The sequence below is a fragment of the Anoplopoma fimbria genome, chromosome 4 (assembly GCF_027596085.1).
Source record: "Anoplopoma fimbria isolate UVic2021 breed Golden Eagle Sablefish chromosome 4, Afim_UVic_2022, whole genome shotgun sequence".
Taxonomy (NCBI): domain Eukaryota; kingdom Metazoa; phylum Chordata; class Actinopteri; order Perciformes; family Anoplopomatidae; genus Anoplopoma; species Anoplopoma fimbria.
Genome location: NC_072452.1, coordinates 9266286 through 9376496, shown reverse-complemented (window position 1 = coordinate 9376496; position 110211 = coordinate 9266286). Strand labels below are relative to the sequence as shown.

At 42.2% G+C, this 110211-nt stretch overlaps 8 protein-coding genes across 13 annotated transcripts in view; 3 read left to right on the top strand and 5 right to left on the bottom strand.

Moving 5' to 3' along the window:
• Window positions 1-1525, bottom strand: part of rufy1 (RUN and FYVE domain containing 1) — a 7786-nt gene extending 6261 nt beyond the window's left edge. The window contains exons 1-4 of the mRNA XM_054597239.1: window positions 1194-1525; window positions 368-547; window positions 131-248; window positions 1-31 (exon numbers count right to left, since the gene is read on the bottom strand). The exon at window positions 1-31 is cut by the window's left edge and continues 71 nt beyond it. Of these exons, the coding sequence (XP_054453214.1) occupies window positions 1-31; window positions 131-248; window positions 368-547; window positions 1194-1503 (639 nt within the window). The 5' untranslated portion in view covers window positions 1504-1525. The remainder of the gene's footprint in view (window positions 32-130; window positions 249-367; window positions 548-1193) is intronic.
• A 2182-nt stretch (window positions 1526-3707) lies between these two features.
• On the top strand, window positions 3708-7143 carry hbegfa (heparin-binding EGF-like growth factor a). Of its 2 annotated transcripts, XM_054597245.1 has the most exons (6): window positions 3708-3913; window positions 4693-4932; window positions 5027-5225; window positions 5315-5470; window positions 5667-5750; window positions 5879-7143. In XM_054597245.1, the coding sequence occupies exons 1-5, from the start codon at window positions 3868-3870 to the stop codon at window positions 5737-5739; spliced, it is 714 nt and encodes a 237-aa protein (XP_054453220.1). In that variant the 5' UTR covers window positions 3708-3867; the 3' UTR covers window positions 5740-5750; window positions 5879-7143. The 2 variants fall into 2 exon arrangements, with proteins under 2 accessions (XP_054453220.1, XP_054453219.1); XM_054597244.1 differs by lacking the exon at window positions 5667-5750 and having other exon boundaries at window positions 3788-3913.
• A 32206-nt stretch (window positions 7144-39349) lies between these two features.
• On the bottom strand, window positions 39350-47419 carry si:ch73-43g23.1 (serine/arginine repetitive matrix protein 2). Its single transcript, XM_054597238.1, has one exon. The coding sequence runs from the start codon at window positions 47417-47419 to the stop codon at window positions 39350-39352; it is 8070 nt and encodes a 2689-aa protein (XP_054453213.1).
• Window positions 47420-51952: 4533 nt separating this feature from the next.
• rmnd5b (required for meiotic nuclear division 5 homolog B) lies at window positions 51953-58516 on the top strand. Of its 2 annotated transcripts, none has more exons than XM_054597502.1 (10): window positions 51953-52033; window positions 53312-53487; window positions 53662-53804; window positions 53891-54028; window positions 54234-54334; window positions 54765-54931; window positions 55170-55335; window positions 55543-55645; window positions 55728-55882; window positions 56510-58516. In XM_054597502.1, the coding sequence occupies exons 2-10, from the start codon at window positions 53349-53351 to the stop codon at window positions 56571-56573; spliced, it is 1176 nt and encodes a 391-aa protein (XP_054453477.1). In that variant the 5' UTR covers window positions 51953-52033; window positions 53312-53348; the 3' UTR covers window positions 56574-58516. The 2 variants fall into 2 exon arrangements, with proteins under 2 accessions (XP_054453477.1, XP_054453476.1); XM_054597501.1 differs by having other exon boundaries at window positions 51962-52077.
• Window positions 58517-59630: 1114 nt separating this feature from the next.
• On the bottom strand, window positions 59631-82758 carry n4bp3 (NEDD4 binding protein 3). 3 transcript variants are annotated; one of them, XM_054597593.1, is made up of 11 exons: window positions 69182-69274; window positions 69028-69066; window positions 64680-64951; window positions 64385-64538; window positions 63571-63780; window positions 63109-63230; window positions 62770-62965; window positions 62584-62676; window positions 62223-62474; window positions 61774-62032; window positions 59631-61261 (listed from the first exon to the last, which is right to left on the bottom strand). In XM_054597593.1, the coding sequence occupies exons 3-11, from the start codon at window positions 64916-64918 to the stop codon at window positions 60879-60881; spliced, it is 1908 nt and encodes a 635-aa protein (XP_054453568.1). In that variant the 5' UTR covers window positions 64919-64951; window positions 69028-69066; window positions 69182-69274; the 3' UTR covers window positions 59631-60878. The 3 variants fall into 3 exon arrangements, with proteins under 3 accessions (XP_054453568.1, XP_054453566.1, XP_054453567.1); XM_054597591.1 differs by lacking the exons at window positions 69028-69066; window positions 69182-69274 and adding an exon at window positions 82476-82758; XM_054597592.1 differs by lacking the exons at window positions 69028-69066; window positions 69182-69274 and adding an exon at window positions 75303-75568.
• Window positions 82759-84926: 2168 nt separating this feature from the next.
• On the bottom strand, window positions 84927-87559 carry LOC129090579 (platelet-derived growth factor receptor-like protein). Its single transcript, XM_054598224.1, has 7 exons — window positions 87478-87559; window positions 87067-87206; window positions 86827-86969; window positions 86567-86718; window positions 86138-86431; window positions 85446-85585; window positions 84927-85133 (listed from the first exon to the last, which is right to left on the bottom strand). Exons 1-7 carry the CDS (start codon window positions 87557-87559, stop codon window positions 84927-84929), a joined length of 1158 nt encoding a protein of 385 aa, XP_054454199.1.
• Window positions 87560-88951: 1392 nt separating this feature from the next.
• LOC129090114 (cationic amino acid transporter 2-like) lies at window positions 88952-94485 on the bottom strand. Its single transcript, XM_054597635.1, has 11 exons — window positions 94116-94485; window positions 93493-93648; window positions 93237-93402; window positions 92992-93128; window positions 92143-92365; window positions 90462-90598; window positions 90267-90369; window positions 90046-90179; window positions 89739-89905; window positions 89537-89645; window positions 88952-89452 (listed from the first exon to the last, which is right to left on the bottom strand). Exons 1-11 carry the CDS (start codon window positions 94483-94485, stop codon window positions 89322-89324), a joined length of 1833 nt encoding a protein of 610 aa, XP_054453610.1. The 3' UTR covers window positions 88952-89321.
• Window positions 94486-98569: 4084 nt separating this feature from the next.
• On the top strand, window positions 98570-109814 carry anxa6 (annexin A6). 2 transcript variants are annotated; one of them, XM_054596955.1, is made up of 25 exons: window positions 98570-98651; window positions 99604-99659; window positions 101486-101570; window positions 101736-101830; window positions 101945-102058; window positions 102157-102247; window positions 102338-102417; window positions 102532-102588; window positions 102974-103067; window positions 103579-103674; window positions 103770-103828; window positions 103944-104066; window positions 104163-104221; window positions 104523-104601; window positions 105197-105278; window positions 105365-105459; window positions 105645-105758; window positions 106476-106566; window positions 106644-106723; window positions 106947-107000; window positions 107086-107179; window positions 107294-107389; window positions 107513-107571; window positions 107831-107953; window positions 109088-109814. In XM_054596955.1, the coding sequence occupies exons 2-25, from the start codon at window positions 99657-99659 to the stop codon at window positions 109145-109147; spliced, it is 1983 nt and encodes a 660-aa protein (XP_054452930.1). In that variant the 5' UTR covers window positions 98570-98651; window positions 99604-99656; the 3' UTR covers window positions 109148-109814. The 2 variants fall into 2 exon arrangements, with proteins under 2 accessions (XP_054452930.1, XP_054452929.1); XM_054596954.1 differs by having other exon boundaries at window positions 107831-107968.
• Window positions 109815-110211: the final 397 nt, after the last annotated feature.

Below are 110211 nucleotides of genomic sequence, written 5' to 3'. Positions count from 1 at the left end.
CAGCCAAGCCCTTGCTCTCCCCAAACCGGTCCTGAAAAGAGAATTGAAGAAAAATTAATCCACCAATAACCAACTTAAGTATATCTTACAATGTAAGTATACTGGAAAAAAATGGTTCGCAGTAGCATACTTAATGCCGGGCAGGTCTCTGGCACTTGTGGCAATGTTAGCAGACTCTGGACACAACTTCTCAACCAGTTCCAGAGGCCCCCATATGGACTTGTTCTGACTAATGAAGGATTTCTTAGCTGAAAAAAACAAAATGTAAAAAGTTATTTCCGCTTGCACTGGTAGTGACACGTGATTGGATATCTTTGTAAAAAAGATGCAATACTGTTGAAAAGGTCAGCTTCATTGGTTGTCTCACCTTTCAGCCCATGTTTGAGGCAATGCTCCAGGACGACAAAGAACTGCTGCAGAGGAGGGTACTCCGAGTTCAGCGTCCTGCCCAGACTCAAGGAGGACTGGATTAATACTTTGATGCTCAGCTTCATCATGCTGAGCAGATTGGATCTTTCTATTGCCATGGGGTCTTTGGGGGCCACAACTGTAAAAGGGAGGCAAGGCAGAGGAAGAGCATTGACATGAGGACTGTCATACAGTACCAGTCAAAAGTCTGGACACACCTTCTCATTCAATGGTTTTTCTTTTTTTCTATTTCTTTCTACATTATTATTATTATATTCCTTGATTGATCCCCATGGGGAAATTCGGGTGTTGCAGCAGCTCAACTACATAGAAACAGATAATAAATACACATATTATACAATAAAATAAAAATAGAATAAAAATAAAAATGTAGATTAATATTGAAGACATCCAAACTATGAAGGAACACATATGGAATTATGTGGTAAACAAACCAGAATATGTTTTATATTTTACATTCTTCAAAGTAGTTGAATGAGAAGATCTGTCCAAACTTTTGATGTTAAGCAGGCGTGAAGGGAGATGGCATGCAGACTAAATGCAGAATAAACTCTATTCATGTGGTGAACAGTGTGATATTGCATTCTTCACAGTCACCAAACCATGAAATCAAGATTTGACACTTGAAGTCATGTGTCCTGACAGCTGACAGGCAGTTTCCAAGAGGAAGTGGACTGTCTGCCTGCAGCTTTGTTTAACTTAACTAATGTTATGTACAGTGGGGAGTGTTGCATTGCTAAAGGTTAAGAACAGGCACAGCCTACCTGGAAGCGTTTTTGAAGTGTTGCTGGGATCATTCTCGGACTCCCCCTGTGAGGGGCTCCTCTGGGCGGCAGCGTAGCTCACCCCGCTGCTGATCGTTTCCGTGGCCTTCCGAGCCAGAGACATGATAGGAGCCGACCAGCTGCTCTCCGCCGCCGCCGCCGGAGGAGGAGGAGGAGGAGGAGGCTCCTCTGTCCGGTCCTGCAGGTCGCTGTGGCCGGGCTCGGCCTCAGTAACTCGGGGCTCATCGAGCTGTTGTTTTGCTTCGCTCTCCTCAACAGCTGTGTTTACCTCCCCTGCCTCGTCGGCCATGTTTGCCTCCCTCCTTACCCTATCCCCGAGTACTCACGTGACCAAGTCGGAGCAATCACGCACGCTGTGAGAACTTTATTCTTCTTCTTTAGAGTTATTGAAGGTGAGGAAGTCAGGGTGTGTGCGCAACACTGCCACCTGCTGGACTGGTGCGTCAGCGCAGTCTTAAAGATGATCACATACTGTGACATGTTACAGGAGAAAAACTCACCTCTTCAAGAAGTACTACCCTGAGCCTTCCTCTTAGCACTTATTGTATTCGTATTAGTTTGTTGCACTTATTGTATTCATATTAGTCTGTTGCACTTATTGTATTCATATTAGTTTGTTTCACTTATTGTATTCATATTAGTTTGTTTCACTTATTGTATTATTGTATTCATATTAGTTTGTTTCATATTAGTTTGTTTCACTTATTGTATCCATATTAGTTTGTTTCACTTATTGTATTCGTATTAGTTTGTTTCACTTATTGTATTCATATTAGTTTGTTTCACTTATTGTATTAGTTTGTTTCACTTATTGTATTAGTTTGTTTCTGCACTATACTTTTGCTCTGGTTTATGCTCTTAGATGCTTGTTTAAGAAAGGAGATGCACTTATGACTTCTGGTGACTAGTAGTTCTCTTGAATACCTATGTTGAATACACTTATTGGATAAAAAAGCGTCTGCTAAATAACTGTAATGTAATGTAATGTAATGTAGGACAAGTACAGGTGTAATGTTTGGTCATGATTGGTATCACATTGCTTATATTGTTACTAATGACACTGACACTATAGCTATAGTAACAAGTGCTTAATAAATGTTATAAAAACAAATTTTCCCTAAAGTAGACGTAATTATTCTTGATCTCAGAAGTTCCTGACAAGATAATGAGCAAACCGATTAGTAACCACTGGCCACTCCTTTTACAACTCCAAACAAGTCCCATTGAGGTCCTTTTGTAGTCCTTTCAAGCGGTGATGCAGATCCTAGTTTAACCACGTGGTGGCGCAGACAAGCTGTGTCATTTGCCTGTTGAACCTGTTACAAGGTGCTTTTAATATTCATAGGCCTACAGAAATGTTCCAGTCCAGTTTATACCCTGCAGTTATTATCATTATTTTGTATTATCGGTTGTGTCTACCAGTTCTCAATATCACCATAAATATTTTATTGTGCATTAGCGTGAGGGCTACTTTGCTCCCTACAGTACCAGTTTGGACACACCTTCTCATTCAACTTTGAAGAATGTAAAATATAAAACATATTCTGGTTTGTTGAGCATTTGTTTGTTTACCACATAATTCCATATGTGTTCCTTCATAGTTTGGATGTCTTCAATATTAATCTACAATGTAGAAAAAAATAAAAATAAAGAAAAATTGAATGACTGAATGAGAAGGTGTGTCCAAACTTTTGACTGGTACTGTATGTGTGGCTATGCTTTAGACACTGGAGTCCTCTGGATTTAACAACACCTTTGAGCCATAATATAGACTTTAAAAGTTAATGGATGAGTAAAAATGAATAATTTGTATTATAACATTAGTTATTGTTATTATTATTGTTATTGTTATTATTATTATTATTGTTGTTATTATTATTATTACATTGTTATAAATAGTAAACCTTTCAGTAAACATGGGCATATTTTACAATTGTATGTGATAAGGCAACACACACTGTGGCTCATAGAAATGAGAGTCAGTGTTTTTAAAGACCAGAACCCTTCAGGTGGGTGAAAGTTTAAAGCAAAAAGTGGGGCTTACATATTGATATATCCTAATTAATTTTACATCAACTTCAACGGGAAATCTATACAGGATGTACATTTAAAAGTGGGCAAAATCCCGTCTAGTTAAATATTAATAACTTATAATAATGCCTACCACTGTGACCATCAGAGTATTTTCCATTGGATTTAAAGTGGCCCTTACATACTGCATTACTCCTCACCAAAGTGATGAGCGTGACAACCCATTAATGAAGGCAGTAATGTAGTAACACCGTTATGAGTGCATACTCTGTCCACTACATGTCTGTGTGTCTTGAACCGAGCAGCCTCTGTAGGCGTGGTGAAGTGAGGAGGGACATAAATACCGCGGTGCGTCTCCTCTGGACGCTCCTTCACTCCGCTCCTCTCACACCGCAACATCCCGGACGCACCAGTCCTCTGAAGTGACGCCAAGAGGTCTCCAAACAGGCGGAATTATTCTCACACAAACGCACCAAAAAGAGAGAGAGAGAGAGAGAGAGAGAGAACAAAAAAAAGAAGGAAGGAATATTTTAGAAACTGGACAAGTGGAAGGAATACAACTTGTAGATCATCGTATTTTTTTTTTCTCCCAACAAAAATAAAAATCCCTGGAAGTTTTGACATGATGAAGATTTCCAGCGTTGTGCTTCTACTGCTTCACGCCTTGGGTGAGTTTTCACATGCGCTCTTGTTAAGATATATGTCTTATGTCCTCCTCTGTTTGAGTGACATTATACTGTTTATCAGTAGCTGTGTCCCTACCTCTCCTCTCCTCTGTCAGTGTAAACCTCTCCAGCGTGGCCGGGCTGCTCCATGTCTTGTAAACTTCATAACCTTTAAGGCTTTTTCATGATGCCAGGCTATTCGGGAGCTATCGGGGTCATCTCTCTATTTTAGAGCATGCTTTATGTAACTGGATACATTTATTTTTAACTCATATTCTTGCCTGACATTAGCTAACTGTCTGTCCATGCATTACATGTGTGTGTATGAGATGTATGCCAACTTCTATTTGCTCCCCCCCACCCTACACTACTTTTCCCTTCCAAACCCCACATATCTAAACTCTCCCTCAGCCGGAGGGCCTGCCTTTCTAGTTCAAGCCCCACTTTTGGCCAGCTTCCACTCTGCCAAAGTGCTTCTGAGCAAGGGGGTTAAAACCTGCCAACCCTCAGGAGCCATGCTCTGTATCTCAGCTTGTTCGTTTCCCAACAGGGATCAGTATGATAGCACTGAAAGCCAAAAATCCCGGAGATTCCTGGTGCACAACATGTTTCAACTTGCCCTTAGAGGTCCTCCCATCTTGGCACACTAACCCCTCTGCAATGATCTTCCCCTAGAGGAAGAGTTTTTCTGAGGTGTTTTGGCGGGTCTATTCTGTCAGAGACTGTATCAAACCAAACTTACACGCAGATTACATTTTTAACGCTTTTATTCTTTATTCCAGTGGTGTCCAGACCGGCCAGCGGTGCTGCAGTTGACAGGTATGAGAGTGACAGGCAGCGACACACAGCTGTGATCAACTTGGACACGACCAGAAACAGGAGGGTGGAGGACGAGGAGAGCAGAAGCGTTGGTGCGACGACGGCGGAGAACGGTCAGGAAGGCGTGGAGGAGGAGTACGGGGATTATTATTATGAGGAGTATGAAGATGGCATGTCTGGGGACTACGTGGAGTTGCCACGAAGTAAGGGAGTTCGCCATTTCTCAAATTTCTCACCACTTGCCTCCTCAACAAATATAATTAAATGTATTTCTTCTTTGTTCTGTTTTCTGTTTAGTTGCCATGGTAAGCAAACCAAATGAGCCGTCTGTCATCCTGGAGACAGCAAGCACTGAAGGACAGAGGAGGAGAGGAAAGGGAAGAAAGAAGGGGAAGGGAAAGGGAAAGAAGAGGAATCCTTGCCTGAGGAAGTATAAAGATTTCTGCATTCACGGCACCTGCCAGTACGTGAGGAACATCCACGCCCCAATCTGTGTGTAAGTATCTCTGACTCTATCTGCACACCATCTCCACCATTCAGGTTCCGCTGAATTAGTAACCAATTCCCTATCCGTCTTGTCTGCAGGTGCCTCCCGAGCTACTCTGGGGAAAGGTGTCAGTTTTTCACGTTGCCCTTGGAGAAGCCCCAGGAGGGCTACAACCGGACCACAGCCCTGGCAGTGGTGGCGGTGGTGCTGTCGTCCGTCTGCCTCACCATCATAGGCCTTTTGTTGTTGCTCAGGTAAGTGAAACACACACAGAACCATCCACAAACACACACTTACAACTGTAAACACACACACACACACACACACACACACACACACATACACACACAGATAGAGATAAAGGGCTTTTCTGGAAGCATGGCAGATACTTGCCATAGATAGACACAGAAAATAGTCTGAACAAGCTCCTTTTTGTTTTGTTGATTACAGGTTTCACAAGCGGGGAGCGTATGATGTAGAGAATGAAGAAAAGGTCAAACTAGGGTTAGCGTCCAACCACTGAGACAAAGAGAGGTGAGTAGTGAGGAGGAACAGGCCAAAAACACATACACTGAAAAACATCTTCATTTTTCTTTCTTCTTCTGCGTTGCCAGAACGAAATATGTTTTACTCATTGCCTCTCCCTCTTTTTTTTATGTTAGGCAAAGATGTGGAAATTCTACCTCAAAATAGAAAAAGGGAAGTGAACTGCGAAAGGAAGGTCCTGGAGGGAAACGGATCGTACATGAAGAAGGGAACCGAGGCTGTTTTCTGCCTCGACCCCTCTGCTAGACGTTCAGATGAAAAATGGGCGGGCGAACATATTCCCTAAAGGCCTAATGGAAGAAGTCGGCCCACCTGAAACTGGAATACTAACGGCCCAGAGGATGGACAGGAGATGTGAAGAGCCGCAGGTGATGAGCACGAAGGAACCAGGAGAAGAAGAAGGAACATGTCTAGACTCTGTGCTGCTTCTTGACTGTGTGAAAAGAGGTCGTTTTGGACTTAACTGAACAAGATTTTTAACAAAAGCATTTTCTATTTTCCTGCACAAGTCCATCTTTCTTGTTTTTGTTTGTGTACAGTAAACGGTATATTTATAATTTTAATTTATTTATTTAAGCTAACTGTATTTATAGAGATTTTAACCGCCTTCAACCGTTTTTAAAAATAATGATGTTACAGTTGTTTTTATATTTCTTATTGGACGATATTTATTTATGAAACAGAAAAGCAAACAATGTTGAAGCTCATTGAGAGATTCAGTATTTCATGAAGAGGGATCGATGCATCATTATCTGATTTCTGGTTTTAAATTCGGCACTTAGTAGATGATCAATGGCACTGTGATTAATAGATTGATTGTTGAATAGACATGTTTTTTTAATTATTCAGGCTGGTTTCAATTAGAGCAACGCCCTGCTTGTACTCACACAGTTAAAAACATTCACACCTGGGAGCTGTCCAGTGCAACCAGTTGGATCTGTAAGCCACTTGGCAGCTCAGGGCCTTGCTCAAAGGCACATTGGCGGTGGTAATGGGGTAGGGGGTTGCTCTTACTCCTAAATTTGTCCTGCAGGAGTCTTCTGCCTCAGTGAGATCAGATCAACGCCTGTCATTATTATGCATTGCACTGTATTGATTAAAGGCAACAAAAAAACTGCACTCAGCCACTGTATTGTTAAGAAACGTTCAAAAGGGGAGTCGAATATCAAATGCACTGTAGCAAGAATTTGGTATGAATATGTTTTCATGTTGTCTTACCGCCATTAGAGGAGAAACTCCTTCAGATCCATGTAAAGCTGTCAAGCAAAAGAGGAAAAAAATGTGAATTACAGTGTTCCACCCTTTCAAATCCTGTCATGCAGTTTTGAAGTGATTTTTATTTATGTGATTTCTTTTTTTTCAGAGCGAAATAAAAAAAAGACTATCAGAATTTTAGACTCATGTAATTTCTACTTCATTACATCAAACCACTGTGCTCTTAGCCTTAATAGGAACTTCACATGTTGTACTGGCTGTACAGATTAGTTAAGCTACGTCAAGTTTATTTCAGTCTTGGGTTCACTTCCTGAGTCGGGCCCGCACATTAATGTGATATTTTTGAGCGGCCCATTCCGGATAATGATAACACCGGTGTGCTCTTTTGGCCCACTCAGGAGCTGTGATTAAAGTAAACATAATATTTTTATTTCCCCTATCTGTGACGTGTGTGCAACCACTTTTAACCAAGGCACCTGTATCCTGGCAATTAGTGCTATTATGTCCAGTGCTCCAAAGGCAAATATTTAGTGTATATAGGGAGTCAGAAAGCCCTCCTAGTTTATTATGTTTTAATCTGGTTATCTGTGTAGGTCATGAAATGTGGATACCAATGTTTAATAACTGTAAACAAATGATATCTGCCATTTAAATTAACATGTTTCCCAGAGGCCTTTCTCTTTGGACCAAATGTAAAAGAAGACATTATCAGTTTCCTGCGTTATCAACGGCGTCATCAGATTCACTGACAGATCAATCATAATGAGTGCGGTCAGGACTCACTTGCCGCTGTGTGTACGAACTGAGCCACGGGGAACAGATGTGCGGTGTACGCGCCGGGGAACACCTGATGTTCAGCTACAACACGTCGAGCCGCAGCACCACACACCATTACTCACACAGCCAACAGATGTCATGTTCAAAGACACACTACCAAGTCCAACATCTGAGACCTCAACCAGCACTGAATGCCGCAGAGTTCAGAGAGACCACATACGGCTAATACTAGCAGGATGCAACAATGCTGTCATGTATGCCGCACGCATTTTTAATGGGGGTAAGGAAAGTCAAAAGACCCAGCTGGACTCAAAGGCAGGCTCAGACCCAGCCATTTGTTAGTCACCCATTGAAGTCACCTCCTACACGGATGTTGTTACACAGACCATGTGTGTGTGTGTGTGTGTGTGTTTATGTCTGTGTGTGTGTGTGTGTGTGTGTGTGTGTGTGTGTGTGTGTGTGTGTGTGTGTGTGTGTGTGTGTGTGTGTGTGTGTGTGGTGTGTGTGAGTGGTAGAGTGATGTCTTGGTGCCGGGTCTGTGTGGGTTACAGGGGTTAACCAAACCATTACAAGCAAAAAGTACCCAGCAAAACTCACATGTTTGCTATGGGATAGTTTTCAACAATGTTTGTGGCTTTGATTCCCATACTTTCTATATATTCTGAATAAACAAGATACTGTGGGACTCATATGTTCACACTGGGGGATGGTATAGTTAGAGACAGATGTTCAGCTGAACCATAAGGGTGTGGTACCTGATTCAGGACTCAGCGCTCCTTGTTGAGCAACAAAAACACAGAAGTTCAGCGTTTAACTTTCTCAGTAAAACAGCAATCCATGTACATGTATGTTCAGTTAAATTCATAATACTTTATTTGTCTTTTAATTTCAGGCAAGCAAATTCACACACACACAATTCATTCACATGTATAAAACAATCTAAAAATACAGAATATGTAGGACAATATCTTAGAGGTTAAAGGGGACGTATCATGAAAATTGGCTATTTGGATATCTGGCCAACAAAGTGTGAAATAGGACAACCAGGTTATTTTTTTAATGGCAAATATTGTGCAACAATAGGTCTCTGAAGACCCGTAAAGACAGAACTGTTTTTAATCACTCATGAAAAGTTGATATTTTGGAAAAATATGATTTTCAGGGGATAGCGACAAAATGCTAAAGATGATGGTCCTTCAGTTACAAATAAACTGTATTCTGTATTTGCCACAGGATTTCATAGGCAGTACGTATGTATGTGCATGTGTGTTTGATCGTGTGACAGGGGCAAGTCATTTACCGTAGTGGAGCCACCTAATCCCGGCCTCTCAATGTCAAGTAGCAGAGCACACAGAAATAGTGCTGTGCAGTCATGCTCACATAGCTGCTATTCCCGGGCCCGGTGGTCACCAAAGAGCCAGAATGCCGAGAGAGAAGGGAGTTCGCTACGTTCTGTTTCTCAGTGGCCTAATGGACCTCAGCCAGGAAATAATGTCCATCAGGATGGCCCATCATCAGGCATCAGGGCTGAGCTGAAGTCCTGAATTTTCCTTGTAGGGTCACAGTAATAGCAACGCGGTCTCTTGTCCGAGGGTTCTTGAATGTTCCTAGAGAGACTCAGAGAGGATATGTCCACAGACCAGGAGGTATTTACTTGCAGGGCGTCCAAAATTAATTGGAAGTGGAAGATTTCCTTGTGTGCCACACTCTGTGGGAATACCGGTGTACCAAGAATGCAATTGTTTTCGATAATTCTTTGGCAACAGCTGTTAACATCAAGCTCACCTAAACTCATTTTACTGTATGCGCCTTTGTCTCCAACATTAAAGACTTTTAGTTTAATTTATAGTGATAATGTTTTAAAGATGTATTTTTCAGTAAACAGAGAGTACATTATGTATGTTGGAGGTTGATTTAAAGCCATTACAGTATAATCTCTTACTTTGCTGATGACAGATTCTGTATCAGTGCAAGATATGGGTTTACTGATAATGTTGCATAGTTCTAGAAACCTAATATATTTCTCTTAAGCGTTTATGAAATTATCTGAATCCATCAGCAAAGTCCCCTATTCTGTTGTTTGGATACATTGCCAAATAGATTTGAGATTATCAGATGCTATAGAGGTTGTATTGGATTAAATCAGCGTAAGGAGGGTGAGTTTGTTATGAAAGGTGTTTCCTGCCCCGCTGAGGACCAACAATGGGTGGTTTCCACTCTGATATGGAAGTGCGCACGCCAACAGTTGGAAACACAATTATTGTCTGACCGGATATCATAAACAGGAACACATTATTACCTGAAATTAATTAGTGTGTGTGTGTGTGTGAGAATCCGCTTCAGATATTAAAGATAAGTTTTAAAATGTGTTATTCTGGAAAATAAAAAAGTGTTTGCATGTGTGTGTGTTTGCCTGATGCCAGCACAAAATCGTCGACTGCTCCTATAATGTAGAAATGAAGCGCCGGCATAGCCTCAGTGTGCCACTCGGGCCTGATTGATGAGGTGACAACAGCGACATATTCATTGTCGCATGACAAAGTGAGGCTGCGATGGACCAGTGTGTTGTACAGTCTGTCGTCCCGTTTACACTCTGAGGACAGCCAAAGAGGAGGAGAGGAGGAGGGGCGGTGGGGATGACGGGATGATGGAAATGAAGAGAAGGAGTGAAAGATAAGGTCGTTGTGGTAACACGAGAAGGGGAGTGAGAGATGAAGAGAGGATGGATAATGGGTCAAGGTGAGAACTTCTACTTAAGAGGGTGCAGACTTGTCTTCGCCTGCGAGTGGATAAAACAGATTAAGGAGTTAGAGGAGAGGCGTCACTCCTTATTTTAGCTCTCACTCTTCCTTCTCTGGTCATTTACTTTGATTTACCCTTGAGTTCCTGTGGACTACCTTCTTTATTCCTGTCCTCCTTACATCCCTATTCCCTCCTCCATTTCCTCATCCTTTTCCTGTCTCCTGTTTCTTCCGTCACAAGACGTGACACATGTTCAAAGGCCTGTCTTACCATGAGGGCAAAAAAAGCGACATAGGTCCCCACAGCGTGTAAATGGGAAATGAAAATATTCAGTAATAAAAGCTAATTTGTCATTAATTTTGAAATATTTACTTACTGACCAACGCCCCTCATTTGTAAGATTAAAAACTGGTCATTCTTGAGTCATGCCCACTCCCTCCACTACTTCATTTTTTTTACCATTTCACCAAAAGCTAAAAGGGATATATGAAAATATGGCTGCAAGTTGTTTTATAAGTAATGTTTTAGTGTAATGCGGCACACATGTGGTTGGTGGGCTAAACAAACACAGGACTTCCGGCCAGGAGACTGATGGTCATGCCCCATGCAAAACCAAAAGTAAAGTTGACATTTTGTCACTTCAGTCGTTGGTTAATAGACTTGTTTGTCACTCGGTAGTAGCTTGAATCGATTGTCAGTTAATGTTAACAACGCTATTTTCCTAAATCCAACTTAAAGACGCTATGCATATATGGGTATATATATTGACACGCTGTGGCTAACATGCACAAATCTGAAACTAGTGGGGTCTGTGGGGTGTCATAGTTTGAAGCTTAAGGCCAAAGGTAAAAATATTTTCTAGCTTCGAGGTTCACTGCCGGGGTATGGAGCCAACTGAATATGCGCAGTTGTGTTTCTCACAAAATTGGATGTAAGACTGAGCGCCCTATCCAGATCTTATTATACATACATGGCTGGGAGTCAATAAGCTTAGCTTAGCATTATAACGGTAAGCAGGGGGATGTCGCTAGCCTAACTAATTTCAAAGTTAAAAAAAAACATAAGCAACCCTAAAGCTCACTTATTATCACATTATATATTGTTTGCTTATTTTTGGAGTGAGTCAAGCCACCGTTTCTTTATGGTTCCAGTCCATAGAGTGCACAGACATGTGAGTGTTATTGATCTTCTCTTCTAACCCTCATCAAGAAAGCATGCGTCCCAAATTAACTAATTATTTTCCTTCAAAGTTACAGTAAAACACTAAAGATTACATTCATGGTTACTTTGATGCTTCTTTGGTTACTGGTGGTGGTAAGAAAGCTTTAACAATATAGGCCGTAGAATTACTTTCAAAATTATCCATAAAAAAAACAAAGATTCGAAAGTTAGTCAACCGACAATCAAAAGTCAGGTTTGATGTTGTCTACTGCATTCCCTCTCGTATGTGCATGCATTATTCACTGTTATTTGCCTCTCTGTGGGTTAGCAAGTTCAATGCTGTGCGGCAGTCAACTACAATGTATTTGCAACACAGAATGTAAATACACTGAACGGCTGTAGCTGAAGAGAAAACAGACATATCAAAAATGCTGTTTCAATAATGCAAATCTTACTTACTTATCTATATTATAACTTAAAGGGGAGGTTTAACTGAAAATGGTCAGGTTCTCTATTTGCTTAGGACCCACAGGCAACCAGGTCTGCCCCTGCTCCACACTGCTGCTTTCTATGTTAGTAGAGTAGAAATAGCAGCTCAGCTCAGTGCTGTCCCTCTCCACTTGCTCCTGATGCCAGCGGGAGTTGGGCAGGGATACCAGCAGATTCCCCTCTGCTGATGTCACCCTGCTGGACAGACACTTGCCATGTATCATGGTCACACTATTAAATTCTCACTGAGGTCTATTTAGGCCCCGAGGAGGCTGATGGTGGCATCGCATTACCTACTGGGTAAGAGGAGAAGAAAGAGTCAGAGACAGAGAGAGAGAGAGAGAGAGAGAGAGAGAGGGACCAGGGTTAGGTAAAGAGGAGACGAGGTAAAGAGGCAGGAGAAAGGAAGGAAGTGAGGAGCAAAGACAAAGAAAGGGAAAAAACTGAATGTAATTTATCATTCCCTTAATCACCATCACTCCTAGCACACACACACACACACACACACACACACACACACACACACACACACACACACACACACACACACACACACACACACACACACACACACACACACACACAAATACACACAAGCTAAAAAAAAGCTACACACAAACAACAGCATGGACGGCACAAACAGACAGGAAGACTAGATGACGGCATGCTTGACTCATCTGTTTTCTCTACCCCCTTCCTTACAGTATGCCCTGCCATTCTCTGAAATAAAAAATGTAAAAACTCCTCCCATATCCGCCCAGTGCTTGTGTGCAGAGTACCTAATGGTGGCTTAGAGGATCAGCCCAACGCGTGCTGGCCAGTTGAGCTGGCTGACACCACAGCTTATGACAAAGGAGAGGCAGGCGGATGTCAGAGCAGACGGCAACATGCTCCACTTACCGCAAGGAGTGGGCTCCCTGCATTCTTCTTCACTGTGTTTCCTTTGTGGTCGGCTGATGTTGAAACACCTCTACCCCCCCCCCCCAACACCACCACTCCTCAACCTCAAGACAAACATTTTAATCTTTATTGTTCCAGTTTGATCTTGAAAGTGTTGTTAGGTAAGAGAGCAGGGATTTCCATGGTGGAGAAATACCTCAATGTACCCAAGATATGTGTAGAATCACTAAAACAACAATGACAATTGCTATCCTTCATACTATGGACTAAATACATTTTTTAATGTCATCTAAAATTAGCATTTTCTTTTTCTTTTTTACTCACTTATACATTAAAGCTAGGGTGGGCGAAAACAGCCGTTGAGATTCCGTCGCGTGCTCTCTGGCCTCTCCCTGCCACGCTACCTGCTGTAGCTCCTCCCACCGAACGTCAGTTATGCGCGTTCATGTGAATTCAGTTACATTGATAGGAAGACGAAACACGCAGGGACGCACCAACGTCGTTGCCAAGGTGACCGGACAGTCCCACAGCCAATAAGAACGGAGAATCGGAGCCTCGCTCTGATTGGTCAAAGTGTACATGAGCGGTGGCAATTTTTGGGTGCGGCCCACAGAGGCAGGGGAGAGCAAAGTTATGAGCAGATATTCTCAGAGCACTTCACCTACATATAGCTGACTGGCTATTAGGACAGTTTTGCCAAATATTACAGTAAAGAAATTAATTAATTAATACCCACCCTAGCTTTAATTGGGTCAAAGTTAAAATGAAGTTGCGTTTTCTTTTCACTACTAGCATGGGCGTTCTCTGACAATGCTAAAATGATAATGGAAACGTAATGCAAATTACATTTTGTCCCAAAGACTATCCATATATGGTTGATAATATTCAAGTGTTCTTTCAAACTGGAAAAGCATCGTGCCCAATTGCAATTACATTGCAGAGCTATTTTCCTGATTAAATGAAATGGTAAATGCAAAGTGCATTTGTATTTCAAACACTGGCAACTTGTCACTCATAGGAAGGCGGTACTTTGTACGCCTGTTCTATTCATTGACCGGAAGTAACATGTTTATCTGCCTGCAAGCAATTGGTTCTATGCTTTTTCGTTTTGTAAAATGGCTTTTCTACTTTTATTCTAATATCGTCAGAGAATGCTCATGCTAGTAGTGAAAATGAAAATGAAAATTGTACCATTTAATTTTTTATTGAGATTTTGACCCAATGAAATGGGAATCTTTAAATGCTATGGTTAGATTACCGATCATTTTTTATTTAATCAGCAAAATGCTTCCATATCGTCCAATGTGTCAGATATACATGTAAACATTTGTTCTGCTGTCGAATAAATTATCTCTGTACCAATTTTCATGGCAACCCCTCCAATAGTTGCCAGGGTGTCACCCTGCCTTCTGCTTAATGTATGATGGAACGCCCCAAGAACAAGAACCGGAAAATTTAAAGCAATTGAAGAAATCATTTTCCCTCTTTTGACTTTCTTCATTCATCTCTCTGACTCCAAGCCACCCACGTGAGGCCTCCTTAGCACCCCACAGGCTATTAGCGGGGTCCATGACCTCAGCAAGACTTTCCCTCTGCTGCTCTCCGTCTGTCCGTCCACCCACTGTCACTCTGTGTGTTCCCTCTCTCCTGCCGCAGCCTCGAGACAGTGTGGGAGCTGTTCAGAGAGCAGGAATGCAGAGGGAGCTCCGCCGCTGAAGGAGAGAAGAGGGAGGCAAGAGAGGGGGATTTTTCCTTGGATGAGGTCATGGATGATGGCTTCTCTCAGCGCGAGAGCTGAGCTCGTGGCAGACGCGCCCCTGACCTCCCTCCCCCAGCACACACACACACACACACACACACACACACACACACACACACACACACACACACACACACACACACACACACACACACACACACACACACACACACACACACACACACACACACACACACACACAGATGTCTGAGGCCATGGAAGCATTGGGTTGGCAGAGATGACATCTAGTTTTCATCTCTGTACTCTACAGCTAATCTCCAAATCCAGATTGCTCTGTCATTATCAACACACCACACACACAGGCGGTAAAATCAAGCCCCAGCGGGCCGATTTAGTGGACCCATGTGAAAAGCCGTGCTAAAATCGGCCCCATTACTAGCTGAGAGATGGAGATGATTACTAACACACTACAATTAGCGTGCTCAGCAAACACATATGCCTCAACACAGCTGATTCAACAGCAATATTGTCTCATCTTGAGGAGTGATCTGATCGTGTATTAGATCACTGATTGGGTGAGGAATCCCGGTTGGTAGCAACTGTCGAGACGGCAAGATGATGGTGGTTGTTATTGTGATTACTCAGCCCCTTTTCCTCCACATGTGTGAGTCATGGAGACCAACGCTCTGTGGCTTTGTGCATTGGTGTGAAAAATATCTCTCCTTCCCCGAGCCCCCTTCCCCAGCGTAAATTTCGAGAAATGTGACAGCACCAAGGCTTTGTCGGGGGACAATAGGGCCCCCATCTGAATGTGACACATCCCTGTGGGAGCAGTTGTTGTTTTTATATGTCCTCTGATCCTCTTCCTGCTGAACTGGATTAGTGGGAGTCACTCTTACAACCCAACCCAGACTGCCACAGTCTCGCTGTGAGAGAAGATTGACAACGGTTTCACTGAGCTCTACCTTTGAAACAAACAAGTGTGAAAAATGTGAGAGCCCTGACACATCAAGCTAACAGTGGACTGCGAGGTGATGTTGGGCTGTTGTTGAGTGTTTGTGGCTGACCATGCATGGGCCATAGCTTTCACACCGTGTTTGGCACTTTGCCTAGTCTATCATTGACCGCAGTTTGGCTGATTGAGCGAAACAAATTGGCAACACCTGCAGCTGGTGGAGTTCTCCAGGTGAAGATCGAATTGCGGCAGAGTTCATTATCACATAAATCATATGATCAAGTTTGCTAATTTATACCAAAAACAAAGTACGGTCTGGACTGCTGGTAATGTCATTGCTTCTGCGCCTGGCTAACACTTAACTTGTGTTGACACACTCTGTCACTGCATTCTTCGACCACTGGATAGTATTGACTAGTTCTATAACTTTAACAGAAGACGTGAGGCATCAGGGGAACACAGCAATGCATTAAATAGGTCAAACTTTGTTGTTTTAGTTCTTTGAGCTTGGCTTGTGTGCCAGGTTTGATGTGAAATTTAACCTTAAGGTGTCAGCGGATCAGCAAGGAGTCTTTGACTTGCATTTAATACTTATTTTAGTTCTTTCACAAAGGTTGTGAAGCCAATTGACGTCTACTGGATAGTTTGAGATCACTAGAACAGATCGGGACTTGAAACCACGCACATTGTGTGTGTTTTTACGCTATTTATGTGTCATAACTGTCACCTCTGGAATTCAATCACGGTCCTCCTCACCTGTTTTCATTTTCTCTTAATCTCACACACGGACAAAAACACAAACACACACACGCACACACACACACACACACACACACATACACACACACGCACACGCACACGCACACACACACACACACACACACACACACACACACACACACGCACACACACGCACACACACACACACACACACACACACACACACACACACACACACACACACACACACACATACACACACAAGCAGCCTCCCCATCAGGAATATAATCTAAGACAGTGCCTTTATTGTTTGAGGCTGCAGGTGTGTTTGCAAATCTTGGAGTTCCTTCAAGCTAATTACAGACTCTTCTCTGACATCTCTATTGAGACTGAATTCCGCCCCTCCTCAAACACTCCCTCCAAATCTTTGTGATGTCTTTGTTCTTTTTGACCTAACATTCAGGTCAGGAGCTGCTGAGCAAATACAACTCAGCGCTGCAGAAGCCTGCGAAGGAAATGAGTTTGGTAAACCAGGCAGCCGCACTGTGACCGACCACAACATCCTCCTGCTTCTGTGCTCATTAACAGCACTATTTCCTCTCCGGTCTCCTTTCGACCTACATCCATCCCAGTGGGGTATTGCCTCGCCCCCTCTTCCATCATCAGAGGCCCCACATCAAAGAAAGTTATGGCCTGCCTGGAAGTGACATCAACACTCTGCAAGTCTTTGTTTGCAGAAGCTTGGTTCACTGTGGACTCACTTCATTCCCTGCTGGGCCTCAGGTCTGAACAGTGGTTGTGGTAGAGTGAGTAGGTACTGGCTTCTGTCCAGGACTTACATTCCTGTCACTCCTGTGTGTGTGTAGTGTCTCATTATAGCACCTTATATAGAGAAAACAGGGAGGGTAATCCAGCAGTTGAGCATCTAGTGAACTTCGTAAAAGGGGAAGTTGTTTTTTCCTCTAATGTGACCACTGAATCGGACAGCATCCTCTTCACTCAGTGCCAGCCTTTGCCGTCCATCTCTATATACAAGCAATGCCAAGCAGGGAAAACAACACCATAAAATAAAATTGCTGTTGCGTTTCTCAGTCATTATTGGATTCTATAGCTGGGTGGGAGGGAGTAATAGATGGCAGATGTTTCTCTCTTTGAGAGACTGAAAGAAATGTTTTGTGTGCTCGTGTGTCACAGCAGGCTTACAGTAGACAGTTAGGATGAGGTTAGCGTTTTCCTGATCAAGGTTAGTCAGTCATCTTAATGAGCTCACACACCCTTTCCTATAGCGTCTGTCTCTTATCATTTTCTGTTTGTGAAAGCTGGGAGATAATATTTCCTTTGTCCTGCCTTTTTTTTGGCTTCGTCATTTTCCTTCGTGATTATCACTGTGTGTGAGTCAATGTAGGAGTTTCAATTTTCTGACAGGCAATATACCCAAACATATGACACACTGCCGAGCAAATTAAACAAATGCACAGATTCTTCATCTATAGTTATGATTTACAATTGTGAGACTACCTCAAATATACTCACAATTGAAAGGTTTGCTCGAGTCTTCACACTAAACACCCAAGGAATCATTTTCAACAATGACCCATGGTACAACTTGGCATTAAGCCTAAACAGGAATTTTATTTAGTTTTTTGCTTGACTGACTTTTATCTCACCCCTCCCTAATCACTCGCCCTGCACATTTCTCCGATTCTTCCTCCCTGACACAGTTTTCCATTCTCTTATCTCGATATCAAGGTTCCTCCACTGTTGGTAAAAATAACCCTTCTGTCAAGATCATTGTGTCTATTTATAAATAGTAAACAGTGCTATACTGTTGTCTCACTTGCTCATGCCATTTGGTGAACAGTTTCATTTGCTTCTTCCTGGTCTTTTTTTATGCTTTTGGAATCTAAACACTACACATTGTTGTCTAAAGTCTGTCATTTGAGGCTGTGCCTGCATGTGTGTGTATATTGTCTGAGAAAATGGGTGGATCTCTGGGCCAGGAGGAGATACGCTGTCTGCACTTGGACAGGCTCTTCCTCTTGGCTGATTACTGCACAGTCATAAGCACCACAAACGGAAAGACAGGCAGGCACACATCCACCAAACACACACACACACACACACACACACACACTGACGACACACTGCTGACCCTACCCACCCAAGAAAAAGGCCCGTCTTGCATAAACAAAAAGATTGTTCTTTGTTTTCCTTATTTTTTTCCTGTTCACTTACGCTTACCAACATAGCTGCGCTTTATTCCATCTATATGTCTGTCAGTGGTGCTATTTAAAGAGGTTTTTCTTTGGAAGTGGGTGTAAGTAGCCTTAAGTCACGGCGAACACACACTAAAAATACAGACTTGAAAATGACCTAAAAATAAACAAAAGAGGGAACCAGGGGAAGAAGAGGATGTGAAGGGATAGAAACTAATGTCTGAACATTTAGCTTGTTTATGTGTACAGCTGTCATCTGGTTTTATATGTTCATAAACACTGACACAAATAGACACACACAGCATACTAAATGCTGAATAAATGCTGCACACAAGTTAGTTAGTTATTTAGCAGTTGTTTGCCATTTTTTTAAAAGCTAGCAGTCTTTCAGATCTTCTACACTGGTATGGATGACAAGTGACCAGTATCTAACTCAGGATAAACTGTCGCTGTGGTAATAGCAAGGATCCTTCATCATCACTGTTTTCGTCACCAGACCTCAATGTTACGAAATACAATTTTGTCATTACAGCATCAGTCAAATGATTCTGTTGCCAGGAATGAGTCAGTTCCAGGTAAAATCAGTGTCTCTTTCTTGCATTTAGCTAATTCATCTGCTCATTGGTGTCTCACATAGATTTCACATAGGGGCTTTAATTGATCCCTTTTCTACAATGATCATTTTTGTCCTCCATTTCTAACAAAGTACAAGAATATAATGATCTCTCATACCCACTGCACGGTCACTGAATAAGGCCTGTTGCAAGCTTTTTGTGTCAGTCTCTGTAAACATGCATCCCCACACGTAAACCTTAGCAATTATGTAATTGGGACTGGTTCCTTGCAACATTGTGGTCTGTCGCTGTGGCAACTGCGTGGTGCTCCACGTAAATGTTGATTGACTTGGAAGTGATCAACCCCTGACCCAATCAGTTGCCAATCTGTTTCCTTTTAAAACACTCCTGAAAACTGATAACCCCTGTATTTGTAAGGGTGAGGGGCTATCTACTGTAAAATATCTGCCTGTCCCTACTTTCTTTTATCAACTCCGCCTTTCTGAGTGTATACTGCAGATGACTCGCTGAAGTATGTACACAATATTTGTTGTGGACAATGCACACAGGTACGGCTGCAGAAGAGATGGCAGGTTTTTGCAGAGAGATGCTGAGAGCCCAAGAATGGATGCGCACTCCCGACCCTTTGGAAACATGGAGTAGCCATCATGGAAATGCTTTACATAAGATACAGCAGAGGTTTATAGTGTGTCTGGGGATATTGTGGTTTGTTTCCACAACAGAATAGGTAAAGTAGATGTGGGGGGAAAAGTCATAACTCCTTGTTTCTGGTTAATCAGTTTTAAGTGATGGCACTAGAGCGCTTGGTTCGTTGCAATTTGTGAGCTTTACTAGTTTCACAGAAAGTGACTAGAAAGTCCAGTGTCATTTATATATACCATTGTTTTTGTTATTCCCGTCAGGATCATGAGATCACAATGTGACCAAAATCCATTTAGTTAATATTCAGACATGCTCAAATAATGCACCCTGGTGTGATGAGGTGATGAACTGAGAAACACGCGGTGGTTAGTACATTCTAACCACATGACACACCCGTTACTGTATCGCACATAGATGGGACATCATTACTCCTGAGAACATTCTGCAAGGCCAGTTTGAGACTTTGACAAAGCACTTTTAATTTTGCAGGGAAACTAATCTCACAAAAGTGGTTTCTAAGTGTGGTCCGTTGTCAGCCCTCAAACCATAAGTGGGATCCTGCGTCACTGTAAAGTTAGAAAACATCAGAACAAACACATGTTCGCACACCTGCACTGTAAAGCACAAGCAGACGATGAATGGTTTTCACAGTTCACTGAACGCATATGTCACCTTCTGACTTTTTATTCCTTAGAAAGACAGCTGAATGTAGGAGGCAACACACAAACCACTTCCTTGCTTTATTTGTACCATTGTGGTCAAATTAGTGTCTTCACTTCCTTCATAAAGTGACAGCACCCACTGCAAATGTGGTTCTCTCTTTAAAACGCTTCCCAGAAACCCTTTGACACCTCATTGTGCCTTCCCCCCACTACACCTTTTTTCGATCTTTCCACCTCCTTCTGTTGTGTCCGTGTGGGTGCTCCGTCTGTGTCATGCTGCTGTGCCACCACATTCCACCCTGACCAGTTCCTGTGGCGTCTCAAAACAGTACCGACGAGAGAGAAGGAAAGGGAGACGTGCAGAGCGGAGGTCCGAGGGTGGCAACAGTGACAAACAGAGAGACGTCAAGAGAGGGTGGCCGAGTGAGATCACTGCTGCCGTGATGCCATGGAAATGCTGGTGGCCTCCACGCATAATAAGTTTGAGCTAAAAACGTATAAACATAACGTGGCTGATGTTTATAGATTGTTTGAGCTAATAGTAGAGTACAAGCTAAGAGGATATGGCCTCACTAGGTCCCCGTGCTGCAGTGGGTCTTCAGTCTGTCGTCCATAAACACAAAGAAGCTGAAATAACAAAGTGTTTGAAGAAGGAAGTGGGATTGTTGTGAGGATAAAAAGGGGAGAGGGTGGTGGTTTTTAACCAGCTATTTGTCTGCTCTAAAACATCTTTGTGTGTTTTACAGCAGAACTCTTGACCTTCAAATGAGTAAATAGAACAAAACTAAGCACGGCTTGGGCATTTGAAGACAGGAACAATATATACAGACAGACACACAATGCTACAATGGGGAGCCATTGGCATGGTGGAAGCACTTTCACATAGTTCCCTTGCGTATCGGCACAACTGGTGGGAAGCTGCTATTTCAGTTTGTTGGCTGTATTTTTACACATACAGTAGTCAGAAACCGACTTCCTGAGTGTTTTATGGCATTTTCAGTCTCCAAAGCGAAAGGCTGCTCATGTCTAAAGGTTTAAGAGCTGAGTTTCCCGTTAAGGAAGGTTTACTTTATGAGCTTATGCTATTGTTTCTATGGAATGTGTGTAAAATCCTGCGAGGGCCTTACTATATTCTAAAGTATGCTCCTACCTCAGCCGCCGCACTGCTGGCATGCCGAGCATTACTAAGCAACATTACTATGTAACATTGTTATGCTAGGAGACGGCCGGGCACCAGGGCTTTTAAGCCTGGATATATAATGCAGTAATGGTAAATGTGTTGTGCAATTGCACTCAGAGATAAGATCATTTCAAAGACTTGCCAATGGGAAAAAAGAGCTTTTATGAAAGCTATTAAGCATTGTCATGATGGAATTGATATTGCTATGTGTTTCATGACATAATTTTATTGTTTTATTTCATCATCATTTATTCAACTATTCATTATTTAACAGTGTATAAGTGAGGATGTACACTGTCAAGTCTGCATTTCACTGTCCAAACTTTCTTTAATTCATGACATCAACATTAAGTTTACTTGTTACAATTAAAATGAATAGACTGTTGCTTATGCTGCCAAATTTACAGTCAAGGTTCAGGTTAGATTTAAGGTAAAATTTAAGATTAAATTTGGGGTTAGTTATGAAGGAAAGCCAGGTTTAAACTTTGATTTCTGTTTTGTTGCTTTGGCTATTATTATCAGTTTTTGAAATGTAACGAAATGGCAAAAAAAAACGGGGCAACACAGGTTGTAAACAAGCCAAAAGTTTAGCCAGATATTCTAAACCACTTTGTTTGAGGTTAATTCAAAGGGAGCATTACCGTGATGTCAATAATAATCCCTCATTTATGAAGGGTGTTCATAACACACAGTTTGGGTGATCATTTTACTGTTTGCCTTAAGGCCAGTGTTGTAGTGGCTGCTCGGTCAAGTTCGCACAGGGCCTACAGGCCGTACACCCTGTGATGATGAAGTGTAGATCACACAGACTCAAATTGGTGAGTACACCCTTATCACAAATGATAAAGCTGATGGCTGGAGCAACAAAATTAAATAGAAGTTATGAATAAACAGTAGTTTGGTCAACAAAGGACAATGATAACAACATGTTTCCTAAGATTTAGGATTTATCCTCCTACATGACATACCCCCAGCGCACACATGCACTCTGACACACACTGTTTCGGTTCAAATGCAGGTTGTGACAGGAAAACACAGGAAGGTGATAAATGAGGCATGAAGGGAACAGGAAGGTAGAAGTGTAGCCTGGGGCCACCTGCTTGTAAAGGTAAGACCTGAATGAAACACAATTTACACAAGACTGACTGACTCACAGAGACAACACTGTTTCACGCAGCTGTTTTGCTGCCCTCTCTCTCTGTGTGTGTGTGTGTGTGTGTGTGTGTGTGTGTGTGTGTGTGTGTGTGTGTGTGTGTGTCTATGGCCCAGTACACGTAGGCCTTCGGAGCCAGCTGTAGTAACCTGAGTAAACGTATGACGAGGCAGCAGCACCTCGGGTAACTTCAAAGCTCCTTTTCCAACAAACGTATCACATTCCTCTGCTGGAATGCTCCCCTCTGCCACAGAAAGGCTTTTAGCGGCCTTCAGTCGGAGGCCGAGGTTAATCGAGTATGTTTGACATGAAAGAGAATGAGCAGTGAATCCTTTGATCACTGTTAACACACCTCTGTGAGCTCTGGCTCTCCAGGGAGAAAAGGACCAGGTGAAGAGACTGTTGTGGTCATGTAGGGCTTTATTGAAGTTTGATCTCACACTCACGCAGCTGGTTAATATAGTGGAAGAACAACGTGGCATAAACAAGATGTTCGCATGCGTTTACTATGACAAAGAGCAGAGCGCTCATGAATGTCTTGAATGAGGATGGAATATTTTTGAGGTTTACGGCATTCCTGTAAATACTTAGCAGAACAATCCTCGGATTATCTAAATTGTTTTCTTAACAAGTGTTTGTCCCAGGCCTTGAAAGTTCATGTCAGGTATGTTTGACATCTGCAACAACCACATCACTGAAACTAGAATGGGGCACCTGATTAACCTGAACCGGGTGTTATTGGTGGCGTTGACAAATAGCCGGTGACTCACTGTCATTGCATCACATCAGGAGAGGGATGTGATGCAATGACAGTGACAGTTGAGAAAGTGACATGTGGCACAATTCAGGCAGATATTACAATGGTGAGAAACAATCAGAGACAGATGGACTATGTAGCTGGGCAGAGATGCATATTGTGGTCAAAAATTACAGTCAAAAGTTACCTTTAACACCCTAGATAGTCATATTTCCCCTCCCATCTGTTTTTGCCTTTCACCCACTTCTAAGTGTCACGATGAGAAGACGACCAATAAATACCAGTCTGAAACCTACCAGGTTGATCTAATTATGTGTATAAAGAACCAGTAAAGGCTCCTGGTTTGGGAGTATTTTATTCACTTTAAGTTCCCATTTGAATTTTTTTTTAAATTACATTGTCAATGTACCTCAACGTAGAAATAATAATTGAATAGGTCCTACATATTTCCACGAAAAAGAATGTGTTTTTTGTCAATGTAAGACATATGGCTCTAAATACTACAATACACTAGTTTCAAAGGAAAATCTTTTAAAAAAAACTATTCTACAGCTGACACTTGTTGATTTCAAGCTGGAAATGATTGGATGTTTTTTATTTTATGTATTTGAGAAAGAAAGTTGCGCATTTTTATATACATAAGCTTGAACCTTGTGTTAACAAACCAGACATTTTGTAATGCAGTTCCTCATCTTTTGTAACAATGATTCAGCAAGGAGAGTTTCATACTCATCCAAGCTCTGGAAGTTCTCCAACTACCAGTCAGCTAACATTGTCGCTGCAGAAAAAATGAGCCACACTTTAACTGTGAATCTAAGCTAAGAGTATTAAGAAACTGTAAATTCCTAAAAACTAAATCTGGTACATGTGTAGCTGTGTCATACCTTTAGTCAAAGTTGTGATTGGGATATATTCACATAGACTTCCACAAAAACTGGTCTGGGCTCTAACGATTAACAGCTAAGTAAGACTTAAAAGTTTACAGTTTAGGGTTGGGTGACGCTGAGCAGGACGACCCAGTGATTCAAGTAGGATGAATGGATTCACAAATAAAGGCGGCTCTGTTGGCCTTGTCTGTATAACCGCTACTATCTCTGGGTTGACCAACTCAAAGATGTTACATGAAAAATGGTAATAATTACTATCAAAACAGCAGCAATGTCAGTTGTCAGCAATACAAAAGCCTTTGTGAAGATAAACAATATTATTGCGCTATCAGATCTCAAGAGTCACACTGAAAAGGAGAGCGTAACTGCAGCTGAGTGCAGCTCGGTGACAGAGATCGATACTGTTCTCCTGTCATTCCTCAGTTACTCATGTCATTCCTGTAACTCATTCCTGAGGAAGTAGTTTGCAAATATTTACAGTTGACCTGCTGCCAACCTGGAAATATACAGAGGTTAATTTACTAAAGAATACAGGATAAGGATAGATCTAAAAAGGAAAGGAGTACAGGGACAAAGAGTAAATAAAAGAGGAAGATAGAGAGGTAATGAAAGTAAAAGGGGCAGAATCTGGTTCCCCTTTGACTTTCTTTGTAACATATTTGTCGGTGGGATTTCACTTCTTGAGAAAGATCTTTCATCATCATCTTTCTCGCACTCCTTAAAATGAAGGTCATGGTTATTCTTGTTTACCCAAATCACAAACAACATATTTTCTTACTTCTCTAGTATTATCTAGTAATGGAAACACTTTTATTTCAAAGTTTTGACATATCCTTTGTAAAACTTTTGTCTTCAACATTGCTCAAAGTCCACCCGTTATGAAATAAACCCAATAACCCCCAGCATATCTCAAACATTGACCTATGTTACATTAACCCGTGGCAGCAGTCTTGCTGGACTTTGCAGCGTTCTGATGTCATGTTGTATAAATTCACTTTACTGATGGCGTCATCAGAATTATCTCATAACACAGTTTCTGCCAGTTCAGTTACAAGCTGGGGAAACCATAACCTACCCCACTTCCGTTAATATTTAATAGAATGGGTATCGGAATCAGAAGTTTGTGTTCATTGAGAGTATGTGTGGCCCTTTCCGTGAAACATCCTTTGAAGAAGGAAATCACTGTTATCCCTTTGTCTTACTCACTCAACTCTGGTCTGTCTGAGAGGCAGACAGTCATAATACGATCAGAATCTCAGTAGTCACTGTCTCTCTAATGCTCTCTGGAATCTGCACGCACACACACAGGCACACAGATGCATCAATCAGCCTTTCCTTTTATCCAGCTCTCCTCTGGTGCCCGTGTAACAGGAGCTGGCTGTCCAGCCTTTCTCAAAGAATGGAGAACATCACAACGATAGATCTCTATTCCACAGACTCTCCTGACCTTTACACAATGCTGCTTTTCAAAGACTAAATGCCTCAGCACACAAGCCAGGCTGCTACTGCGAGTGTATGTGCGATGTATGAGAGGGGGAACATAAGCGTACTCTTTAGGCTCTGCAGACTCTTTTTTTGGACAGTGTGGTTTTAATTACTCTTTCCCAAGCCAACATAAAATGGATATATGGAACAGAAGTGGGTTGATTGGAGGAAAAAGGGAGAGAAAAAGCATTTGTAAGACCGGGGAAGACTAGCCTGTCTGCCTGGGTTTCCTTGACAAAGTGATGTCTCCCATGATGAAAAGCCTGGGTTTGTTTTTTTTATCATGGAACACACTCACATCCTGCAGGGAGGGAATATGGTTTCAGTCTCAGCTGCGCCTCATGGATTATGAGAAATATGCTGAGGATGTGTGGGAGACAGACATATTCAGTTTGACCTGAACAATACTGGAAATAAAACCAATCCAAGCAGCCAGACAGTCTGATGACTTAGCTGTCACACAGGAGCTGACCCCTAGGATAAACTGCAGAAGGAGGGTTCATCCACATCACAGATAATATCAGTGCTTGTATTTGTCACTCCAGACATGAGAGGAAATGTTATAGGTTTGACATTTTAGATACTGGGACAACAGTTTGGTTCGACCACCAATAATTTGGTACACTTGTCACTGGTGCTAATGTTATTAAAGCAACACCAAGATGTTGACTGCAAAAATGCCGAACTCAAGGCTTCAGAATCGTAGTTCACAACAATGGGGGACGTCACGATGGCTACGTCCACTTCTTTTATACAGTCTATGATCAGTGACAATGCTAGCATGTTCACCACATTTGCTAACTAGCACTACAGTACCACTGGGGATTGGAATCTCAGGTATTTGGCAATAATCTATAGTATTTGATAAAAATGTTAAGTTTGACCTGACGATGATGCCAAAGTAAAGTTACTACAAGTCATCCTGAGGGGAACATAAATATCCGTAGGCTACCAAATTCCATGGCAAACCATCCAACAGTTGTCGAAGTATTCCACTCAAAACCACAAATGTCAACCACATAGTGGTGCAAGAGGAAAAGTCTTCAAAACCATTTTAAATTCAGGAAGTCTCAGTAACACTGCTGTTTTAATGTGTCTTAATTAATCGTATCTGCTGCTGTATTGTATCTCAATAAACGATAACCTTATCAAACCACTGACAGAGTGTAGAGGACATAAAATGGTCCTGTCTTCTCAAGGTGTGTGGTGAAGGTGTGTTGACATTGGTGGCCTGTCTGGACATGTATATGAGCACAACCTAGCAACCTGTGTGAGTGATTACTCCTCTCATGACTCAGGAATGCAGCGCAGGGTTCCCCGGTCTTCCAGGAGCCCGTCTGTGGTACTTTTCCAAAGCACGGCAGGAGTAGTTTTCCAAAGTAACACAAGAGGCATAACAACAGATTTAACAATACACTTTTTATAATTTCATACACCTTTACTCTTTGCCTCCTGTGCCTCCTTTTCCCTGTAGTTTTGTTTTCTTGAGCCTGTGACCAGTCATATCACACAAACACACACGTCACAGATTACTACTATCAACACATGCATGATTTATGGCACCTATGTATCTGAGCCACTGTCTGTGTGTGTAGTCTCTCATAAAACACATTGCTCACCTACTGGAGCAGCTGTGGCTCAAGTTTATTGCAATCTTGGATTTTTATATTGCATTCATTATATTGCAAAAAATACACAACATTCAGTGCAGCTTAGCAACCAACACCTTATAGAATAGCGCACACAGTAGTTGTTGTAAGTTGGAGTGAAAAGGTGACAGTGGGGTTACCAAACATAGTATAGAGTATACTGAGCTCGCATAGTTCACATTCCCCCTGTCCTTACTCTGTATATAGCAGCCAACCCCCCCCCCCCGAAAATGACAAGGATCCACAGACCATCATGACCTCACCATCCAGGAGGCTCGTGCATTCACATGGTCAGGGGGCGGCGGGCAGCAGGGGTGTTAATCTACATGATGTCATTAAACTCGACACATACACACACTCTTATCCCAGACCAGACTTGACCCCAACATTAACGTGAACCCCATGCACTCCGTTCAAAATGTGTACAGTATGCACGCGGCAGGACAAGGATGAAAAGGAGCTTTTTGTTCTGACCAAGGATTTAGCATGCAATTATTTTTCAGCAACTATCAGAACAAAATGTTACTTGGGGTTGCATTGTTAATCAGTAGTTGGACGAGAGTGTTTAAATGGGTGTGTGTGTTATTAATACCCTAGAGGCGGTCAGTTGGGGGGATTTGAGAGGCTTCTTTGGTTTCAGTGTTTCTGAGCTCACAGACAAATGTCCCTACATGGCGGGTCTCTGCTCCACTCCAATGTGCTAACGACTTGGGCTCCACGCTGAAAATGCCAATCCGTCGGACCCCATGCTGCAGGGCATTGGTGCAAACTATACGATCTGCTGCCCAAGCGAGCATACATGCACGTCCACACAGAGGGCAGCGGTCTCTCAGAGCAGGAGTTGGATGCAAACTGCGCAACTTATGACTCGAGGATCACAGGTTTACTTTGAAAGGGATTCAGATCCCCTGAGGGTCGGGGAAAATCTGTGTGGGATGGATGACAACCACTGTCATCCAGCTCAACAATGGTTATTGCGGTAAACAAGGTACATAAAGCCCCTACTGCTCCGCTGGGACTGCTCAGTGGTCAGCAGCAGAAGACTGTGGTATTACTGGGCAGCTCCCAGAAATTAACTTAAACAAAGAGCATATGTGCACAGTCAGCTCTAAAAGCAAAGCAACAATGTTAGCAATAATCTTATATGGGCACAAAAGCAACTGTAGATTCGAATACTGTTGAATTCTCCTTTCCTCAATTTAATTTTCGAATTGTTTATTACCTGGCATGTTTTGGCATTATTAAACTGTACTTTGTGCAAATTGTTTCAAATAATTATGAAAAAAAACTATGGCATTATGTGTATCCATCATGCATCATTGGAATTCTCCACTGTTACACTCATGCTTTAGGTCAAACACATAATGAAGGAAAGCCAGTCTCTGTTTTGAGCAGTGACACATCATGTCTGTCTGTCAGTCATTCTCTGACCTTGTGCCTGTCCGTCTGTCTGTCTGCTTTCATACTATCTGTCATTGCAGGCTGTCTGTCTGGCCATCTATTTGCAGTATCAGACAGTCTCTCCCGTTTGTATTTGACAGTTGATGTGTTATTTTGTCTGTGTGTCTGAGTGATGTCATTCAGGTGCAGTGTGCCAAGGCAGAAAGCCCAGCTCTCACCATCAGCTTTTTTAAGCCCCTCCTTCTCTTTCTTCTGTCATTGGACACCTTCCAGTCTGGGATTTCTGGAGGATGCATGCACATGTGCAGGCGAAAATATGAGTATGAGTATGGCATGGTCTAAGGATGCAGATGTTCAGTGCAGCGCTGTAGGTCTGGTAGTACGGCGTGAGATGTAGCACTGTTGTGGTCAAACTGTGAGGTGTTTTAAATAGGCAAGCCGTGGGATTGGACTGTGGTGACTGATGGGCCACACTTTCCTTTCCTCGCTCTCTGCCTGTCTGTGCTTTTGCATCGCGATGATGGATGCCCAGCCCTCTGTAAATATAGCCCTGCCCCAGCTAGTTAGCATGGTTGGCATGATCCGGGCCGGTGGTCACAAGCTAAATATATATCCAAAATAAATACTTACAGATTCAGTTCTCAAATGTTGTTTAGACAGGCTGCCGCATATATCTCACATAGAAAAGGAGTTCAAATACAATTTTGTAATGAAACAAAGGTCATGGTCTATACATTGCAGAACGAACAAGTCCAGAAAACCATAGAGTGATCCCTTTTTTTTGAGACCGGTGGAGGAAAACACTGTGGTTCTGCAACTGTCTACAGAAGCTTTGCCCAGTGCTGTGGTGACTGTGGCGGCGAGTCACTGCTGTGGTAACAAGTCATTGCCATGGTTTCCATCCAAACTCAGATTTTGTGTTCAAATGCACTGATACTGTGGAATGGAGGCTGTGGGTGGAGAAATGGAGACAGCCAGCCAGCAGTGACCGCAGTAAGTGACGCAAGTGGAGAGGCTATGATGTTAGTGTGGCACTCAATAGTTCATTCAGGTATGATTGTACTGAACAGTGGTGAACAACAACATCTGCTTCATGCAGTCACTACACACAGAGGAACAATGGCACTTCCCACAGGTGATCTGTCAATACAGATGCTTTATCAGATCAAATGGGCATCAATGTCGCCATTCACAAGCCTGTGACACTGTGCCAGCCTCAAATCTGTGAGCTGTTGTCTGAGAATAGGCCACAGAGGTATTCAAAAGGTTGAATTCATTTTTGATCTGGCAGAACAGGACAACAGAGTCTTTGAGAATAGTTCAGAAGAAGCTTATCAGAGTGCTGCCACCATGACCGCGCTGGTAGGATGGAATCTGGCTCTGTGAGAGTTTCCATTCTGTCCACAACAATAGAAGGCCTTCTCCGCCTGCTCTAACCCTGCTGACTTGCAGCGCTACACCCAAACATGTCTCTGGTTTTTCCCCTCCGCTGCTGCTTTGACCCAAATCCTACATCATCACCTATGAAGACAAATGCATGAGAAACTAAAGACATGCCAACATTTTACAAAAGAAATTGACAAATTTAAAGGTGCCCTATGGAACTTTGTTGTAAACAAACAAAATGTTTACATTCAGTGTTTCTAAACAATTATATATATATATATCATCAAACATCCTATGAAACAATGCAAAAAACATTTACGTTTTTTTAATTAATGCTACATTGTTTACATCGGTGTTTAAGAAGTCTCCATGTGCCCTTCTTTTCTTCGCACATTGCTGCTCATCTTTCTTTGTTAACGCTGCCAACTGTTAATCAATGGAATAGCATGAAATATGTGCCAGGAATGTTAATGTCGCCTCCAGAAGGCTCACTTGCGTGCACGTGCGTCCTCGTAAGCCTGCATGATACAAGCAAAACGTTAACCCGCTCATAACAAAATTGCTCTATAGCGCTACTAGTGGTCAAAAACTCCACAGGGTACCTTTAAATATTCGTAAACATTTTTAAAATGCAGACAACTGTCACTAAAGTTATTGATGCAATGTTGAAGGTTCATAATGGGAAACAAATACGGAGGAGCTCTGCATATCTTAGGTAAAAATGTACAGTTTTCATGGTGACAATGGTGCAACAAGTCTGTTCACAGCACAAAACATCCACAAAACTTTTGGCTATATTGACAACCATTGATTTTGGCTTTGCATAACAATAGTGCATTGAAGATTAGGACATAGTGTCTGTTTAATATATAGAATCACTTATTCATCACACACATGCCTGGAATGTAGGAGGAACTACTTTTATTGCTGAGAAATATTGAAAAATCCACAAAGACTGTGTCAGGAAATTAACTTAGATGATGCTGGCCTTTTTTACAGCAGACATTTTGCCTTGTTATAGAAGGAAAAGTACTGGTCTTGTTAATTACATTATTGATGGCTCCTTTTCGTTTAAGTGTCACACTAAACTATGACAGTGTGACTGATGTTTATTTTTCCTTGGTTGGCACTGCATGTCCTGTCAATGTCATGTTACAACAAAGCTAAGCCTTAGCAGTGCCACTTAGTGCTGAAGGGAAGGTATGACACAGAGTTCATTAATCTGCTAACACACTGTATCTCCACCCACACCATAACAAATTTTACACCAGGATGACTTCCAACCCTGATAAGAGATGTCCTGCGGTCTAGCTTCTGGTCTGGGTGTCTTCTTAAAAATAAAAACATTAACAAATTGCGTTCTTGTTTTCCAAAACACTTTGCTATGCTGTCTGAAAAACATAAGTCTTGCTCAGGGATGGAAAAAAACTAAACACATCGCACCTATCCTATACTTACCACGAACAATTCGAGGGCAAAGACCTGCATGACAAATTATCCAGTCAACAAAACTATTAAGTTGAGTTTCCTCCACGTATTGTTTGTCTGCCACTCTTTTTAGGGGGTTTTACTGCCCACAAGTTTCAGTCTCACTTCTGTCATCACCTAGCTGGTGAATATACCGTATAAAGATGCTAAAGAGGCATATAGTTCTCTCAGGAGTTGGTGGAGACCAAAACAGACCTTAAAGTTAAGTGAATATTGAACTTACAACTCAAAATGAAGGCTGATGTTGCTCAAGATTTACCAGATGCCCCCAAATGACCCAAAAAATCTAAAATGGTCAAAAACAAGATGTTCTTAATTGCATCATTATGTCCCGAGAAAGAAAACAAATAAAGAAGCATGAAAAGTTTACTCTAACAGAGATAAAGAGCTAGAGAACAGTCTTATTCTCACAGTATCAACATAGATGGGGAATGTTTCAGAAATGATTTGTTCTTCCAAAATGTCTCCAGAGAGGCTCCACCAATCCATTATTAGTATTATTCTAGTAAAAAAACCAACCTGGAATCATAAATTAGTTCCCGGCTTCTTCCGTGCTGCCCTTTTTATATTTGGAACTGGGATACTTCACAAAATGGGATTCATGAAGAAGTCAAATTTGATCCACTTAATCAATTAATATCAAACCTGATACAACGTACACACGTGACGTCAACCTCTTCACCTTTGTCACCTTCTATCCATGCTTGCACCCACCTCTCTGCTAACTGTTTGGCACCTTGGTGTTGACCTGTGGAGCACATTTTCACGCATATAGTTATGCTGTGGGATTTTAAGTCCTCTAAAGCGTTCCGTGGAGATTCTTAAGTGAGAGAAGGGAAACATGAATATACTGTAATCGTTTTCTCTGAAAACTGTGAGACTGATGCAATACCGTTATTGGTTTCTGCTCTAATGTCTAATAGTTGCATTATTAAATGTCCACAGTCTGTGAGGCCGGGGCCACCCTTGTATGACTCATTACTTTTAGCTCATGCTCGAGGAATCCAATGACCCACACACCAGCCCATAACGGACCTGACCACCGAACGAGAGCAAAGGCTGATTCCCAGGAGATTCCCTCACGTTAATATCTGCCAGACCTCTCTGCAGTTGGCTGAGGACCATGTGGGCCAACATCGCTGTCTGACTCAATATGTAGAGCTTTTGAGAAACGGTTTAGTGAATAGCTGACATTGCATGGTATCAATAAGAATTTTAGACATTTCATCAGCTCTGAGTGATTCTGGACGGAGGCAGCAAACAGCTTTTTCCTGACAATAACTCACCTATCTCTCTCACCAGCCATTTACACATTCAGTTTCTCTCTCCTCATTCCTTCCATTCCTCATTGATCTGCCATCCAGGTCCTGGGAGGAAAAAGAGGACGGGTAAAGTGATCAGGCTATGACATCACTTTTTGGCTACCTCATCCTCAAGCAGTGTGCTCATGTGTATGGTGTGTGTGCATCCGCAAGAGTCTGCCCCAGTGTTGAAGACAAGGCTAGACTCATAGGGCTACTATAAGTAACAATTTCCTTCCTAGACATTAGGGGTCCTGGGACACCAAAGAGACTAGACTAGTCTAGACTAATGAATTCCCCTATGAATGAATACATCTCCTCACAGAGCCCTTTTTAGTCTGTTATTTATTATTTTTCGCTGTTGTAACTCATATAACACTAATTTAAGGCAAAGCTCCTCTGTGTAAAAATAGAAAAACAATAAATGTCCAGCTTACTTTTAATTTATTGGATGGCATTCTGAAAAGCATCCAAAGCCCTCTGATTGTAACTTAAAAATCCTTTATTGATACATGAATAACCAACGGAGGTGGAAAGAGTACTAGATTATTGCACTAAAGTAAAAGTACTGTTTCTGCTTTACTTTTTAAAAAGGAGGCAAGTGGATATATGATACTAATGTTAAATTAAAGAGTAGGCTAGAAAACAGACTGCGTTTAAGTGATTATCAATTATAAATATACAACTGCTTTCTTCATTGTAGCCTAACAGGAATAAACCAGTAAGGATACAGCAACAGGGGAATAAAACATCACTAAAGCAGAGGATGTGGACATGTAAACAATATAAACCACGCAGAGGCCACTCACACACATATTACAGAAAAGGAGAGACAGCACAGTTTTTACACACTGCCTAAAACACAACTACGTTACTAGGCAATGAAGTGGTTGATGACGTTCAGCAGAAGTCCAGCAGTGTGTTGTTGTGCTCACCTGTCCTCCACAATCTACTCCAGGTTCAACTTCTCTACTCATTCATCCTCAAAGCTTTATATAACCAGTCCACTTGGCCTCTCTATCCCAGTATAACCAGTCCATCCGGCCCCTCAGCCCCAGAATAACCAGTACATGCAGCTTTTCTGGTCCAACTGTATGAGTGTGGCTCTACGGTCACATCAAGGATAACCAAGGATAACATCTCACATCACTGCTACTGTACAGCAACATCTTCTGTGTGCCACTTAGCATGCTCAACGGGTGATTTATAAAATCAGTTATTAATGATGAGTGATGCCTATGCAGAGGTACAAAAATGCGTATTATAACCAAACCCCATACGTGATCCATAATGTGATTGTGTTTGAAGTGGCCCCGGCCTTTAAACTAGGCGACACCGAACCTAAACATTTATAAGGTATCATTTCCGGAGCGTCACCTCTCTGGACGTGGGGTCTGACCTGCTGCTGCCACAGAAACACCTGCAGCTTCTTCTCTGCTGCAGCTGCTGATTTACCTCCTATCTTCTTTTCCATTCTTACACAGTTTATCTGGAATTTTCATGTGACTTTTGTGTATTTTACTCTGCGACAGATGGAACTTTAAATGTAGCAAAGTACAAAACTTATGATAAATAGTGGCCTAATTAAGTAGGGTAAAAGTAATATTACTGATTAAAAAATATAAGCACAAATACAGTAAATGTAATTTGTAATAACCATACACCACCATACAATGGTTTTACATCTATCAATAAAGGATTTTTACCTAAAAGAGTCAGATTCCCAAACCATTACCATGTACTTCCATTAAAAGTAGGCTAGACAGTCAGTTTCATTACTACTTGCACTTCCGCCCCCTTTTTTCCTCAATTACTAACAAATGTCCTGGTCACCCTACAGGTGAGTCATGTTCAGTTTATAATGTCTGGCTGGTGATATTACTACCGGTGTTTGTGCAATCCCAGGAGACAACATGTGACATCTACAGTCAGACAGGTGGACACCCCACCTAGTGGAGACAGAGGCCCGTCTGTATGACACACATGGTGTATTATGCTCTGAGGTTGCCTGGCAATAAGGTTGAGTGCAGGAAGGTACGGTTTCAGGTGTGCACCTCCTTTCTCTTATCACCGCTCTTCTGGCTTCACTCACCAGTTGTCACAATCAGCACATGCACACACTCACGCAAACACAAGCCGCCCCGTAACCCCGCCCACTTCCTTCCTGGAAAAATACCTTATATGGGCATTGTTCTGAGCTCGCAGGTATGGCGACCTTTGAGATAAAGACTAGTGAGTGTTATTTCGCTCTCTCTTGTTAAACTACATTTCCCTACTTTCTCCCCATCTATGGTCTGTCATGATCAATAAAGTGTGCCTATGTGACATGTCAGTACCAGGCAATAAAGTTTCCCAATACGGAGACATCAAATAAGGAGTGGAAACAACTTATAATGAACATTTGGGCTTTCTTCAGGATAAATTCTTAGGTATATAGCATATAGCAATGGTTCCTAACCTAGAGGCGGGACCCCTCTAGTGGGTCACAAGATTCATTTGAAGGGTAACTTGCTTTTATAATTATTTCTGACCTCTCCTCATTTGTTAATTTTGTGAAATACTGGATAGTTTTACGTTTTCTGGTATCTTGCAATTATTCATATTAATAATTTGATTAATATGAATGCAAACAAACCTGTGACACAAGAGGACACTGCCAACAAACTACAAAAAAACTACAAACCAGCACAGGTGTTTCAAATCAGGTGGGTTTTAAAATGTTGGCCACTTTTCTCTGCTTAAATTTTCCTTTCTATGTTCACAATAAAGGTTTCCAGCCAGCCAGGGGTTGCTAATATCAATGTCTGACAGAGTCCAGACATTCACCTCATGATCTGGTTTCCTCCCTTTGATTGATACACCACACACACACACAGACAGTCATAGACAGAATGACTGACACGCACAGAGCTCCCTTATTTCTCTCTGAGTCAACGATACAGTTGCCATTTGTTAGAATTCCGCTTCTTTAAAGTATTGACATCTAATCTCTGGCCGCACAAGCAATGGACACTCGCTGGAAAATGTCAGGAAGCACATTGCACATTTTATTCCGAACAACTCATTATCATCACTTAAAACTCTGACTGTTATCTAGCTGCCTGGCCCATGCCACCCACTCTTTTCTACATTCCTGATACCAGAAAGACAATGTAGAGAGGACTTTTCCATTGACCAATCAACCCCCCAGTGAGTCCACATCAAACATGGCACCCACTCACTCCTGGGTGCGGCACAGATGATGGGACTACTACAGCGTGTGTCCTCACATAGTGGGGTAAAAAAGTGGTCACAGAAACCATAACAATAACAGACACACTGGAAAAAGTCCTAATGATGTAATGGTGTCTGTTTAATGTGTATGTATGATTGGAATTCACCATAGTCACACATAATAGGGAGGATGTATCTGGAAAATGTTGATTAATGGTAATGATTATTGGCAACATTAATATAGTTATGTTGTATTTTGCTCAAAGCAAAAACACTGTGTTATAGCACAAGCAAGTTATAGCAATCAGTCTGTCTTCGTAGACAGAGACTGCCTTCACAATAAATATGATAAAGCCACAATGTGCTGGGATCTGTTTTTAAGGCTTGATGGATTATCTTAAAAGCATTGCATGATATTTTTACATCAGATTTGAGTGGGTTCTGGTTTTTACTCAGAAAAGATGTGCTCCATAAGGCTGCTTCTTGGAACAGACCCAAAGTGTGTGTGCGGAAGTGTGTGTGTGTGTGTGTGTGTGTGTGTGTGTGTGTGTGTGTGTGTGTGTGTGTGTGTGTGTGTGTGTGTGTGTGTGTGTGTGTGTGTGTGTGTGTGTGTGTGTGTGTCTGGAGGTGATTTAGCAATAGGTGTGCCAGTGGGTGATACAGACTATACAGATTATTTCCTAGGGTGTGTCTTTAATTGTTATCCAGGTTGTGACAATACAGGATCAAGGCAATAAACTTGACTAGCTGAACATTGCATTCCATTGACCAGGAGGAAGGTGTAGAGAGATGGATTGAGTCCAAGTTTATTTTCTGCGCACTATCAACACACATCTTATATTTAAGATTCTTTTTTTAACCTGTGTGCTATCGCTAGTGTTTTGTTGTCACATGCTGTTGCTGTGCAATGATTACTTTTTACTGATAACCATGTGGGCCGCCTTTCTTCTCACTTACATGACTTGCCCTAATATCACAGTTTCAGTGTCCTCCTTAGTTACACGTTGGCTGTTGTGGGAACTAAGTTATTCTCTTTCTAATCAGTAGGCCATCAGAGCATCTCTCTTCTGATTAAATTGGCATTACTAAAAATATACAGCTGTGGAAAGGTCTGCAATACCCACATACAGACACCACACAATTTACCAGGTGCTGTGAGTGTTATATCCCCTCCAGATGTGTCCCTGTGGGCCTTTGAGTTACTTCTATCAGATGAAACAATGTTTTGTTCAGTCAGACACATGCGCGCACACAACCACACACTACAGCCCCTCTCAGCTACTGGTCAGACCTCTCATTAATTTTACTGCCATCCACATCAAAGAAAGGGGAGACCAATTTTATCCATCTGTACTAACAAATTGGGCCCTTTCAGTTAACAGGGTCAGGTTTTGATTAGGAAATCATTAAACAGTGCTTTAGAGTGACTGGCTCTTCTCACGAGAGGTTAGCAGATTTAGACGTACCTTCAGGATGGGACTTCCTGTATTGCTCTGGTGGTCTGTGGCACCCTCCAGTGGTTACGGCTGTACAATGTGGTGATTCAAATGCAAAGTAGCATAGAGAAAACCTCTTTAATAATGAATATTAAAAAGAATTGTCTTAAAAAATGTCATGGCCAGTTAATATTTAATTTTCAATAACTTCCATGGCATGTGACCTATTATATCAAATTCAGTATACACCCAGTGATAGATAAATTAAGATCATTAATCAAGAATTTGTGGTGTTGGAAAAGTGACAGTGCCCTCTCAAAGCAATGAGAAAAAAATTTGAGGGGTGCAGCAAGTGCTTCTCTGCAAAACTGGTCTCAAAGCAGCAGCGGTCCAAAATTTGATGCATTATAGTGGAAATATCTTGCATTAACTTCCTTTAACACACTTAATCACCAAAGTCTCTGTATCGTTTGGTGTAATTGGAAATAAGAATGTTTCATGGATTGTCGAAACTAATATATGTTTCTCTCTAAGCTCATTTATATGGTATACATGTTTAAATTTGTTGTATTGATGTAGTGATGTAGTGTGCCAGCCCCTAAAACTTTTTAAACTTACTCTCTAATTGTATTGTTCATTCTAGTCAGATTTCTCACTGCTTGGTTTACCATTGATTATGAAAACCACTTACTTCATAAAATTTGTTGATACATTACAGTATTTTCCTGAAAATAATGCATTGCATTGTTTTTTTTTCTTAAATGAATACAATGTCCAATGCAGTTACTGATTAAAAAACATTTAATATGAAGTTCTTGCAAGACTATATTAGCATGACTGTTTCAGTATTTGACACCGAAGGCCTAGTTACATGATCTGGCTAATAAATAATTGCAGAGATAGGGAAGCCAAGGAAATAATCTATAGATAAATAGATGAAGGCATAGGAGAGCAGAGCAATTCATATGTAACATGTTTTATTAGCATTGTTGTTGCAGACATCATGTGCACAAACTCACTCACCCAATGTTAGAGTAACACAATAATAAAATAAATATGAGGTTCTTTTAAAACAGTGTTTTCAAGTTTTTTGGAGATATTTGTTGTTAAAGTACGCACGTCAGTTAAACCTATTGATTTGTAATGCCTGAGCATTACTGGTGAACTTATCTTCTTAGCCTGTATCAAAAGTGACAAAAATTGTAATAGATCATTTTAGATTTAAGAACATCTCATAAAAAAATCTCTTCCTCTCTTGCGTTTTTAAAACTATTATATCAAGAATCATAAATCTTCTGCTTTTAAAGCAGCCTAGCAAAGAACAAGCAGCAGCAAATAAACAACAACCAAAGAATTGCTGTCTTCAGTTGCAATGTGAAAACTCAAATAACATTACGGGCTAACATTAGTCTCCCCCTTTATACACTGTGTATTTAAAACCCAACAGGCTCCAGGACGGCGGCCTCTGTCCTCTATTTCAGGACCTTTCCCCCCTTGTTGGGGGAAGGTTTGGGGGATGTTTGTGGTAATAGTCTGGTGGGGTGGGATTGGGGCTTGCATTCATCCCTGTAGGGACATAATACATGCTCTCCAGGTAGCTCTGGTCCAGCTGTGGATGTCTCTGGGCCTCTGGCTTGGACTGACCAGAGGGATTCCTGTAGCTGACTCCAGGCCCACCTGGGTGCATTGTCGCAGCAGCAGAGGCCTCAGGATACCGGGGTGGCTGAGGCTGGGCCTGGGGATGGGCTTGGGGAGGAGGAGCTGCATAGGGCATGTACTGTGGAGCAGGAGCGTACATGTTGGGGTTTTGGAGAGATGTGTAGGGGGCTGCTGAGGGAGGATAAAGGCCTGAATGTGACATTGCTTGCTGTGGGATGAGCACCTCCACATATTGGCCTGTCTCTGGGTCAAACAACATTTTTCTCAGGGGCTGCACAGGCACATCGATGTAAAAATACTTCCCTGTCTCAGGATCCATGAGCACTCTGCGAGGCGTCTGTCCATAGTTACTCTCTGAGTACAAACTGGAGCTGTCACCCCCATATTCAGAGCCATAGGAAGGCCCCAGGCTTTGAGGTCCACACAGGTACTGGGGATCCATAGGAGGAAGGCCAGGAGAGTGGCTGTGGCCCGGATCGCTGTAAGGAGCACCAGCCATGCCTGGCAGCTGTTGCTGGGGAGATCTGTGGACATGGGGTCGTCGAGGGTCAATATGCTGGGGTTGCTGCAGTGGGCGTTCAGCAGGGCAGGTCTGCATGAGTGAGGGGTGGGGAGGGCAGGGAGGAGGCTGATGGAGAGGCTGGTACATGGCCGTTGGCTGACTTGGACCAAGAGGACTTGATTTGGGAGAGCCACGCTGGTAGCTCATCGGCTGAGGGTCAGGTCTGCACTGGTGGAGACGGAGAGGGGGCTGAGCCACCTGGTAAGGCAACGCCTGGCCTGGAGAGTGTGGAGGGGCAGGAGGGGTGAGGTTATGGGGGCTGTGGTGATGGTGAGGAGGGGTGAGACCAGGGTGGGAAGGGCAGCCAGCTGTGCAGGAGCAGGGAGGAGGGCGGGAGGGTTGATAGCGATTTGACCTCCTGGGCGTCAGATCTGGGAGCATGAGGGGACTGAAGCTCTCTCTTTCATCGTAGCTCGGAGGGTCGTCTGACGCATAAAAACGCAGGTCATCTGTCCTTTGGGAGCGCTCACTGGACAGCGACCTGCGGCATGGCTGGGGTGTGTATCCTGGCACTTGTGTTGTGGAAACAGCTGCAGGCTGTTTTGTACCGTTTGAAGTTACCGGCATAGCTTGTTCATGAGGGTATGTCATCCTGGGATACTGGGGTTGGCTGGCTGGATCCACAACAGCTGGCAGGCTTGGCTGGTTGGCTCCAGTCGATTCCAGTCCGGAGACAGGGTTTGGTTTGGGGTCAGAGAATGGACCCAGAGCTGAGGTGAAACCTGGCCCAGTGGCTGCTATCGGAGCTGTAGCTAAGGTTGTGGGTCTCTGTGTATATCTAGAGCTCTGAGGCGAGGCCCCTGGCTTTTGCTGCTGACCTCTGTCACAAGATGTCCCTGTTTCTGGTGATGCTGTTGACTGGTTTGAGAGATTGGAGATGGTGGTTGCTGTTGCTTTGCAAGGTGGAGGTTTGAGGCTGGATACTGCAGACACAGAAAGTTTCCTTGGATAGTTTGACGTTGACGTGGACTCATTGGAGATCTTTCTATAGATTGTCGGTGAGGACACAACAATTGTTTGAGGCCTCTCCTCACCTTGTGGATTCACAGTTGTTGCTGATGGTCTCTGCACTTCACTTGGCATTGCTCCTAAATCTGCTGGTTTGAATTTGCAGCTTGGTTTTGGAGGCACTGCTGGCTTTTGAGAAGATTTAGCTATAGATTTAACCTCAATGGTTTGAGGCCTGCTGCTTCCTGTAATGTTTGTGGGTGTCTCTTGTTTCTGTGTTTCTTTAGACAGCGACTTAACCTCAATAGGCTGTGGTCTGAATCTCCTTACTGCAGGGGACCTCGGGGGGACAGTTGGATCTAGTCTTTTCACTGCTTCAAAATCTCCAGGTTCCTTGTGTTTGGGTGGAGGTGGTGTTTGCTCCTGCGTATTCCCTAGTGGAGAAGCACTTATTTGATTTGGTGTTTCTTTTACTGTAGGCTTAATGCTAACACCCTCATCTTCTCTGGTCTTTGTAAAGGTGTCTGTATTATCAGACGCTGGTGAGGGGCCAGACGTGGTGGATGAGGAGGAGAATGTCCTCTCTCTATGAGACTCGAGCCGACCTCCATCTAAAGGAGTTGTGGTCTGAAGGGGGATCTCTAGGCAGTTCACATGCTTACGTGGAACCCCTTTAGTCCCAGGTCCATTCAGATCACCCACCACTGCTCCAATGTCAGCTTGGTAGCCTTTCTCCTTTAATAACATTGAAACTGAGTGGCCACTGCTAGCACGGTTACTGTGGGCTGTAGTGGGTCCAGATGAGTGCAAAGCAGCTGGGGCTTGGAGTAGGGTAGGAATCTCTTCCTGGGCTGGAGATGCAGATGTTTTGGTCTTACTAGATCCATCTCTTATTAACACTACAGCAGTGGACACCTCTCTTTCCTTACTGGGCAGTTTAGGGAGGCTCCCGAGCATGGGAGGTTTTCTGTCTGTCTTAACCACCACAGGTTTGTCCTCATTGTCCGACACTTTATGCATTTCCGTCATAGTCTCTTGTTTTCCCGCTGCCATGTATACATCATGTTGACATGACTTTGCAACTGCTGCATCTCTGGTTGTGTAACCAAGTGCGTTGGGTGATTCTCTGCTTACCTGTGTGACGAGCTTTTGAGCAGCCTGGGGTTTGTCACCTGGGTTCTCTGAGTCTTTCTTGCTGCATGACGATTTATTTTTGTCTTCTTTCAACCAAACAGCCTTGTATTGTATTTGCATCGGCTGTGGACGAGACAGAGAACTTCCTTTGCTCTGAAGAGGTGGTGATAAGGTTGAGTATTTTACCTCCTCTTTCTGTTCCTCTTTCTTCTCCACCCTGAACTCCTCCTCCCTCCTTATTTCCTGCCTTACCCCCCTCTCCTGTGATATGACATCCTCCCTCCTTTCCTCCTTTATTTCTTCCCTCCTATCCTCATTTGAAGTGTCCATCCTTTCTTTGTCCACATTTGATGGCATTACAGCACTAGTTGCCTTGAAGGATAGATTATATGTATTTTTTACAAGCCGCCTCACATCTCTAACTTTGTGAATGGGGACCTTAAAATTATTTTTTTCATTTCCTTCTTCGTCTATTTTTTCACCTACATTGGTGTCTTGCCGTTCCTCCTTGATATCTGGCGAAGAAGCCCCAGGTTTTGTCTCTGCCTCAGGTGTGAGACAGACATTTAGGGAGGCTTTCTTTTTCTCCACGGCTCTGAGTGTAATCTCCTGTGTTTGTGACATGTAAGCGCCCTTGGCGCCCTGTTGCAGTTGTTTATGGTCCTCAGTGTTTTCACATTCCTGGTCTCTGTTTGTCACCCTGACCTGCATGCTGCTGGCTCCAGTGGCAGAAGGAGCTCCTGAGTTCCCGGCAGTGGCATTTGCTGAGTCACCACCCTCCCTTCCGTCCCATGTCTCACTGTCATATAATGGTTGCACTCCAGTTGTCGACTGTTTACTTTCAAATGGCACCTCCATTTCTGATCTGATTTCAGACCTTGATGAGGCTATATTCATGCTTTGAGAATCTGCCTCCTCACTCTCGGTCAGTGAAAAGGTAACACTTCGGTTGCTGCTGGATGAACTTGGCCTGTTACTGGATTTCGCTCCAAAGCTTTTTGATGGTTTGGCTTCATCCTTTGTGCTCCGCTCTGCCTTCACAGGGAGACCCTCAGATGAAAGACTGTAATCTGATTGAAGACTGGAACTAAGATTATGTGAGTCAGGTTGTGGGGACTCTTTGAGTGGTGCCGCTGCGCTCTTTGTTGGTCGTCTGTTTTCCTCAAAATCGGCGCTCCCTTCTTCTCCTTCCTGCTTATCAGCTTGTTTGTCAACACTCTGCATCTTCTTGGACAACACACTCTTGATGAGACAGGTGGCCATCTTGGTTTTAGTGCATGTTTCATCCAGAGAAGCAGATTTCTGGAGTTTGGATTTTCTTTCATTTTGTTGATTGTGCTCAGGGCTGCGTTCAGAAGCATAGCATTCTTGCATTGCTGCTGGTGTACTGTGTTGTCTCATGAACGTCTCTCTGGAATGAGTCTCTAGAGAGGGGCTTTCCACCATCACTGGTAACCCAGGACTACTATTTTCACTGCTCTCATCCTGCTTCCCTTCAGCATTACCCTTTCTTTTCAGCTGGATCTGTCTCTTTGGAACTCCTCTTCTCACCCTCCTTGAGTCCTCTCTTTCCACTGCCACATCCACACACTCAAAACTGCCCATCTCAGAGCGCCTTGATGGATCTAGGCCATCTGAGTAGTATGCAGGTGGTTGCTTGAAGTAGAGTTCATCATTGTCCAGCCTGGGAGCAGAACCCCTGAAGTCAGCATAGGCTGGCCAGGCAGTACTGACCCCAGCTGGGCTCTCCTGTGTAGATGGTTGAGAAATGTTGGTAGATGAACGGTGGCTGGAGTTGTACATGTCAAGGTAATCTACCTCAGGGCTTGACAGGCTGCTGAAAGCCAAGTCTGTGAACCACTTCACCTCATCGTCTGCCTCATCAAGCTCACTTCCCATGCTGGAGCTGGAACTCCGGCAGGGCCTGTTTGCGGCCACGCGTCCAGGAACTCTGCTCTTGTTGTGTGGTGCAGGAGGTTGACGCCGTCTGCTAGGACCACCGCCTCTGCTAGGAGCACCGCCTCTGCTGTCTTGTTGGGAAGCTAGTCTAAGCAAACTCTGTTGTTGCTGTAGCTGCCTGTTGGCAAGTAAGCTCTCTGAATAGGAATGCACTGTTGGCAGTCCCTGGCGGGTCTCTCTGCTTGTGGGAGCTGTACTGCGACTTGCAGGCCCTTTTCTATTCCTGGCATTGAATGACAGCTCAGCCTGTTCCCCTCTGTAACTGGCGTCCCCCTGCCCACCCTTCCCCTTTTCAGGAACCCGCTCCTCCCTTTTCTTTCTCTCCCTCTCCATCTCCCTACCCATTTGCCTCTGCCTAGCTACCTCCCTTTCCTCCTCCAGCTGCATTTCCCTCTCTATCTCCAATTGCCTTCCTTGCCTGACCCAATGGGCCTGGCTATTATTGTCAACATAGGCAACATTGGGGCTTTCCCGATTTGTCACCCCTTTCTTTAAATTACCACTCGGTGAGGGTGCTACAACCTGGGAGGGGCTACGGCTACTGTTTTGCCACTGTCTGTATGGTTTCTCAGGAGCTATGATGTGGACAGGTGTAAACCTGGTGAGTGGCGGAGAGGGAGTCCGCCTTCTGTTTACATGGTGGGCCATGTCCTCTGTTGTCCTCTCTGTGGTTTCTCCTCTAACTTTGGCTGACAGCTGTCTTCTCGAAGGCTGAGGTGTACAGGCTGATTTTAATGAGCTGCTGCTTTCAGAAGTTAAGGAACACGTAGTGAATTGAGGCTTTGCGGTTTCCAGTCTCTGCACAGGTGAGGCGGTTGTAGCCTTGTGTACAGGTGAAATACTTGGACTCCTTTCCTTGGAGACTAGAAGATTAGGAGAGGGAGACTTTATTTCAATGGGGAGATTATTATTATAGTCTTCTTTCTGACCAAAGGTGGGGCCAATGGTTTGTTTTTCCTCTGGGAAACTTGAGGTATCCTGAAGGTTTGCCTCCTTTGGTGTTGCTTCTCTCTCTGTGTTCTGTTGTTTAAATGCAGGTGACAAACTCTCTTTTGCCAAATGTGTTGGGCACTGTTTTTCTGTAATGTCAACTGATGAGGAATCCCCCTCAACCTCAGGTGTATATCTTAGAGGAGGAGAAGGCCGGGTACAATGAGGGCTGTGCTCAGTGGAGAGGATGGCTGGTGAATGCTGATGATACCTCTGCTCAGGAGATGGGGCAACAGGTGATGGATCTCTACTTCTGTGCTGAGGCGAGGGACTTTGATACTTTTCAAATGAAGGGGTTTGATATCTTGGCTCAGGTAAAGGAGTGTGATGCTCTGGCTGAGGGGAAGGTGTTTGATACCTTGTTTGGTGCGACTGAGTTATTTCAGGCTGCAGGACAGAGCTTGTGAAGTCCGATATATGAGGTGAATCTCTTGGTAAACTGGTGGACTCTGCTATACTGCTCTGTATACTGTCTCTGCTCGGGGTAGGGCTCCCTGCTTCAGGGGACACAATTGTCCTATCAGGCTCTGGGGTGGAGAGACGAGAAAGCTCGTTAAATGTTGAAATGTCCCTGTCGTCGGGCTGAACAACAGAGTAAGAAATCCCTGTGATGTGAGGAGACGAATTGAGGCTTCTTGATGAGGCACAGTCAAAGTGAGGATCTAGGAAAGTGGATACTGGTGTTGTTTCCACCTCAAAACACAACTCTCTCCTACTGACCTCAGGGGAGGAAGCTGTAATCCTAATATCAGGTGAGGGAGCAGTATGCCTGTGCTTTGTGGGAGAGCAGCTGCTGGTAACCTCAGATGATGGAGATAAGCTATACCTTACCACAGGTGAAGACACCTGGGTCCTGCTCTCAGGAGGTGTTGAAATGTGTCTAATTTTATGCGAGGGGTCGGGAGACGGAGTTCTTGTCCCAGTCTTGGCAGGAGAAGCAGGACAGAGCAGGCCAGGTGAGGGAGATTTGTTTGTCAATTCAGGTGAGACACTACTCTGCACAAGCTCAGGAGATGTTGCTGTTGAAATAACAGGTGAGGGAGGTGTGTGTCGGGGGGCAGGTGTAGATACAGCGCTTTCTCCTGTTTCTTGACTCTCAGGAGTAGACGTAGCGTCTGCTCCGGCAGTGGAAGAATCTGAAATCGGCTCAGTGGTCTTCTCAATATCAGGTGTGGAGCCTCTGCTGAGGAGATCAGGCAGGGAGACCCTCCCTCTGAGCTCCGAAAAAGGAGATGATTCTTGCGTATCCGGGGAGTAGGGACTATTTCTCAGCTCAGGAGAGGCCAGTGTTTCTCTCGACAGGGATGATAACTCTGTAATACTGGATAATGGTAAAGGAGATGAAAGTGTGGCTCTGGAATCAAACGCTGATTCTGTAAAATCTAGAGAAAAATCTTGGGACGTGGGCTCAGGTGAGGGACTGCTAGGTTGATTAAAGCTGCAGCTCCTTGGCTCAGGGGAGCCTTGTGAGACCCTGAACTCTGGTAACAGCTCGGTGTTCACTGACTCACAGGAGGATGAGCTGACACAGTTCCTAGGCTCAGGGGAGGGACTTGGAGATTCAGACTGAGGTCTATCTTTGAAAGTGAGAGTGGTTCTTCCTAGATCCGTTTCTGAGTGAGCTTGTCTAGGACTAGGTGACGATGGTGAACATCTTTTATCAACTGAGGAAGAAGACAAGGATGACGCTCTCCCCTCTGTACTGAGGGTAAAGGGGCTATTATGTCCAGGAGAGGGGGTGCTTGCACCAGTGTTCAGGACTGATGACGATGGGTTTGCTGTAATAACCTGAGGTATTGGTGATTTACTTTCTGGTTCTAAATTTGGGCTTCTCTCCTCAGAAACTTCTGGAAGCCCTGAGGTCAGTCCCTCACCCACCAGCTGCCTACTCTCTGAAGACTCACTCTGCAACAGGGGGCTGTAAAGCCTTTCTCTTGAATCTTCAAAGCCCTCCTCTCCTTCACTGGAGCCCGGTGCAGTGTGGTAAGAGCCCGAGGAGTCGTTCAGATCATCCACCAGAGGTGATGCAGCGTCCGTCTCGTCCACCTCCCTCTGGGAAGGGACAACAGCCCTTACAGCAGGGCTGCTTGAGAGAGACGACGAGTCACAGTCGTCTCCAAAAATGTCACACAGGCAGGTGGTCTCGGAAATGGCACTGCGCTGACTAGGGGCGTTGATGATGTCGAAGATTTCAACGTGGTTGGGGGTGCCGTCACGATGGCACAGGTTAAAATTGTGTCGGGGTGCACTGCGCAGGAAGGAGTAGCTGTCCCCCTGGAGAGTCCAGCTGTCCATCGCTCGTCCACAGGCTCCAAATTCTCACTGTGGCCAGTCCAGTCTGCTTCTCTGGTCTGCTGTGGGCTCTGTTCCTGGACTGGAAGTAAGATATGGTCACCTACACTGATGAATACTATTGTGATGTAAAAGTTTATTTATAGAAAATATAGAGGTTAAACTCTGAATTGTTTCTGTTTTGTTTGCTGTCCAACAGCAAATTAAACTTTTAACCCTCAAATTACCAAACTTTACCAGCCATTTATATGGAGATATTGTAAACCTCAAAAGGGGTTAGGAACAGAAATATAACTGTTGGTATCTCCATAAAAACAACAAATTTAAATTTACACAATACCAACATCCCGCTGTAGGTTGACCAAAACATTCAGTTGAAATATTCTACATGTGCTTAAAAGCTGAAAAGATTTCATCATGATGTGCAACTTATTTTGAATAACAATGACTGAGATTAATTCATTTTAAATGGAAACTGACATTGGTTGGATTAGCTCCGCCAAATGCATGCCCTTTATCTTAACTTTCCACTTTGCCTTGGTGTAGGATGACAAGAGAACCTGCTCCGCATGCAATCAGAGAAAGACAGAACGATTGCTACTGTACCTTTGGCCAATGATGAGGCTTTCCTAAGGGCATGGAGTTCCTCTGTGTTGCAATATCTGCCCCTCATCCACCAAACTGTCTCTCAAAATCCACAGCACATTCCACGTCTCTTAGACCCGATTCGGGACTGAGCAGCTCAGTGCAGCACAGACTTGCAGAGCCACACTGGCTAGACAACTTTAGAATGTAAAAGGCACTGCCATGTATCAGACTTGAATAGAAAAAGCAAAGAGAGGCATCTCACTCAGACCCCATTACATCCGCCAATGCTCCCATCTCTATTTCTGCCCCTCCCCTCTGAGCTGGCCTCAGGGAAATTGCTTAGAGAGTCTAACCTGGATCATTTTTTTTCTTCGGGCTGGGGTTTGGTTGGACATTAGCTTTCCTGTGTGAGCTGGGCTAGGGGGCCGGCGCTGGAAGGGTGGGTGGGTTTATAGTTAGCAGCAGGTGCTGATCTGGCCAGGATGGATGAGTGTGCCTGGAATCTGACACTTACAGCCAGATCAGTCACAGGCTCAGCTATATATAGGCCCATACTATCAGGGCCAGATAGCCATAGTTTTAGCAGCTTGCCTGGGAACGCTGGTGGGGACAGAAAGGGGAAATACAAAGCTTGAAGTACAGCCCACACATTGTCCACTTAACCTCACATATGAGGTTATACTTAACATTGAGGGTGCGGTAAACGTATGTATGATTGTGTTTGTATGTGTGTGTTTGAATGCTACTTTAAGGTGTATGGGGTACAACAGGTCAAAGGTTAACATAGACCACTCAACATTGACAGCTCACATGCAGAACTCCTGTGCATGGTAGCCGACAACACTCTGTAAGGTGCTATCACATGTTTAAAGTCACGTTTTTCCCTTTCATGTCTGGATATATTCTGTTCCAGGATCACTATCGCAAGTGAAAATTTTTAGCTTCAAATTCACTTTTAAGCTTTCCTGTCATACGAGAACATACGCCCAAACGTCTGCTCAAAAGTGATAATGCTATTTTACTGTACTTATTATTGTTGCCACAATAGCAGGACCCTCTAAGCCACGTTGTGACTGTCTGGGCATGTTTGATGGTAGGGAGTTTAGATAAACCCTCTGTCCCAAACCTAACACCACATGAGATTACCATTCATTCTCAGTGATTAAGCCAATGGAAACTCTTTGATTGTCTGACTAAATGTTGCATAAGGCTGTGACTGAGGGTATATCTGTCAAATCAAGCAGTTGATACAACACTAAAGAGTCAACTATCTATTAAAAGTATGGCTTCATACATATGTAAATTGTCCCCTTTTTCTTTCTGAAGTGTCATACATGGCCAATACAATACAAGTGCACATATCATTAGTGTGGCTGGCCAAAATAGGAACTCAGTCCATGACCTTAGTGGAGTTGTCTCTTTCACAGAGCTATACAACAGCTAGATATCGTCTCTTTTTTTCCCTCATTAATGCTGTATGAACTCCTAATAGATTATAAACCACTTTAATATTTTACTAGAGGCTCATATGACATGGGAAACATAAATCATCATCCCTATGAACTTTATTCACTAAGGAGAGGATGGAGGATTACAAAACATCCAGTAAGCACTCTCTGATTGTGTGTTATTGCAAACTGATTTTACTTGAAAAACACAGAGTGAAGGTGTAAAACATGATTGTTCAGACCAATGAAGTTCAAAAGGTTGGAGAGGACAACATGCATCTCCGTGTTGGGTATGATGTGATCTAAAGAGCACAGGAGTGCTGATATATTTGAACCTCTGTGGTTAATGGCAGCACAGTAGACTGGTGGAGGACTCATAGGGAAAGAATGATGAGCACCTCAGCAATGGGGAGCTTCAGTCTACATCACTGATAGATTAGTCACACCAGCCTGCTCAAGTCCAAAGACCTCACCCGCCCTCAGCAATGCAACACTCTATAAAGCTGTGCATTAACGATACGCTGTGGGGCCCGTCTACAAGCAGACAAATGTAACTTTCATATGTGTGTAGAAAAATAAACCCTCTTCATACTTTTTCTGCTTGTGTTCTATTTGTGGGATATGATGCTAAACAGGGTTCAGTCTCATGATGGGCTATTTAAACGCTCGTATTTTATGACAAACAGAAAAAATATAGACATAAGATCCATTTCAAATCTATCTTTTTTTTTAACTGACCTAGTTCTTCTTTAAGGCCAAGATTTATATGAGCCACATGTCTAATACTGAGTGGTGAATGTAACTAAGTACATTTAATCTTAATTTTGCCTTTTTTCTTAAATTATGTTGCAAAAATTGAACAAAATTGATTGCTTTGACTTTTTACACTTTAAGTACATTTTCTGAGAGTAGTTTTTCTTAACTCTTTTTTTAAATGCAGGCTTTTTACTTGTAAGGAAGTGATTTTACAATGTGGTACTGGTACTACTAAGTAGGGGATCTGAGTACCTCCTCCACTGATTCTAGTATTTAGCAATATTTGAATCTCAGGGATGGACAATTTTTGAGGTATTGTTTATACTTTATCTTTCCAGTCAAAAGTTTGGACACAACTTCTCATTCAACTACTTTGAAGAATCTAAAATATAAAACATATTCTGGTTTGTTGAGCATTTGTTTGTTTACCACATAATTCCATGTGTTCCTTCATAGTTTGGATGTCTTCAATATTAATCTACAATGTAGAAAAAAATAGAAATAAAGAAAAACCATTGAATGAGAAGGTGTGTCCAAACTTTGACTGCTACTGTATACTTTAACTCAACTACATTTAATATGGTATTTGTTTACTCCACTGCATAGATGTGCATGCTATACTAGCGTTGATTATTCTAAGGATCAAGACTTTACATAGATAACATGCTTTTTCAACAATATTTCATACCATATGTATTTTCTTTTTGTATTTGTTATATTATTGTGATTCTTTTTAATATTATAGAGGTGGAGGCTTCAAATAAGCCCAGTGGGCTTTCTGCCTCTTCCTGCACTGTAATATAGTTTATCAATGTTATTTGTTATGTTTCAATTGTGCAAATAAACTAAACTAAACTAAACTAAAAACATATGATAGGATTAAAATATACAGTACCAGTGAAAAGCTTGGACACACCATCTCATTCAACTACTTTGAAGAATGTAAAATATAAAACAAATTCTCTTTTGTTGAGCATTTGTTTGTTTACCACATAATTCCATATGTGTTCCTTCATAGTTTGGATGTCTTCAATATTAATCTACAATGCAGTCAAAAGTTTGGACACCTTCTCATTCAATGGTTTTTATTTATTTTTTTATTTTTATTTTTTTCCTACATTGTAGATTAATATTGAAGACATCCAAACTATGAAGGAACGCATATGTAATTATGTGGTAAACAAACAAATGCTCAACAAACCACAATAGGTTTTAGATTTTAGATTCTTCAAAGTAGTTGAATGAGAAGGTGTGTCCAAACTTTTCACTGGTACTGTATGTATTTTCTTTTTGTATTCATTATAGTATTGTGATTTTTTAAAAATATTATATAGATGGAGGCTTCAAATAAGCCCAGTGGGCTTTCTGCCTCTTCCTGCACTGTAATATAATTTATCAATGTTATTTTTTTATGTTTCAATTGTGCAAATAAACTAAACTAAAGTAAACTAAAAACATATGATAGGATTAAATATACAGTAGCAGTCAAAAGTTTGGACACACCATCTCATGCAACTACTTTGAAGAATCTGAAATATAAAACATATTCTGGTTTGTTGAGCATTTGTTTGTTTACACATCCATATGTGTTCCTTCATAGTTTGGATGTTTTCAATATTAATCTACAATGTAGAAAAAAATAAAAAAAATAAAGAAAAACCTAAACTAAAGTAAACTAAAAACATATAATGGGATTAAAACATATAAGGCATTGCTCCACCACAGTTGACCAAAATCCCCTTTTATTTTGAAAGGGTCCAGTCGCGGCTGAATGCGACACAGGAAGTTCCGCGTCACGACTGCTGGAGAAGTGTTGCCATAACAGGCAAGTGGCTAACGCTAATGTCTGCTAACTAATTAGCAGCATAGGTGAGTGGTGGTTATTTAAACACATCTTATAACTCAGCTAAATGCGACATGTGTGTGAGATGTCGGGGTGGTGCAGAACAGAGAAGACACGCTGGTTGTCACCCTGTCTGTCAGCGAGCAGCAGGCTAACACAGCTAGCTGCTAGCTAGCTGTGTTAGCCTGCTAGCTGCTAGCCGAGTAGCTGCTAGCTGCTTGGCGAGCTAACGTAGCTAGACCCCGTTTGTTTACGTCGAGGGAGAGACTGCTTACTCTACTAAATGACTGCATCGTGTCTAAACACATAGAGGCGTTATGTATGTGGAGTAATACTGGTATGAAAGGTGTTATTTATATATTAAAATAGAGTTTAAGGGGTTTGTGTTTGTTAGCTTTACTGCTAGGTGGACATTTTCTGCACTAAAGCAATGCCTAACAATGACTTTGTGTTTTTCTAACTAGAAGGAAATGCCATCCGAAGTCGCACCAGATGCTCTAACAAACACCCATTTCCCCTTCCTAACCTGAGGGTTGATATGTAGTTAGTGAGGTGGGCAGCCAGTGGGGCTGGGTTAGTAAACAGCAGGCCGCAGAGCACAGGGGGCCTGCAGTCAACGTCCTAAAGGCCTTGCAAACTTTTAATCAGGGCAGGACTGGACCTGTTTGCCCCCTTTATTCACATGATAAAAGACTAGTGTCTACCAGCTGCACACGTGTCCTTTCAAAACACTGTAGCACATCTGTCAGGGCTGTCTGGGTCAAGTCACAGCTGTGTGACTACTATGGGATTGTCATCATGATCAGTGTTGACATGATGGGAGGGGAGCCTACATCTTTTTAAATGGGTCCACAATCTAAATGTTGAAGGATTTTATTTTGTGTTACATCCACTGCAGCTGCAAACTAAACCTTAAAGAGAAAAACAAAAACATGAATGATTGACAGCCTGATCTTTGCATCAGATAAGATAAGATATCACTATTGCATTTGAGGTTGTTTTTAAAACAGTGTTGCCATGACAGTGCACTGACGGGTTTATTTTTCAACAGTAAAAGTCGCACCTAGTACATATCTTGGTTGCGAATCTTAATAAATCATTTAAAGAGATTGTAAGAAAAATGATTAATTATGCCTTGCATAAAGGTACAATTATAGAGAATGATTTAATGATCTGTTTGGTGCTTTTTCTAAAAAGGAATGGCTTTGACCTGTAGTTTTTTCTTATTCTTATTTTTTTTTCTCCCCCTCTTTAATCCAGGTGTTTTTGTGTGTGTGTGCGTGTTCCAGTCTAAACCATGGAACAGTGTGCTTGTGTTGAGCGGGAGCTGGAGAAAGTTCTTCATCGCTTCGTCATGTACGGCCACCAGTCGGAGGAGAGGCTAGACGAGCTCCTGCGCAGCGTCTGCGAGATACGAGGACAGCTAGTTGCTTTTGGTAAGAAAAACTGATGCACACAAGGGGACTGAACACTATGAAGATATTTTCATAGCGGTTTAAATTTCTTTGCATTTAAATTGAAATGGAGTGTGATGTTTGTTATCATAATTAATCGGTCACATAATATTTTAGATATGCGGAGTAAAGACTTTCCCTTTTTCTCTCTTGCAGGAGTACAAGATGCAGACTTATCAGTCCTATCTCAGACGATGGCACAGTGTTGTAAGAATATCAAAGAAACAGTACAGATGCTAGCCTCCCGACATAAGGACATCCATGGCAGTGTCTCAAAAGTGGGCAAAGCCATTGACAGGGTAAGGACAGGGAGACAAACTTTATTTAACATTCAATGGCCACACTGGGGATACTTAAACTTAACCTTTGACATGCTTTTCTGCAGAACTTTGATGCAGAGATCAGTGCTGTGGTGGCAGAGACAGTGTGGGACACCCCAGAGAGACAGAAATATCTGAGTGAGACAATTGTGGAGCACCTGTACAGACAAGGAATGCTCAGTGTAGCAGAGGATCTTTGCCAGGTAAGTAACCATGAAGCCCTCAATATGTTTTTGGTAAAAAATTCACCCTGAATGGCTTTAAGATGATTCCAATCTGAAATGTATCAATGCAAATTGAGGCAACAATATGGGCCTTCCAAATCTAGTGTAATCCTTGTTTTTTTTAATTAGGATATTTAATGTAAGAATTATTCATAACTCAAAATAAACTTGTCTTTTTTTCCAGGAGTCTGGTGTAGTTATAGATATGAGTATGAAGCAGCCTTTCCTGGAGCTGAACAGAATCCTGGAAGCTCTGAGGATGCAGGACCTCAGGCCGGCACTAGAGTATGTTCTCTTTTTCCCATTACCTGTGTCTAAACGGTCATCATCCTTGTAAAGAGAATAAAAGGACTATTTTCGCACCTTGGTGAAGATAGACATTCTAGCTGCTTTATGATAAAATGCAATACAAAAAGTACAAAAACCTTTATCAATACAACATAGCATTGGAAGAATTCCATAAACGAGATACTTGTTTGGCATTTGCAAAAATACTTCAGCAACTTTTCCCATCCGGGTGACTCCTATTTCTGGAATTTCTGGCCACTTATTAGAGGTTACCACTTTTATAAAGTCCAAATATGCTGGAGGAGTTTCTATTTCAATTGAGAACAAGTTTACTTTGATCATGCCAAACGGATCCCTTTTAAACATATAAAGATGATAAAATGAACACTATCGACATAGTTGACTGTTTTTATTCATGTCTTCTTAGATGGGCTGTGACGAATCGGCAGCGCCTTTTGGACCTGAACAGCAGTCTAGAGTTCAAGTTGCACCGCTTGTACTTTATCAGCCTGCTCGGTGGGGGGATCAACAACCAAATGGAGGCCTTGCAGTATGCCAGGCACTTCCAGCCCTTCGCCTCTCAGCACCAGAGAGGTAGAAAGCATGCAGTGGCCTCATTGTGACACTCAAACACACAAAGACGCTTAACTTGAGTTGTGTTTCACTGTTTTTCTTAACCTTGAAAGAATTAGAGACTCTGCCTCTAATTGCAACAAAGAAAGAACAAAGGTGTTCTTAGGACAAATACATGATTATTCTGAGGCTTACCTCACAAACTCTCATGTAATGTTTGATTTAGTGGTTTTCCACACCTGCACTTTTGTCCCTGCAGATATTCAGATACTGATGGGCAGTCTGGTGTACCTTCGTCATGGCATTGATAACTCTCCGTACCGCAGTCTGCTGGAGACAAATCAGTGGGCCGAGATCTGTAACATCTTCACCAGGGATGCCTGCGCTTTACTGGGTCTCTCTGTGGAGTCTCCACTCAGTGTTAGGTGACAAACCCAAGGACAACACACTCAAGATTCATCTCTCATTCCATTTACAATATCCACAATTATTTCAAAGCTGAAACAATTAATCAGTTTACTTTTTTCAGTTTTAACTGTGCCATCACCATGTTGTCTTATTTGAGCTTGTGTGCTAAAAAATCTCAACAATAGTTAGACTTAATTAATGCTACCATGTCCATTTTTCTGCAGTTTTGCATCAGGCTGTATGGCCTTGCCAGTGCTGATGAACATCAAGCAGGTGATAGAGCAGAGACAGTGCAGCGGAGTCTGGACGCACAAAGATGAGCTGCCTGTAAGTGGCTCTGGTTTCCCATTTGGCATCTTCCACACCTATTTCACCATTTAGTTGATTCACATCATGTCTCCTCCTGCAGATTGAAATCGACCTTGGGAAGAAGTGCTGGTACCACTCAGTGTTCGCCTGCCCGATCCTCAGGCAGCAAACCTCAGAGAGCAATCCTCCCATGAAGCTCATCTGTGGCCATGTCATCTCCAGAGATGCCCTCAACAAACTGACTAACGCTGGGAAGTAAGTCCGCAGTAGAGACCGATTCATTGATTGGTAGGATAAGGTTGTGTTTGTAGCTTTGGTTAAAAAACCTTGTGTTGTGTTATATTGGATCACAGTATTTAACTCTTACATGCTCGTTAAGGATTAATAATTTTATTTTTATTGCTTATTTATAATTCTTGGTTTTTTTTATTTTAATTTTTTTACTTTTTATCTTGTCTTTCTTCTACTATGTCTCTTGTGTGCACTTTACTCTATGCTGCTGTAAGCCTGCACATTTCTCCGCTGCGGGACTGATAAAGGATTATCTTATCTTATTGTTTTCAAGTTGTTAACCAGAGGAACCTAGAAAAGGAATAGAAAGATAGAACTATTGAAATTATTGTTTTTTTGCACTTAAAAATGTAATGTTTAGCTGGGCCACTTCTCCTAAAGGATGCTTGTTTTAAGCCTGCAGTATTGTGGTGAAATTAATGGAAAGCCATTGGCTTTCTGTAAATTAAGAAATCACAGTTCATTTCAGAAAATGGCCAGCTATATAAAGCGTTCCAGATTGATAATTTAATCAGCCAAAACAACCGATATGGTCCGTTAAATTAACAATCCGATTCCTGCTCTTCTTACACTCCCCTTTCTCGTCCTCAGGTTGAAATGTCCGTACTGCCCCATGGAGCAGAATCCATCACATGCCAAGCAGATCTACTTTTGATACAGCACATTTCTTCACAAGTAAGGATGAAGTTCCCTGGAGCTCTTTGCGTTTCCAGGACCATTTGCGCCGGCCCTCTTCCTCTGTCCCTGGCCTCTTGGCCTTTTTATTGTAAGCATTAAGGTTTTGCCCCAGTGCTCCTCTGGACAGCCTTGGCCTTCCTGTAACTCACCTCGGACCCTTCAACTTTGCGTAGTACACAGAGTCCAGCGGGGATGGTCCAACTACAACCTCTAGTAGAGAGAGGAGTCTGTCAGTAATAAGAGCATCCTCACGAAGAAGCACCTCTGAAAAAGGTTTATTCATTGAAACTCATTTGCAAAATGCCTGCAGAGTTAAAGGCTTATCTTTCTCAAGTATGTAATACTTTATAGTGGTTTTTTTTCCGGCTTTATAGCTTTTGAGTTGGATGACTGCTTCTTTTTTCTTCTCCTTTTTTTGTGACAGAAGCAGTTGAATGATTATGGATGGGTGAGTGTGGGTAAATTGTATAGATAGGCAGTTTTCAGAATGGTAATAAAAATCTATGATACACGAAAAAAAACACAGAAAAACAAACTGTTGAAGGTCTATTATTTGCTGGTGAAGGGAACTGTGGAGGTTGCTCTTGAACCGAACTCTTGATTGTGACCCATAACTTCTCCATAATGTAATAAAGGCCTCACGTAGCTTGAAAGTCACTGTTGGCTGATGTAACCATTTGAGCAGCAAAACAATTCACTCATCAATGGTGGAACAGCTTTTCTTTTTTTTTTTTTTTTTCTTTTTTTTGTGATTGACTGCACCAGCAAGATTTTCCTCATTGTAGAAGCCATTTGTCTTGTTCTATGTATGTATTTAACAAAACAGTGACAAAAAGCAAACAAAAAATATATACTACTGTGAAATGTGCTTTGTTTCTATTTTTCATTTCAACCGCCACCACGGCTCATGTAAAATAGTAAATTAAACCGAACAGCAACATGCATAGTCTACACTACTGTGCAACTCACAGAAATCCCGACTCAACAGTTCACATCCCGGTTGTGCCATCGCCTCACCCTGCCCCGCATTGTGTATCCTAAGCTTGCAGGCCATGTGATTTGGAGATGTGAAGTGGTATGACGGTAGCCGTATGGTCTGACTTGCAGTGACTGTGGGCTTGTGATTCAGCTTTACTCGTCGTGGGTGGGGAAGTCCTCTGATCAGTGTGGCTGTTGTTTAATATATAATTAGAAAATGCCTCTGCTGCATAGCTTTTATTTGAGATGGAGTCATAATAAAAACATTAACATCCATACATTTCCTCAGGGCTCATTGTAACCGTTCTTACCACCGTTTGCAGTTGGTATTAAAATTGTACATTTATATAAGGAGTCTTGAACAAAGACGACACATATTTCATTGCTGAGGCTAATGGTTTGGGTGTTATAGAGTTTGTATATATTATTCAGCTGGTGTTGTGTAAGCATACACCGGTTGAAAACGTGTCACAAGGTCCAAGGCATTTGGACGTACAATACAGTAAAATAATAAAAGTGCAAGTTCCCCGTGTCCTCTTAAAAATGGTGATGTCACCTCACACTCTAGTGAGGTTAATTTGTTCACCAAGCACCGCACCAGCACAGCTCACACTGACGATGCAACATCACACTCTGTTTTAAGTGGAGTTCATGATTTTTTTTTTTTAATCTTGGTTTCATTTGGAAATGGGTTAAAGCTCATGTTTTGTGTGGACTTTCTCTGAATTTCATATTTAATTTTTTCTTCCTTTGGTTGACAATCATTCATTGCTTCTCTGAGTGTTCCTTCAGATAAACTGCTAGCGCTCCGTGCTTCTGTCGTATTCATTTTGTTGACTGTTTGCATTTCCCTGCTTTTTGTGTGTTACGCAACTTTTATTGTAAATATTTACCCCCTAACATGTTTAATATACTTGCATCTGAAATTAAAATAAACATTTATACTCCATGTCAGTTTTGGAGGCGTGTAATGGCATTTGGTGGTTGCCTGCTCCCACCATAACTCACTGACCCTTTATTTTCCTTCATGGATTTACAGCAGTTCGGCCTTCCTTTCATCACCACTTGGTGGCGCTGTTATATCATTATCCAAACCCAGACTAAAAAGCCTTGTCTATTAGATCTCAAGCTAGAGGTTTTGATTTGAAAGGAGTTTCACAACAAGGAACCATTTATTTTCCTACATGAATTAATGTTGAATAATTGTGTGAATTCATCAGATGAGCTGCACTGATGGCATTCAGCACTGCGGTCCTCCTACAGACCGATAACGTGTGAGGTAAGAATCATTTCTCATCCCACTCCAGTAAACCACTGTGAGCTGTGCAGTTATATTAAGCCCCAGTTTATATAATGTTTTAAATGCCAAGGTAAGGGCCCAGTGAGTCAGCCACAGCTCATAGCTGATCAGATTTTGACCCTGTATGAAAAAATAAACCTGCGCTATGGACTGGCATTTGCTATTTTGCTTTTACTCATGCATAGCCATAAACTCAAAGCATCGATTAAAAAGAATAAGAGTCAAGGGTTAAGCTTTCATCTCTGCCAAGACTTCCTTGGCACTCTGTTCTAGTTTGCACATTTGATGGTTTCCATAGAAGTGCTTATTTTCTTGAGCAAACAGGGATCCTCCTATGTTTCCATCTCTGCTGACCTTCCACCTCCCGGCTGTCTGTACTGCAGGAGATGGTATGCGAGGACTGTCTGGGGCAGAGCGGGGGGGCGTGGGGAGAGGCTGAGATAAGGATTCAAGGCTCAACCTCTAAAAGCCACATTAGTCCCAGCAGCCTCCACCGCTCTGTTGTTCATTCTGCCATAAAGCTCCCGTCCTTGGGTTTTTATTGGCACGCTCTGTGGAGATTTTTAAGCCCCTTCAGAGCAGGCGGGCGTCTGAGCCCTCGGGTGAATGCCATCGGTTGCACTGCTAACATTTTTGCGAGTGACTTCTGGAGAGTTTAATTTAGGCAAAGGTAGACAGAAAAGCATTTTGCAGCCTTGATTTGCACAGGCAAGCACCAACTAAACAGCTTTTACACCAATTCATAAATGTTTATTATGAATCCAAAACAGACATTTTTATATATTTAGGCTGTACAGATTTAATTCCAGTAAATAGACAAGAGTCACAGTATGTTGAAGGGTCGGTTGAGAGCTGGCGTTTGAATGTTCATATATTAAAAATAAACAATACAAATACAACTTCACCTATGCCATGCAGTGGGTTGTTATTGGCTGGATATGCGCACCAATAAGCAGGGCAGTTATGTTCAGCATCACTATCTGTCGATTGCTTTCATTGCAATCAAAAGATGTGGAAACAGGCCCATTAAGACAACAGTGTGCTTGAAGTACCATGTCTAAAGGCCAATCAAATCAAAATGACATGTTCAAAATATAAGGAACTCACCTGACAGGAGCTGGAAACTGAAAAGTCCAGTTTCTTAATTATGATACACAGTTTTCTTGACTCAAAGACACAGCCTTAGTACCTTGGCACCAGGTTGCTTTAATCCTTGATACTTAACCCAGAGATGCACAGAACCTACTGCACAGACTGAACAGGTGCTGAGATGTCACTGGGCCACACTAAATCCCTTTGAATCCTTTGGTTACCGTCAAGACTATACAGCAGGCCAATCCAAAAGTTATTAATAAAATTAACACAAAATAGTAACAATCAAGATATCAATTTGCTCATTTACAAGTTTATAATTGGTAAGTAGTCTTAAGCACAATAGTTTAGGTGTTTGGGCTGTATTTTTATAGGGTTGCCAAGGACATATGAGGCACAGACAGTATCTCTGTGCAGCTACCCTCAGCATTAGTGTGTTGTTTAGGATGTTATTGGTCCAGTCTTTGCAGGATCAGCTCATTAAACAGTCAACAAGGGAATTGCAAACGGTAAGGAATCTATTGGAGCCCATTTTCTCCAGGAGAAGAAGAAAAGTAGATGAAAGTTATAAACACTTAATGTCAAAGTTTTAACTTAGCATCTGATCATTTTTACGTAGTAGATCAAAAACTTGACTAAGGACTGCATTATTTTGTGTAACAAAGCATCCTGATTTTCTAAAATGATTTAATCATAATCACTTAATTGATATCTTTCATAATTCTGACTTGGTTCAAAATTATGTGAGTACAGTATTTTTTACCTGTCACATCTTTTTGACTCACTATCTCATCATTTTAACATAGTGAGCCTATTTTGTTTTTCCTTCTCCAGTTGACATGGGCGTCAGTAGAAACCAAAGTTCAGGGAGTAAAACACTTTGCATTGCAAATTCCAGTCAGTCTGTCACATTCAAATTTCAGATGATTCAATTCTGTCTATCCATGGCAAACCAGAGGAAGGTCTGTCGTCTTGTTTTTCATCCGCTCTCTCACTCCTCAGCTCTGGCCCTTCTGTTTCCAATGTCCCATTTCTGCTCCCTGCACCACCTCCTCCACCTCCTCCTTGCTCTCTGCCGGCCCTCAGCTGGTGCAGTTCCCTCTCCAGCGCTTCATTGCGGTGGTACATCTCTAAGTAGCTGGCCTGCAGCTCCTTCTGGTAGCGGATGACCTTGTCCTTCTCCGTCTGCCACGTCTGCCTCTCCTCCTCGAAATCCGTGGCCTGGGCCTCGCTCTGGCGTCGCTCCAGCAGGAGCTCTGCGCGCAGACGCTCCTCTGTTGGGCCCCCGCACCCTCCTGTAAGCAAGGGGTTCACATGGCTTCAACTACAGTCCGGCAGAGCCGTAGGGGAAATGTAATGAAATACACTGGCTGCAGAGAACTCCTGACCTAGTTGGTCAAATAACCTGATTTGGGGTCCAAGCATATAAACATCTTAACTCAAAATAACCCAGACAAGCTCCAGTTGTGTGGATAAGAAACATAGTTTGGATGCCTATTAAAAAGACATCTGTAGCACATTATTATCTTGCTTCTTTTTCCCATTAATGTCAGCTTGGCATCTGCAAGCTTAAGTAGGTTTAATATAATTGTTATGTAATATTTCTTCCCGTGGTTGAATGTTAATCAGTTAGATCCAGTTCATTTTATGTAAAGTGCTATGTAAACAAATCAACTCTCTCGACTCTTAAGTGTCCTTGTGGCGCTTCAGCGTGACTAAAGAAACGTGTATTGCTTTTAACCGTTAGAGCACATAGTTAAAACATTCCAGTGATGATCTGTACATACAATAAGAGACAAAAACCTACCTGTTGCCCCAGCTGAAGGACTCTCTTCAGCTCCTTTTCCGTCCTCGTGTGCGGTCTGAGAGGGACATCTGCGGCGCTGTGTCCCCTGCACGACGAGCTTTAAAGCATCTATCTGGCCCTCCCTGTTACGCAGATCTGTGCGGGTCTCCCTGAGCTGCGTCTTCAGCTGGAAGATCTCACTCAGCTTGTGGGTCACCTCCGCCTGGGAGTCCCTCAGCTGCTGCTTCAACAAGGAGATCTCCCCTGACTTCTGGCAAACCTGAGGGACATAAGTGACAGGGGGCAGGAGAAACACATTTTTACTTACTGGTTGTGATCGTTTTAACGATACAATCAAGAAAGGAATCCAGTTATCTCCAGTGTAGCCTGTAATTACTACTTTCTTAGTGCTTCTCCCTGCCATAAAATGTCGTGTGTGTGTCCCCCCCCGTGTCCTCCCAGGGCCACACCTCCCACTGCGTCTCCTCCAGAGTGGGACTGGTCCGCTTTGCCATGGCTCCGGCCTCCTGGCTCCTTTCCCTATTCAGGCTGTCGAGCTCCTCCTGCAGTCGGTTCTTGTCCTGCTGGGCCTTAAACAGCTGCAACTGCAGATTGCGCTGGGAACGCTGGGCATGCTGGGAAACCTGACGCAGCTTGGTGGCATACAGGCGTTTCAGCTCCTCCACCTCCTTCTCCCACAGACGCTGTTTTCCTTCAAACACCTGCATGTGTAGGGCAGATGGGGGGGAGAGGTGGGGGTCAAACTTCAAAAGCGAGGCAGATAGATGTATAGATTGATGGCGAAGAACAAACCAAAACCATGAGATTCACCTGAGCGATGGCGCCCTCACTCTCATCCAGGTTTCTCCTCATCTGCTTCAGCTCGTGTTCTTTCTCCACCAGGCGCTCCTCCAGATCCCGGACCTGGAAAGACAACGTGAAAGACAGGCTGTAAATCATTCTGACCTGCTCATCCTCCCTCCCTCTCATCCATCCATCCATCTGTGCGCTGCTTACCACTTCCTCAACAGACAGGGAGAGTGTCCATTCATAGGGAGGCGGGGCCTCCCCTCCATATGGAGCCAGACGGCTCAGGGTTGCCATGCTCCGACACGCCATCTCTCCTATGGCCATTCCCCCTGGCCCTACAGCCTTCGGGCCCAGAGAGGTACGGTCCAGGGAGCCGATGGTGTTGATCTGGCCCATAGATGCACTAGGGCCCAAAAAGAAACCCATAAGCCCATTGAAATCTCTTCCATAATCTCCACCCACACAGGCATAAAGTATAAAACATAAATTCTTTCAACACCTCTTTTGAATATAAAGTAGAGCAAAGACAATAACACTGCGGCGAACCTGATGTGAGACAGGTGTGGGCGGAAGGGGGGCCGGTACGGTGGCAGGCTGCTCATGGAGTTATGGCCCGAGTCTGACAGGTTATCATCCTCCTGGCTCATCCCACGCACCGAGGAGAGGGCCTACAGTCATGATTATACAGTTAATCATCACTGTTACATCAATAGATTGAGATAAGATTATTTTTAGCACTGAATAGAATGAAATGACACATAGTGTGAAGTTCATGTTTTGCTTCTGTGTTAAATGCACAAAGACTGGATCCTGGATCCGAAACATGATTCACTTGTTCCTCTGGGCCACAGCTAAACTTTCCAACAGGTTTCATTTAAATCTATGAGAAGGTGTTTGAGATATTCTAGTAAGTAAACAACCGTAATTGGACTAACCAGCTCCTGGACACAGACACTGATTAATGGTAACTGGATATAGGCTTTAAGTTACTATCTGGTGTTAACACACCTTGTTACCACTGGATGTCGGTCCTCCATGACGGGAGGGTGAGGAAGAGGAGGAAGAGGTGGAGACGGCTTTGGGGACATGGGCATAGGCTCTGTGCAGCCCGTTGGAAAGGCCATGGTCCGCATCCTCCGACTTGGAAGACGGATGGAGGTTTTGCATGGAGCTGAAGTTTTTGGGGGTGACAGGCTTAAAGGCAGACCTTAAACGAGCCTGGAGAAGAAGAACAAGGAGACTATTAGAGAAGGCAAAGAGAGTTACGGAACAATAAATCACAATGTTTCTATTAAATCAATGCTGTCCCACCCTCTGCGTTCTTACAGTTGATCAATTCAAGCAAAAAAAAAAAAGGTGAGATTTGATTGCTGCAATAAATTCAGCAACACAAAGTGGCAGATTCTCAATCCATGCTGGTTCCATGGAGGAGATCTAAGGCTGATTTATGCTGATAGCAGGCTAGAGGGATGTTGTACTACGCTGCCAGAGATGTATAAATGTTATACTGATCAATTTAACACAGCCCCAGCAGCCGGCCACTGGCTGTATATCATTTATAAAAAGAACACAATGGGAAGTGATTCAGCTGCATCTGCGCCTGAAACCGTGAATGAGACTCGGTCCTCCTCATAGGTGCTTTAGGATACTTTAAAATACCTTTAAAATGTAATAATTTCAACATTGCCCTGATTCTTTAAGTTATCTATTTTACTCTTATAGTAATAGAGTTTGATAATGCACACGATGCTCCACAAAATTGTTTCTTTGATAAAATATAAGATTTAAGACCCTATACAGTGTTTTAAACAACAATATTTACCTTTTCATACTTGCCCCCACTTGGCAGTGAATTCTTTGTCAAATCTACTTCGGTGCCGTCTTTATGGTAGACCTTGGCGTATAAGTTGTCCTCCTCTCGGCCACTGGCAGAGCTAATAACGTCCTTCTTAGCGTCGCTTGCTTTGGGCTCTTTTCTGTTTGGAAGCACAGTAGGTCAAGCGGGGTCAAGTCTTGTCACGTTTAATAGTACCTTCCAGTCCAGACTACTTTGCCTTCAAAGGTGCGGTATGTGAAATGTTCTATGATAGCATCTGCTTCTTGACAGCAGCACTCACCTGGTGATGTTGAGGTAGTTGAGTAGCTCTCTTTGGGTGAAGCCTTTCTTCAGGAGGCCGTTGGTCTGTTTGGGTCTCACCTGGGGCACTGCACGGCTGCCTTTAGTCGGGGACACATCTGGCCTCTCCACCAGGCTGCCTACACTTCCCATGCCGCACCGGGACGAGAGGGGCAACGGGTTACGGAAGTTTTTGTTGGGGCCACGGGTCAAAGGAAGAGTTTGGACAGAGGTTGCCATTGGTTACAGGTCTCTGTGGGGGGGTGAGGTGCTCTGTAAAAAAGAGAACAATGAAGCTTTAGTAGGTGAACATTTTTATATTAAATAATGAGCTGATGACCAGGATTACAAAGGGTCTCTGCTTCTTGGCAACCTGTGTTTTAAGCACATTTAACATTTTATATGCTTTTACCTGTTCATTCAGGGCTGCAAATAACAATTATTGATTGAAGTATTTTCTCAATTAAAGATACGGTTGGTAATGTTCTTCGAAAACATTTTTCTTATATTTGTTAAAATCATCCCAACCAATAAATCAAATGTTCTGCCATAAAAAAAAAAGATTAAATATGATATCTGTTGCGGGACCGTTATAAGCCCGTCCAATCATTTTTGGACGATCTACCTACCCGTCCACCCGCGCACACGCTCCCTTTTTTTTTTAAATGACTCAAACCTTAAATTGGTTATCAAATCCTTTTCTGTGGATTGAATGAACAATGAATTGACAATTTTTTCAGCTAACCTAATTTCAGCTCTAGGCTTTAAACACATTCACTTCAAACTATAACAAGACTAACAATCTACAGACATATTAGTGGCTCTGTTGGGTTAACAAATGTTGATTTTTAGCAGATGTATTGTTAACCATAGTTACCAGCTATTTTAGCGCATCAGTATGCATTTACATAGCAGTATTTGCTAATTAGGACTCAGTAGAGTTAAAGTCAATATCACTATGATTCATCCTCTGTGCCAATTCATTCAATGGTTGACAAGACATTTCACTGGAGAAAAATGTCAACCTTATGGTGGCGTTAGATGAAAAGTCAGGGGATCACCAAGTCAGTATACTTTAACCTCAGGGGAGCATATATCTTTGTACAAAATGTCATGGCAATCCATTTAACAGTTGTTGAGCTATCTTAGTGTGGACCGACCGACATTTAAATCAATAAAGCAAATAGAGCAGGTACAGACTGTGCTATAATAACTGGAATAAAGCCCAACTCTCGCCCCTTTACTACCCTGAGCTGATGTTGATCTCTTGAACGAAGGGCACAAGCTGACGTTTCATCAGCTGTTTGTCTCTACAGACAGCTGTCTCAGAGCACAGCTAGAACAACACAGCTTCCCACAACAGCATAACACAAAACAAACAAACACACACACACACACACACACACACACACACACACACACACACACACACACACACACACACACACACACACACACACACACACACACACACACACACACACACACACACACACACACACACACACACACACACACACTGACCTCCATAAAAAAATAAAAAAAAAATGATAGGAGAGCAATGAATGTAAAATAACGTCTTTACAATGAGGACAAATCCCCAAACCAATTTGAAAATGTCTATTTCATAATGCAGTTGTAACAGCATCATCTGCTTCCCTCTCAGAAGCTCATGTTATTATCCTTTCCAAACCTCAAAAGACTACAGGATCACACGAATCAGTGGGGGTTATGTTTGTATTTCTTTTCGTGGTAGGGTAGCATATGTCCCATCACAATCCTGCTCCATAACTCTGTTCCAATTAGGTTACAGCAGCAGGGCTCATTTCCTTAAAAAAACAAAGTATGCTTTGGTAACAATCCACATTATGGACAATGAATCAAGTGCTGCTGCAGCTTATTTTGTTTGCAAATTTTTCCGTCTCTCATGAAAACCATGTGTATCCAAATGTTCCGATCACACAGTGTGCCTTCATAAGTCTATCATGGCCTGAATACATTTCCCACAGATATGATGGCTGTCTGTGTGATATTAAGTTTCATGTCAGTCACCACAGGCAACATTTGAAGAGAAAATAAATGAAGCTGACAAACAATTTCTCTTCACTTTGACAAATCTAAATCAGTTGCCAAGTTACCCAAACACCTACCTAAAAGGGACTATTGTTTCGTCAATTGGAGTTTTAGCCTCTTCAGCTCTACGCAGCAAATCGTCTTTCAACATTGTGTGTCAAATCACCCACGTATCCCCTCCCTTCCTTCTTTTCAGACAACCTCATTAAGGCTTATTATTGATTTCACCCTTTTGACCCTCTCTCTCCTCGTGCATAAACACCCCCAGCGGCAATAAAACATTCTCAAGACCATAAAACATGCTGCAGTCTCTCGGACTATAAACAGGACCAGAGGGAGGCAAATTCTCTTTTTTTGCTTGAGCTTATGTGGCACTCCTAGAACAGGTAGAGTTTAAAGGGCCAACCTTTTGCGTCGTCGCTAGACTGGGGGTTAGCCAATTATGGGTTGTAATCATTCGATCACACGATACAGCAGTGGTCGTTAAAGACACACTTGGTGGAGTTCTGCACTCTACTGAGTGCACCTTTCTAGTTATGTCATGAAACAAAAACCACAGAGTCTTAAACATCAGATCAGATTGGTAATCCATCACAAACAATTCAACTCAAAGACATCTGATATTTGAGACATGACTGCCAAAAGAACGCTCTGTAAAGGTATGTTGTCACAAGATCCAACCTGAAATATCCCCAGTAAGCAAACATTAATACAGTTTTTTTCTTGCAATAGAAAGAAATGCTGTTTGACAGGTGACTCCTCAGATAATAATGTCCTCAAACACACCAACGAGATGCGCTTCCAAACCTGTTCCTGCAATAGTATAGGTCGATAGCAGAACTTTACAGAAAAATCTAAGCTAGTTTCAGTTCATTGCAGATTTGTTTTTATACAGTAGTGAAATTAATTCAAATGCGTGGATTGAGGATGCTCTAGCTTTGCAGATGTATGGCTGCTTGGGGGAACAGACGTGGGTTCATCCACATTAATGACTGGGTCATCCTTCTGCCTGACTTGGTTTTTAGTCAGAACACATTCATGACTCTCAAGGAACCTTGAAGTAATTTCTCTCACTTGCTGTCCCACAGAAATATACTATGTATGAGCACAGACACCCATGAGTGACACTCCGGGATCTCCTCTTGCTTCTAATACAATCCACATTTATCAAGTGTTTTGCACTGCTGGCCTCGATAGTTATAACAATTATGCAAATGGTTAAAATTGGCAGAGAGAGCTGTGCAACGGCAGCTCCAGCCCACTCCACTCAGGGCTCTCAGCCAGTCCTAGATCAAAGCAGCCCAAGCTGCTCATGTTTAAATTCATGAGGTACAATTCCTCCCAATGTAAAACTTTCCACTAAAGCATCCGGCTCTTAATAAGCCAATATAATACAGGCTGAACTCAGGCTGAGGAAATATGATGATGAATATTATCAAATATAATGCGACTACCTGGTAGCTCTCTGGTGCTGTCCGACCGGGAAGTCTGTGTCTCGGGTCAGAGTAAGACATGACAGATTTGAGTAAGTGCAGGTCATGTTAGTGTGTATGTGTCTGACACCATATGGATAAATCATGAGTGTGACAAACATAATGGCCACTGGCCAAGGTCTGACACAGTATTTTTAGGAACGGTATTTGACTCTGTTTGTGTCTTGTATCTGCCAGAGACATGAGAGGCCAATCGATGTCTGATGGGAAGTTGGGGCTGAGGTGAGGGCGAGTGAGGCAGAGCAATTCCTCTTGAGAAGACAGGAGGGTGGAAATCATTTTAAGACTGCAACCACAAATCTCGCAGGACTGAAGAAATCTTGCATCCAGTTGTTTTCCATAATTGCCTTCTAGTATATGGGCCCCCGAGTAAACCAGGAGACACGGCAAGATTTACAGCCCAGCTCCCGACTAACCATGGGGCCCTGAAACACACACACACACACACACACACACACACACACACACACACACACACACACACACACACACACACACACACACACACACACACACACACACACACACACACACACACACACACACACACACACACACACACACACACACACACACACACACATCAAAGCAGAGCTTCCTACCAACCTTGAGCAGTTTATGGTCTAATTGAAAAGTGCTCTGTTCTTGATTTATGCTCAGTGACGAGCTTTTTCAAACGCTGCTAACTTTGATCAAGCGTGAAAATGTTTGACATCAGTGTATCAAAGTGTTGCGAAGGCAGCAGGTGAGGATCTCTATCCCTCTGATGCTGCACACGCTTACCTTCATCTGCTGCTGCACACGGCGCTGGTGGCCTCCTTGCTAAAATCAAAAATGCTGTATTCATGTACAGTAAAATAAGTACATGAATGAAACACATTTACTGACTTTATATCAACACACCTTGTCAGTGGGCGGAATGCATGAGTATAAGTACCTTGTGGGACTGCACAGTTTATCTTGACACAGGGTATTGAAAGGATACTGAATACTGCAATTCCCCCACTGAGAGAGGAATTAAATGACACTATTTTGTACAGTCCTTGCGATCTAAAGCAGTGCATACTAAAGAGAAAAGATGTGATCATGCTGCCGAGAGGTGTGCGTCTTTAAAGCCTCTCAGTAAGCCTTCACAGTTTTGGCTCAAGTCTTCTCAGGGTGATATCCTAACTCATCTAGAAAACCATCCAACTGCCACTTTACTGTCATCACAAAGAAAACAAAACATGCAGCCTTCAACAGGAGGGGTTCTCAAGGACGCTCTCTCCTAAAATATTGTAATCAGGTGTCCTGCGGGGGAAAAAAAGAACAAAACAAGAACGCTTGAGCGTGAAAAGGGGACATTTCGAAACCCTCAGAGACACAAAGGTCAGGACTCGGACCGAGACAGAGAGGAGAGGGAGCCAAATTCCACAGATGCTTTACAAAGCACAAGCTCGGGCTCGTCATTTGTTGATGCATAAAAACGCTCACTCCCACGGACGCTCACTCACACTTGTGTGTGAGCGGGTCACTCAACAAAGCCACGAACCAAAAAAAAAAAAAAGCATTTGCTCGGCTCGCAGCTCCGGACTCTCTGCCCTCTTCCCTCGACGCTATCTCTCTCTCTCTCTCTCCACCTGATCTGTGATCAAAGTTTGTTTACATTTGTGGGGGTAACTTTTCAGGTTACATCTAACACTCCCACACAGCACACTGTTACATTATATAAGCTCTATCAAAGCTGCACCCGCTAGTTTTGGCAGTTGTTAGTTGTGTAAAACACTATGGTGCGATTACCAAATCAGCCACTGGCCTTATTTCATTTAACTGCAGTATTATATTTAACTCCTCCTCTGCCATGACCGGATACAATGGTTTGTTTGTTGCAGTGATAGATTTGACGCATCATGCCAAGAAAGATGTCAAGTGATCTCTGAGAACTATGGCACAAAATAACCACAGGAGTGACATCTTCTTCTAGCCAAACATTTCCCCGCAGTCAAACAAGTAAACACAACGTCCCCCATAAGAAGCCAGTCATTGCAACTTTTTGACAAAAAACAAGGTTCTCATCAATTACCCCAAATAATAATGGATATTCTTGAAGACCTGTTTCTACAACAAAGAGCATTTAAAGTAATGTAAATTCAACTGTGACTGATATCTCGTATCGTGGAGTTTTCGGCAGTCTAGATCCGTCAGCAGCAGCAGGGTGAACTGTGCCGGAGGCCGACTCCCCTCTCCGACTGGACGCTAGTGTGTAATGAATGAGTGTGAGAGTGTCTCTGGCTGTGGGGCATGACAGCAGAGGAGTGCTCAGCAGCGGCCTCTAATTGTTAGCAGGTTATTCATTATGAATGGGACACAATTAGGCAGACAGACCTCGTTCCCCTTCAAAACGGACCCCGAGGCCTTTCAGGGCAGCCGAGGCGTTAAAAAGCCGGGGGTCGTGAAATGTTCCTTCTTCTTTGCGTCTGAAGCCAGTTTTGGTGTCATACATCTGTAAAATCTGACAAGCATCATGCAGACATGGAAATTTTGTCGAATGCCTCAAAGCTCTCTCTTTCTTCTCTTTCAAGAACTTTGCGCAAAAAGGTCAACTTTCATTTCATGACGCTGGAGATGATGAGCAGTCTCTCTGTGTGAAACATTGGACATAACTCACTGGCGGTTAGAGGTGGTGGTGGGAGAGCTGAAGGCCCAGTGTTCAGGCTCACACTCTCTCCATTGATGAGCAACACTTGAGTCTTTACAGAGGTTAACAGGTCATATTTGGTCCTGGAAGTAGAAACAGGGCGCTATTGAGCACACAGACAGTTTAAGAGCAGACACAGAGGTTGTATTCTACGAGTTTTGACAGGGGAGAAGTGCCACGTTCAAGGGAACAACGGAGCAGCTTGTATACTATGCTATACCATTGTATACACACTGAACTCATTAATATGAATGAAATTTGAAGCCAACTATTTGGCCGGCACTGTGTGATGTACAAATATATAATATATTTTACTTTTACTTAATTTTACTCTTAGTACAAATGTAGTTGCTTACCAACTTTACATATACATACATATAATCTTAAGTTTTACACAGTGTCTACACAACAACACTTTCACTATAGTGCAAAAAACAGAAGAAAATTAACTTAATGTATAAAATTAGCTGCGGGTCGTGGTTACAAGTCAAGCAAGGTGTAGACAGCTGGGGACAGTTGCTAACATTTTGGTTCTATTTCTATGTAATCAATACATTTTCAGAACAATTTTTGACATTTAAAACACGTTTCATGTTGCCCATTTGTTTTTGTGCCACAGTCTTTATTTGACTTTAATTCTGTACATTTGTTGGACATTTGTTGGACCAATTGAAATCCCTCCTCACCAAATGCTGACAGGCCTGTAATCCATCTCATTATCTTTTCTTAATATCTACATTACACATTTACGTTGGATTTGAGCTGGTTCCTTCTCCAGTAGAGAATATGCTATCAAACTCTCATTAATAATTTCCACAGTGGCCTCCCTTATTACTGACACAGAAGAGAAAACCTTGACAACTCAAAACTGAGGAAAAATAGGGAAACGCTGGCTTCCTTGGAGGAACACCATCTTTATGAGCTCCATAACTCTGTTTAGACGTCTCACCGTAATGACGTGGCTTTAAACCTCGACTCAATCCACGAAATCAGCTAACAAGACTTCCTCTGAGGCGGACCCGCTCACGTTGGTCTCCTCACGCTGGTCTCCTCACGCTGGTCTCCTCACGCTGGTCTCCTCACGCTGTATCTGTTAGCCTATTGATGGCGGTCCGTACAGTGCGCCTTGGCCTTAACTGCCTCTGCTGACTTTCCGATATTGTATTTCTGCACAGAATTCAATTACTGGCTCAGACTACAGTAGCAATGCTGGGGTTATCTGGGGTGACTGGTTGGACTGGTGTTTCATGGAACCTTATTGATCTGGGGTGACTGGTTGGACTGATGTTTCATGGAACCGTATTGATCTGGATCTGACTGATGAAAGGGAGCTGGTTCAGCGTGAGAAGATGGCCCCCGACGGAGTGTATTCACAGGGCCTCCTCTTACTTTCAAATGTATTATTAGTGTTGTTCATGGGAACATTTACTTAACAACAACAACTGCTTGTCTTCCAGCAGTACAAAGAGCCTGTTCTGTTAAAATATCAGAGAGTCTTCCATTTGTTGTGTGAAAAAGGATTGATTGCATAATCCCTAACTTTGTTTATATGAATGCCGGTGTTGATCCCTTAGTGAGGTTACAAGTTCAAACTCTATGTGTGTGTATGTGTGTGTGTATTAAAGAGAGATTAGTACTAGCAGCAAAGGGATAAGTATCTGACCTCAGTGTTGTTTTAAGTGACATCCACTTGCCCTTCACTCATCCCACACACACTCATCTCACACACACACACACACACACACACACACACACACACACACACACACACACACACACACACACACACACACACACACACACACACACACACACACACACACACACACACACACACACACACACACACACACACACACAACTAATCTACCAATCACCCTTAGTGGTGAAAACAGCATCCTAACAGAATACTTCTGCAAATAGAATCTGATAAAGGAAAATATTATGTAAAAAACACTGTGGTCCTTTACCAAAATAGAATTTCTAATTTTATATGTATGTCTCACACTGTCCATCTGCTCAACCATCACATGTAATAGTGAGTCCTGCATTAGTAATCTTGGCGTTGAACTGGAGGACCTAATGGTCCTAATGTTAATTTCAGGGAGCAAGGGAGAATTACATTGTGTCCTTTGACCTTAAGACACAAAATATGAAGAGAAATATGGATTAAAAGTAAAAACAGCAATGTCTTTTGTTTCAGACATTCAGTATACTTTAAAGGGGATTGACTATAGATGTAAAATGTCTTATCAAAATCTGCTGACTTGTGTCTGAGTGTCATTACTCCCAAGCTGCTATGGAGGATGATACATCTTTACCAACTAACATGTTTGCTTGTTTTGAGAGTATTTCAGTGCTAAGAGGAATATTCCTCCCGATTTTTTCCATATCATGTATTTGCCTGATTCCACCAGCAATATATCACACTGGATGAACAAGGAGTGCAAAAACAGCACCATACAGAAATACTTCCTCAATAACTTCATTAGAGGAAGCAAACAAACGGCTGGCACGTAATTTATTTCACTTTATCCTGAAACCAGTCTGAGTTGCTGTTGGTTTCTGTTGAACTTGTTAACAAGCAAGGCCTGTACAATGTTTGCCAACTGCTGCTATCAGCAGAGCGTGTTCAACACTGAGCACAAATTCAGAGTGAAGAATGTGAAGGGAGAGAGCGATGTGAGGACACAAACTCACATTCCTTACATTTCTCACCAGGTAATTATTAATGTGCCTTCACATAGCCCATATAGCTATATGGGATATGGGTGATAGGGCAGGGGCCTGTTTCTCTGCTTCGGGCCTTGAAGTGTTGTGGGTTACTTAAAAAACTAAAATGTCTATTATCCAAAGCTCCTTAGTTAACATGACAGCTAAGTTGGTAACATCAGACATTTAATGACTGATAAGTCTACCACGTAATCAGAGCGGGGGAGCCATACTGAGTTAAATTGAGCTGATAAAGACAAAAGCTCGAGAGCTAGCTTCTTATTAAATTCATTAGAGCGAGGAGGATAGTGGGAGACGTAAGCAGAGACTCTTTTCTCTCTTCTCTCTCTGTGGCTCCTTTGTTTCCTGGAGCGGTTCATGTAGGAGTCACCGTTCTGTGATTACAGAGATAGAAATCGAGTGGTTCCCACATCGACCCACACCTGAGCCAGTTCCACTTAGCACCCTCAGTGTTAGACCGCACACGCAGCAGAAAAACAAAAACAGGGAAACGTGTTGACTGCAGCTGAAAATTGATTAGGATAGTGAGGAATACACAGATATGGATTTACCCACAGTACTGCTTTAAACCTAAATGCTTTCCTATTTAAGTCCAGAGTAAAATGCATGGATAAACTGCTTTACTGATCACATCCCAGCAGATTTTTTTTCGATCTCATCTGCACTGTAATACCAGAGGAAGAGCAGGCTGCGTGTCAGGTAGTAAACACGCTGACGCATGCTGATGCCGAGTCAGCGGATCAGCACTTTTCACTCCTGTGGAGTTTCTCCGTAAATAAAGAGTGTTTGTTGTTTTTTTGCTGCTGAGAAGCAGCACAGTGGGAACTACTGAAAATGAGCTTGTTCAGCCGGCAAAGGTCACAGCTTCACTGTTAACAATGACAGCAAAGCAAGAAACAACAGTTTAACGTCAACATGAGGAGAATGTCACCTTGTGCCGCTGTGACGTTTGGCCTCCAGCTACACAATTCAATAATAACAATGCAAGCAAGTCCAATGAAATCTTGTTACCAAGCTTGGGTACAACATTGAGCCACGAATAGTCCTCAGGGGGAATTCCAGGAACACAAATAGACCATCACCAAGGAAAGAAAAAAGAAAAACACAGAAATCAAGCTGCACAGCTCAGTGGAGCAGATAATCATATACATTGTTCTTTAAGCACCATGTTGCTCCATTTTGGGACATTCAATAATTAACAGTTAATTAGCATATTGGCTCTCTGCTGCTGGAAGTGAATGGAGCGGCTGAGGCTGCTGCTCAGTGTGACGTCATTCGCCCAGGAGAAAAGAGCTAAAAAGTTAGCTAATTCCAATTCAACCGCCTTGGGATGAGTAATTAACAATCAGGCTGCTTTCCTCTTCTCTCTGCAGCTTAAGCTGTTCTTATGACAATGCAGCCTCAAATCACAGTGAGTTCAGAGCAGGTTGAGCCTGCTGGCGTGTAAATAAGTCAAACTTTCCCTGCAGCAAGCTCAGGAATTTATAAAATATACACATACAGGTTCGCAGAGTTCTTGCTTTGATCTGAAGCCCAGTATGACACGGTAGACTAGAGATTAGGTAGTTTCAGTTTCATAAGTATGACGCAAATAAAACAACAAAATAAAATAGATAAAAATGAGGAGGAAAAAAAGTTCATTATTTACCTGTTTGTCCACCTGAAACTTCACTTCTCTGCTCCTGATCCCACGCTCATTCCATTTCTCTATGCTTCTCACTCATTCCCGCGCTACTGATTATAAAGCCATGATTTTGACTTCCTGTTTCTCAGTCTGTGATGGCAGTTGGAAGGTGTGGATGGGAGGGAGCTGCCCGGTCCTGACAGCTGATCTCCTTGCCACGACAAGATGACTTTGCACTGATCTAAAGAAAAGACTAAGCTGATCCTAAGCTGTCTGTAATGATTGTTTTATTCCAGAGATATATTTGTTTCATAAAGTCCACCTCTGCAGCAGCTATAAGCCAGTTTAAACTCCCCTGATAGGACCTGGTACTTTCCTGTTCACTCTACGCTCTCTCCCTTTTCCTCCTCATCCCCTCCTCACCTGCTCATCTCTTTGTGCTCTCCCAGCCCTCTCAGGGGCAGGTGTGGTTGGACTTGTTCTCCCAGATTCAAAAACAAAAGCCCCGCATGTGAACCAGCTTCGAGGCGGTCAATCCAGAGCCTTCATAGACATACGAGAGCCAGCTTCACTGGACAAATACCAACAATACAATCTGTCTTGTTTGCTCAAGGATAATAAGACAATGAGGAATAAGACTTAGGTTAAAAGACGGACAGCAGGAACAAAGAGAAAGAGGGATGAGGGTTGGAAAAAATGAGAGAGTAAAGATGAGGAAGTAATGGAAAATGAGAGCATGTGGGGGTTTTGGACCGTCTGGACAATGGTCTGAGTGTAAGTCCCCCTTCTTGAGGCTGGGTTACTGGACGAGTTCTGCGACGTATCAAGTTACATAACTCAAACTGGAGCCGCTTGCATCTGAGGGGGTAGAAAAGAGAGGACATTGTTCTCTGCTCCTTAACCAGGAGAGAGTGACTCCTTTCTTCGCCATGCGATGTAGGCCGCGGAGCTTAGGGGAGTGAAGGAGGTATCTGGACTTCTTAAAGCTGGCACCATTAGGTGGGCAAACAGGAATCCCAGCTAATAAAGCACCCTGCCAACCAGAGATGCACAATGTAGCGATTGGCACGCTATTAGAGGCATTCCAGAGCAAGAATGTGGTGTTTTGTGGGGCCCTGCCGAGTGCAATTTGAAGAAAATCAGCTGAAAAATGAAAGGAGGGGATAACACCATCAAAGCTACAGGCGGACCAGTCTAACACTTGAGCAGGTGCCGCTACAGTACCCCTGTCATTACCGCTGGGCCCCGCAGGCATATCCAGTCTGAGATTCCACTGATTTTCAGTTGCAGTCTCTCTGCTGGCCGACAGAGCTGCGCCAAAAAGAAAGCTCTGGAAGGGAGCCTGGGGGAGCGGTGAAGGTGGTGCATGTATGTGTGTCAATGGATGGAAAAAATGGCAGCAGCAGGAGGGAGTACACAAGAGTGAAGAGGAATGTGGAGGTCCATAGATAGAAATGTGAGGCTGACACAAAAGAGGGACGAGTCAGGGCCTGCTTAAAGATACTGTACCTGTCTGACCAGTCAACTACACGAGACAACAACCCGAGCTAGACTCATTTCCTCTGCCTAAGCTCTTCTGGACAATAACATTACAGGAAGCAGCCATGGGAGGGATGTCTGGTTCTTAAGAAATTACATTATCCTGAGCTCGGTGTATCAGTCAGTTCTTTTGGAAAAATGACATTTAGAAAATCTGTAAGTAAGGGTTTAGAAGAAGATTGCAGAAGTATCTAATTGCACATAGACAGATTTTACATGAACAAATAAAGTTAAAGGAATAGTTTGTAAATTTGCTTTTTCATTTGCTTGCAAAAGTATGATGAGAACACTGATGCCAGTCAATCTAAAGCTTGAACCAGCATCTGTTAGCTTAGCATAGCTTGGGTTAGCTTAGCACAAGGACTGGAAACAGGGGGAAAACCACTAAACTGGCTCTAGTTTGTAGGTAACAAATTCCACTCAACAGCACCTTTAAAGCCAATACATCAGCATGCTAGTTTTATTCATACCAAACTGAAGTTAAAAACAAAAAGGCAAATTTTGTTATCTTTGGACACAGTCAGGATATCTGTTTTCCACCTGTTTCCAGTCTTTGCGTTAAACTAAGCTAAGCTAACAAACTGCTAGCTTTATATTCATACTTACCGAACAAATACAAGTGGTATATCGATTTTTTCATCTAACTCTCAGCAAGAAAACAAAGACGTGTATTTTCCAAAACGTCAAACTATTTCTTTAAAAAACAAACAAGACAAGTAAAAGGACAGTGCCAGTGAGTCTTAACCACTGTTCCACCATTGTGACCTGAGTGAGACATGTGCAGGTCACCTTTAAATCCACCGTATTGATTTCCTGTTAAAGAACAGGATGTGACAGCAAAATGAAATGCTGCTGGAGAGAACAGAGCTGCCGGCCCGCCTCGACGACTGCTACTTGTACAGGCTGATATAAATAAACAACAATGCCCACTCGCAGAGGAGGGCTCCGACTCGTGGCCTTTTGTTCTGCAACGCTACAACTCTTCAGACTAAATAAAAGAGACAGGGGCCAAATACTCTGCATGCACACAATTCATCCCATTCACACCACACACACACACACACACACACACACACACACACACACACACACACACACACACACACACACACACACACACACACACACACACACACACACACACACACACACACACACACACACACACACACACACACACACACACACACACACACACACACACACAGCATATCTATTATTGCTGCTGATATCTATTAAAGGCAGGTGAGTGCATGCGCTCCTCACTGGGAGACAAGGCGGATCAGTAAAAACACGAGGAGACGATAAGGCCGGGCTGACTCACAGGGAAAAGAGGCCACATTCATTAACAAGACAATAGTCCCAGAATGTGATGCCGCCAGAGTTAGCGGCTATTTCCGTCTGAGTTGGTGACATTTTGAAACAAAGGTCACAGCACGGGGTCTTTCTTACCCTCCTACACTCTCAGACCTCTCCCCTCTGAAGATCAGGGGGTCCCGCTTGTCCCATGAGGATAAAACTATTGTTCAGCAGTCAGGTGATAGGTCAAGCAACCACGCAGTCAGTAATAACCCAGGAAATACTGGTGACAGTGCACTTATATGATTAAACATGAAATAAATGCCAGGTTTATCTGGCAGCAGAAGAGAATTTGATGTAGACCACTTTGCTAGCTCCTCTTTATGCCAAATGCAGCCATGCAAACTCACGTTTAAGTTATATTTCATAAGTCTGTGATGTTCCGTGTTTTCCATGAGTGTTGTGTTGTGAAAAGTTTTAAAAAGTAATTTGTTTTCGGGCAGACAATGTGGGTTCATTTAAGCTTCTTCTAAAAATGAATAGAGAAATCACAGGTATGAATACACATTTACAATTGTCATCTAATTCATGTAGTAGACAGCAGGTATGATATTTGCGGAAAGTGGAGGCTGTATGTTTAAATTGTCTGGAGATATATGTGACCTACATCAGTCATCCCAGTTTGTTGCCAAAGTAAAACTCCTATGTTGGCTTAAAGTCACATATGCTTCTGTGATGTTTGCATTCCAGGTGTTATTTACTGATCGTATGTAGACTTGGTTTTCCTGCCTAAACATGCCTTACGTACTGCTTCTTAAGATAGTAACACTTATAGGACATGACTTTGACAACTTCATATGACCTGCAGGTTTTAAAAGTACTCCACAAAATGTACGCTTATGTAAATAGAATTTTATTCGGATACTTAGGGGCAATGGAACATGCTGCACTATGTTCACTTGTCACTAACTTAGTCTGGGTCGGTACCGTACACTGGGGGTGAAGACCATTTTGATGAAAACGCTGCCTACCAACACCAAAGCAATGACCTGAAATATGCTGAAAAGCTCTGCAGAGCTGAAGAGAACTGAAGAGCTGGGTGATGACTCTTTGACATTACAAGCAACTCCATTCACATAACACATAGTCAACAATATTCATCTTTAATGTGTCTCTAGAGTAGCTTGGTTGAATTTATTAATTTTATTTTAGTTTCAAATCTGTCAAGAGTAAATGTCAGAAATAGACACTTTGAAAGATCAATCTTCAGCTATTAGGAAACACCTGTCACTTAGGGATAATGATCAACTTGGGTGTGTTCTCTTTATTGGCACTTAGAAAATAACTCAAGCCTGTGAGCTCTGCAACTAGACCCAGCTGAATTTGTTTAAAGTAAATCAATGTTTTGCTGAGACTCACACAAAGACTGAGGATAACCGCATGTTTGACCAGTTAGTTAATGTGGTTTAACAATTTAGTCAGAGCAGAATTACATAGGAACTACATTTTCAGACAGTCACTTACACAGATGGACACTTCTTCTAACAATAAATGTCATGAAAACTATTACCATTTACTGTGTTAGCTTTGAGCTAAACCCGCCTTATGTCCAACAGTGGCCCTGCACGCCAGGCCAAGCCACACAGTAATTTTCTTAACCCAGTCAGGCTTTAATCGCAGCGACAGACGGCCCAGAGAGAGGATCAGGCCAGCCACTGGCAAAGGGATGACCGAGGGGTGAAAGCTCTGAGAGTAAGAGCAGAACACTTTCTCCTCAGAGCGATCAGGCATGGCCTTGTCTATAAAGAGTCTATGAGCTGACTGCACATGGAAGGGAGAGAATAGGGTAATAGGATGAGCCCAAGATTAGCGGCAAACAGTGAGAAAAAGGGGAGAAAGGGGAGGAGAGTCTGAGGAAACAGAGTTGAAGAGTAGAGAGAGACTGATGTAGAAGAAGAAGTGCTGATTAGTGTTTGATTAGCTGGCTGGCCTCAGGGGAAAATCTCTTCCAACACAGTGCCATTATGACTGAGCTCTCCTCGCTGCACCATCTGCTAGACTGTAGTATGCATGACTGACCTGCTATGCACTTGCACGCTACACAATGTGGAAAAGCCTCACAGTGTATTGTGATGGAGTCCACAGTGGTGAAGTTGGATTTATTGTATTTAGCTGCACCTCTATTGAAGCTTTACATCGGGACTAACATTGTACTGTGGGATAACTGAGGCCTGGAGTTTGTTCAAACTCACTGATTGAGAGGAGTTTGTATCCTCCTCTCTTTAAGTTAGGCAACAAGAAACAAATGGTCAGCAGACATCTGACCCATCAGCAGAATTAGTGTTTCATCAGCTGCCAGTGTTTTAAGGAGATACACACACACACAAACACACACTCATGGGAGTGTCAACCTCCTGGGAGCTAAAACAGCTGAACGTTACATTACAGTCATTTAGCAGACGTTTTTATCCAAAGTGACTTACAGACATCACATCAGCTGTCCGGCTGTACTGCAGAGAGAAGAGCAGCCAGGAGACGGACTGCACCAATAGCTGTCATCAGATATCTCCCAATGAGCTTTTAGCTAATGGGTTTTGCGATATTGACAAAAATCCAGCATCCTAATACTTTTGATCAAATATTTCCATGGCAATAATGTGGCAATGATCAGTGTCACCTATTAGAAAATATTTTAATGTATATAATGTAAAATTCTTCAAAATGGTCAAAATGATAAACACAAGTCATTCCAGCTTAAAGAAAAATGCTAATTTAAAAAGGGACAGACAGCCCAAAATTACAAAAGTATTAATTTTTATTTAATTAAAAACCAACACAAGCGATTATAAACTTTGCAGATGAGAAGCTGTAAAAAGCACATGTTGCTTTATTTGCATCAAAAATGACCTAAACAATCAATTAATCAAAATGCTTTTCCGTAGAGTTCCTGATTGAGTAATCGGCTTATCAGGTAGATGCTTAAACTGCTACAACAGGTGATCCACCTTATTTGAATGCCGCCTTTAAGGGTTAGTTCACTCAAATCACAGAAGAAACCACATTTTGTCACATAATACTAGTATCTAGCCATGTGGGTAGAGCTGTTGAGTCAAATGTGGACTTCTTTGCCAGCACAAATTCAATTCCACTCATCTCCATGTTATTGGGTTGGTGACAGACGTTCCAGACACTAGTACCTCAAAAACTTTTGCACAAAAAAACTCAAGCTATTTGCTTGGATAGATACCACTAGTAAAATAAAAACTACATTTCTGTGCGTTTTTGTGTGATTTGTGTGAATTTACCTTTAAATCTGTAATCTCGCAATCAATCCTGACCTCACACAATTTTGAGCCAACGCAGCACTTTTTTATTTTGTTTGGATTGTTTCTGCCGTTGACGATAAAGGAGCACTGATTGCAAAATCTCATCACTTAGTCACCTCTGTTTCATAAGAAGTGAGCCTGATGAGACTGAGAAATGCATTTTTGTGCGATGATGAACCTTAAACAACGCTTAAGCTGTCAATGACCAATCACACACTTCACACCAGCAATGTATCACCCCTCTATCACATCTTGGCATCTCCTATAATCCATTCCCAAATTACAGGAATGGTTACCACGCAGTCTTTAACTACAGCTCACACATCTATTGCCTCTCTATTGTGAGACCTGCGCCTTCACTTGCGTCATCGCGCACCCACAACCACCACACTCAAAAAGACTCTTCCTGTGTCGTTCCATGAGTCCTCAGGTCAGAGGTCAACCTGTGGCCTCTGGTCTCCACGACAACAGCATGGCAGTCCCCAAGACTGAGCTGGTGTCCACCCCTCCACCCACACCCACCCACACACACACACACACACACACACAGACAGAAACAGCTTTTGTCCCCAAACCCCTGTGCATCAAAGGAGACCCTGGAGTGTGAGCTTCCACCCAAACATTTACAGCCGTGCAGGCCAAACACTATTCAATACACCGCAGTGGAGACCACCATAGCTGCAAAGTGACAGGAAATAAAATACATTGTTTATCCATCAGTGTCTATCTTCTTCTTTCTCTCACAGTTGCCAGGGCAGCAGTGAAAACAAACTGTAAGGATTAACCCTGATTAACCTAGGAACTACAACTCTATGAGTCATTACTTTAAAGACTTTAAGCTTCACATTCAAGCATTTGCTCAAGTCTTTTTTTTTTTTTTTTTAAGATCTAGTCTGCAGAAAGTTTTGAACATGCCATCATCATTTACCACAGCAAGCATGCTCTAGTACTGACACAGATTCTCTGGCTGCAGAGCTGCATGACATGCATGTGGATCGGATCACGAAAAAGATTAAAAAATATTGGCGCTCACCATATTCTGCACGCAGGACATCTCTTGCACCACCGCTGTTACTCTACTGCAGATGTGTCTCTTTGCTGGTTATACAATAAAACATGCAGTGTTGACGTGTCTCTGCAGGATATTCTCCAGAAGTTGCGGTGCGGACCCCGGCACACAGAGATCAGCCTGCTGGCAGAGCGAACAGAGACGAGTGAAGAGAGGGGCTGTCCCTCTTTTTCCCTCTCGGAGGTTTGAACAGAGTGAGAGGAAACATGAGAGGCAGGGAGACATGTGCCCGACCCCCGGTGACTGGACCGACACACACCGAGCAGTGAAGGGGAGGGGGGGACAGCGCCATCTAGAGATTAGACATGGAGGTTCAGTACATAAACTATTCATTAAAACACAAACATGTCTTGCAGGGTCATCCTGAGACATTCAAATCCACTTATCATACAATACTTTGACAAATTGAAGACTCTCTCTTTAGATTCATAAACATTTTCCGTTTCCCTTTTTGTCTTTTTCTTGATTTAATTATTATTATTATTATTGTTATTATTATTATTAGATTTTTTTTTTTTTTTACTCATAACTTGTTTCTGTTTTTCTTCATTTACCATCCTGTAATTTGTTAACTTATTTTGCTTAGACTCCTTGAGTTATTAATATTGTAGTGTACTTTCTGTATCGAGGTAGTGTGATAACATGTACATTGTTTATTATTGCATTCTTTGTGCTTCTGAGAATAAAAATAAAACAGGTCTGTGCAGAACGGGCCCTAGCTGGGCTCAACACTGAGTTATTTAGGGGCCATGTAGGTCCCGGCTACTCACGGTCATATGAACACAGGGCAAATAGGCCTAAAACACCAGACTCTACCTATAGGCAAGGAAGGCGACCTTATTCTTAGAGCACAGACAGACAGACTAGATATTCCTTGCTTTAAAGCCCAAACACAGGTCCCCCAAAAGGCCCTTGTCCACTGCTTGTCAACAGTTTTTTTTTTGTAATTTGATTGATTGTAAAGTTGTCATGGAATTTGCTCAACTTATCAGCCAAAAATATAAACTATGGCAATGGACCTGTACAGCTAATGTTTTAATTTCGTGTCTAATCCTGCATGTTTCAGCTCACTTTTCAATGCATTGATTTGATCTTGCATGTGTTATGTTGTCATGCGTTACATGCGGTTTATTTCGGCTGCTGACTGTGAGAATGCCTCTTGTGTTAATTTCAATAATCTGTTGCAGGTGTGCTGTGTGCCCATTATCACCCTGTGTGGCAAGTTAGAAGCAGGGAGGGTTCACAACTTGGTTTTATCAGTCAGTCTGTCTGGTTTTTAATAAGCACCTTGTTGATTTTTATTGATGGAGTGACGGCTTGTGATGTGAAATTGTATATGTGAAGGTAATGCTTGGCAACCTGTGGCCCATGCTCTCTTCATCTCTTTAATTGATGGGCCTGCTTGGTTTTCATATATGTGATCTCGTCAGCTATTATTCAGTCATTTAATCATTGTGTTGCTTTGTTTTGTTATGGCTAAATCCAGATTGAAAATAACTGAAAAAAAAAGTATGAAAGGGGGAAAAGACATTCAGACTGTTACGAAGTATCGTTTGTTTGCAAACGGAGGTTTCTTAATTGATGCTTGACAACACACTAACAACCTCACTGTGGTAACTTGTGATTTTAGATCAAAGTTGCCTAGTATCTCCCTATTGAAACAAAAGGGAGTGGCGTTGGTGTTAAGGTTTATGGTCAAAGAATAGAGAGTCCCCATCTCCACCATTATTTAAGCTCATATGGTTCATGTGCCTAAATAAAGTTGTTTCACAAACTAACTGAGAAACACAAAGAAACTTGGGGCCAGGTGTGTCGTTTGTTCATTGGTATTATTTAAGAGTTGATCTCCGGTCAAACAATGGAGTTGTCCTGTGTAGTGTGTTCTGCGCAATGTATTTGAGTATCATTTGGGTACATGATAAGCAGAGGGTTGGAGGTCAATAGTGGCCCAACATTAAATTGTGAAACAGTAATACAGCCATTTACAGTATCTTTTTAGAGTAGATAGTATTATCATTTCTGAAAGGCTGCACCAATTATTTTCATTATAAATCTGTCAATTTTCTCAATTAGCTGTCCAGTCACAAAATAGTGAAAAACAAACCATAATTTCCAAGAGCTCAAAGTGTTATCAAATTTATTTTTTTGCACAATAAGAAAAGTAGAAAAAGACCAACAGCAATATGTGCACAACACTTTGAATACACAAGCTTAATGCACAGCATTTTACATACATTCATCTAAACAGCCACATCTCTGTTATAATTGTTATGCTGCAGTGTGTTTTCACTAGTCACAACAGAAGGAGAAAATTATATTTAGTTGTCTTATACATTCATATGTGACTAATTAGAATACTATTTATTACTGTGACAGAGTAAAATGCTTCACCTGAGCTCCACCTTCTGTGATGGTTTACGGTTTCTTAGGTTTGGCATTGGGGACCACTTTAACATTGGTGAACACTGATTTGACTCCTTGCAGGTTCTGGGCGGTGCAGGTGTAGGCTCCCTGATCCACGTCCCTCACCTCGTCCACCAGGAGGACAGACTGAGACTGCTGTCGAGCTGCTCCTCCACCGACTGGACTGATGCTCTCCTGTGTGTACAGAGGCCTCCCAATCTGCAACCAGAACAGGTGGTTCAGTCTGGATATAACACACACTGTCTAGCATAGGAGAAATGTGCTCCTTTTCTGCAGCTTAAATGTTATCTAATCATTAATATATGGTTATAGGCTTGGATGCTTTGCAGTCCATAGGTTGGATGCCTCTTAACTAATTACAAACTAGCTAAAAAGACAACATAAGCCATATGACACAAGATGAACCTCAGTAACAGATCCTTCAGCTACTTTGTCTCACAACCAACCTGAAATTATTGTAAAGTATTAAAGCAAAAAGCTCTAGTATTCCTGTCTCCCTAAGTGTCTGACCTGCTGTCCTGGGTATTCCCAGGTGAACTCCACGACCACGTCCTGTTCCCCCACCACGGAGCAGATGACACGCAGGTTTTCCCCCACAGCCACCGAGCTTGACGAGGCCTGGATTACTGGAGCAGGAGGAGCCATGGGGTCTGATCGGAACGTGATAAGTAACCAAACAATAATTTAACTACGGCTTGCACTAGTCAGCACAATGAAACTGTGTCTGTAGGCAGCAGCTTTCTTTGTAAGAGTTTGCATGTTCTTCCTGTTTTGTCCTGTAATCTTTAACAAAACCCTACTGGGTACTACAATTTCCCCCTTGGGAAGTAGTACTACTTTATGTAAAAAGGCGTAAATAAGATAGTAATGACTTTTACAAAAGTGCCAATAAACATAGTCACTTCTGGTTCTCTAGTCACTAAGTATCCTGAAAAAAATTGTTGCACAAATTAGGCAGTTAAAATGTTTAAAAAGTTGAAATACTAAAACAGCAAAGTTGTAGCGGAAGAAGTCAAAATACGAATACTTAAATAAGTTGAATTAGCAGTTGCAATGCTAAGAGCTAAGAACATTTTCCAGTCTTTGTTTTTCTCTGTGTTCCTGTCTGATGCATGCTGGGAGAGGTTTTGTCCCTGATCAGAAATCGGCTATTCACGATAATTTATGATTTAGGGAATGGACGACTTAGTGGCAGCACTCACAGTTAACATAGATGAGCATGTACTTGGTGGAGCTCTGCCTCAGGTTGCCCAGACTGGCGACACAGAACAAGGCTCCAGCATGATGAGGCCGGGGTCGATGAATGGTGAAGCCCCTCTTGACGTTAAAAGATATCTCCTTCCCGTCCACCGCCACCTCTACTGGTGGAAACTCACGGTGGAGAGTCACTTTAGCCTCAGGTGACGTCACCTGGCAGGGGAGGAGCGTCGGCCAGTTGGTTCTCAGCTGAATCGCCTCGTAGTACTCAGATGTTGGAACAAATAATTCTTGTGGATCTGATAGTTACAGTGAGAAGATATGGCAGATTGGCAATACGAGATATGGCAGATTGTACTGGCAGTGCAATTAAGCAGAGGCCTTCAGTTGTGAGAAGTGCACATGCAAGCATCAACAAAGTTTATTCACTGTACCTGGAAAGAATACAAAGACTTTGACAGCTTTGTCATACTCCTTCCTGCAGTCTGTGTCTTCACAGTACATAGGATAACAGGTGTATTCCCCTGTGTCTGCACCAGTAGTGTTGACTAATGTCAGAACGCCATAGCGCTCGTGTTGGACAATCCTGCAGAGCCAAAACGGTAAATTAAGAAATCATATTGATATCATTCTGACATTGGAAGAATAAATGGTACATCATGCACAGTAAAAATTTATCGACCGCTCAGCTTACCTGAGCCTTCCTTCATCATCCTCCTCCAGGTACTTTGGGACGCTCCACTGCACAGGTTTGCCCCTGCACCTCAGCTCCAAGGTGTCTCCTGTCTGCACGCTTATAGTTTCTCCCACCTTCTTAAACTTCCTTCTGTTTAGCACCTGTATGTGTCAGATATAATATCACAGAGTTCATTTGTCCGTGTTTAATGAATGTTCCATGAACAAATCAAAAGTAATTGTGTCGTATATGAAATACCTGTGTGAGGACGGTCTGTGCCGGGACTGCAGGTGTAGCTTTGATTTTGGGGGTTACAGCTCTTGGCCCTTTATTTGTTGATTTCCCAAGTTTGGGTTTGCTGGGCTTCCTTCCTGGAGTGGTCCTCTGTTCTTGGGCGTCTTTTTGACAATAAGCTACACAGTATGCAGAGCAGATGATGCACCAATGGTGCATAAACATAGATAAAGGTAAATGATTAATGATATGAATTGATTGATAGGCAGGTAATATCTTGGTAAAAAGATTAATGTGGTAATGGCATCATGGTTGCTTAATATTTTTATCACAAGCCAACTTCTAGAGTAAGTCATGTCATGCATTAGGGCCTCCTTAGTGATTCTAGGAACACATGTTCACTGAATTGCTCAGCAAGTGAATAAAGTCACTTACCTAACTCGAAGATTACGGCACAAATAAGGAGAGTGCTCAGCGCCCGCTTCCCCTTTGATCCAAACAAGTTCACCAAAGCCATGATTGATCAGTGGAACACTATCAAAGTGGTCTGTGGCTTGTTAGTTAGTGCAGTTCAACACAGAGAACGTGCTTCAGAAACCAGAGAGAAGAGGAGGAGGGCAGAGCTCGCAAAGTGAGCTGTCAGCTGTTTACCAGAATCACCAAAAGTCCTCCTCCTGAGCGTGGCATTAGTACCCCAAATTCCTCAGGACTGGCTCAATGGAGGCTTTCAAGCCTGTTCGGACCAATGAGGGTCCAGAGACAGAGGCCCCTCCGTGTGAAATCACACAGCCTGTTTGCTTAGCTGCTGGACTGGAAGTGTGCTAGCAGTATGAGTCTGGCCCTTTGAAACAGCCCAGACAAGGGATACTGTGGAAGAGTTATTAAAAGCATTTGGTGCCCAATAAACCCTTTGTCCAACATTTACCGATTGTCTTTAAACAATTAAAACAAATCACAGGGTTTACCAGCATAAGACTAGTATGCAAAATCTGCAAAATCATTCATGAAAAATAATGATCAACTTTTCTTGGTCTATTTACCTGTTGTTTTATATTTTTGGTGCATTGTGTAATGCATCAATTACCTTAAAGAGGCTTTGAAACACTGACATGATCCCAAAAGTCTAGTGTGAAACAACTTTGTAAAAACAAGATTTTAATTTGAAAATCCATCAATTTATGCCAATATTTTAAACTAAATAACTAAATGACCTGCTGTAGATATTGTAAAGTCTTCTGAGAAGAACCTTTAGGCTTAAGTATATAAATACACTTGACATTATATCTATACTACCAACTATCCTTGGTGAAATTACATGTTTCTAAACAGGAAAAGAAATCAAGGTTTTTCATATTTGATTAATCCATAGCATACTGTACCCAGTGAGAACAATGTAAACCTTTCCTTTTGAGTGACTAGCTAAGCCACAATCTTGAACATGACACAGGTAAGCTGCTGTGAAAGGTCCCTTTGTTCCCAGTGAACTCTGGGTAATGAGCCGCCTCTTGGCTCTTTATCCAAGATTATGACTGGAACTGAACTTTTGTTTTTTTTATCAACATTCCCTGCAGAAAATTACCTCCAGTTTGTAGTCCTCTTGAAAATTGGATTCATTCTTTTTAATTAAGGGATACATTTACAATATATAATTAGAAAACATTTACAGTTTGCATATTTACACTTTGAAACAACAAACAATTAATAAAGTGGATCTTTCAACAGAGAGCAAAAAAGACATTCAACAAGATTTTCTGTATCTACATTGTTCTTTTGTACAGTCTAATTCTATATTTTGATATGTAAAAAACTATGCTCTTGTTATTCATAATCGTAATTAGAATTGTAAAAAATTACAATATATGTCATTTATTTCACAATTGATATGAAAAGTGTAAACTTGTTAACAAAATAGTAATCATCAACAGAAAATAGTTCTAGCCCTTTTTTCTTTTTAAATGGAGGTGTAAACTACTTTGATAGTAGATTTAGAGGCTCCAGGACAGTCATTGATACAGAATATGTATACAGGTCAAACAAATACGTCAGGCATTGGTTGAATGTTGGCACATTTAGATAAATTCAGTCTCTATCATAAAGTGGAATAAAAGTTAAAAGTTGGCCCATCTGTCCATTTGCCTGCATCTCAACACGTACCACCTGTTGCACTCATATATTAAACACTGCAGGAACAGATCAACAGAGCTGCATGTAAAACAATAGTTACAAATTTAAAGCAGTTACTCACTGTAACATCTAAATCTATTTCTCTCCAGCTGAGCTCAGAATTTTTCTTCTTTAATTACGTCATTGTCTGTTTTGCCGCTGACCGTTTCTATCCTCTCGTGGTTGGCCCTGAGGCGCTTCCTCTGAACACTGTGACGGACACCGTAGCCAAAGTATATGACTAACCCTGGAGAGAGAAGAGGGGGATCATTACAGTTCAGCAGCTAACTCAATAAATATCTAAACCTTTCAAGCAGAAATATGTCCTTACCCACTAACATCCAAATAGCATATCGTATCCATGTTTCTTCACCTAACTGGACCATCAGGTAGACGTTGATGAACGTACTTACTAACGGCAGAGCAGGGAGTAGGGGCACCTGTGAACAGAGAACAAAAGATGTGAGAGGATTTTCTAGATGATGTCTATTATAACCTATTAGAAGATTGCTCAGATACACAACTACTCTCACCATGAAAGATGCTTTGGTAGTATTTTGTGGGTGCCTCCAGATGAGGAAAGTGTTTAGCAGCACGATGAAGGCGAGGACGCAGATGACCACCAGACTCCACGCTTCCAGATTGGATAGAGCATCTATGGCTTTGGTCAGGGTGACACACAGTGCAATCAAACATGCAACTGCAGAAAAAGAAAAGATGAAAAAGATTTCTTGACCAGAGAGACAAAATAATTTTCCATAGCAAAGAAATTGGTGGTCAAGAAAAGGTACTTAAAAAATATAACGCCACAGGTGCTTCAGTAATGTTTGCCTTGTTTACCAGAGATTATAGTCAAGATTGTGACTCTTCTCGAGGTGGATGCATTTGGAGTTGACGGAGGCCTCAGGAGGCCAAACCTGGTGTTAGATTCTATGATCTTAAGGTCTGTGTCTTCAGACGGACCCTCTTGGTACCTTGATTGGAAAAAAGATATTGTATCATAAATAGTTTTCTCAGTAGGTAAAACACTGTGGGAGAAGAAACGGATGAAATAAATATACCTCAGTATTAAGATGCATATGGCCACGAGTGTGTAAGCAAACAAAGTACCGATGGACATCATTTCCACCAAGGCTTCCAGGTCAAACAGCAGAGCCATGATAGCTAAAGATGACAAAGAGGCATACCGTGTTTCACAAGTCCATAAACCTTACCACATGTACACAGAAACTGATGAACAGCTGGAACATCTGTACCTGCCACAAATCCAGACGATATGGTAGCTATGGCAGGACTGCCCCTGGAAGTGACTTTGGTCAGGGGTTGGAAAAGCAGGCCGTCTCTTGCCATGGCGAACAGTACCCGGGGCATTGGGAACATCGAACCCAGCAGGCTGGGGAGCCAAACGCAAACAGTGTCAGTCATCAAAAATGTTAATACTTTTAGTGACAGGCCAGCATGACTTCGCTCTAGAAATAAATAAAAAAGGTTATTCCTTAAAACATCTCATATGCTGTTTTCCTAACCAAACATTTCTTTGCTGGCATTCTGTCTCAAACCAATATGAAGGAAATTGTTTATCATGAAATGTTATATAAGGCCCTTTCCAGATTGATTAAAGTCATACTAATTAACATTGCATTCAAGGAAAGTCAGCTTGTTGGACTAAAGTCATTGACCTTGATGCCAAACTGAGCTTTGTGAAGATTCCTTTTTATTGTTTCTTGAGGTCATTTGAAGTTCTTCTTCTTTCATAGATGGCAGTTCTATGGATTTTTTTTAACCAGATCTCGTCTTGTTTCATTTTGTCAAACACCCATAACAAAACTTCTGGCAGCTACATTGGTTGTACAAGCTTCAATTGTTTGAAAATGCTACAGTAGTTCCCAACAGAGGCACATTTAGTATCAGTCTAATCTGAGAAAACAAAAAACTTCTGACTATGCCAGATTTAGTTAACAATAAATATTATTCATTTTACTTACAATTTTTTTTTTTACAATGTGTCAGGGGACAGACCAAGACAGACCAAGAGCGATTCAATGGACAGCACAGAGTCAAACACAAGTGGCATGCTCTTTTTGCAGCTGAGTGTGAAGCAGTAGGGATGAGAGCCAGTGCCTCCAAGTCTGAGGTCATGGTTCTTTGCCGGAAAACGGTGGATTGCACCCTCCGGGTTGGGAGTGATTCACTTCCCCAAACAAGGGAGTTCAAGTATCTCAGCGCATGAAATGGACAGGTGGTTCGGTGTGGTGTCAGCTGTGATGCAGGCCATGTACTGGACCGTTTGGTGAAGGGGGAGCTGAGCTGGAAGGCAAAGATCTCAATTTTCCAGTCAATCTATGTATTTCACCTGTGGTCATGAGCTTTGGGTAAAGACTAAAAGAACAAGATCGCAGCCCAGAACAATCTGGAGGGATTATATATCTGGTCTGGCCTGGAAATTACTCAAGGTTCCCCAGGAAGAGCTGGAAAGTGTTGTGGAGAATGACGTCTGGAATACCCTCCTAAGCCTGCTGCCCCCATGACCCAACACCGGATAGGCAAAAGATGAAGGATGGATGGATGGATGGATGAATGATTTTTTGATTAATTATTACTGTAGTGCACACAAATTTACGGGCAGTTGTTTGCTGTAAAGTGCTCGTGTTGCAACCAAACTTGTGGTCCTGAGAGGAACATGCATGTCTGTATCACATCCATGGGAATCTATGCAACAGTTGTGGTCATTAAGATTATCTGGGATAGATAAGCCATTAAGATTATCTGGGAACCATGACAACCCATGCAATAGTTGTTGCGATATTTCAGTCTGGAACAAAATTGTGGGATGACCTTGCTGCAATCATGGCTAAAAAACATTTTAACCCCCATACATTGTTTTCTCCAATCACGGTCACATCACATGACCCGACTGTACTACCAGTGGTTTCTTACCTGGTGGATAGGGCACACAGCGATCCCACAGCCACAGCGTATTTGGCAGGACCCCAGCCGATGTATTCAAAAGCCACTGGCAGGGGGCTTTTTTCACTGAGCAGGTAGTAAGGCATCATCAGGGTGAGAGCAGCAGACACAGCAAAGTAGGCCAGGAAACAGATAAGTAGTGAGGCCACAATGCCCAGAGGGACAGACTTCTGGGGGTTCTTCACCTCCTCGCCTATGAAAAAAAGCAAAGAAGTCAGTGATATATTCAGCTGTTTGGGGTCACATGAAATTAAAAGGGTAAGATCCCACAAATATAACAAAATAATGATAATATTTCATACCCAAGGGACATTTACATGGCAGTTTGATAAACACAATTCTAAGGTGCGCTTATCAGAAAATATCAAGAGCATTTAGCCACATCTCATGACCTTCAACAGAGGGAGATTAGTCAGTTGTCAAAGAGACAGTTTAGTTGTTATCAAGCAACCGGAATTCCATACTTAGGTCACATGATAACAACTGAACCATCTCAGAGAAAAGTGAGCAAACTCCTTCCAACGATGAAGGCAACAGGTGGCGGATAAAAAAAGCTCTGGAATGTTTTCAGTATCCCCTTTTTGTTGTCAAACTTATCAGGAATCATTCCATATTAAATCCTTCTAATATCAGCAATAAAACACCAGACAAACTGAAATCTGTTGCTACACTTTAAAGTTTGGCTCACATTTCTGCTTTGTCATCGTACATACAGTTTTATGTTTATTTGATCTTGTTTATTTAACAAAGGATCTCATCTAATGTTAGAAATGTAACCGTATATAATCACACTGATAAAGGGAGACAATGTCATCTTACCTGTTGTAGCGATGCAGTCAAATCCAACAAAAGCGTAGAAACATGTTGCAGCACCGGCCACCGTTCCGTTAATGCCATAGGGGAAAAATCCACCCTCTCCATATATACTTGTCAGATTGGCAGTAGAGCTCAAATTTCTGCATTGGACAAGGAGCATTATGTCGTGTTTATTTACAGTTATTTTTATAAGAAATGATCTCCGAACACCCAAACACAAAAATGCTTTTATTGCTTTTTGACATTACTTGAATTCTGCTGTGGCGTTTATCAGAGCCTCCTCACTGATTTGCCAGTTGGAGATGTCCCCCTTGATAAATCCAGAGATGGCCACAAACACCAGCACCACTATGTTGACTGCTGTGAAGACCTTGTTGATTGTTGTTGACTCTTTCACTCCAAATGACAGCAGACCTTCATAGGAAACATGGTGATTATAATTTATTTTGTAGCTTATATATTACTGCCACCACCATTAAAAAAAACCCTGTTTCATTATTTTACCTGACAGTAGCATGACGAGAATAGCAGCAAAGACATCTGGGTAAGGTGCCAGGCCAGGAAGGCCCATTGCTGCATTTTCTTCAAAGTATTTCGATATGGCGCCTCCTATGAGGTCATCAAATGTCCCACTCCATGCCAGTGCAACACTGGATGTCCCTGAGAAAAAGATGCAATAAAATAATCAGCCTGAGTCATAAACAGAAAAACACATGATGATAGCTCCTTCTTCAGGCGTCTTTCAAACTTTATGCCTCTATTATTTCAAACCATAATGGTTATTGACATGCAAGCCAGTTAAGTGGCTGTTTTTGTGAAACACACTCTTAATATGGAAACTTTCACTGTTAAAAGAAACTTGTAGAGCAAGTGAAAGGTCACAGTGTTTAAGAGTCTCATGTTGATGGTTGATCATTTATAGGTTCCAGTGTTCTCACTGAGTCAAACATGTTAGATAAGAGGAAAATATGTTTTTTCAGAGGATGAAAATCAAAAGATTTTTTTCCTATATATTTTTAGCTTCAGGAAACTTTTGAAAGCTGATAAAACCTACCTTGCTGAATTACAGACAAGATAATCTATTGTTATTGATAATGTATGAAAAAAATCCTGTTTAGCACACTTGCCTATGACATAGGAGAGTAACAGATTCCACCCAGTGATAAAAGCCAGCAGCTCTCCGATAGTCACATAGCTGTAAAGGTATGCTGAGCCTGTTTTGGGAACCCTCGACCCAAACTCTGCATAGCACAGCCCGGCGAATATGGAGGCCAGGGCGGCGATGAAGAAAGAGACGATGATGCTGGGTCCAGCAGTGTCTCTGGCCACCTCTCCAGACAGGACGTAGACCCCGGCCCCCAGGGTGCTGCCCACACCGAGGGCCACCAGGTCCAGGGTGGTCAGGCATCGGTTAAACGTGGACTGCTCCCCCTCGGGCTCCAGGGGCTTCCTCCGAGACACGCTCACCAGAAAGGACTTCACCCAGCCACACGACATGCTTCTATCTGTTTGGATCGGGATGGGAGAAGAGATAGGTGGGAGTGGAGTTTGATGTCGTGGAGAAAGAGGGAGTAAATATAAGAGACAGTAAGGGGAGAGGAAAGGAGGGGGGGGGGATCAGTGAACCTGTCGTTGAATAATTGTTAGGTCAGCTCCACTGTAGAACATTTCCTCTTTCGAGAAACATTCTCAAAATCTGTTGTAAATGTAACAGTGGCAGAACAAGCTATTTATGAAAGCATAATGGAAGGACAATTAACCATGGAAACCATTTTGTCAAAGGTTAATCATGATAAGATCCTAAAATGTAATTAATTTGCTCTACATATATTTCACTGGTTTTACATTCAGGGCAGAATAAGACTGTATTCACTCACCTCTCCTGTTTAATCTTTTGCTTCACAGGGTTGCTTAGAAGAGACAATAAATGGGATCCGTCAATCTCCTAAATCTCAATATTCTTTTATACATGGCCTTGTTTACCACCCCCCTGATATGATAGTGCTGATGCCTGGAGTTTTCATCGCCGCCCACAGCTCAGAAGTAACGCCCTGCTCCTGAACTGCACTTTACTCAACCTTCAATTACTTACACAATTACTTCCTTGAGCATTTCTGATAATGCAGGAGAGCCATTTAATATCCATGGTAATAAAAAGATATTTGCTTAACAGTAACATGTCAGAGAGGATCCTTCCTTTCACACTGACACGTTTTTTTTTCCTGTTTTAAATGACTACACCTGTGGCACAGTTTGTAATTTGTAAAGCTTGTTTTTTATTGTTTTTTAACTTCTGAACCAGAAGTAATTTGGCTTTTACAACCCACATTACAATATCTGACAAGGCAAGGAGAAAAAGAAATTAAGAGAAGGATATTAACAAACCTCTAAGGAAATCAAACTGGGATGGTATTACACTTGTTTTCTTTTATTCATATTTTATGAATAAAATGTGACTCTTGTGTAACTAATGCTTGTAATGTAAGCGAGAGCAGTGGCTTTGATAATCATAATTATGCCGTCAAGATAATCCAAGACTTTACACTGTACACATTCGTATACGACTTTGGATTTTGTCCTTCACAAACTTTAAACAGTAAAACAGAAACATATGAATGTGGCAACGAAACTGAGAAAACAAACTCTGGCTACATTCTTAGGGTCTGACACCCATCAATAAAACATGGTTATTTATTATAATAAGAAATATCACTGATACACTTTATCTTTATTGCCCCTTTCCAAACTGTGTTCACGAGGTGCTTGTACTAGAAGTAAGCAGATTTGTTGCTTTTCAGACAGTACGTCATACCAAACAAAACTACACTGTTTTCTCAAAGTGTGTTTACATGCGTGTGTTGCTTAGAAACAAGTCTGTGACCATATCCCTGCTGTTACGTTGGAGTTTTCCTGTTTGCCTGCCGTGTCCCCATATCTACCTGGCGGTGTGGTCCTGCTGGACTAACGGCCCTGAGAGTAAAAGAAACAGAGGGGGACAAAGCAGCTTTCATGGCTTCTGCCTGCAGCACTCTGCACACTTTGAAAGGTAGCTTTCGCCTTATCATCTCCCATCAGGGGATTACAGCTCACCTAATCCCCCCTGGCATCTACTGAAGCAGACAGGAGGCGAGTGGGAAAGCAGCCGGAGTGGAGGGTCAAAGTACCTTTGACCAAACTTAAAGCTCAAGCTTCCTATCTGCCGATCTTACTGGTTGAGATACCGTTTCCAGAGGGACAATGGGGGTAATGCTTAACAAAACAACATCTACTATGCACGTGATGTGCAGCCTTATGATCAGAGTGTTTATCTGCATGACAGTGAAGCTCAGTTAATGATCATTAATGTGTTAGTTATGACTGTTGACTATGCATTTAAAGAAACATCAGTGTTACAGAGAAATATTGCAGTCCAGCATTCAGATAAACAGCAGTTAAAGCAGAGGTTAAAGCAGAGGTCAGGGTGTTTAAATCTGACTGTAAATTACTTCTGGTAATTTTATTCAGTAGATACACAAGTTGTTTACCTTGTCTTCAGTCCCACGAGGAGTGACTAGTGACTGTGTGCTGAAAACAGCGCAATTGAGCAAAAATATCCGTGCTGTTGACTCAGATGAAGGAAACATGATTTTTTTCTGTGATATATACAAGACTGCCCTGTGTGACCCTCCCACTCAATGGAATTACTTACAAAGTAGCCTTTCTCGCTTGCGTCCAGTTTGGTTCATAATGTGCTCATTATTGCATGGAGGGCACGGGGTGAGAATTGTGAACAGCAAATCCTATTCAGAATGTCAAAAATGCTTTTGTGCTCACTTCATGTGTTGTTTTGTTTTCAAGTTTTTTCATTTCATTTTTTTATAGCTTTATCTGAAAATAGCTATTTCAGATGTCTCTGTTATTGTGAAACATTCAAATCACTGGTTAGTTGAGGGACACAAATATATGGATTTAAATATATAATACAAACATTTATTTAGTGCTCTTGGTGAAGATACTGAGTCTGAATGTTGTTTGTCTATAGTAGATTACATTTGAGCTGGCATTTTCCAGTTTTTCCCAGCACAGTCTGAGATACGGTCAGGTTCTCATGCAATACATTTTAAAAGCAGAAGAGGTCAGTGTATAACAATTACATTTCATCGCTGGTGCCTCCCACCTCCATCTATGCTGACCTCATATGGCCCCCTCTTACTCTGAAAGGAAATAAAGGAGCTTCAGGATAACATGTAAAGAAATAACATTTATTTTTACAGTCATCCCTTGAATTGATGAAGGCACTTGCAAATGACAAGGTAGTACAACATGTGAACCACACTTTGGTGTTTCATTTTTACCACTTTACTTAAGATTTCAATAAACTTGTTTTTTTTGCTTTTTACAAAATGTACCAAAACACTGGCAACGAATCAAGATCTTGGGTAGATAATAATGAGAATATTTATGAAACAAAATTTAAATCATACCCCCTAAACTAAAAATAAATCTAGTTTGAATTGACATCAGGACAACATGTCCAGCTCAAATACATGCATGAATGAAAAAGTGCCCTTCTTGTTTGAAACAGTAAGCTGATGTCAGGTGATGCCAGTGAAACATTGATAGTAACCACACAACCAGTGACACTAGTGTTTAGCTTCCAGTCAGGTATGACACATACTGAGTCATGATTCTGTTATGTGTGGTGGTACTGGACTGTATTCCTGGAAGTCACCTCTAGTGTCTCCTCATCTCCTCTGCCCCCTAACTCCATACAATATCACCAATAAAGAATGCACATGTTACATAACTCTGAAATGACAAATGTTGGGGCTGTAAATAAAATCCAGTTGGAAATCATTTCTGTTGCCATTGCTTCAATGAGTTTGTATCAATGAGTGTTCCTTTATATCAGGGTTTTTTTTTCAGGAAAATCATGAATTGTTTCTTTCATGTTATCATGTTTCCTTCTGTAGTCAACACTGCTGACATATGCCTCCCCTGCCTCCCCAACTATGCTGGCATGTCTGTCCCCCCTCTTACTGGAATAGACGCCTGACGGGACAGAAATAGAGCAGGCAGGATCTCCCATCAGTGCCAGTGCATCTCTATCATTTTACCAAGAGGGGGAAACACACATCGACAAGCTCCCTTATGTTTAAAAATCACACCTGAGCAAAGTTCAAGTATCCAGAGGTGAAAAGTGTCTTGTTCAACATGAAGGTGTGCCCATTTTTATTGCTTTTTAATATTTTTTTCTTTATTAATAGAATAACAAATGCTAGAATACCGAAAAAATATATATGCGATAACAATTGCGCAGCCTCCATGCATTTGTGTCCCAGTTAGGACTGGGTGTTACTGGTCACATGCGTTTTAAAATAGTATCGTCTTTACATTATATTGCTCACACACACACACACACACACACACACACACACACACACACACACACACACACACACACACACACACACACACACACACACACACACACACACACACACACACACACACACACACACACAAACGCTTCACAAGAAGCTGCGCTAGAGAGCGCCGCAGTCGTTGCGTCACAGAGGACACGTAACGGGACTCTCTAGTCCGACCGGAGGGGAGACGGACAGACCGGGGACACAGCAAAGACAGCAGAACCACTCTCACTGGATACGTCCTGCACACAGAAGGTGAGACATGTTTACTATTATTTAATATCTGTATTTAATATCTGTATTTAATATCTGTGTTTAATATCTGTATTTAATATCTGTGTTTGCAAAACTGCTTGTGGAGAAGTTTGATGATGAGGCATTATTATTTAATGTGCCAATGAACCGCAGTAGACAGCAAGACCTTCTTTAAATCTGTGAATTATGGATATGAAAGTGATATCATTTACAATCATAACTTCTTAAAATGTTAGAGAGTAAAGTCTAATGTTAGAAAAAAAAAAAAACAGACATCCTTTAGTTAATTTAAAGCCCCCGAAATGTATTCTATGTGGGGTTGAGAGAAGGGTGTGGTTCTGTATACATGGCCCACTCCCCAGACCTTCATTCTGACATTAAACAGTGCATGCTATTTTGGGATAGCTTCATAAAAATCATAAACTCTTTAGAAAAGCTGAATCGATATAAGTCTGTTTCTTTATCATTTCTTCAATTTGATCTGTAGAAATGTATTATAATTTTGCGCTATGATTCTAAATTGAGAAACATAGTCAGTCAGGGAAAGTGAGCAGAAATACTTTCTCTATAGCTCCTTCCTTCATATGCTTTACTGAATGGCTGCATTATATGTTACTGGAAAATCTGACTAAATAGGTTTCCTGCCAATTGGCTTAATGCAAATTCCATCAGCTAGCGTGTCATTTTTTGGTCAAGTGTGATATAAACTTGTCTCTCTATTATGTTTCTTGTGCTATTGGATGGTGATCTATTTTAAGCAGCACACTGAACGGACAGCCTCATTAGAATTACTCAGGAAAAAGGATGGATCATCATTATGCATATTGAGTCTTTGCAACCTGATTTCCCGCATATAGGGGGGAAATGACACCCTTATTGGGACAAGGGTGATTTGCAATGCTGTTCCCAGCCCTGCGTCAGCATTTCTCTCTCTATCTCTCTCTCTCTCTAGGCCTGAAACTATTGATTCCAGTGCAGTGTTGACACAGAAAACCAAATATAGAAATGGTAAGTGGAACGGACCTTTCTCATGTGGCATTATGTAGGTATGATTCGAATTGTATCTGAGCACACCTTGGGTCTATGGAGCGTGGATGGTTTTGTGTGGACAGAGGGAGGTCATTTTTCTGCCACCAGCCACCATGTGATTCTTCCCCATCATAAAGGCAGCAGTGTAGGGTGTCATTGTAACCTGCTGCGCCTGCACATCTGAAAGACAGCCCTGACAGCATCTGTCAGATATCTTTGTTGTCAAACTGTATCATCAGTGTCCTTTCATTCTGCTCTTGCTTGAGGTGAAACAAACACTTGCTCTTAATCATGTTCTGCACAGTTGTGGCCTTGGCAACAGAGGAAACAAGCAGCACCCAGGGAGAAAGGAAGCAGTAGACATTTAGCTCCTTACATTAATTCCACATTAGGACTTTTCCACAAAAGAGCCATGAATGTAATAAGTTTAGTTAAAGGCCTGTTGCTGAGGGCTTTTATTTGTGGCCCAGTTGCTATGGGGGTGAAGCTCTCCAGCTGTCGTGAAGAGTGATGGTCGCCGTAGTGAAGCAGACGATCAGAGCATGTGCAGTGGCCCCTCACTGGGGTGGAGAGCATATTTTGGCAGACTGCCTCAATGCAGCAGTAATTTCTACACGGCAGCAGCTGCAGGTTTGAGCTTTCAATGTGTTGGCAGAGCTTTCTTATTTCCCACACTGAATGAGAACATAGCCTCACTACTTCACAGGGGACGGAAATGAGTGGGCAACAAGCATTTTGAGCCCTTGTATGACAGACCCCTGCAAAGTGAGCTACTTTATGTGCAACCTGACTCCCTGCTGCTCTTACACACCCACTGTCCCTCCCCTACATGCATCAGCGACTGACACACACACACACACACACACACACACACACACACACACACACACACACACACACACACACACACACACACACACACACACACACACACAACACAGACAGCAGGTTTTCCTCTGCTCGGCTGGGGGTGAGGTGCAAGCAGTAATGGCTGACAAGGCTTCACCTCCTGTCCCAATGTGCCCTCACTGCCACTTTAACACAGTCCACTACTAGGACACTGCAAGGTAGTGTGGGTCGAGGCCATTGCACTGTTAAAAACGGGACATGGAGTGCAAACTTTTGACCCTGGAAAGCAAAATGTATGTGTGAGTCCTGACCTTCTGACCTTTTTAGTTGGGAAGGTTCAGATCCAACCTCTTTCTCAACTTTATAAGCTGTCTGGGTTGAGGCGAGCAGCATAGTAAATGTTAAAGGAGAAAACAATCAACACAGACAGTATGTGATAGATCATGACCTTTCTAGTTTCTCTGTGAGCCTCTACTCAGGCACGGCGATGGTTTGAGCTCAATGCTAATGTCAGCATGCTAACATGTTCACCCTGACAATGCTAACATGCTAATGTTTTTAGGAACAATTCACAATCTAAACATTGGTAATTAGTACGAAACACAAAGTACAGCTGAGGCTGATGGGGATGTCATATTGTTGCCAAGGTACTGGTCAATTAAACATTTGACCTGGTGATAGCGGCACTGTAGATTTAAAGTCAGGGGATCAACAAAGTTGGTAACCTCTGGGGACCATGAATGTGAGTAACATTTCATGGCAGACCATTGAACTTTTATGGAAATATTGCCATTCCTAGAAAAATGGAAATGAAAATGATATATATATGACAACTTCTTTATTTATATCTTTAGTACAGAAAAGTTTCATTTCTCCGTATTGTGTTAGAGTTGAACACAAATACTAGATGGCACAACATGATCATTTAAAATTGAGTTGAATTATTTTTCTCATAGGTGTTCAGAGGCACAATAACAGTTGCTCCGGACTTTGATCCCACCGCTGATGCTGAGAACCTTTACAATGCGATGAAAGGCATCGGTGAGTTCCTCGCTCCTTCGTGAGTTTTGGCCTCGAGGGGGAAAAGGTCATCTTTCATCTTCTCACATGCTCTCACAAAGAATTTCACACAGCTATCATGGCAGTCAGAGCAGTTTCTGTGTGTGAGATGTGAGTTTGTTGAAGATGCTGCTCTTTGTTCCTCAGGTAGTGATAAAGAGGCCATATTGGACCTGGTCACCTCAAGGAGCAATGCACAGAGGGAGGAAATCGTTGCAGCGTACAAATGCAGCTTTGGACAGGTACAAGAATACATATGATCATCTCATCTCTGATTTTTGTTTGCTAAAATAGAAACACATTTTTCAACATTCAGACAGTGGTTATGACTCCATTATGTTTTGTCCTTACAATAGGACCTGATTGAGGATCTGAAGTATGAGCTGACGGGCAAATTTGAGCGTCTCATCGTCAGTCTGATGAGAACCTCAGCCTACCATGATGCCAAAGAAATCCATGATGCACTCAAAGTAAGACATTTACCTCACAGTAAGATTCTTTATAATGCTCCAGTTACATCAAATGAAGCAGAAGCTACTTCAAATTTAACTTAATGCTCTTTTTCAAGGGGGTTGGAACAAACGAGAGATGCCTCATTGAAATCCTGGCGTCTAGAAACAACAGACAGATGCATGAGATGGTTGCAGCATACAAGGACGGTAAGGCATATTTAATAAGATAAGATTTTAAATCCAGGTATTATTTGTTCAGCATCTCTCAACATTCGACTGTGATGTCTGTGTCTCCAGCCTATGGCAGTGACATAGAGGAGGACATAATCGTGGACACGTCAGGACACTTTAAGAAGATGCTGGTTGTTTTACTTCAGGTCAGTTCACTGAGGAGTGGAAGTAATCAACAGAGAAGTATCCAGTCAACCACACAGTTACTGTCTTAGCCACAGTTCCTTTAACCGCTGTTGTTTTTGGTTTGATGGTTCCAGGGGACCAGAGATGAGTCAGGAGTGGTGGACGCAGACCTGGTGCAGCAGGATGCACAAGTGAGAAATACTTTATAACTGGTAGAGAAATGCAGCATGCTTGGGCTAACTATCTTTATATGGCCTTCATTCAAAAAGGTACTTTTTTATGTTGTGCGTAAAAAAATGAATATCTGCACATTTTTTCCTAATAATCCATCCAACAGTGGTAGAGATATTCGGCAAAGTTTTGGCCCGACAAACTGACACTGCTACCCCTAAAGCCAAATTATGTTTTTCAATTCCTTCTAACGTAACCCACTTGATATTAATTTGCAGTGTACGATAAGGTTACTAATTATGGTGGTGAACTCTGAATGCAATGATAGACTTTGAATGTCTAAAACATTTATACTTTTTTTGTTTCATACATCATCTCATCCTGTGTTTCCTTACCTCTGTGTAGGATCTATATGCAGCCGGAGAAGAGCAGTGGGGGACTGACGAGGCCAAATTCATCATGATCCTGGGAAACCGCAGTGTGACTCACCTCAGCATGGGTGAGCACCGCTCTCAGGATAATTAACAAAGCAGTGAGGCATTCAGATAGTCCCACCGTAACCTCGAGTCTCAGCAGTTAATGGCACGTTAAGTAAAAATTGTTTTCATAGTTAACACTCCTCTACCACTCTATCTTATCTGTCTAATGCCAAGAAAACTGTCTACGGCCTGCTGTACAAAACTTATTTTTAAACACGTTCATCGCAGAGATGAAATCATTAAAGATGAAGAAAAACTATGGCAGAAGTGGGTGCCAATTGTAACATTAGTTCAAAGCAAAGAGGCCTTGTGTTACAGCACTCTGCAGCCATATTGGTGCTGTGAGGCTTCACCTAGGCACAGTGGTGCTTTGAGGTAACATCATCCTGCTAACATGCTCACAGTAATATTGCTAACAGGATGATGTTTAGAAGGTGATATTTACCATCTTAGTGTGGCTCAACATCAGTAAAATACCTCTATTAGCACAATATAGATTACATCACCTTATGTTTTCGTCTGTTTGTTTAGTTTTTGATGCATACGAGAAGATTGCCGAGATGTCCGTAGAGGACAGCATCAAGCATGAGTTGTCTGGGGACTTTGAGAGGCTGATGCTGGCTGTTGGTAAGAAACACACTGAGCGTAGCGCTTTAAAGCAACATGGGGGATGTCAAGATGTCAGTTTAACACAAGGCTCTCTTCTTGGTTTTTTCTCACAGTCCAGTGCATAAGGAGTGTCCCCATGTTCTTTGCCAAGCGCCTTTACAAGTCAATGAAGGTAAACAAGCTAGACAACACATTCGTTGCAGTCTGACATTTTGAAATTATATTTGAAATGAATCAGGACGGCTAAGAGTTGCCTGGTATCCACTTGTCCTCTCCTTCATTTCCAGGGTCTTGGTACAGCCGACAACACCCTGATCAGGATCATGATTTCTCGCTCCGAAATAGACATGTTGGACATTCGAGAGTGTTTCCGCCTGTTATATGAGAAGTCCCTTTTTAACATGATTAAGGTTGGTTACGATTTTTTTTTAAATGTACTTAGAATGAAATAGCATCAGAAGATTGTAAACCTTTAACCTGATTCTTTGTATGTTAAAACCTGCCAGGATGACACGTCAGGGGATTACAAGAGGACACTGCTTAATCTGTGTGGAGGAGATGATGAGTAAGTTACAGTGTGGCTGAAAGCAACAGCAGCAGCCAGAGGGGGGTGATAGAGCACCACTTTTCAGGAGTTATTGTTTTCTGATAGGAGTTTAACCATGTCTATTGAGTTTTGTGAGAAGAATGATCAATGCAACAGTGAAGAGAACTACTTGGTGAAGTTGATATTCAAAGATTGTCTGAAAGAAAAGCAGCAGTGTATCTAATAACAGATCCCTGTGTCCAGTGAAGTACTCACTCTGTACCACCTGAAATTTTGGCTTTGCTGACTGACCTGTCTTGTGTCAAACTGATCATTACAGCTTAGCTGGAGAGTTCTTCCCTGAAGCTGCTCAAATAGCCTACAAGATGTGGGAAATGAGTGCCATGACCAAAGTCCAGGTTTGAGCCCCATCTGCTCCACCATTAGATGTGTCATTGCATGTTTGGCTTGGCAGTGGCATGCATCCTAATTACCTGCTGGCCCTGCAGTGACCCTGCTTCTTGCAGTGCCATGAACTTGGTGCTGATAACGCTACCATGTCTACACATCGAGGGCTTTGTGTAACTCTCGATAGGATCAGAATGCTGTGCGCTCAGAAAAATGAATCATTTTTGTTATAATGCGCCCTCCAAACCACCGTTTGCCTCGCTTTGTCCTTGGAATGAATGTCAAAAACATCTCAGCATTTTGGTCAACAAAAGCTTGTCTCACTAACGCTCTATAAGACTCAGTTGTTCCTCAGCCTGCCCACCTTTCCCATTGTTGGTGGTGTCATGGCATCTAACCTCTAGAGGGCAAACTCCCTCTCTCCAAATTGTTTTCTTTTGTATAGTTCTGCATGTTTAGTGCTTTAATCTTACACATCCGGTGCATTTAATTGTATTTAATTTACTATATATTTATCAAGCAAAACTGACACTTTGCCAGTCCACATTATGTGTGTATGTAATTATTGAATCTTGCACTTCTAATTGTGTCATCCCACTACCTTAGCTAAGGCCAACAGTCCGCCCTGCATCCAGTTTGGACCCCGCTGCTGATGCACAAGCGCTGAGGAAGGCTATGAAGGGATTCGGTATGCAACCCGGAAAAGCACATTTACACCGCTACAATTTTACAAAACAAGTTTTTACAAATGTTGCTGCCTGTTGCTGTCTACAGGAACAGATGAAGATGCAATCATTGACATTATTGCACAGAGAAGCAATGCTCAGAGGCAAGAGATCAGACAGTCCTTCAAATCCCTACTGGGACGGGTGAGTGAAATCAAGTATTGCAAATCAAAACCTCAACCAAAACAAATGATGTCTCATGCTGCTTACCTCTTTGTGTTTTGATACACATGTACATTTACCACTGGATATGTTAAACTCAACATGTCAGACTCAACATCTAGCATTGCTTCTAGCTGTCTCCTGTAACATATTGTATCTGTCCTCAGGATCTGATGAAGGACCTGAAGTCTGAGCTGTCAAAGAACTTAGAGAGGCTGATCATTGGGCTCATGTTGAACCCTGCAGAGTTTGATGCCAAAATGATGAAGAAGGCAATAGAGGTAAAGTAGATCCAAATCACCTTCATGCTTTTTCATTAATGACTGGTAATTTAAAGAGCATGTGTAGTAAAGACAGAAGTTCGTTGGTGGAATTTACTCCTTCATAAATGCACCTTTTTCCAAGTCTGTGTTGGTAGATGTCAGAACCAGAGAGCCGAAGCTAGTGCTTGAATATCATGACAATTACTCAGAATGTATTTGAAAGTCAAATATCTTTGCATTTTAGGTATTTATAACTTATGAAACACTAAATTGCCTTGTGTATAAATGTTAATAAATGTTCCTATTATGTAAATGTTTATGCAGTGTTATTAAGTAATTTGTTTATTTGAAAGTACACAGATAAAATAGACAATTTGGTGCATTTATATGTCTTGAATGGTCACAAGCATGTGTCCAATGTGCTATTTAGACTTAAAAGAGTTCAGCCTATTTTAGCTCTGATATTTCCCCAGACACTTCCTGGCTTATTCATAGGCATGAGATGACCAATACAGATTAATATCAGGATGGTCTGTGAAGCGGAAATATGAAAAAACATACAGGGATTACAAAACGTGGATTTTGTCAGTAGATATGAGGAGGCACGATTCACACGTACTCTCTTCCTAGCTGTGTGGTGTGGTTCATAGTCATGTGGTTTTTTTTTTTTGTTGTTGTTGCATTTGTGAAACCCCCCTGCCTTTTTGTAGTTTAAACTCTATTTTTTTTTAACAGGGGGCTGGGACAGATGAACATGCTCTGATTGAGATCTTGGTCACCAGGAGCAATGAGGAAATACATGCCATGAACGCAGCTTATCAGGATGGTGAGTTTGATAAAAAAGGTGTTAAAATCACTCGCTTGGTTTGAAAAAACGTTAACATGCAAACCTTTACACCACAGGCTATAAGAAGTCTTTGGAGGAGGCCATTCATTCAGACACATCAGGCTTCTTCTGTCGCATCCTTGTTTCTCTCGTGCAGGTAATCATCATCCTCATCATGAGAACTTAGACTGTGTTTTGTTTCCACGCCCACTCACTGGTTGCAGTCTGTCTGCTGACTGTAGCAGAGAACAAAAAAGGTCCATTTAATCACATGCACAGTTTTCTTTCACAACGCCGTTGTAAATATTAAAGAAAGAACAAAATGTTCTTGGTGAACCACTGATAGTTAAGAACCATTTAACCGTCTTTACTATGTTCAGGGTGCAAGAGAAGAAGGCCCTGCAGATGAAGAAAGAGCAATTGCAGATGCTCAGGTGACTCAGTGTAGGACATATAATATTTTACTGTATATGAACTGAAGAATGGGATTAATTATTTTTTTCCTCCTGAATTTATCAGGAACTTGCTGAATCTTGCAATGCCGAATCTGATGAAATGGAGATTAAGTTCATGAGTATTCTTTGCACCAGAAGCTTCCCCCATCTTAGGAAAGGTAAAGTTCACCAGATCTCAGAGATCAATAAATTACAAATCAAAATCAAAATTCTACTTACTAATGTTATCGATCCAGCTCATGATAACTGACCATAGTTATTGCTATTCACAGTATTCCAGGAGTTTGTCAGATACTCCAACAAGGACATTGAACAGATTATCAAGAAGGAGATGTCAGGAGATGTCAAAAACGCATTTTATGCAATCGGTAATAACTGTCTCTTTTTGACCTTGTTTTACTTTTGAGTGTGTCACAGTGTATATTGCTGACACAATATATATTTTCTTTGACTCCTCCTCAGCATTTTCTTTCTCTCTCTTTGCTCCGTAGTTCGCAGTGTAAAGAACCAGCCTTCCTATTTTGCAGATCGTCTGTACAAAGCCATGAAGGTATTTATTCATAATACTTTAAAATTGGCAAGTTTGTGAGGTTGTATAATTATGGCTGCAGTGCTGCAGCACGTTATCAGGGTCTTGGATGCCACATAGTGAGAAGGACATATTTGTTGATGCATGAAACATATTTAGGTTTTGTGTCTTCTCTCCTCTGTGTACTTTCTTGGTATCAATGCTGCTGAGTGCTCTCCGACAGTAGCAGTCGCTGTAACTTAATGAGATTAAACAAAGTATCTATTGATCTCGGCTGCAGGGCCTCGGTACGGACGACAGAGCGCTGATCCGCATCATGGTGTCCCGAAGCGAGGTCGACCTTTTCAACATTCGTAAAGAGTTCAAGGAAACACACGATGTCACCCTCCATGAATTCATCCAGGTAGAAACTATGATCGTAAGTCGGAGTCTCGGTAAACTAATACTCTTGGTTGGTTTGTTGTGTCCTCATCTCATCTGTGTGTCTCTATGGAGGTTTTGTCTCCTGGCCTTTGTCCCGCGCTGTGTCAGTGTGTGTTGCACGTCTTTCTTCTGCTGCTGCGAAAGGGAGGGGGGTTGGTAATCTATAGCTTCCTGTGGTGGATGATAGGTCTGTGGCTATTGCACAGCTGTTAAGAGAATTTCCCTTGCATGCTTATTAACTTCCTCTCTATATCCGCTGTGTGATTGGCTGGCAGCCGCAGAGACAGGAAGTACCCAGAAACAGATCTATAATAACTTACAGATGAAATAACTGTGACACCAATACAGACAAACAAGTATGGGCGCCCTGGATTGAGTTTGCAAGAAATATTATCAGATTGTGCAACAGCGAGGATTGCTATATATTGTTTATTCTGAACTGTGTATAAAGAGAAGAAATTACAATCTCTTGTACATGAATTTTTTGGAGTCATGTAGTTGTGTTTATATTTTTAGCCAGTCAATTTAGTTGCACAAGAGATCTACGTCTGTACAGTAAATCCACCTACTGGAACCTCTTAAGCTACGTGCTCAGGCTTTAGAAGTTCTGGTAGGTTGATATTGTTTCTTTCATACAGAGCCAGGCTAACTGTTTCCCATTGTTTCCAGCCTAAGCTAAGCTAACCGCCGGCTGAATATATCTTCATATTACTTTACAGACAGTGGTTTCAATCTCCTCATATAACTCTTGCCAAAAAAATCAAAGGGCTAACTGAGGAACTCAGTAGTTCTTAAAAAAGCTTTTTGTCTCGATAAAAAATGATGATGATTATAAATATAGAAATCTGTATCCATGAGAGTCAGCTGATAATAATAAGAAGTGGGTAATTCCACTTGATATTAGCTGATTTTGTGCCTTGTGAGTTCTGCTTGTCCCCATGACTCACACTAATTCAACATTAGCGAGAGATTAACAGTGCTTTGCTATTGTGTGAGTGTAAGAATAAACCCTGCTTCCTAGTTTCAGCTCTGTGATGATCAAATGTCAGCAGACAAAGACTGTATTCCCCATTAATTCAAGCTCTCTGTGTGTGTTTCCTCCATCGTTGTTCAGGGTGATACCTCAGGAGACTACCGTAAAACGCTGCTGCTGCTCTGTGGAGGAGAAGATTAAACTGGTCCAGTCTCTGCAGCTCCGTCCACAGACCTCGATTAAAACCCACGAGACAAGCCTGGTCACTCAGTAAAACTGCGGTGGTTAACGTCAATATCTGTTGTTGTTGTCCCCAAACTGCTGCCTCTCCTCAGCCAAACCCAGTGACCTATGACCTTCTAGCCTTCCAAGCCAGTTTCCTGCTCTCGGGTCTGATCGTCCTGTCGGGATGATATCTTTTTTTTTTTTTTTTTTACAGAGTCATATGTAACATGAAGATGTTCACATCGCTGTAAAAAGATGCTTCACATGTACAGCATATTGGAAATTGTCATGTGTAATAGTGCCTTCAGATTGCCGGCTGTCCAAAGATTACTGTGATTTATGGTATCATATAGAATAAAATTATTAAAAACACTCTCTCCCTTCTTGGAAAACATTTTAATAATAAAGTGTAGGTGAAATGTAAATCATGCTAGCTCACATTTTCCTTTGCTTTTGAAAAAAATAAATGTGGGTGTGGTGCCCTGGTTTGTGTTGGGCAGGGCAGTTCAATGATTAACTGTGTTGATACTGGCAATAGCAACGGGCTGAGCAGAATGAGAACTAGAATATTAAACATCGGTAAACTACCGCTCCAATTCAATGTCTCTTCTGCTTAATAAAAGCAAACATACCCATACTATTGTTGTTTATAAAGGTTTACTATGTGTAAATAAAGGGTGTTATTTACAGCATACTAACAATGCATTCAAACTGATATTTTGATTATTGGATTGCAGCTAATATTGTAGGCCTAAATCTGAACAAATCAGGTTATTGTTAGCCCATTCAACCACCCTGAGTATTTACGTTTTAACACACTGTAGAGGTATAGCATAACTTCCTTGGATACCCTACTACCTACAGTTATCTATACCCCTACACATTTAAATGAGCAAGGAGAAAATATGGTGCTTAAACTCAACTGTGTGAACATGTCACTGAACGCTTCATTTCGCCTGCCTCAGTTGGACTTGTGTATTTGTTAATGCAGAAGAAAAGTACAAGACAACTGTCTCTGTTCTTGTCAATGTCTCAGTTCA

Excerpts from the sequence above, each read along its gene's own strand:
- n4bp3 (XM_054597591.1), bottom strand. The coding sequence starts at position 64,918 with ATGGCAACCTCTGTCCAAACTCTTCCTTTGACCCGTGGCCCCAACAAA. Across the intron at positions 62,475-62,583 it reads GTGAGGGCGCCATCGCTCAG|GTGTTTGAAGGAAAACAGCG; the intron begins GTGAATCTCATG and ends CTACACATGCAG. Across the intron at positions 62,033-62,222 it reads TGGAGGAGACGCAGTGGGAG|GTTTGCCAGAAGTCAGGGGA; the intron begins GTGTGGCCCTGG and ends TATGTCCCTCAG.
- anxa6 (XM_054596954.1), top strand. Across the intron at positions 103,675-103,769 it reads GAGGCTGATGCTGGCTGTTG|TCCAGTGCATAAGGAGTGTC; the intron begins GTAAGAAACACA and ends TTTTTCTCACAG. Across the intron at positions 107,180-107,293 it reads CTTCCCCCATCTTAGGAAAG|TATTCCAGGAGTTTGTCAGA; the intron begins GTAAAGTTCACC and ends TGCTATTCACAG.
- LOC129090579 (XM_054598224.1), bottom strand. The coding sequence starts at position 87,559 with ATGGCTTTGGTGAACTTGTTTGGATCAAAGGGGAAGCGGGCGCTGAGC. Across the intron at positions 87,207-87,477 it reads TGCCGTAATCTTCGAGTTAG|ACGCCCAAGAACAGAGGACC; the intron begins GTAAGTGACTTT and ends ATTGTCAAAAAG. Across the intron at positions 85,134-85,445 it reads GGGAATACCCAGGACAGCAG|ATTGGGAGGCCTCTGTACAC; the intron begins GTCAGACACTTA and ends TTCTGGTTGCAG.
- si:ch73-43g23.1 (XM_054597238.1), bottom strand. The coding sequence starts at position 47,419 with ATGGACAGCTGGACTCTCCAGGGGGACAGCTACTCCTTCCTGCGCAGT.
- rmnd5b (XM_054597502.1), top strand. The coding sequence starts at position 53,349 with ATGGAACAGTGTGCTTGTGTTGAGCGGGAGCTGGAGAAAGTTCTTCAT. Across the intron at positions 55,646-55,727 it reads CGCACAAAGATGAGCTGCCT|ATTGAAATCGACCTTGGGAA; the intron begins GTAAGTGGCTCT and ends CTCCTCCTGCAG. Across the intron at positions 55,883-56,509 it reads AAACTGACTAACGCTGGGAA|GTTGAAATGTCCGTACTGCC; the intron begins GTAAGTCCGCAG and ends TCTCGTCCTCAG.
- LOC129090114 (XM_054597635.1), bottom strand. The coding sequence starts at position 94,485 with ATGTCGTGTGGCTGGGTGAAGTCCTTTCTGGTGAGCGTGTCTCGGAGG. Across the intron at positions 90,180-90,266 it reads ATATGCATCTTAATACTGAG|GTACCAAGAGGGTCCGTCTG; the intron begins GTATATTTATTT and ends TTTCCAATCAAG. Across the intron at positions 89,646-89,738 it reads CTACCAAAGCATCTTTCATG|GTGCCCCTACTCCCTGCTCT; the intron begins GTGAGAGTAGTT and ends CTCTGTTCACAG.
- hbegfa (XM_054597245.1), top strand. The coding sequence starts at position 3,868 with ATGATGAAGATTTCCAGCGTTGTGCTTCTACTGCTTCACGCCTTGG. Across the intron at positions 4,933-5,026 it reads CTACGTGGAGTTGCCACGAA|TTGCCATGGTAAGCAAACCA; the intron begins GTAAGGGAGTTC and ends TTTTCTGTTTAG. Across the intron at positions 5,471-5,666 it reads GGCCTTTTGTTGTTGCTCAG|GTTTCACAAGCGGGGAGCGT; the intron begins GTAAGTGAAACA and ends TGTTGATTACAG.